The sequence below is a fragment of the Lactuca sativa genome, chromosome 9, assembly GCF_002870075.4.
Source record: "Lactuca sativa cultivar Salinas chromosome 9, Lsat_Salinas_v11, whole genome shotgun sequence".
Lineage (NCBI taxonomy): Eukaryota > Viridiplantae > Streptophyta > Magnoliopsida > Asterales > Asteraceae > Lactuca > Lactuca sativa.
In genome coordinates this window covers 138019789-138163967 of record NC_056631.2, presented here as the reverse complement: position 1 = coordinate 138163967, position 144179 = coordinate 138019789, and positions in this window count along the sequence as shown.

Here is a 144179-nt window from a genome sequence, read left to right as displayed (position 1 = left end):
TATTTCCTTTTCGCACCTGAGATGTGGTCTGGCGAGATATCGAGTACTCGTCTGAAGGTCGTTTAAATATTAGTTATATAACATATGTACATATATAGTCATAAAGGCCCTTCCAGTCCATCCCATGCCCTTGGGTAGCAAGGGTATACATCCATGTCCATAAGTACAAGTTAGATTACTAGTAAACTACCATATGGGTAGTTTAGGAAGATAGTAGAACTATTACTAGAATGCAATATCATAAAATGAGTCAGTTCATTCATGAGTCAATACTTTCTAGATCATTACTGTACATTACTATACTTGCTAGGTAGAGAGCACGTACATTACAGCTATAACATTACAGTACATTACTATACTTGCTAGATAGAGAGAGCATACATTACAGCTATAACATTACAGTACATTACTATACTTGCTAGATAAAGAGAGCATACATTACAGCTATAACATTACAGTACATTACTATACTTGCTAGATAGAGAGAGCATACATTACAACTATAACATTACTGTACATTACTATACTATTACATAGATATGTTTACATGATCACACTTACATGAGAACAACTACATGATCACTTACATGATCACACTTACGTATACATAGGACAGACGTCACTAGGTGCTATAGCATGGAACCAGTTCAGGATCTAACTATACCGATGAATCACAACGCAATTGTGATAGTTATATCGAGTATACATGATCATAGTAATGTAGATGCTCACGGCTTGGATACATGCAGGGGTTGTGGGTAGGTTCCAAAATCCCTTTGACAGGGAAGCGTATATCCTGGGATCTAGACATCACATTATACCTTATCCCTCAAATAAGGCAGTTGAGTACCGATGTAGTTATTTATTACAAATACTACAATACTTGGAAGTATTACCCTAGATTTAAGGTAATAGGTATGGTTGTAGTTCGACACTACACCATAGTACTATTTCTTTTCCCATTACATTCACTTCGTGAATTTTCACACAACGCACGGTAATGTAGAAACTATATTTTGATAAATGATAGTCAGATATGGGAAAATACACTCTCTTACGTGAGCCATACACACAGACACTAGATGCCTTGGTAGAAGGATACGATTAGTAGGAAACATAGGGCTTCCTAGGATCATACAAAATATTTTTATACTTACAGCTCATATACATTTTTATACTTACAGTTCATATACATTCTCAATACTTACAATTCATATACATCCAAATACTTACATACAAATTAAGACACTAAAATACTTATGATCTCACCAGCTTCAAAGCTCATACTCGCTTTCAAAATTACTTGTATCCTCAGGTCATCATAGACAGGTACCGATGCAAGGATTAGAGAAGATGGAGCTCGTTGAAGACTCATCGTTCATTTTGATTTATGCTTTAGTGTTTATCAAAATTTGACAGAACACACTTGTATAATAATTATATTATTAATGCAATGGATGATGTTGTTCCTTGCTTACTACTTTTCATTGTTGTGATACTGTACATGACGTCCCCCGCCCCATAACGTTTCCGCCGTTCTTGGTTTTGGGGTGTGACATCATTACATCAAGGAAATGTCCCAAGAACACCAAGAACAAGGTGTGTTGGATAAGGTGTCTAAGTCCATAACTTATTTGGTATATACTTGACCCGACCGGCATGGTCCATTTGGGTTGCATCTCATCCAAACTATTATGGATAATTTTATGAGAGTTATACACATATGTTTATTAATATATTATGAGTTATAATATATTAATATGAAGTTACGTTATTTAATTAGTTTTAGTCTTAAATTAATTATGGATTAATTTAGAGATTAAAAGGAATACTAATTAAATTATGGGCTATTTGTTTTATATAGTGTGGGCTAATACTCATTTGTTAATGGGCTAGGCTTATGTGGAAGTCCATGGATGATCCATGGAGCTTTTAACCCATGGATCCTTGGAATAGGAAAAGACATGGGTTATTAGGGTTTCACCCTAACCATGCATACTATATAAGCATGCTTATGGAGCATGAAAGTGAGCCTAAGATAGCCTAAGTGAAAGCTAGTGTTCTAGTGTGTGTGTGCATGTGTGTGGCCGAAAATACAAGAGTGTGTATACTCTCTCAAAGTTTTCCAAGAGTTTGTGGTTTTTGTGATTCCATTTGAGGCATTCACACTATTGGTGCTTGGCCCTCAAACTCCTAAGAACCCAACACAACAAAGGTATGTAATCTCTTCTAACTCTTTTATGTTGAAATGTTCCCCATGCCATGTTAGATAGGTTATAAACCTTGGAAAATTATTATTTTGCATGTATTTAGACAAACATAGATCCAAGGTTTATTAGGGTTGCATGCACACTTAGGAAGTGTTAGATTGCTCAAAACCCAACAGTGGTATCAGAGCCTAGGCTTGCTTGTTTGATACTTGATGCAAAATAGTGAAAAAAGTCGAAATCGTTGCTGTCTGCATGCTAGACTCGCCGAGTCCATTGGGGGGACTCGCCGAGTCCAAGGCAAACTTCAACCTACTCGACGAGTCCGTTCGTGCACTCGGCGAGTAGGATCGAAAGGATGCAGAATCTCGACTTCTGCTGCTGGAAATGGACTGGAAACATTACCCTAAATTGTTTTGGTGTTGTAAAACTTATTTTAGTTGGTGTAATGGTTGTTCTAATCCATTTACAATAGCATATATCAAAAATCCATGATTTTATGTGTTCATATAATTCTTGAATTTTTGATGATCATGTTCATGTTCTTATGAATTTAGAAAATGATAGGAATTATTTGCTGAATTGTTTAGAATTAATTCTTAATCATTTATGTGTTTTAATGGAGTCCATAATTTGTCCTCAAGTTATGGATTACCAAAGGTCACTTTCATTTAACACACACTTAAAACACATAAGTTACATGAAAATGAAGAGTCTTCATTTTATGAACCTTTAATTCATAAGTTATGAAATGAAGAGTTTTGCAAAGTTACAAAACTTGTCCTCAAGTTTTGGAATTTGTAAAGTTTCACACACTTTAATAAACTTTAATTCCAAACCTTAGAGTTTTAATAGTTAAAATTCAACCCTTATACTATTTATAACATTAATGGTTAATTATTATATATATGTATAAGAATAAGTCGTTTTACCGTTAGTAGGCCTCATTCACGAAGCCGGTCTATAAGGTGGGTATAAGGTTGTTGCCTATAAAATGGCGACTTAATGGGTGTATACTCTCACCCACCGCTTGCTTGATCGGTGGAGGGTCGTTAGCCGAACGGGTAGAACAACGACTTTAAATCCTCATTAAAAGTATAATGAATATTATAAAATAACTAAACTCTTTTAATTCCCAATCTTAGTTATTTTAGGAAAATGTGAACATGGTGCTAATCCATGGAATTCACACTTTGTACCTTACCAAGTCGTTAGTGGAGCGTGTGTGGTTAACCGGCACACTAATTAGACTAGTAAGGATCACGAAGGGTAACTTAATGTTGTCATAGATCAATGGAGCGTGTGTGGTTAACCGGCACATTGATTAGGTGATAATATTAGGAGTACCAAGTGAGTTAGCATGGTTATTCACACCTTGTTTTGTGATCCTCGGCATCCCAGTCACAAAACTTGAAGGGCACAATCGAGATTGAAACATGCCATTGAAAAGTTCAATGAATCTCAAAAGAATCTAGGAATTTCAAATCCAATTAAAACTAATTAATCATTTCGTTTTCATGGTGGAAATTGGTGAATCGTCATTCGCCTACCTTTCAAATATATTATTACTTAGATTACGGCATCCCTCTTCTAAGTGTAATATATTGTGATTGGATCCTAGCCTTAATATTACATTTGGGTGTCTTATTAAGGATCCTAAATATCTAATCTAAACTTGCTTTCTTCTTTCAGATGTCTTCCAACACTAATGCTTCAGGCTCTAACCCAACTGGTTCTTTCTCTCTCATGAATCTTTGTGGGAGGGTCATCTTTGATGGTTCCAACTTCATGGATTGGATTAGGAACAGCAGGATGGTTACTCGTTACGAGGACAAGGAATATGTCCTCGATAAGGAGTTAAAAGAACTTGATGAGTCTACTGCTACTCCTGAGGAGATCGCTGAATTCAGGACTCATGAGAGAGATGCTACTAAGGTGGCATGTATCATGATGGCCACGATGACAGCCGAGCTCCAAAAGTCATATGAAGATTTCTACCCTTTTGAGATGCACCAAGACTTGATGGAAAGGTACCATCAGAGTGCTCGTCAGGAGCGGTATGAAATAATCTCCTCCATAATAACTACCCGCATGAAGGACGGTGAATCCGTCACGGGCCACATGCAAAAGATGCAAAGGTATGTGGACCGTTTGCTGAAGCTGAATGTTAACATTCCCGAGGAGTTAGCAATTGACATCATTTTGCACTCCTTGCCTTCTTGTTATGATCATTTTCGAATGACATATCATATGAACAAGGAGGAAGTTACCCTCAGCAAGCTTCAAGGACTCTTGAAGACCGCTGAAACCGGTCTTAAGGGTAAAGCGGTTGTTACCTCTACTACTCCTACTCCAACTTCTACCCCTGTTTTAGCTATTGGGCAAGGCAAAGGGAAAAAGAGGAAGCACCCTTCGAAGGGTACCAAGGGAAAGTCTCTTGAAGGCTCCTCATCCAAGACTAAGAACGGTTCTGTCACTCCTTCTGCCATTCCAAAGGATGCTGAATGCTTTTATTGCCATGAAAAGGCACACTGGAAGCGAAACTGCCCTAAGTACTTGCAGGATCTAAAGGATGGGAAAGTGAAACCCACCTATGCAGGTATTTACACTATATTGTCTAATTACTCAACATATTCTAACTCTTGGGTGCTTGATACAGGATGTGGTATTCACATATGTTCTGATTTGCAGGGCCTAAGAAGAAGTGAGGATGTGGAGCACGGGAAGATAAACTTAATCATGGGGAATAGGAAGGCTTCACCTGTTTCCAAGATTGGAGTTTATACTTTGTTGCTTAATAATGGGTTAAAATTAGATTTGAATAAATGTGTATACTCGTCTGAAATGGCGAGGAATATTATTTCTTTTCATGCTTTGTACAAACAAGGTTTTACCTTTTCGTTTGATAATGAATGTGGTGGTATTAATGCTTTCTTTAATAATGTGTTTTATTTTAAAGCATTACCTTGTGATGGCGTGTATGAAACTGTGTCGATTGTAGACAACTTAGGAAATAATGTGTTGTATATTGATTCTTCTACTAGCCTAGATAAAGCATCATTGTGGCATTGTCGTCTTGGACATGTAAACAAGAAACGCATAGACCAACTCCAAAAGAGTGGAGTCTTGGAATCATTTGACCTCAAATCAGATGATAGTTGTGAATCTTGTCTACTTGGAAAAATGACAAAATCACCCTTCACTGGAACTTGTGAGAGGGGTGAAGGTTTGTTGGACCTAATACATACTGATGTATGTGGGCCATTCAAAACCGCCACAAGGGACGCTAATCGGTATTATGTGACTTTTATTGATGATTATAGTAGATATGGGTATGTCTACTTGATCAAACACAAGTCCGAAACCTTTGAAAGGTTTAAGGAATTCAAACAGGAAGTAGAAAATCAATTGGGCAGGAACATTAAGATGCTTCGATCCGATCGAGGTGGTGAGTATCTTAGTACCGAGTTCCTTGACTATCTTAAGGAGTGTGGGATTGTCTCACAATTGACTCCTCCCAGGACACCACAGCTGAATGGTGTAGCTGAGAGGCGTAATCGTACCTTGTTGGACATGGTTCGCTCTATGATGAGTCGAGTTTCGTTACCAATCTCTTTTTGGGGGTATGCCTTAGAGACTGCCGCCCATATCCTTAATCTAGTCCCTACAAGGAAGGTTACCAAAACACCTCATGAGATGTGGACTGGGAAGGTTCCCAATTTGGACCACATCAAAATTTGGGGTTGCGAAGCCTTCGTGAGGCGTGAAACTCATGATAAGCTTGAACCCCGAAGTGAAAGGTGTATTTTCATCGGCTACCCACAGAAATCCTTCGGTTACCTTTTCTACAGACCCAGTGAGAATGTGGTCTTTGTAGCACGAAGAGGGATCTTTCGCGAGAAAGAATTTATAAGCCAAGGAGACAGTGGGAGGCAGATTGATCTTGAAGAAATTCAAGAATCAATTGGTGAAGGAACCTCAGACACTAGCAATCAACCTGAGGAAGAAACTCCTGTTGATCCAGCTGACGAGTCTGTACCTCCGAGACGTTCCACACGGGTTAGGAACACACCTTCGTTTTATTATGGTTTTCATATTACTACGGAAGGTGATACGTTTATTAGTGATAGTACACTAGTAAATTTGGATGAACCTAGCAGTGTTAAGGAAGCCATGGCAGGCCCGGAGTCTGCTAAATGGAAGGAGGCTATGGACAGCGAGATACAGTCCATGTATGACAATCAAGTTTGGAACTTGGTTGACAATGTACCAGGCCGTAAAACAGTCGGGTGCAAATGGATCTTCAAAAAGAAGACCGACATGGAAGGAAAAGTGCATACTTATAAGGCTCGACTGGTTGCGAAGGGTTTTACTCAAACTCAAGGTATTGATTATGATGAAATCTTCTCGTCGGTGGCCAAGATTAAGTCTATTAGGGTTATGTTAGCCATTGCAGCATTTCATGATTATGAAATATGGCAAATGGATGTCAAAACCGCTTTCCTTAATGGAAAGTTGGCTGAGGATGTGTACATGAATCAGCCAGAGGGTTTTGTCAATGCAGAGCACCCTAATAGAGTATGCAAGCTTAATAAATCCATTTATGGATTAAAACAAGCATCTCGTAGCTGGAATCTTTGTTTTGATGAGAAGGTAAAAGAGTTTGGCTTCTTGAGAAGCGAAGATGAGTCTTGCGTGTATGTCAGAGCTAGTGGGAGTATAGTTAGCTTCTTGGTACTGTATGTGGATGACATACTACTCATAGGAAATGACATCCCAACCTTGCAGGAGGTTAAGTCCTGGCTTGGGAAGTGCTTTGCTATGATGGACCTAGGGGAGGCTACCTATATCCTAGGGATAAGGATATTAAGAGAAAGGAGTAGAAGACTAATTGGACTTAGTCAGAGTATCTACTTGGATAAGGTGTTGAAAAGGTTCAACATGGAGAATTCCAAGAAAGGAGATTTACCGATCCAAAGCAATACCAAACTGAGTAAGACTCAAAGTCCGAGTACAGAGGCTGAGATAGCTGAGATGAGCCAATTACCATATGCTTCCGCAGTTGGCTCGATCATGTATGCTATGACTTGTACCCGTCCTGATGTGGCATTTGCTTTGAGCATGGTCAGCAGGTATCAGGGGAACCCTGGCAAGGCTCATTGGACCGCGGTAAAGAACATTCTCAAGTACCTGCGGAGGACTAAGGATTGGGTCCTTACCCTTGGTGGCAGTGATGACTTGAGAATATTAGGGTATAGTGATGCTGGTTTTCAGACTGATAAGGATAATTTCCGCTCTCAGTCGGGCTGGATCTTTACCTTAAATGGAGGGGCAATTTCTTGGAAGAGTTCCAAGCAGGAGACGGTGGCTGATTCGACTTGTGAATCAGAGTATATAGCAGCGAGTGAAGCAGCGAAGGAGGCGATATGGCTAAAGAACTTCATCGGAGACCTTGGAGTTGTACCAGCTATTAAGGAGCCTATAGAAATTTTCTGTGACAACAATGCTGCGGTTATCTTAGCCAAGGAACCAAGAAATCATGGCAGATCCCGACACATTGACAGAAAATATCACTTCATAAGGCACAAGATTGAAGAAGGACTCCTTGTGACAAGGAGGATATCGTCAGATGAGAATCCTGCAGATCCCCTTACGAAGGGACTGACGAGGGTTAAGCATTTTCAGCATGCGAGACGCATCGGGCTGAGGGACGATATTAGTTTTACAGATTAGATAGTTTTCCTGAAACTTGTAAAATGTAATCGACGTTTGATGATGAATAAAATTTGTGATTTATTTATGAGTAAAGTGTTACTATCATTGTCAATTATTTACTATTGTTTCAGTTTTGCATGTTTTGACTTCCAGAATAATTAATTTGTTCAAACCTCCACAATCGATCATACGTCGGAAGTAGGTATGAATCAAGATTGTCATGAATTGGGTTTGTAGATGCCTTAAAGGTGTTTAGGCATGGCAATGGTTGCTGCAACATTCATGAGTACTCATAACTTATGAGTATTGGTATAAACCCACGCTCACTTGTATCACTTCATGGAATTTATCTCGAGTGATCGTGAGACGATAACATCATATAAATCTTTAAACCTAGAGATATGAGTTGTTACCTATGAGTTGGTTGTGCATTGATTGCACGTAAACGCATCAGTAACTTGATGTTATAAAACGTGCCTTTGTGTACAATTCAATAAGTAGTAGAACAAGCATATCAGTCGAAGTTTATCTGTTCCTTCTAGAAATAGAAGCGATATCCGGGCCCCTCGATGATTTTGTGTTGACCCATATACCAGGCCTGGTCAGAACTAAACCGATGTGTTCAGTGAAGTTCTTCGTCAAACAAATCGGATAATCGAGAAACAACTGCTAGACAATAAGCAAGACATAGTTCCATGTGTTTGTCCGGCTGATATCATGAGAACAGAGGATTATGTGATCACTTATCTAAAATGGCGCTTCATAGTTCGACAGAGTCTTCATTGTTCGAGGGAGTTTTCGAGAGCTACGATTGTTGGTTGGTTCCTGAAGTTATAGGCAAATATAGTTATTAGACTTATCCAAGTGGGAGTCTGTTGGATAAGGTGTCTAAGTCCATAACTTATTTGGTATATACTTGACCCGACCGGCATGGTCCATTTGGGTTGCATCTCATCCAAACTATTATGGATAATTTTATGAGAGTTATACACATATGTTTATTAATATATTATGAGTTATAATATATTAATATGAAGTTACGTTATTTAATTAGTTTTAGTCTTAAATTAATTATGGATTAATTTAGAGATTAAAAGGAATACTAATTAAATTATGGGCTATTTGTTTTATATAGTGTGGGCTAATACTCATTTGTTAATGGGCTAGGCTTATGTGGAAGTCCATGGATGATCCATGGAGCTTTTAACCCATGGATCCTTGGAATAGGAAAAGACATGGGTTATTAGGGTTTCACCCTAACCATGCATACTATATAAGCATGCTTATGGAGCATGAAAGTGAGCCTAAGATAGCCTAAGTGAAAGCTAGTGTTCTAGTGTGTGTGTGCATGTGTGTGGCCGAAAATACAAGAGTGTGTATACTCTCTCAAAGTTTTCCAAGAGTTTGTGGTGTTTGTGATTCCATTTGAGGCATTCACACTATTGGTGCTTGGCCCTCAAACTCCTAAGAACCCAACACAACAAAGGTATGTAATCTCTTCTAACTCTTTTATGTTGAAATGTTCCCCATGCCATGTTAGATAGGTTATAAACCTTGGAAAATTATTATTTTGCATGTATTTAGACAAACATAGATCCAAGGTTTATTAGGGTTGCATGCACACTTAGGAAGTGTTAGATTGCTCAAAACCCAACAAGGTGTTCACGGTTCAAGAAGTTCTTGAACCGTAAACACCAAGTTAAGGTGCCAAAGGGTGCCTTAGGGTTACTAGGTCCTTCACAAGCCTTTGAAACATGTCTAAATCCTTCCTTGATGTGTTTAAGCCCATGAAAACCACCTAAATTTCCCATTTATATGTGTTTACGATTTGGGGATCTCCCAAAACCGTAAACACCCCAAAGTGGGTATAAATGGCCCATATTCCTTCCTTATGCCTAGAATCTAACCTAGACTATTACCTTGAAGTGATTAGGACATGAAAACATCATAAAACCATGTTCCATAGGAGTTTACGGCAGCAACCTCATGGAGAAATGGTCCATGGGCCGTAAACTCCATTTAGGAGTGTATTGATGCCATAAAACATTTCCTAAGGCTTAAACATGAAGTAGGAATGCTTGGAATGGCTTAGAAGTCTTTAAACAACAAATGGTCAAAAAGAGTGTGAGCTTACGGCCCTAAACTTAAGGGTTTACGACCGTAAACTCTTTTGGTTGTGACCACAAAACCGTAAACTCCCTAATGGAGATTTCCTTGAGCCCCAAGCACACTAGCCCTTCCCTACAACACTTAGATGTAAACCTTGAGACTTATAACACTTGTATAAGCTGTTTAGCATGTCCTAGGGTGTCTTGACTTTGTTTATTATTTGTTTAAAGACTAATTGGATACATATATGTTATATTATATGTTAATTAGGATCATAGAGTGTGTTCAAGACTTCACTTGACACCTACCAATCCTACATCTTCAGTTCATCCGTACCACTCACTACAAGTGAGTTCATTCCCCTTAATCAATGGTTTAAATGTTTTTAAATGCTTTTATGGGGGGAATACAAGTTGAATACTTATAGTTATTATATCAATCACATGTGATTAATAACTACCAATCTAGTAGTTTGCTTACTGTTCAAACTGTTTATTAAACTGTTTTGCTTCGAATTGTTTTACAAACTCTTTTACTTGTCAAATACTTTTACTTAGACTCTTTTTATACTTATTATCAAATGCATGCCTATGTATGTATAGTTATATAAGTAATGTTTAAAGGGCTTAGGAAGACCAGCTCGCTTTATCTCCTTTTCCTCGTTGGGATGTGGCTGTAGGGCATCGACTATCCGTCCGAAGGTCGTCTATCTATTAGTTATATATTATGTATACATATAGAGACATAAAATTTCTTTCAATCAGTTCCATACCTTTCGGTAGCAAGGGTTTACAATCATGATCATACATTACTAGTAAGCTACCCTAGGGGGAGTACAGAAAGATACTAATACTATTACTAGAACAATGAAACATACAATGAGTCAGTTCATTCATGAGTCAATATGAGTAGTACACATAGTACATTACTATATATGCTAGATAGAGAGAGAACACACATTACAGCTAGCACACGCAGAACATTACAAGACATGTAGGCTAGACAGAGAAATAGTACACTTTACAGTTAGCACATTCATTACATGTACATTCATGCAGTTATGTGAACCATTAAATGGGTCATGGCACTTCCTGCAATGACCGTTTTTGTATCCCGAATCTCCTTAATTGGGGAGCGTATGAGTTTGCGTATAGATCTATACTGGATTGACTATCCTACACCTTGTTGCTCGCTACAGTGGGACTTGCAAGTCCACGGCTGTCAAATGTCATTTCTTACGGTGTCATACATCATCGTTTTACTTGAGTCGGTAGCAGGATACAGGTCGATCAGATGTTACTTTGAACACCTATTGTTTTAAGGTAGTTAGTACAACGGTAGTCACTTATTACAAATACTATGGTACTATGATATTTTCCCATTACATTCACTTCGTGAATATTCACACCATGCACGGTAATGTACAAACGATATTTTTGGTTAATGATAGTCAGAATTGGGAAGACACACACTCTTACAAGAGACACACGCACAGACACTGGATGCCTTGATAGAAGGCTACAGTTAGTAGGAAACATAGGGTTTTCTATGAGAGTACAAAACATCTTGCAAACATTTTACAAATCCTTTCATACAAACACATACATTAATATACTTATGATCTCACCAGCTTTAAAGCTGATACTCGCTTTCAAAATAACTTGTATTCTTAGGTCACCAGTAGATAGGTATAGGTGCCAGGTTTTTGAGAAGATGAAGTTCGTTCAAGACTCGTCTTTTAATTTGATTTGTATATTTTGGTGTCTATATCTATTTTGACAAAACACACATGTATGAAATTATATTATTAATTCTATGAATGATGTTGTTGCTTGTTTACTATTAATCATTGTTGTGATACTGTACATGACGTCCTCCGCCCCAGAATGTTTCCGCCATTCATGGTTTTGGGGTGTGACAAGACTGAAGAGTCCAGTTAATGGTTTGATCTAGGCTTTCAGTGTATATTGTTTTGGCAAGAGTCTGTAATACAGTTTATGATTTGTTTATGTCTTTTGGTCATTTTGTGTGTTCACGACCGTAAACCCTATTTACGGTTGCAAACACAGTTTGCGGTCTAAGTCAAGTATCAATAGTGGAGGAGTTGGTCTTTTGTAGTTGTTGATGCGATAGAGTTTATAGAGCAGTCCACTGAGTTGTACCTGACGATTTATTGAATATAATCGTGTGCAAGCTTGGTTTCTTTTCATCTCGTTCCTATTTTTGTGATTGATTATTGTTTGATTACTGGTAAAGATCCTTATTTGGACCTTACATTATTCAAAACGGATGAGACAGCTACACAAAGAATGTTTTTTTTTTTAATGTTTTTTCTATTTAATGAAGGGTCATTAAATAGCACACCATGTTTTTTTTAATTTTGTTTTCAATAGAATGTAACAGTTTGAAAATCAATTAAAGTGATTGCGGATTGAAACTTCATTGCGGATGGATCATATGTCATCGGATGGATGACTGTGGTAGAAGAACTAAGAGGAGCACTTGAACAAAGATTAGTAATAACAAACAGTAATGACCATTGAAGTATAACTATGATATATGGTTGTGGTACATAGGATATATCAAAGCCATCTATCATAAAGAACTTCAACTAGGATTGCAACGGAGACCGAGGATGGTCTGCGGTACCTATCAATTCAAAAAGAATTGTGGGTCCGGATTCATCATTCCTAACATTTTTAAGAAGCTGTTCAGTTTTTGTAGAGTCAAGTGCCTTTGTGAATACATCATCAATCTCTTCATGAGTATGGACAAAAATTAGTTCAATGTTACCTTTCAGGATGTGGTCTTTCATGAAGTGATACTGTAGTTCAATATGCTTGGTCTTGGAGTGCTGAATAGGATTGTGAGAAATCGCTATAGCACTTTCAGAGTCACAATAGATTGGTATCCGCAACATTCTGTATCTGTAGTCTAGTAGTTGTGTTTTCATCCATAAGACTTGAGAACAACAGCTGGCTGCGGCCACATATTCAGCTTATGTGCTAGACAATGATACGCAATTTTGTTTCCTTGGTGACCAGCTGACTAGTCTTCCACCCAAAAATTGACATCCACCTGAGGTGCTTTTGCAATCAAGTTTGCATTCGGCATGATCCGCATCTGTGAATGCTTGAAGACTGAAATCATTTCCTGCGTGTCACACCCCGAAAACCGAAGGCGGAAACATTTTCGGGGTTGACTCCACGTTGAGTATCAAATCCAATGCACATAGTAAGTAAAGTAGAACAACCATTACATTACATTAAGAAAAGTTTTACATTTGTTTCAAAAGTACAATTATACAGTTGTGATACATAGTATATGATAACAAAACGAGCGGATCTTCGGAGTACTCCATCCTGAACAAAACGATCTTCGGGTACCTGTTCTAACGTTGACCTGAGAACACAAGCGGTTTGAAAATCAGCATAACGCTGGTGAGTTCATAAGCGGTTTTTGTTTTGTGAAAATGTTCATGTTTCCTTTCTGTTTCTAAAAATGTAACACACGCCAAGAAAATCCCACATTTTGTTAAAAAGGTTGGTTGTTGTTTCACAATATGTAATGTAAAGTTGTACACTGAAAACACGTTTACCCTTGTGAAAAATGTACATTTAGGTTATCTGTTTTGTTATACTTATCTGGTTATGTACCAAAGGATTCCCAGGAAAGTCCCATACTTTCCTGATGGTAAGTTACCAATTGTAAAAGATGTAAGGTTATCCAGTTTGTTACACTTTTCTAGTTATGTAATTGTTTCCCAGGAAGATCCCATACCTTCCTAATTGTATGTTATTGTATGTAAAAGATGTAAAAGATGTATTCCTGTAACGCGCGTAGATCAGGGCTAGTCAATTTAGAGACGATAAGCGTCAAAAATGACTTTTTGATAGAATATTATTTAGAATGAATAATCTTAACTAAGTTGTAGTATATGTTACAAGGATTCCGTACATATAAAGAACGCCCGAATCTGACTTCGTATGAAGAAGTTATGATTTATCGAATTTTCGGCTTAGCAGTATGCAGCCTGAAATACTCGATTTGAGATCGAGCGGTTTTTAGCCAATAAAATCTAAATGAGAATCGAAGATCTCGTTGTTGGTATCGAAGCGATGAAAAGTTAGGCAAGAACGGACGTCAAACGAAGAAGTTATGATTTTATAACGAAGTTTTCCTGTCCGGGCCTACTAAAAATAAATAATAAAAATAAAGTCAAAATTAGCCGACGAAGTCTAAACGAAAGTTGTAGAGAGTAGTCTCACCTACGCGTGGATATAAAGAACATCGAAAACGGAGTTCGTATTAGAAGATATGAATTTCTGAAGTTTATTAAATAATTAATATTTAAATTTAATTATAAAACCCGGTATTATCCGAAGGGGGAGTCACCGGGCATATCCGAAGTACGCCCAGCATACTGCTGTACGCCCCGCGTACAGCGAAGCATGATGACCTTCGCACTCGAGTTCTTCGGATGACAAACGCAATGACGATTTCGAACCAGTACGCCCCGCGTACTCCGAGGTTCCAGCCTCTATAAATAGGATCCGAAGGCAGCCGACTCCTTTGCTATCTTTCAATCTTCTCTCTCCCGTTTTGCATCGTTTTGCGTGCCAGAAGTACCCCAAAGCCCCGGTAATATCCTCGAGCCCTGAAGCAAGTCCCGAGAAGTGCGATTCCTGAGCCGAAGCTCTGCCCGCGAGAAGCTCGATTTTTGTAGAGATCTTCCAGATCTGCTGAGGATTACTACTTCTGCAAGTCGTAGTGCTGTCCGATCATCTTCTGATCAAGTGAGTGTATACTACCTTTCATAAACACGATAATAATACAAGTATGGTTGGATTGTATTAAGTATATTGTTGTTTATATGTGTGAGAGTGTAGTTACTTTCTTCTAACACATAAATATGAAGTATTTGCTATGAAATTCGTGCTATGTGTTTATATATTATTTGTCTATTTGAGATGGGCGTGGAGTTGATGTTTTATACAAGTGTTAAATGATTTAAACTGTGTAAGTATTTATATCTACGAAAATGTTGAGTAGAACTTGGGTAGATGGGATAGTTAGTGACTATAGAGTTAGCGCCTATTGTATAAACCTTGGCAACGATGTGACTTCGTGCCTATTTGATGAACCTTGGCGACTATGGAGTTAGCACTTGTTAAGTAAACCTTGGTGACTATGGAGTTAGCGCTTGTTGAGTAAGCCTTGGCGACTATGGAGTTAGCGATTGTTGAGTAAAACTTGGCGACTATGGAGTTAGCGCTTGTTGAGTAAGCCTTGGCGACTATGGAGTTAGCGCTTGTTAAGTGAACCTTAGTGACTATGGAGTTAGCGCCTGATAACTATGGATTTAGTACTTGAAAAATAAACTTTGGTAGCAATGGAATTCGTGCCAATTCCATACGAATAAATGAATGAAGGATAGTTGGTTCTTAGGGTAAAACCTTAAGAAGATAATGGGGATGGGTAATTGGGTTGATTGTTTGCTGATTAAATATAATAATTATATTATTGTCGGTTGAAAACCCTATATGCTCACCAGGCTCCCAAGCCTGACCCACTCAGTTTTCTTTTCATTACAGGTAATGGCACAAGGGTATAAGTTGGCGGACTTGACGAGAGAAATTGGATTATAGATCAGTAATTATAAATAACTATTATAAGGTCTATTTTATATTGTTTATGCTTTTGGTCTGTATCGAACATGACATCCTAAGGTTTTATTAATTAATGAAAATACATTCTCTTTGAAAAATGCTTGGATAAATGGTTATCATATTTTTGTTTTTGGGAACAAATTCCGCAACAGTTTTCTTTAAACGATTACTCTGATTTTAAAAACAAAGCATAAACAAATCGGTCTTTTCTGGCCGTGACTGTGGGGATGTCACAATTCCTGTTAACGTGGTTATGTTCAATGTTTCCCCAGGAAAGTCCCATACTTTCCTGAATGTTGGTTATCAATGTAAAAGATGTATTCCGAAACCTGGTTATCTTGTGAAGTGTATAAAGTTGTTCATTATTACTATAAGTAAATCTCTGTTATCCTAATTGCGAGTTCCATAACCATACGATAGACTGAACCTGTGGCAATAAGTAGTCCACATCCTTATGACTTTCGTCACCCTTGAACCATTTTGGTTCGGCTGTAACTAGCAGCCAGGTGTGGGGTAGTCAGCCCCGTATAGATCTATACACTCAAGTCACGCTCTCTAAATCCCAGAGATTCTGGTTACAGGTGTAGTCCTCCACTCGCGTATCTCTGTGGAGTGTTTGCCGATGACGTGTCTCCAATCATACAAGAATAACAAATTTACTAGTAATAATATGATAGTCCTCCACTCGCGTATCTCTGTGGAGTGTTACCGAGGACAAACAGTGTACAAGTTTCATGTTCATATGTTCTAATGTCATGCTTTTAACTGATAAAATGTGGAAAACCATTTGTGAAATATATAAAACATAACAGTTTATAAAACCCATTTCACAAATAATATGTTATGTGATCTGCATGTTCATACGGTTATCAGTTGTGTATATCAGTGTTAAAAGCATATGAAATGTGAAACACACACACGAAAATAAGTTTTGAGTACAAGAAACCATTGTACTTTGCTTGTGTTCCCCCCTGAAAACAGTTAAAAACAGTGAAAAAGGGTAGGGGTATGAACTCACCAGACTCGGAAATGCGACGGATTTGGACACTAGACGTTGGTTTGGGGCTTGATTACTCGTGATGTCCCTATGTATAATGAAATAATGTCCATATATATATATATATATATATATATATATATATATATAATTAGATTTAAAATTATTAATTGTATGGAACATTACACTCCAACGAGGTTAAACACCTCAAAACGAGCGTTTGGAGTGACCCGGGTGACATCTACGGACGTGATATGGTACTAGGGACTTGGGATTTGAGTTTAATCCCCAAGACTAAACATTTTATGGAGTTTACGGACATATAACACACACATACATGAGTTCACGGCAGTGAACTCATGTGGGTGTGATTTTGAGGGTTTAATGGCTTGTTTGGACTTGGGGATTGTTGGAATGAATTACTAAAATGTCTTGGAATGATTTAAATGAATTTATACCATTTAAAAGGGAGTTCACGGCTGTAAAATTGGAGTTTACGGCTGTAAACTATCCTATGGTCAAGAGAAATTGATTTGAGGCACTTAGAGCAATCACATGTGATTCTAGTAATTTTTCCAAGCCTTGGGGTGATTTAAGGGCATCATCTAACATATAATTAGGAGTTTACGGCCTTGAAGTATGTTCTATGGCCGTAAACTCTTATATGTGGTGTTTTGTTATGTTTAAGGTCTCCAAACTATTTTTTGATGGTTCTATGATTTATTCCAAGGCTATTGGTTAAGTTTCAAGGCAAACTAACATGTAAAAATGTGTTTACTCCCCATGTTTGAGTAGTTTACGGCCCAAGAACATGCCTTGGCCATAAACTCTCTTTTGCCCCTCAAAATTCATGTTTAAGGTGTTCCAAGTCCATGATTGAAAGCCTCAAAGTCGTATCTAAGTCCCAACAATGATTTGGAAGGGTTAATTGGCTCAAAAACCCCATTTTTAAGTGTTTACGGACCAAGCTTGATCCTTGGCCATAAACACATGTTCCAGGTCCTAAATCCTTGTTTAAACATCAATTTGAAGGCTAAAGAGGTTAGATAACAAGTTTGGGATGTTACCTCTTTGATTTGGAGCCTTAAATCTTTGTTTTTGGACCTTTGATTATGGATGAGCAGAGAGGTTGGAGAGTCATTAAGGAAAGATGGCCAAAAGCTTCAAATGGAAGCTTTGAATCATTTATATAGTGTTCGGGAATTGGACACAGTGAAATTCTACCCGATACCGGCGTTAGGCGGGGCTTTTGGTCGCACCCGACCAAATTGCCATAACCCGATATGGTCGATTCTAGAATTATTCCGATAACTATTATGGGGTATTAGAATGATTTCAAATGGCATTAAGACACCCATTAAGTCATTTTAGATTAATACAAGATAATGACTTAATTAAATGGCGAAATCGGAAACGGATTTGGAAACGGCGTTTGGTTGATCGAATTGGATTACAATTTGAGTTACAAGAAGTGATATGGAATTTCGGGTTGTTACACTGCAGGATACCATAATCCAAGAGTTTTGTTACCCTTTAAGTACCGTAGAATTTGTTTGGCTGCGGTCATGTGAGACACTTTTGGGTCAGCCTGGTACCTTGCGCATACACCCGTTGCAAAGACTATATCCGGTCGGCTTGCGGTCAGGTACATCAAGGAGCCAATAATACCTCTATAAGTCTTGTGATCAACAGATTCGCCTGAGGGATCAACATATATCTTATATCCGAAGGCCATGGGGACCTTAGCCGAAGACAAGTTGTCCATTGACTATTTCTTTAACAGTTATGAGGTGTATTTTTCTTGATGAATGAATATCCCATGAGGGACTTGTTTCACTTGAAGTCCTAGAAAGAAGTTAATCTCTCTATTCATGCTCATTTTGAACTTGTTGGTCATGAGCTTAGCAAATTCATCCACCATCTTTTGATCAGTTGAGCCGAAAATGATATCATCCACATATATTTGTACAAGCATTAGATGACCAACATTTGATTTTCGAAATAAAGTGGGATCAATCACTCCTTGTTTATAACCGGAAGAGACTAGAAATTCAGATAGAGTCTCGTACCATGCTCTTGGGGCTTGTTTTAGACCATAGTCTGCTTTTTCAAGCATGTGTTGGATAAGATGTCTAAGTCCATAACTATTTCTGGTTAGTACTTGACCCGACCCGTCATGGTCCATTTGGGTTGCATGGCACCATGCAATTGGATAGACTAAATGAGAGAAATAACACTTGGATTATTAATATATTATAAGTTCTAATATATTAATAATATTATTTGATTAGTTTGATCAAAGAATTAATTTGGAATTACTTAAGTGATCAAAAGATAACTAATTAAATATATGGGTTGATTATGTAAATCATTCATATCTTATATAGTGGGCTAAGAGGCTCCATGGATTATCAAGTTGGGTTCTACCCATAGGATGCTCCATGGGAGTTACAAACCCATGGGTCATTGAAATGAAGAGTCATGACACATTAGGGTTTACATGGTGTAACCCTAGATGTGTCAACACTATATAAGGATCCCATTCTCCACCAAAATCAGCTACACATAGGCCGATGTCAAGAAGTCTGTGTTCTCTCAAAAGTATTTCCAATAGCATTTGGTGTTGTGTGAAGCATTTGAGGCATCACACTTGGGGTGCTAGGCTCACAAGGTTTCAAGGAACATAAGCAACATCAAGGTAAGTTATTCTATGTTTCATTCAAGTTAGAAATTGTTCCCCATGTATGCTAGATAGGAATATAACCTTGGAATTCAACTTTGCATGATAATTAGACAAACATAGATCCAAGGTTATTAGGGTTGCATGTACACTTAGGAAGTGTTAGAATGCTCAAAACCCATCAGTGGTATCAGAGCCTAGGCTTGTTTGTTTATTATTTGTGCTTAAAAGTTGAAAAAATTCGAAAAACTTGCTGTCTGCCTAATGAACTCGCCGAGTCCATGGGGAGACTCGTCGAGTTCACTTGTATCTTCAACCTACTCGCCGAGTAGGTTCATGCACTCGGCGAGTAGGAGCCACAGAGCGCAGATTTTCGACTTTATTTGCTCGAAATGGACTAGAAGCATTACCCTAAACTGTTTTGGTACTTGAAAACTTGTTTTAGATGGTGTAATGTCCTTGCTATTCCATTTACAACAACTAGTTATCAAAATTACAAAGTATTAAGTGTAATTTTGATTCATGAAAGTGTTTATGTTCATGTTCTTGATCTTATGATGTTTAGATGATCATAGGAATTATTTGTAACCTATGTGGTAGTTTAATTCTTGATCATAATGTGTTTTAATGGAGTCCATAACTTGTCCTCAAGTTATGGAAAACCAAAAAGTCACTTGAGTTAAAACCATTAAAAGAACACAAGAGTTAGAAAAATGAAGAGTCTTCATTTTTATTACTCTAATAAACTCATAAGTTACAAGAAATGAAAAGTTTTGAAAGTTTACAAAACTTGCCCTCAAGTTTTGGAACAAGTAAAGTCATGTTAAAAACTTTAGTTCCAACCCTTAGAATTTTAAAAGTTAAAATTTAACCCTTATACTTATATTATTATGATTTAATAATTATATATATATATATATATATATATATATATATATATATATATATATATATATATATATATATATATATGTATAAGAACAAATTCGTCTTACCGCTAGTACGCCTCATTCATGAAGCCGGTCTATAAGGTCGGTATAAGGTTGTTGCCTATAAAATGGCAACTTAATGGGTGTCCACTCTCACCCACCGCTTGCTTGACCGGTGGAGGGTCGTTAGCCGAACGGGTAAGACAAGGACTTATAAATTCTCATTAAAAGTATGATGAATATTATAAAGTAACTAAATGTTTTATTAAATTCCCAATCTTAGTTACTTTAGGAAAAATGTGAATAAGGTGCTAATCCATGAAATTACACTTTACACTTTGTTTAAGTCGTTGGTGGAGCGTGTGTGGTTAACCGGCACACTAACTTGGACTTAACAAGGTAGGTAAAGGGTAAGTATCGGTGGAGCGTGTGTGGTTTACCGGCACATCGATTCAGTGATAAACTTTAAGGGTACCAAGTGATTTGTCATTCACCTACCTTTCAAATATGTTATAGCTTGGATTACGACATACCTCTTCTAAGTTATAATATATTGTGATTGGATCCTAGCTTTAATATTACATTTGGGTGTTTTATTAAGGACTCTCTTAATATCTAAACTAATCTTGTCCTTTTCCTTCAGATGTCTTCAAACAATGCTGCTTCTGGCTCTAACCCTAATGGCTCCTTTACCCTTATGAACTTGTGTGGGAAAGTCACTTTTGATGGATCCAACTTTAATGAGTGGATCAGAATCATCAGGATGATTACCCGCTACGAGGAAAAAGAAAATGTCCTTGACAAGGAGCTTAAGGAGATTGATTAGACCACTGCAACTCCTCAGGAGATCGCTGACTTTCAGGCACATGAAAGGGATGCTACGAAAGTGGCATGCATCATGATGGCCATGATGACAGCGGAACTCCCAAAGTCTTATGAGGATTTCTACCCTTATGAAATGCACCAAGATCTGATGGAAAGATACCATCAAAGTGCACGACAAGAGAGGTATGAAATCATCTGCTCCATGATAACAACCATGATGAAGGACGGGGAATCCATCACGAGCCACATGCAGAAAATGCAAAGGTATGTGGATCGATTGCTGAAGCTTAATTTGAACTTCCCTGAGGAGCTTGCAATAGATATCATTTTGCACTCCTTACCATCGTGTTATGATCAATTCCGCATGACATATCCCATGAATAAGGAAGAGGTCATACTCAGCAAACTTTAGGGACTTCTCAAGACCGCAGAAACAGGTCTTAAGGGGAAGTCGGTTGTTAACACTCCTACTCCAAACTCTACTCCGGTTTTGGCAATCGGGAAAAGTCGAGGGAAGAAGAGAAAGAGCTCTTCTAAGGGTACCAAGGCTCGGACCCTTGATGGCTCTTCTTCAAGTGGAACCAAGAAAGGTTTCGTCACTGCTTCTTCTGACCCAAAAGAGGCTGAATGCTTCTATTGCCATGAAAAATCACATTGGAAGCGGAACTGCCCAAAATACCAGCAAGATGTGAAGGATGGGAAAGTTAAACCCAACCATGTAGGTATTTACACTATCGTTTGTAATAACTCACCCCATTCTAAATCTTGGGTCCTTGATACCGGTTGTGGTATTCATATCTGTTGTGACTTGTAGGGACTAAGAAGAAGTGAGAATGTGGAGCAAGGAAGAATAAACTTAATCATGGGGAATAGGAAAGCTTTACCTGTCACCAAGATTGGAGTTTATACTTTATCACTAAGTAGTGGGTTTAGTTTAGATTTGAATAAGTGTTGTTATTCGCCATAAATGACAAGAAATATTATTTCCTTTCATGCATTGTATAAACAAGGTTTCACCTTTTCATTTGATAATGAAGTTGGTTCGATTAATGCTTTCTTTAATAATGTTCTTTATTTTAAAGCATTACCTTGTGATGGCGTGTATGAAACAGTATCTGTGGTTGATAACTTAGGAAATAATGTATTGTGTATTGATTCTGTTAATAATAATAACTTGGATAAAGCATCATTATGGCATTGTCATCTTGGACATATAAGCAAGAAACGCATAGGCTAACTCCAAAAGGATGGAGTCTTGGAGTCATTTGACCTAAAGTCAGATGATAGTTGCGAATCATGCTTACTTGAAAAAATGACAAAGTCACCCTTCACAGGCTCGTGTGAAAGGGTGAAGGTTTGTTGGACCTTGTACACACGGATGTGTGTGGACCATTCAAACATGCCACAAGGGATGCTAATCATTATTATTTGACTTTTACTGATGATGACAGTAGATATGGATATGTCTACTTGATCAAGCATAAGTCAGAGACTTTCGAAAGGTTTAAGGAATTTAAATAGGAAGTCGAGAATCAATTGGGCAGGAACATTAAGATGCTTCGATCCGATCGTGGTGGTGAGTATCTTAGTTCAGAGTTCCTTGACTATCTAAGGGAATGTGGGATAGTCTCAGAATTGACACCTCCCAGAACACCACAGTTGAATGGTGTGGCTGAGAGGCGTAATCGAACCTTGTTAGATATGGTTCGTTCCATGATGATTCGAGCTTCGCCACCAATCTCATTTTGGGGGTATGCCTTAGAGACTGCCGCCCATATCCTTAATCTAGTCCCTACAAAGAAAGTTGCCAAAACTCCTCACGAGATGTGGACTGGTAAAGTACCCAAACTAGACCACATCAAGATTTGGGGTTGCGAGGCTTTCGTGAGACACGAGACTCATGATAAGATCGAACCCCAAAGCGAGAGGTGTATTTTCATCGGCTACCCACAACAATCCTTTGGTTACCTCTTCTACAGACCTAGTGAAAATGTGGTCTTTGTAGCTACGAGGGCTTTCTTTAGAGAGAGAGAGAGAGTTCATAAGCCAAGGAAACAGTGGGAGGCAAGTTGATCTTGAAGAAATTCAAGAGTCAAGCAGTGAAGGAACTTCAAAATCTAGCAGTCAACTTGAGGAGGAAACTCCTGTTGAGCCAATTGAAAAGTCTGTACCTCTGAGCCGATCCACAAGGGTTAGGAATGCTCCTGAGCATTACTATGGATTCCACATTACCGCAGAAGGTGATACACTTATCAGTGATGAGACACTGATAGGTCTGGATGAACCTAGCAGTTACGCGGAAGCCATGGCAGGCCCTGAGTCAGCCAACTGGAAAGAGGCAATGGACAGCGAAATACAGTCCATGTATGACAATCAAGTTTGGAACATGGTTGAGAATGTACCGGGTCGTAAGACAGTTGGGTGCAAATGGGTCTTCAAGAAGAAGACTGACATGGATGGTAAAGTACACACTTATAAGGCTAGACTGGTTGCAAAGGGCTTCTCTCAAATTCCTGAAGTGGACTATGATGAGACCTATTCTATAGTAGCCAAGATTAAGTCTATTCGGGTTCTGTTGGCCATAGCTGCATTTCATGACTATGAAATGTGGCAAATGGATGTCAAAACCGCTTTCCTTAATGGAAAGTTGGTTGAAGATGTTTACATGAATCAGCCAAAGGGTTTTGTCAGCAACGAGTAGCCTAATAGAGTGTGTAAGCTTGAGAAATCCATTTATGGATTGAAGCAAGCACCTCGCAGATGGAATCTTTGCTTTGATGAAAAGGTCAAGGAATTTGGCTTTTCTAGGAGTGAAGATGAGTCTTGCGTGTATGTCAAGGCTAGTTAGCTTTTTGGTATTGTATGTGGATGACATACTACTCATAGGAAATGACATCCCAACTCTGCAGGAAGTTAAGTCCTGGCTTGGGAAGTGTTTCTCTATGAAGGACCTAGGAGAAGCTGTCTATATTCTAAGGATAAGGATCTTGAGAGATCGGAGTAAAGACTAATTGGACTTAGTCAGAGTACCTACTGGGATAAGGTACTGAAGAGATTCAGCATACAAGACTCCAAGAAAGGAGAGTTACCCATCCAAAGTAACGCCAGATTGAGTAAGACACAAAGCCCTAGCACTAAGGCTGAGATAGCAGAAATGAGTCGAATACCTTATGCTTCGGCTGTAGGATCGATCATGTATGCTATGACGTGTACTCAACCTGATGTAGCCTTTGCCCTGAGCATGGTTAGCAGGTATCAGGCGAACCCTAGCAAGGCACACTGGACTGCGGTAAAGAATATCCTCAAGTACCTATGGAGGACTAAGGACTGGGTCCTTACCCTCGGTGGGAGTGATGACTTGAGAGTTGTAGGGTATAGTGATGCTAGCTTTCAGACTGATATGGATAATTTCCGCTCTCAGTCGGGCTGGGTCTTTACCCTAAATGGAGGAGCAATTTCTTGAAAGAGTTCCAAGCAAGAGACAGTGGATGATTCAACTTGTGAATCAGAGTATATTGCAGCTAGCGAGGTGGAAAAGGAGGCGATATGGCAGAAGAACTTCATGGGAGACCTTGGAGTTGTACTAGCTATTAAAGAGCCAATGGAAATTTTATGTGATAGTGAAAGTGTTGTTGCCATAGCCAAGGAACCAAGGGATCATGAGAGATCCAGACACATTGATAGAAAATACCATTTTATCAGACATCGGATAGAAGAAGGACTCCTTGTGGCAAAGAGGGTATCATCGGATGAGAACCCAGCAGATCCCCTCACGAAGGGACTGACTCGGGTTAAGCATCTCCAGCATGCTCGGAGCATAGGGCTGAAGGATGATATTAGATTTAGTAGTTAGATAACCTAGAAATTTGTAAAATGTAATTGACATTAGATGATGAATAAAAGGTGTTTTATTTATGAGAAAAGTGTTGCTATCTCTTGTCGATCGTTTACTATATTTCTTTTGCATGTTTTGACTTCCAGAATAATTTTGTTTGGTATAACATATTATTCAAACCTCCACAGTCAGTCATATGTTGAAAGTAGGTATGAATCAAGACTGTCATGATTGGTTGCAGAGGTCTAAGGTGTTGGACAAGGCTACAACAATCATGAGTGCTCATAAGTTATGAGCATTGGACTCAACCCACGCTCACTGGAATCACTTCATGGAATTCTATCTCAAGTGATCGTGAGACGGTAATATCATATAAGTCTTCAAACCTAGAGATATGATTTGTTACTTACAAGTTGGTTATGCATTGATTGTACGAAAACGCATTGGTAACTCGATGTTATAAAACGTGTTTTTGTGTATAATTCAATGAGTGGTAGAACAAACATATGAGTCGAAGTTTATCTGTTCCTTCTTGGATTAGAAGCTGATATCTGGGCCCCTCGAAGATTTTGTTTTGACCTATGTACCGGGCCCGGTCAGAACTAAGTTGATGTGTTCAATTAAGTTCTTTGTCAAACAAATCGGAAATCGGGAAACAAACTGTTGGACAATAAGTAAGACATTGTTCCATGTATTTGTCCGACTAATATCTTGAACAGAGGATTATATGATCACTTATCTTAAATGGCATATCAACATCTTCTCAGTTCTGAGAGACCTTGAAAGAGCTACGATTGCCGGTCGGTTCCTGAAGTACTGGAGTTATAGTTATTAGACTTATCCAAGTGGGAGACTATTGGATAAGGTGTCTAAGTCCATAACTATTTCTGGTTAGTACTTGACCCGACCCATCATGGTCCACTTGGGTTGCATGGCACCATGCAATTGGATAGACTAAATGAGAGAAATAACACTTGGAGATTATTAATATATTATAAGTTCTAATATATTAATAATATTATTTGATTAGTTTGATCAAAGAATTAATTTGGAATCAATTAAGTGATCAAAAGATAACTAATTAAATATATGGGTTGATTATGTAAATCATTCATATCTGTATAGTGGGCTAAGAGGCTCCATGGATTATCAAGTTGGGTTCTACCTATAGCATGCTCCATGGATGCTCCATGGGAGTTACAAACCCATGGGTCATGGAAATGAAGAGTCATGACACATTAGGGTTTACATGGTGTAACCCTAGATGTGTCAACACTATATAAGGATCCCATTCTCCACCAAAATCAGCTACACATAAGAAACAAGAGGACTAGGCCGATTTCAAGAAGTGTGTGTTCTCTCAAAAGTCTTTCCAAGAGCATTTGGTGTTGTGTGAAGCATTTGAGGTTCCAATGTAACTCTGAGACATTGGAAAAGGTTCCAATGTATGGCAGGGCGAATAAGAAGAATCAAATTAGGCAGAAGGATAAAAGTTTCTCATATCTAAAAAGATGGGAGAGTACTTTAGTATCAGTTTTGTGATCATCTTAATGATTAAGAAACCATATCAAAATTAGTTCTCTAAGGAAATCTTAGTGCATTCTTATGACTAAGAAGAGGAACTTGAATTGTTGAAATGGTTAAATCAAGAAGATGAGTCATACTTCGTTCCAATACAAGTCTTAGAGTCATACTCCAAGATTGTCATTTGAGTGACATGTCTTAAAGAAGGTTTAAAACACTTGTCAAATGTAAGAGTAAAAGTTTTCTACTCTTGTACATTTGAAATTGGTAAGTTGTGATGTTTTGGATAAAACAAAGACCAACTTAGGCCAATTGGGTAAAGTGTTTTTCTTGATTAGAATCCGCACTATCTCTTGGATGTTTGACAAGGGAGTCTTATATGTCAAGAGGACAGTGGGAGTCTTAAAGGTCTTGAAAGTCTCAAGAAATAATCAAGAATAAAACCTGAAGTTCTTCACTAGCACACGACTTGAGGTTTATAACCTATCGTGTTGACATATCTGTGCCCATTCCAGTTAAAGTTGGCTTTGCATATGAGTTCTTAGAGTTCTCAGTTTGTTGCATAACAACTTGGAAGCAATGGCAGGCCCTTGAGCTGCCAGGTGGCAAGAAGTTAAGATTGAGTTCAATCCATATGGTTTTGGATTTGTCATTATCTTTGTCTTGTGATTATGGTTTGACAAATTCATATGGGTAGGAACTCATACACCATATAAATCTAAGTGTCATAAGGTTTCTCTCCGATTGATGAAAATGATGGTGAGGAAACGCTTTCACTAAGTAGATTTTACGAAGATATCAATTGTGTTATTTGCATTTTCAAAAGTCGTTAGTGGAGCGCGTGTGGTTAACCGGCACACTAACATGGACTTGTGAGAAATGGCAAATGCCTAAGCAATTGAGACCATGATTACGGTATTCCTTTTCATGGTTCTTGAAATTGCTTAGACACACAGGTGAGCTATCTACGGAAAGGGTGTATGAATCTAAATTTCAGACTGTCCAGCTGATTTCTGAGTACATGTCAAAGCTAGTGGGAGCATAAGTGTTATGCTAATAATCATCATGTTAGTGGGAGCATGATAATTATGATAAGTATTGCAAGTTAGCAATGTTAATTATAGAAAACAAAAGTTTCAATTGGGAAAAAGTTGTTTTGCTATAATTAAGGGAGAGGAAATTATGCTTCATCTCAAATCTATAAGCTTAGATCGTGAGGTTTTAATCATTTAGTCAAGGATATATATGAATTTCATGTTGGAATGGCTCAACATAAGGAAATTCTGTATATGGGTCCATTATTTGCGTTCTAAAATTTGATTATGATTACGGCATCCCTTTTCATAATCTGAATTATGAGAACTTGGCAAATTGAAATGGAAATATTATAGCAAAAGACTGGTTTAGTCTTTATGTAAGACATCATGAATCGTGTCTCATATGCTTCGGATATAGGATCGATTACATGTGCTATATTCATCCGTTCTAAAATTTTCCAAATGCCTGGGGCATTAAGAAGGGAAAAGTTTTAGAACTGGATATGACTAAAAGGATTAAACAATTGTCGAGGACAATCTAAGGTTTACCAAAGATTGGTTACTCAAGGACAATTGGAAGTATAGTGATAATTCTGGAAGGACCATATTGACATAACCTGTAAGGAGGCAACTCTTGTTCAGAAGTGATAGTCAAAATGGAATCTGGAAATGTTTCAAAGTTAGAATTTTCAATCTGTGTAAGATTAAGGAAACTTAATGCAAGAAGGATATTTCCAAGGAGTTGATCTCCTTTGGAATACTCTGTAATGATTGTTGCCAAGTCTTTATGACTTTGTGCATAATCATTACGAGAGGATCAATGCATATAAGTTTAGAATCTAACAGATTTCAGTAAATGGCATGAATTTGGAATTCTTGCATTTACGGTAAGGATTTGGGAGTGTGAAAAGAGAATCATTGAAGTTATGTTCAATTGATCTAGTTCACAAAGTAAGGATCATAGACAAACATAGTATGCATACTTGGTGTGTGGCATGACTAGTGTTTAAGAAAACATAGTGTACATGCTTGGAGCATGGGACAACTATTGTTTTAAATTCAAGAATAAAGTTGATAGCTGAAACAGTATACAATGAATAATGTGTAATCATATGGTGATAAATAAAAGGTGTTTTATTTATGTTCAAAGATTTGATACCATATTGGATTCAATTATTATTGTGTTTCACTTTGCATGTTTTGACTTCCCGAATAAACTAGGTTATTCTTCCGGAATGACTAAGTTATTCAAACCATCCACAGTCGGTCATATGTTGGAAGTAGATATGAATTAAGACTGTCATGGGTTGGCTTGTAGAGGTCTAAGGTGTTGGACAAAGGGCTACAACACTCATGAGTGCTCATAAGTTCTGAGTATTGGATTCAACCCGCGCTCATTGGAATCACTTCATGGATTTTATCACGAGTGATCATGAGACGATAATATCTTATATTCTTCAAACCTAGAGATATGAGTTGTTACTATGAGTTGGTTGTACATTGATTGCACGAAAACGCATTTGGTAACTCGGTGCTATAAAACGTGCCTTTGTGTATGATTCAACAAGTAGTAGAACAAGCCATATGAGTCGAAGTTTATCCATTCCTTTTACCTTCAGGATAAAAGCGATATCTGTGGGCCCCTCGATGATTTGATGATGACAAATGGAAGTGCTCGGCCGGGCCAGGACTGATTTGATTCGTTCAATTAGTCAGTCGTCATAAATTGGAAATCGGGAAACAACAAATGGACAGAGAGAATGATTATAATCCATGTCTCAGTCCATATGATATCTAGAATGGAGGAATATATGATCCCTTATCTAATGGACAAGTTCGTTGACAAGATCAGAGTTCGACAGCAGCTTTAAGAGCTACGATTGCCAGTTAGGTTTGAAGTCATACGCAATAATAGTTTTAGACTTATCCAAGTGGGAGACTGTTGGATTAATGTCTAAGTCCATAACTATATTTGGTATGTACTTGACCCGACCCGGCATGGTCCATTTGGGTTGCACTTCACCGACACAATTTATATGGATAATCTTTTGAGAATAGTATGTTTATGATTAATATTAATATATTATAAGTTCTAATATATTAATATGGAATCATATTATTTAATTAGTATTGATCAAGAATTAATTTATAATTAATTAAGTGATCAAAAGGAACTAATTAAATATGGACTCTTATATATATGGAATGGGCCAAGTTCATTTAGGTTGGGCTAAGCTTTCATGGATAGTCCATGGAGTGTTTAACCCATGGATCCTAGGAAATGAAAGGTCATGGGTATTAGGGTTTAACCCTAATCCTCCATACTATATAAAGATGTCTTTGGTTGGTGAAATTGGCACTAGTGTGAATACACTAAAGAAGGGCTAGCCAATTTCACTAGAGAGAACCAAGTAATCATATTCTCTAAAGTATTCCAAGGTGTCTTGGTGATTTGTGATTCCACTTGAGGCTTCCACACTATTGGGGCTAAGCTCTTAAAGCTTGAAGACATCAAGCTACATCAAGAGGTATGTATTCTATCTTGTTACATTCATAGTTTTTGTATGCTAGATTAGGATAATACCTTGGATGTTCTTATTTGCATGTATAATAGAGAAAACATAGATCCAAGGTATTTAGGGTTGCATGTACACTTAGGAAGTGTTAGAATGCTCAAAACCCAACAGTGGTATCAGAGCCACGGGTTGTTTTCTGTTATATTGATGCAAATATTTTATTTTCAAAGTTGAAAAAAAAAAAAGGAAAAAAAAAAACATGAAGTTCGTCAAATTTTAAGATAATTACTTGTGACACTTAGATTTATATGGTGTATGAGTTCCTACCCATATGAATTTGTCAAACCATAATCACAAGACAAAGATAATGACAAATCCAAAACCATATGGATTGAACTCAATCTTAACTTCTTGCCACCTGGCAGCTCAAGGGCCTGCCATTGCTTCCAAGTTGTTATGCAACAAACTGAGAACTCTAAGAACTCATATGCAAAGCCAACTTTAACTGGAATGGGCACAGATATGTCAACACGATAGGTTATAAACCTCAAGTCGTGTGCTAGTGAAGAACTTCAGGTTTTATTCTTGATTATTTCTTGAGACTTTCAAGACCTTTACGACTCCCACTGTCCTCTTGACATATAAGACTCCCTTGTCAAACATCCAAGAGATAGTGCGGATTCTAATCAAGAAAAACACTTTACCCAATTGGCCTAAGTTGGTCTTTGTTTTATCCAAAACATCACAACTTACCAATTTCAAATGTACAAGAGTAGAAAACTTTTACTCTTACATTTGACAAGTGTTTTAAACCTTCTTTAAGACATGTCACTCAAGTTACAATCTTGGAGTATGACTCTAAGACTTGTATTGGAACGAAGTATGACTCATCTTCTTGATTTAACCATTTCAACAATTCAAGTTCCTCTTCTTAGTCATAAGAATGCACTAAGATTTCCTTAGAGAACTAATTTTGATATGGTTTCTTAATCATTAAGATGATCACAAAACTGATACTAAAGTACTCTCCCATCTTTTTAGATATGAGAAACTTTTATCCTTCTGCCTAATTTGATTCTTCTTATTCGCCCTGCCATACATTGGAACCTTTTCCAATGTCTCAGAGTTACACTTAACCTTTTCCAACAGTGGGCTCTGATACCACTGTTGGGTTTTGAGCATTCTAACACTTCCTAAGTGTACATGCAACCCTAAATACCTTGGATCTATGTTTTCTCTATTATACATGCAAATAAGAACATCCAAGGTATTATCCTAATCTAGCATACAAAAACTATGAATGTAACAAGATAGAATACATACCTCTTGATGTAGCTTGATGTCTTCAAGCTTTAAGAGCTTAGCCCCAATAGTGTGGAAGCCTCAAGTGGAATCACAAATCACCAAGACACCTTGGAATACTTTAGAGAATATGATTACTTGGTTCTCTCTAGTGAAATTGGCTAGCCCTTCTTTAGTGTATTCACACTAGTGCCAATTTCACCAACCAAAGACATCTTTATATAGTATGGAGGATTAGGGTTAAACCCTAATACCCATGACCTTTCATTTCCTAGGATCCATGGGTTAAACACTCCATGGACTATCCATGAAAGCTTAGCCCAACCTAAATGAACTTGGCCCATTCCATATATATAAGAGTCCATATTTAATTAGTTCCTTTTGATCACTTAATTAATTATAAATTAATTCTTGATCAATACTAATTAAATAATATGATTCCATATTAATATATTAGAACTTATAATATATTAATATTAATCATAAACATACTATTCTCAAAAGATTATCCATATAAATTGTGTCGGTGAAGTGCAACCCAAATGGACCATGCCGGGTCGGGTCAAGTACATACCAAATATAGTTATGGACTTAGACATTAATCCAACACTAGGCTCACAAGGTTTCAAGGAACATAAGCAACAACAAGGTAGGTTATTCTATCTTTCATTCAAGTTAGAAATTGTTCCCCATGTATGCTAGATAGGAATATAACCTTGGAATTCAACTTTGCATGATAATTAGACAAACATAGATCCAAGGTTATTAGGGTTGCATGTACACTTAGGAAGTGTTAGAATGCTCAAAACCCATCAACATGTAGCAGTGGTTTGGGAATTCAATACTTTCGAAGCCCGGAGGTTGCTGAAGAGAAACTTCTTCTTTTAATTCGGCGTTGAGAAAAGCACTTTTCACATCCATTTGATGAACCTTGATATTTTTGTGCACTGCGTATGCTCAGAAAATCCAGATGGCTTCCATTCGTGTTACTGGAGCATACATTTCATCATAGTCAATGCCTTCAAATTGACTATATCCCTTGGCAACTAGTCTTGCCTTATTTTTGACGACCGCACCAGATTCATCTAACATATTCTTGTACACTCATCTAATGCCAACAATGGTGTGGCCTTGCAGTTTTGGAACGAGTTGCCATTCCTTGTTCCTTTTGAATTCTTCTAGCTCTTCTTGCATTGCAGAAATCCAGTCTGGTTCAAGTAATGCTTCTTTGATCGATCGGGGTTCGATTGAGGACTAAAATGTGGCATAGTGACAGTGATCGGATAAGTCCTTGGATGATCAAGTCTGGATTCCTGCGGATGGGTTGCCTATAATTTGACCTGGTGGGTGGTCTCTCGTCTATACGTGTAGACGGGGTTGCATATGATCAACAACTGTGGTGGAGGGAATGTCTTCAATATCAGAAGACTCTACGATTGGATTAGGCAGTTCCCCCTGGACTTGAGAACATCCTGCTGAATTGTCTTGAACTAGGAAGGCGGGATCAGGTTCATCTAGGGCAGGTGGCGAAGGTTCCCCATGGAGTGTAAAAGGGAGTTCGCTTTGAACCTGTGAAGGTTCCCCTTGGATTGCAGATGGAAGAGTAATATGTTGGATTAATGTCTAAGTCCATAACTATAATTGGTAAGACTTGACCCGACCCGGCATGGTCCATTTGGGTTGCATACCATCATGCACTTGAATGAGAGAAATAAGACACTTATGGTTATTGATATATTATAAGTTCTAGTATATTAATAATAAGAATAATAAGATTATTTAATTAGTATTGATCAAGAATTAATCTAGGATTAATTAAGTGATCAAAAGAAGACTAATTAAATATATGGGTTGATTGTGTAAATCATCCATACTTGTATAGTGGGCTAATGCTCCATGGATAATCAAGTTGGGCTAAAACCCATAGGATGGTCCATGGATGCTCCATGGTGTATTTGTACCCATGGATCATGGAAATGAAAGGCCATGTCAATTAGGGTCTACATGGTGTAACCCTAACTATATAAGCATCTTATTATTGAGGAAAAATCGGCCACTAGAGACTAGTATTATTCTAGAGAGGGCTAGCCGATTTCATGAGTTGTAAGAATTCTCTCAAGCTATTCTAAGTGTTTTGATGATTGTGATTCCATTTGAGGTGTCACACTTGGGGCACTAGGCACTCAAGCTTCATGAAGACTTTCTACATCAAAGAGGTATGTATTCTATCTTTCTATAGTCATTGTTTTGTATGCTAGATTAGGATAATACCTTGGAAGTTCTTATTTGCATGTATAATAGAGAAAACATAGATCCAAGGTATTTAGGGTTGCATGTACACTTAGGAGTGTTAGAATGCTCAAAACCCAACAGTGGTATCAGAGCCTAGGCTTGCTTTCTCTTATACTTGATGCAAATTGCTGAAAAATGCTGAAAAACTCGATTTTCTGGCTTTCTGGGCACTGTACTCGCCGAGTCCTCTGATGAACTCGCCGAGTACATGAGTAAAATCATCCTACTCGCCGAGTAGGTTGATGCCACTCGCCGAGTAGGAGCCCCAGACAGCATATATTCGAGGTTTTTGGCTAGAAATGGACTAGGAACATTACCCTAAGTTGTTTTTGAACTTATAAACTTGTTTTTGATGTGGTAATGTTCATGCTAATCCATTTTCAAAGATAATTGTCAATAGATTCATGTTTTGTATTAGTTTAATAGTTTAGACTAATTACATGAAAAAGTTTGATTTGAATTATCTTGTTCTTATGAGTTGCTTAGATTAATAGAAATGTGGAGTGAAATAGTTGTTTTCAATCCATTTTAATCTAAGATTTGAGTATAAAATGTGTTTGTGTAACTTGTCCTCAAGTTACATGAAGAGTCACATTAAAGACTCATAAAACTCATAATAGTTGGCAATGGTTACAAAATGAAGAGTCTTGTGTCATTGAATAACTTTTTATGACTCCATAACTTGTCCTCAAGTTATGAAAGTTCAAGAGTCACTTCATTAAAAGAAAAAAATATGTAACCATAATTAAATCCATAAGTTATAAAATAAAGAAAAAGTTAGTTCTTTTATTAGTTTAAAGTCTTCCATAACTTGTCCTCAAGTTATGGAACTTGAAGAGTTTTTGGATTAAAACTACTTTAAACACATAAGTTATGGAATTAATTAGTTTTGAATAGTTTCAAAACTTGCCCTCAAGTTTTTGGAATTTGAAAAGTTTTCAAGTATGAATACTTTAATTCCAAGTTAGCCCTTAGAATTTTAAAAGTTAAAATTCAACCCTTATACTTTATAATATTATAAGTTAATAATATATATATGTATAAGAGTAAAGTCAGTCTTACCGCTAGTACGCCTCATTCACGAAGCCGGTCTATAAGGTGGGTATAAGGTTGTTGCCTATAAAATGGCAACTTAATGGGTGTCCACTCTCACCCACCGCTTGCTTGACTGGTGGAGGGTCGTTAGCCGAACGGGTTTGACAGGACTAGAATTCTCCCTTCATTAAAAGTATTAATGATAATACTAAGTAACTAAACTCTTAATAATACCCAATCTTAGTTACTTAGGAAAAATGTGAATAAGGTGCTAATCCATGAAATTACACTTTACACTTTGTCTAAGTCGTTAGTGGAGCGTGTGTGGTTAACCGGCACACTAACTTGGACTTAACAAGGTAGGTAAAGGGTGACTTAATATTTATCATAGTATCGATGGAGCGTGTGTGGTTAACCGGCACATCGATTGAGGGGTAATTTATTAAGGGTACCAAGTAATTTGCATGGTTACTTCACACTTTGTTTTGTGATCCTCGGCATCCCAGTCACAAAACCTGAAGGGCACACTCGAGATTGAAACATGCCATTGAACAGTTCAATGAATCTCAAAGATCTAGGAGTTTCAAAACCAATTAAAACCTAATTATACATTTCGTTTATCTTGGTGGAAATTGGTGAATCATCATTCACCTACCTTCAAATATTTTATAGCTTGGATTACGGCATACCTCTTCTAAGTTATAAAATAGTTTGTTGGGTCCTAGCCTTAATATTTCATATTGGGTGTCATATTAAGGACTTTAAATCAACTATCTTGAATATCTCCCAAAAGATGTCTGGTTTAGACACCTATGATCTTCCCAAATCTCTTGAAACAAGGTTTCCTAGTGAAGATGATGTCCCATGGATATCATACTTCTTTCACCTCCTCCAATTATTCTCCCCAACCCACAAGTTCTTGAAAAGTTTAAGGTCACTCAAGCCCTATTGGCAAGGCAAGGTCTAGGTGTGAGCACATCTTGGAGATGTAGTCACATATTGACAAGCCGGGAGAGTTGGGTGTCAAAGTCTTGAGAAAGTTGGTGGTTCAATCACTTTCTAAGTCACATAGTGAGTTCCTTTGGGACACCTATGTAACAGACTATGACAAAGACCCTTAATGATCTTATCTATTTGTTAAGATCAACTTCCTTAAAACATGATGGACATTGACAATAGTGACACAGGAAATCCAGAAAAGCTCTCTCATCCCAATGGAAAGGGATCGGCCATAGTCAACTCGGTTGACCAAATGGTAAAGAGAAAAGCTAAGTCTGTGATAGTCTCGTGTACCATTATCAAAGGGTCCATATGTTTATATTGCCAAGGGAAGGGGCATTGGTTGCGAAGCTGCCAAAATTTACCTAAGGATGTTAAAGTCAATAAGTTTGACTCTTTTCAGGTAAATTCCACTATCTAACTCTGTTAAGTTTCTATTCTGAGATTCTTGATACATGATGTGACTGGGTCACATGGTGATGTTTTAAGAATGAAAGAAAAGTGAAGAAACTTAAAGAAAGAATATGCTAAATCTGATGGCGTAGATGGATTTCTATCGCATAGTTTGAAGATCGGATTCTTGAGCTACTTCTTAGGAGTTATGAGATATTGCTTAGGAATAGATAACAACAAGTTTTCATATGGATTGTAAGGATATGTTTTTCCGCAAAGTTTTTAAAATAAAAGGAAAAATTTTTGATTTCATTTATTTTAAAATATCCTTACAATGGCATCTGTGGAAATTTTTGTTGCTTATAAGATTCCATTAACAGCAAGAGTGGAAATATGATATTGATTCTTTCATTTTGTGGTAATGTCTAAATTTACCAAATAAGGAAAGATTCTCATCACCCAAGTTTCAAGTGGACCGGAACTTGGAATCATGCAAGTTGTATAGCATGATGAACGAGAACTTTCAAGTATTTGAAAAATTAAGACTAATTACTTGTTCACATGGATGTGTGAGTCAAGTAATGGACTAAGGGATCGAGTACACATTCTTGTGCACTGATTAAGTTCACCACAAAAGATTGATAAGAATATTCGTCATAGTTTACTAAAGCTCAGTAAATATGATTATACTTACAAGCTTAAGTGTAACTCTGAGATATTGGAAAAGGTCCCAATGTAAGGCAGAGGGAATAAGAAGAATCAAATATGGCAGAAGGATAAAAGTTTCTCAAATCTGAAAAGATGGGAGAGTACTTTAGTATCAGTTTTGTGATCATCTTAATGATTAAGAAACCATAGCACAATTAGTTCTCTAAGGAAGTCTTAGTGCATTCCTATGACTAAGAAGAGGGATCTTGAATTGTTGAAGTGGTTAAATCAAGAAGATGAGTCATACTTCGTTCCAATACAAGTCTTAGAGTCATACTCCAAGATTGTAACTTGAGTGACATGTCTTAAAGAAGGTTTAAAACACTTGTCAAATGTAAGAGTAAAAGTTTTCTACTCTTTTACATTTGAAATTGGTAAGTTGTGATGTTTTGGATAAAACAAAGACCAACTAAGGCCAATTTTGTGAAGTGTTTGTCTTGATTAGAATCCACACTATCTCTTGGATATTTGACAAGGGAGTCTTATAGGTCAAGAGGACAGTGGGAGTCTTAAAGGTCTTGAAAGTCTCAAGAACTAATCAAGAATAAAACCTGAAGTTCTTCACTAGCACACGACTTGAGGTTTATAACCTATCGTGTTGACATATTCTGTGCCCATTCCAGTTAAAGTTGGTTTTGCATATGAGTTCTTAGAGTTCTCAATTTGTTGCACAACAACTTGGAAGCAATGGCAGGCCCTTGAGCTGCCAGGTGGCAAGAAATTAAGATTGAGTTCAATCCATATGGTTTTGGATTTGTCATTATCTGTATCTTGTGATTATGATTTTGACCATTCACATGGATAAGAACACATACACCGTTAAATCTAAGTGTCATAAGGTTTCTCTCCGATTCATGAAAATGATGGTGAGGGAACACTTTCACTAAGTAGATTTTAGCTAGATAGCAATTGTGATATTTGCATTCTCAAAGTCGTTAGTGGAGCGCGTGTGGTTAACCGGCACACTAACCTGGACTTGTGAGAAGTGGCAAAAAGGTCTAAACATTATGATTACGGCATCCCTCTTCATAATTGTTTAGATACACAAGTGTGCTATCTAAGGGAAGGTGTATGATTTTGATAAAGTCTTATCAAAACAATCTAGTATCAGAAATCTGAACTTTGGTAAGAAAGTCAATGAAGTATTGATTTCTAGAAGTCCAGGTGATTTCTGAGAACATGTCAAAGCTAGTGGGAGCATAAGTGTTATGCTAATAATCATCATGTTAGTGGGAGCATGATAATTATGATAAGTATTGCAAGCTAGCAATGTTAATTATAGAAAACAAAAGGTTTCGATTGGGAAAAAGTTGTTTTGCTATAATTAAGGGAGAGGAAATTATGCTTCATCTCAAATCTATAAGCTTAGATCGTGAGGTTTTAATCATTTAGTCAAGGATATATATGAATTTCATGTTGGAATGGCTCAACATAAGGAAATTCTGTATATGAGCCCATTATTTGCGTTCTAAAATTCGATTATGATTACGGCATCCCTTTTCATAATCTGAATTATGAGAACTTGGCAAATAGAAATGGAAATGTTATAGCAAAAGACTGGTTTAGTCTTTATGTAAGACATCATGAATCGTGTCCCATATGCTTCGGATATAGGATCGATTACATGTGCTATAATCATCCGTTCTAAAATTTTCAAAAATGCCTGGGGCATTAAGAAGGGAAAAGGTTTAGAACTGGATATGACTAAAAGGATTAAACAATTGTCGAGGACAATCCAAGGTTTACCAAAGATTGGTTGCTCAAGGACAGTTGGAAGTATAGTGATAATTCTGGAAGGACCATATTGACATAGTCTGTAAAGAGGCAACTCTTGTTCAGAAGTGACAGTCAAAATGGAATCTGGAAATGTTTCAAAGTTAGAAATTTTCAATCTGTGTAAGATTAAGGAAACTTAATGCAAGAAGGATGTTTCCAAGGAGCTGATCCCCTTTGGAATACTCTGTAATGTTTGTTGTCAAGTCTTTATGACTTTGTGCATAATCATTACAAGAGGATCAATGCATATAAGTTTAGAATCTAACAGATTTCAGTAAATGGCATGAATTTGGAATTCTTGCATTTGCAGTAAGGATTTGGGAGTGTGAAAAGAGAATCATTGAAGTTATGTTCAATGGATCTAGTTCACAAAGTAAAGATCATAGACAAACATAGTATGCATACTTGGTGTATGGCATGACTAGTGTTTAAGAAAACATAGTGTACATGCTTGGAGCATGGGACAACTATTGTTTTAAATTCAAGAATAAAAGTTGATAGCTGAAACAGTATACAATGAATAATGTGTAATCATATGGTGATAAATAAAAGGTGTTTTATTTATGTTCAAAGGGTTGATACCATATTGGATTCTATTATTATTGTGTTTCACTTTGCATGTTTTGACTTCCCGAATAAACTGGGTTATTCTTCCGGAATGACTAAGTTATTCAAACCATCCACAGTCGGTCATATGTTGGAAGTAGATATGAATTAAGACTGTCATGATGGGTTGTAGAGGTCTAAGGTGTTGGACAAGGCTACAACAATCATGAGTGCTCATAAGTTCTGAGTATTGGATTCAACCCGCGCTCATTGGAATCACTTCATGGATTTTATCACGAGTGATCATGAGACGATAATATCTTATATTCTTCAAACCTAGAGATATGAGTTGTTACTATGAGTTGATAGTACATTGATAGCACGAAAACGCATTTGGTAACTCGGTGCTATAAAACGTGCTTTTGTGTATGATTCAACAAGTAGTAGAACAAGCCATATGAGTCGAAGTTTATCCGTTCCTTTTACCTTCGGGATAAAAGCGATATCTGTGGGCCCCTCGATGATTTGATGATGACAAATGGAAGTGCTCGGCCGGGCCAGGACTGATTTGATTTGTTCAATTAGTCAGTCGTCATAAATCGGAAATCGGGAAACAACAAATGGACAGAGAGAATGATTATAATCCATGTCTCAGTCCATATGATATCTAGAATGGAGGAATATATGATCCCTTATCTAATGGACAAGTCACTGACAAAGGTCAGAGTTCATCTACAAGGTCAGAGTTCGACAGAAGCTTTTGAGAGCTACGATTGCCGGTTGGTTCCTGAAGTCATACGCAATAATAGTTTTAGACTTATCCAAGTGGGAGACTGTTGGATTAATGTCTAAGTCCATAACTATAATTGGTAAGACTTGACCCGACCCGGCATGGTCCATTTGGGTTGCATACCATCATGCACTTGAATGAGAGAAATAAGACACTTATGGTTATTGATATATTATAAGTTCTAGTATATTAATAATAAGAATAATAAGATTATTTAATTAGTATTGATCAAGAATTAATCTAGGATTAATTAAGTGATCAAAAGAAGACTAATTAAATATATGGGTTGATTGTGTAAATCATCCATACTTGTATAGTGGGCTAATGCTCCATGGATAATCAAGTTGGGCTAAAACCCATAGGATGGTCCATGGATGCTCCATGGTGTATTTGTACCCATGGATCATGGAAATGAAAGGCCATGTCAATTAGGGTCTACATGGTGTAACCCTAACTATATAAGCATCTTATTATTGAGGAAAAATCGGCCACTAGAGACTAGTATTATTCTAGAGAGTGCTAGCCGATTTCATGAGTTGTAAGAATTCTCTCAAGCTATTCTAAGTGTTTTGATGATTGTGATTCCATTTGAGGTGTCACACTTGGGGCACTAGGCACTCAAGCTTCATGAAGACTTTCTACATCAAAGAGGTATGTATTCTATCTTGCTATAGTCATTGTTTTGTATGCTAGATTAGGATAATACCTTGGAAGTTCTTATTTGCATGTATAATAGAGAAAACATAGATCCAAGGTATTTAGGGTTGCATGTACACTTAGGAGTGTTAGAATGCTCAAAACCCAACATAATAATCCTTGGCTCTGTTCTTGTGTCAATGTTTTCTATGTTTTCATAATCCGAATCCGAAGAAACGATCGATGGTTGAAATTCTCTGCGGATTGGAGCTTCATCTTCTGGTATTGAAACCTCGATGGTTGTTGTATGGTCCGGAGTTGAGTTTTCCCCCTCAACTGGCGAGGTGGAAGTATTTAGTGATACTTCGTCGGACACTATTCGACCAGATACATCTGCATGTTGTTGCTGAGCTTCTAGAGACACGAGAACTACGGATAACTTAGCTGTATTTACCGAATCAAAGAGATCGCCATAGTTTACTTCAACTAGATTTAATGGACCCGAAGAGGCAGGAATATCACTTTCTAGAATTGTTGTGGTTTCAGTTGATGGAGCGGTGTTGCGGATGTGATAGTCATCAAATTTCACATTTAAGCTTTCAATTATCAACCTTGTGCGTCTAATGAGAACTCGATAAGCAACCTTGTTAGTGAAGTAGCCAAGGAAGATGCCTTCATTAAACTTTGGTGCGAATTTGTTGAGGTGATCTCTATTGTTGATTATGAAGCATCTACACCCAAATATATGAAAGAATCAGACATTTGGCTTGTGGTTATTATACGGTGTTTTGTTGAGACGTTTGCACAAAATTAGAGTGCGGTTCCTTCGTTCTACTACCCCATTTTGGTTTGGTGTGTAAGGATATGAGAAGTTGTGTGTAATCCCTTTGGAAACCAAGAAACTATTTAGAAGGTGGTTAGTAAACTCGGTTCCATTATCACTTCGGATACGTGTAACTGGCAACTTGATCGGAAGTTCGATTTCCTTGATGAAGTTGATCATCACCTGCGGTGTTTCTGACTTGAGTCGAAGAAAGAAGACCCAAGTGAAACGTGTGAAGTCATCCACAATAACTAGTATGTATTTTTTGTGATGAAGACGGGCTACGGTAGATGGACCGTAAAGATCAACGTGTAAGAGTTCCAATGGTTTAGAAATTGAGGAATCAATCCCCGTGGGGTGACTTGCCTTGAATTGCTTTCCACACTCACATGTAGGACAGAGAGTATCATTTCTGAACTTGTGGATTGGAAGACCTCTGACTAGTTCTCCAGTGACCAAATTGTTGATGTATCTGAAGTTAAGATGAGCGAGCTTGCGGTGCTGTAACGCCCGTAGATCAGGGCTAGTCAATTTAGAGGCAATAGGGGTCGAAAACGACTTTTCGACAAAATATTATTAAGAATAAATAATCTCAACCAAGTTTTAGTATATGTTACAAGGTTTCCATACATATAAAGAGCGTCAAAATCCGAGTTATAACGAAGAAGTTATGACCCGTCGAAGTTTCGCGACGGAACCGACACGATACCGGGAGGCGTAAATAGTGAATTTACGATAGAGTGAGATTTAGCCTTAGCGATTTAAACGAAAGTCGTAGTATAAAAAGAACATCCAAATCTGACTTCGTATGAGGAAGTTATGATTTTTCTAAGATTTAGCATAGGAGTGCACAGCCCGAAATCTGAATTTTAGATCGGTCGATTTTTAGCCAAAATAATCTAAACGATAAATGAAGATATCATTAATAGGAGTTAAACGATAAAAAGACAGTTGAAAACGGAGCTCGTATGAGAAAGATATGGATGAAGCTTAGTCCTTACTCTTCGAGCGTTGCGAATTCGATACAGTTTTGTAAATCTGAGATAGAGTGAGAATTAGCCGACGGGATCTAAATGAAAGTTGTAGTACTCGTAAATACCAACACGTGGGTATAAAGAACGTTGATAATAGATCTCTATGCGAAAGTTATGGACGAAGCTTAGTCCCTACTTTTCGAGCGCGGCGAATTCGATACAGTTTTGTAAATCCGAGATAGAATGGGAATTAGCCAACGAGGTCTAAATGAGAGTTGAAGATCTTATTAATAGGAACTCGAAGGTAAAAATATAGACAAAAACGGAGCTTGTATGCGAAAGTTATGGACGAAGCTTAGTCTCTACTTTTTGAGCGCGGCAAATTCGATACAGTTTTGTAAATCCAAGATAGAATGAGAATTAGCCAACGAGGTCTAAATAAGAGTTGAAGATCTCATTAATAGGAACTCAACGGTAAAAAGACAGACAAAAACGGAGCTCGTATGCAAAAGTTACGGACGAAGCTTGGAGACTACTTTACTATACAATTCCTATAAATAAGAGATGAACTCTTCATAATTTCCTCACACCTTCAAACCTTTCTTTCTCTCTCTAACTTCTCTCTAACCTCCCTAAACCCCTCCCAAGTCTAGGGAACCTCCTATCAGGAGAAGAAAGCCCCGGAGCGCCTGACGGCTCTGAGAAGAAAAGCTTTCGGCTCGGGAACGCTGCTCCAGCGAAGCCCGGTTTTTAATAAAAACCTGCTGTAAGTGAGTTACGCCTATACTATATTTAATATAGCTTTTATTTAATTATAGTAACATTATTAGGAACTTAAAATAATTATTTGGCCTATTATTATGAGTTATATTGAGTGTTATCTAACGCTTATATAATAGTAATAATAGCTAAACTATTAATTGGTCGCGATTAACGTTAAAACTAAACTATAGGGGTATTAATACTAGGTTTTGGTCAAGGAAAAATTGTTTTGAGATAACGAAGTGCTGTTCAAGTACCGAGTCACAACCTAATCAAGTGAGTGCATAGTTACTTTCAGCTTACACATAGATATGAAGTATTTTATATAAATTACGTGCTATGTGTGCATATTGTATGAATACTTGCTATCTATGATGGATGAACATTTTATACATGTTTTCAATGATTTAAATTGTATATGTATTTTATATCTACAAAATGTGTTGGGTAAAACATGGGTAGATGTAATAGTTGTTGTGTGACAAAATAAAATAATGATAGGCCTCATTATAGATGTTATTGATGATCCAGTCATCTAGCGGAGTATAGATGACGACCACGGACTATTCTAGACAGTCCAGTTGAACACTAGCAGGCTCGCAACCTGTAGGTGTTTATTTGAACTGTGTGTTTATTTGAACTGTGTGCTCACCAAATGTACTCCATCCCCCACATGGTTGCCTTAAGGACATTTATTTGCTGAGGAATCCCCTTAGCAGTAGTGTCCATCCCGATGATAGTCCTTAGACTAGGTCCCTTGTGTTAGATGTTTTAGGGACGTAAAGTGAGGATAAAGGGAACGGGTAACCGGGTTTGTTTGGTTTGATAAAGTTAATAAACTTATTTATTGTGGGTTGAAAACCCTATGTGCTCACCAGGCTCCCAAGCCTGACCCACTCAGTTTCTTGTATTACAGGTAGTGGCGCATGAGTATAGATGTGATGTCTTGGGATGAGAGATTAATGGATTTTAGGCATGTAAATACGGAATAATGTAGTAAGGCCTATATTGTATTGTTTATGCTTTTGATATGTATCGAACATGACATTCCAAGTCTTTTTAATGAAATACATTTCTACAGAAATTATTTTGATAAATCTTTATCATATATTGTTTTGGGAAAAATTCCGCAACACTTTTATTTGAAATATTACTCTGATTTTTAAACAAAGCATAAAAAAAAATCGGTCTTTTCTGGCCGTGAAAATGGGGATGTCGCAGGTGCCATAGCCAGCTGACTTCAGATACGACTTTGATAGAAAGCATAACTACGGTTTGCCTATGATCAGAGATACATCCAGCGGGTACATAGTACCTTCGGATCTGGACTTGATTAGACAAGTGCTCATATTTCTTGTCATTACATATCAAAATTGGTCATAAAATTCAACACGACGGCCTGCTTTACGTAGTTGGCCACCACTGATGAGATTGTGTTTAAGGCCTTCTACATAAGCAACCTTTTGAATAGAGAAGTTTCCCGTAGTGAGAACATCATAACCTCGGATTATCCCATTCGCATTGTTCCTAAATGTGACATTTCCAAAGTTGTAAATTGGCCTGAAATCTCAAAGGTATTCTAACCTTCCTGTCATGTGCAAGGAGTATGCACTGTCGATTAACCATCCTTCTTCTTGTTCCTCCTTGCACAAGGCCTGAAAATTACACGGTTAGTTTAGGCATCCAAACTAGTTTGGAGCATGGGACAACATATGAGTTTCTGATTGATGCATGAAAAGAAGTTGCAGGGACTGGTTTCGTGTCAAATTTTAATCCTAGTCATGGGTGTTTGTGAGTTTTTGGAGCGTTGTGCCTTTTTGAAAAGTGATGAAGTTTCTGAAAAGGATTAGTTTTGACATGAGATAACTTTTTCTGACAAATACATTGATATTGACAAGCTGACATTTTGTATTTTGTTTTGGCACTTTGTTTGGTCAGCGGTCGGAAGGATGTGGTTGATTTGTGACTGGTCCAAGGTTGGTAAGATCTGACATGTGTGCTGTTGGATTTAGAAAAAGTTTGTCTCGATGAAGATTTTGCACGTGTAGATACCTTGGACCTTTTCTTGGGATTTGGTAAAATGCCCTTCCACTTGTTGACATTTTGATGTGATTTTAAAGTGTTGGAATGGGTAAGATACCCTTCCATTTTGGATCATCTAAGGAATAGATTTGAAAACCATTGTTTCGAATTTCTCTTGGGTTTCGTCACATGAGTTAGGAATGGATGTTGAAACTGCACATTCCTTTTTGCATGTTTTCTGATGGGAGATTTTTTTGAAAAATAGTGAGCAAAAACAAACTTTTCTGGACTCTTAGATTTTAGAAATCTGGTATGTCTTTTATTTTAGAAAAGGTTTGTCGATTTGTGCCTCGAGATCGAATATCCTCTTTGAAAGCCTTTTTTGCTAAAGTTTTTGGAGATTCGTAGTCATTAGTGTTCAACTGCAGTTTCCTGGAAGCCTTTGAAAAGTCTTGCCAACAAGGGATTGACTCATCAGAACTTGAAGATTCAGGGTTTTGAGAGCATTGACCTACTTCAAAGTTTTCTATGTGTAGTTCATGGTGAATTGGTTGAAGAGTCATAAAACTTTTGATTGTGGACTTTGGTAAGGAGGACTTGGCTACCGTAGCATAAGTTTGAGTTGTGACTAGAGTGGGATTTTTCTGAGAATCATGACTACAGTGAGAGGCACTACGGTCTGATGAGAAAGGTGGAAAGTCCTGTGAGACTTCGGGACTTCCTATGACAAATTCTTCATCAAAAATGGATGAGGTCTGAGAATTTGGGTTGATTGTGCCACAGATAGGAGGTTGGTCACATGTGTAATTCGAAACCTCAGGCACAATTTCCTCAATGACACAATTATTACTTAGATTATGAAGTCTACTGAAGTGTGTTTTGATATCTTTGGGAAAATTCTTGTCATTGACTGGAAAGTAAATTCTCGGTCCGGAGGGACATACAGTCGATCTTTGTTAAACCGGGATAAGGAATCCTCTGCAGTAGGATATCCATTTCACCAACCCCAATTGTATGTATTGTCCACAGTTCCATTATTAACCAAATTTTGAATAGCTTCACTTTCATTGAACAATTTTTCTATTAATATATTTAAGCGTACAATCTCACTCTGAGCTAAATCTCTTTGGTTCAAAGTTATCTCTAGTTGTGTGTATTCTTGCATCTTTTTCTAACTCTAAATCTCTTTCTAACATGGCCATTTTGAGTCTTTTGTTGTTCAGTCGTCCTCTCACATGATACATCTCTTGGGACGCTATGTTCTTCTCATCTAAGGCTTTGTTGTAGTCTGTAAGGACGGCAGCTCATGTGTCATTAAGATTGTTTATGAAAGGTGGATAGTCATGCATGTTATAGTTTAGAGTTTGGATCATGAGTTTTACCTGTTCAACAATGCTTAGAATTCCATATTTTGTCATGTAGTAGTAGTTCCTTTCCAACTTTGTAGACACATCATCATCAGCAATTGCTAGCATGCAAATCTTGCCTTTTCCTTTGATATTGCTGATGGTTTCTTCTTCATCTCCGGATGACCAAACTTGATAGGATCTTTTGACATCAGCCACATATGCCCTAGCCTTTTCCTTTTCCTCCAGTTCTCGAGCCATTCTAAGGTAGAATGCTTTGTCTTTCACCATGTTAGCTTTGCAATCCTTTGCAAAATGATTCTCTTTGTTGCACTTGTGACATATTACAACATCACTTTTGTCTTCTGAAGGAGTACCAGAGTCAAAGTTTTGAATGGATTGTGGTGCCTCCTTTGGTTGAGTGTTTTGAGATTGCGGTTATGGGTGTGAAATTTCAGGATAGTGAGAGTGATTGTTTTGTGGGTTGAAGTTACGGTTGAAAGGAGGTTTGTTGAATTGTTGATTCTTGCGAAAAGAGTGAGGTGGTAGCCGATTGAACTGTTTACTAACAAGAGCAATAGCCTTCTGAAATTCTTCTTCATCATCATACTCTGAGTCAACTTCGTAAGACTGCTGAGTAGTGTCATACGAGGGAGAGTAAGATTGGTTGTGAGGAGCTTATGCTACAAGAGCAAGTGGTCCTCCGAAGTCAGCACAGGTTTTGAGTATGGTGGATTCTTGTGCTTGCAATTCCCCATATAGCTTATAGAGAGACAGGGAATGAATCTTTCTATCTCCTGGAACTATCATCTTAGCAGTAGTCCAATGTCTTCCTAAACTGTTGAGAAATTGAAGGTTTGTTTAATGGTTACAGCAGAAGGTGCCAACACTTGATAATTTAGTAACTATCAGATTGAACCTTTTGAAAGAGTCTTCTAAACTTTCGCCAGTATGAGCTATGAAGTTGTTTAATTCATTGAGTGCAGTTGTGATATTCTTATCTTGAGCTTGTTTTGAGCCTTCATACAAGTTCTTGAGAACATCCCAGACCTCTTTTGCTGATTCACAGTTTATGATAATGTCGAAGTTGTCAGGAGCAACTCCATAAGAGATTTCATAAAAATCAACAACATCATTTTCCATTTTATCAAGATCATCTTTAGTGGGACGGTTCATGACTGGTTATCCTCCTCCTAGTCTGGCTGTGGCGCCATCTGTTTGAATAGGTGTAAGAACAGGGACATGTGGTCCTTCTTCAACAGATCGCCATACATCTCTACCATGTCTCCTTAAGTATCTTTCCATTCTTTGAGACCAGTGATGGTATTCATTTTCCACCAATATTGGAGCTTGATTTGAACCACCAACACTGTTGGAAACATTTAGAGAAAGTGCTTGTGCCATTTTTCCTTTTTTTTGTTTTAAGAAATGAGCTTCAGTGTTATAGAAGGCTCTTTGAAAATCAGAGTTCCGTTTTTCAAAAAGCAACCACTATGGCTGTGATACCAATTGTTGAGAGAAAAACTTGAGACACACTTGAACAAATGTTAGAACAAGTATAGTTGCGGAATTAGTTAATCTCACAGGATCTAAAAGCTCAACAATAATAAGTTAATGAGCTAGATAGTCAGATAGTCAGTTGCGGAAATGTAAAGACGCATAAAAGACAATAGGTGATATATCAAGTAAACACATAAGTTGATTTATAACATGGAATGAATTCAAACCAAGTTAGTGAGTGAGATCAATCTTAGTGATAAAGTCACGAATGACTTGCTACGAAGAGAAGTATTTATCAGTTATGTTCGAGAGGATTTAGAGAGTAAAAAAGATATGAGATGCGTAAGAGAAATACTTGAAGATAATTCAGATTTATAGATGTGTGAAGATATATATATTGATTGAGAAAAAATGAGCTCTATTTATAGAGACTCAAGAATTACATTTGATTCACTCTCTAAGAGTAGCCATGCAAGGCATACTGTAAAATAAATTGTATTACAGAAAGATAGATAAAAATAAACTAAGTAAAGTAAGAAGACTGCGGTTGACTAGATGACTTCGGATGAGGCTGCTGATGGGAGCTTGACTGCGGATGCTTGTAGGTTGCGGTAGGCTAAATTAAGAGGGTCACTTCATGTTTCAACATTATGAATTCTTTGATAGGAAGTCCACACACAATCTCATTTTAGCAAGACGATTGAGGTTCTTGGCATTTGGATGGCCGAGCCGACGATACTAGAGCATGGCATTGTGTTTCGAGACTTTTGAGAAAAGACAAGTGACTTGCTCGGGAAAGTTATGATTCATGTCAATGATATAAGCCTTTCCGTCCCTCTTTGATCTAACCAAAATCCATACTTTAGGTATAATGATTCCAGGCTTCAAAATGAGACACTCTTTGTTCTTAAAATGAGTTGAATAGCCTTTATCACAGATTTGAGATACGCTCAACAGATTGTGTTTATGATCAGTTGCATAATTAACATTCTCAAAGCAAACACACCATTCATCACTGTACCCTTCTGAGTGATCTTTCCACATTCTCCTCTTGTAAAGGAAACAAACCCCCCATCAAAATTCTGAATGTCTTGCAATTGGGAGATGTCTCATGTCATATGCCTGGAACAACCACTATCGACATACCAAGGTCTGATGATATTACTCTGTAGCTGTTCCTGCATGATGTGCGGGATTAATTAGATTTTGGAACCCAGGTCATAGAAACACTAGGTTTTACCTTGTTAGAAGCAGAATTCATCATTTCAGTGTTTAAGACAGATTGATTACCAGATGCACATAAAGGACGTTGAGGTGATTGGAAATTTGAGTTTTTGGATTAATTGGATTTTATAGTTAGGTTTAGAAAAATTAACATGTGATTTTGAAATGTTTTTTTTTGTTTTCATCGTTTGGGTGTCCGTGTAAGATTAGCCGAAGACCCCGACGATGTCTTTGACGATACTGATCTTGGCTTAACCACTTTCTGTCTTGTTAAAGTACCTGTTGAATTTTTGTGTTTAAAACCTTTTTTGTTCTTTTCAAGTTCAGCCCGATTTTTGTCTTTATTGATGTTCCAATCACCATCTACTAAATGAGATCTCGAGGATTTTCTCTTAAGAGATCTTCCTCATGATTCATTCATTCTTCCTTGTGCATAAAAAGGAGAAAAAGCACGGTTTGGACAATTTCGTGCGATATGACCAGAAATTCCACAATTGAAACATGTTTGTTTCTTCATATAGAAACTGGTACCGCTTTTTCCTGATTTAGTGTCCTTATTGAATTCTTTACTTTTCCCACAAGTGCACGTGCATGGATCAAATTGTGTGGCTAGCTTAGGTGGCAGTTATTTGCTAATGACGGGTTTATCATTCAAATTGGAAACAAAAACATCATTGTTTGAATCAGAAACATTAGTTTGCAAAAAAATTATTGTCAGAAACACTCTCTTCAGCTGCTTGCTAGCCTTGAACTAAAGGTGAATCTGCATATGAAGTAGAAACGTTAGTATTGTTCACCTTATGCTATTTTCTGTCATAACCACAGTAGGTTTACCATACGGAAGATGTGCTTCCCTGTCTATTTCTTCTTGTGTCACAGTGATGGAACTGTAATTTTGATTGAAAGGAGGAGGAACACTATCATACCCTAGACCCTTTTGCTAATTATCTTTAAATTTTAATTGTTTTTCAATTAGGCAACTACCTCACTTGACACATCAAATTTTTTGAAATTAAAATATGCATTTTAAAACTTATTTTTTAATGTGTCAAGTTCAGCAGTCAAACTGGTAAGTTGATTTTTAACAAAGTCATAATTCTCACACTTGTTACTATATTCTTCCTAAAGTTTTCTAAAGTCTTTTGTTTTGGCTTCTAATTGTGCTTTGAGTGGTTTTTTATCCTTTCCTAAGAGTATAGCCTTCATACTTAAGGTCCTCATTTTCTCTACGTAACAAATCAATTTGATCATGCAAAAATTTGACAGTATCCATGCATTTTATAGAGAAAGAAATTTCACTGACCTCTTTCTTCTCTGGAGTGGTAGATACCATGAAAGAAAATTAAAGTTGTATGGGTTTTGCTTTTGCATCCTCTTTAGCTTCATGATCTAGAAGTTCATTTTGATGGGTTTTACACAAAATAACTTTCCTACGTGCTCATATAAAACCCTAAAGCTTGGATCTAGGCTTTTCTATTGTACATGCAATTCATCCAAGACTTAGAAAACCCTAAACTAGCATACATTGAAATAAAAAAACCACAATAAACTAGTTTAGATGTTACCTTTCAATGGTTGCAACTTGCAAGAATCCTTTGATCTTCAAGAAGCTTAGTGTCACAAGTGAATGATGTAGAGGAGAGACGATGAGATGCAAAAATCGGCTCCAAACTTCCAAGGGATCAAGTGGCGGATTTTGCAAGCCCTAGGGGTCCTAACCCTTGAGCTTCTAGGGTTTCAGTCAAAACCCTATTTGGATGACTTAGGCCCTAAGTAACCATGAGACCCTTTTGGAATAAGGCCTCTATGGCCGAAATTAAGATAGACTCATCCTTAATTTCGTCCATCCCCTAATCCATAAGGATTCTCAGCCCAATATTCAACCATCACACAATTGACAGTTCTAGTCCCCTTCATTTAATTAATGTCTTTTAGCCACATAATTAATTCTCAATTAATTCTTGTCTAATATTAATTAAAATTTATGATTTCTCTTTTAAAATATTATTCATATAATATATTAATAAACCATAATAACCTCTCTCTTCACGAATCATCCTATCAAGTTCCTTTGGTGAAGGCAACCCAAAAGGATCATGTACAACCGAGTCAAGTACATACCAAATATAGTTATGGGCTTAGACACTAATCTGAGAGTGTCCTACTTGGATAAGTCTAGTAACTATAGTTCAAGTTCAATCCGATTAGCAATCATAGCTCTCAAAGACGCTGTTGAACTCTGATCTTATCAGTAACCTGTCCTTTAGATAAGGGATCGTATAGTCCTCCGTTCTAGATATCGTGCGGAAAACTACATGGAATATAGTCATACTTATTGTCCAGCAGTTTGTTTCTCGATCTCTGATTTGTCTGACATAGAACTTAAATGAACACATCAATTCAGTGGTGACCGGGCCCGATACATAAGTCAAACCAAATCATCGTGGGGCTCAGATATCGCTATTACCCTCTTAGGATAAAAGGAACAGATAAACATCGACTTATATGCATTTACCATTCACCCATCAAATAATGCACAAGAATGCGTTTTATAACATCAAGTTACCGGTGCGTTTACCCATTATCAATGCACAACAACCTCACAAGTAATAAACCATATATCTAGGTTTTAAGACCATATGATATTATCGTCTTGCGATCACTCGGGATAAATTCCATGAAGTGATGCCAGCAAGCACGGGTTTAATCCAATGCTCAAATCTTATTCATAAGCACTCACGAACGGTGCAACAAACTTTTGATATGTCTAATACACTTTATACAATCTACAAACCAATTCATGGCAATCTTCTTTCATACCTACTCCCAAAGTATGAGCGATTGTGGAACGTTCGAATAATCTTATTATTCAGGAAAGTCAAAACATGCAAAGTGAAACAATAGGTAAACAATCAACATAAGACAGTAACTTTACTTATAAATAATACTCATTTACTTAATCATCAAACGTCAATTACATTTACCTATTACACATTTTGAAGCTATGTAATCTGAACTAATATCGTCCTTCAGCCCAATGTTCCTAGCGTGCTGCAAGTGCTTAACCTTACTCAGTACCTTCGTGTAACACCCGTCAAAATTAAGTCAATAACAATCAGATGTGATTATGCCAATCATGTAATGTGATTTTGTTAAACTAGTAATGTGATAAACTTACTATGTAATTAATGTTAAAGTGTGAACTTTCATACATAATTTATGGTACAACTCAAAGTATACGTCTATACGATTCCAAAGTTATAGAGAACGTCTAAATCTAACTTCGCGTGAAGAAGTTATCATAAACCGAACACTATAAATATCTATAATAAGATTAATTTAAAATAGACTTAGAGTTAGCTATTGGAGTCTAAAATAGAGTTGTATTACTCGTAAATACCTACGCGTGGATATAAAGAACGTCAAAAACAGAGTTCGTATGCAAAAGTTATGGCTTTCCGAAGATGTCGCTATCAGAAAACCCTAATTTCACTGAACTCACTAGGTGAGCATAAAAACTCACGACGTGAGTAGTCAACCGCCATATTTCGGATCTAAAAGGTGTGACGAGGCTGCAGGGGGATAAGATTCAAACTCACGACGTGAACAAGGCATTTTTCACGTCGTGAGGGCTCATTTTGCCACCTTCGGAAGCTAGAAGACGGATGGCAAGTCTACGAGGAGATAAGATCCAAACTCACGACGTGAACAATGAGTTTTTCACGTCATCAAGGCCAAAATCTTACTATAAATAGCAAGATCGACCCCAGCCATTCTTACACCTAATCTCCTTTCTCCTCTCTCATTTGCTGAAGCCCTCTTGCATCCCGAGCCCCGACGACCTCGTACGCTGACCGTTTCTGCTTAGATTAGATAAAATCATGCTATTAAGGTGAGTTTTACGGCCCCACTTTCTAATATTTTCGGGGGAAAACACATGCTAAATATTATATATATGTTATTATTGATGGGTTTTAGCCATAAGAACTTTCCTATGTGTGCATGCAAAACCCTAATGCTTGGATCTAGGCTTTCTAATTAAACATGCTTTGAATCCAAGACTTCTAATGACTAATTAGGTATAAGAACAATACAAAACAGATCTAGAATCATACTTTTGAATCTCTTGTTTGATCTTGTTGTCTTGGAGCTCTAGAGTCACAATTGTAACTCCTCTAATGGCTTACAAACACCAAATAGCAAGGAGGATGATTTGAGAGAGGGGAGAGGGGAGGAAATTCGGCCAGGATTCTCTACTTTTAATGAGGTGCTGATTTCCCTTTGCCATAGGGGTCTATTTATACTTGTAGACTCCTTAAGGGTTACAACTTAAACCCTAGTTGGATAGTCTTCTCTTAAAGCAATCCATATCCTTTCCTTCGATAACCTTGGACGATTTTAAGCTATCCCTAGCTTCTAGAATTCGTCTATTCTCTATCCAATAAGGATTTACAGTCTAAAGTTTAACTATCAAACAATTGACAGTTTATACCCTCTTATTTAATTAATCTCTTTAAGTCACCAAATTAATACCAATTAATTTATGACTTATATTAATCAAATAACAATATTATTATTCATTATATTATTCTCATAATATATTAATAAGATTTATTCTATCTTAATAAATCATCCGATCAAGTTGCTATGGTGAAGGCAACCCAAAAGGACCATGCACAATCGGGTCAATTACTTGCCTAATATAGTTGCAGCCTTAGACACTTCTAAAGCAATCGTAGCTCTCAAAAGCAATCATAGCTCTCAAAGACGTTGTCAAACTCTGATCTAATCAATCTTGTCCTTTAGATAAGGGATCGTACAGTCCTCTGTTAGATATCATGCTGACAATTCTATGGAATGATTAGTCAAGCATTTAGGTTTCTCGATCTCTGATTTATTTGACATAGAACTTAATCGAACACATCAATTCAGTTCTGACCGGGCCCGGCACATAAGTCAAATGAAATCATCGAGCAGCCGAGATATCGCTTTTACCTCCTTAGGATAAAAGTTACAGATAAACTTCGACTTATATGCATTTACTTATTCATTAACCAACTATACACAACAATGCTTTTTATAACACCGAGTTACTGATGCGTTTTCGCATTATCAATGTACAATCAATTAACAAATAACAAACCATATATCTAGGTTTTAAGACTATATGATATTATCGTCTTGCGATCACCCTTCTATATCATATTCCATAAGGTGATTCCAGCAAGCACAGGTTTGTTCCAATGCTCAAAACCAGTTCATAAGCACTCATGAATGTCGCAACAATCCTTTGCTATGTCTAATACCATTTACACAATCTACGCACCAATTCACGACAACCTTCTCTCATATCTACTTCCAACATATGAACGATTGTGGACAATTTGAATAATTCGATTATTCTTAATAAACTCAATTATTCTGGAAGTCAAAACATGCAAAAATGAAACAATAGTTAAACAATTAACATAAGATAGTAACATTACTCATAAATAAAACTCCTTTATTTAATCATCAAATGTTAATTACATTTATCTATTACACGTTTCTACTACTATGTATCTAATCTATGCTAATATCATCCTTCAACCCAATACTCCTAGCATGCTGCAAGTGCTTAACCCCACTTAGTCCCTTCGTAAGCGGATCTGCTGGGTTATCTTCTGATGATATCCTCTTCACTACGAGTTGTCCTTCTTCTACACGATGTCTATATGATAGTATATATCAGTCACAATGTAGATAGTTATAATAACCGGGATATAGTTATTTCATATTTGAAAGTATACAACTATCGTAGAGTTGTTAGCATGTTATTGTCATACTAATGAAGATCTTGAGTTATACTTAGGATTTTATATATATTTTGTGTGCGATATAGTTCCTGAGTTATACTTGGAAGTTCTATATGTGAATTGATAAGTATGTTGTTATTATTGGTTTTATGTCAAGATAAAACCAGGTATGTTATATGTTGCTATTATTGGTTTTATGCCAAGATAAAACTGGATATGTCATATGTTGTTATTGTTAGTTTTATGTTAAGATAAAACTTAGTATTGCTATTGATAGTTTTATGTCAAGATAAAACTAGGAACGTTATATGTTGTTATTATTGGTTTTAGGTCAATATAAAAACCTGGTTTTACTTCAAGATATAGCTGTTATACTACCTAAATGTTATGAAGTTAGGAGTAATGTTTAAAAGCATAGTCTAGTGACTTAGGGTTTTGGACATGAAAATGCTTTTGTTGTTACAGCTATAGGAAGCCGTCAAAGTCTACATGAGCTACCTCATTAATCAAATAAGATTGGGGATCTTAGTGGAAGTCCTCTGACCTATAACTGTTAATCCCGTGTGAGTGAGAAAGTCGTGTACGAATAAGATACGGGTTGACGACCCTACTCGTGGTTGATTGCAACCCAAGACAAGCGAGTGAGGATTCGTTCTTTTTATTTTTATTCCGGCGTTGATGAAGCGCGCGGTGTTTGTTTCTCATGGTAAATCATGAGGTATTGTTTTGTCAGAGGTTTTGTTGTCAAGCAGCGGTTACGGACTCATGGTAGCAAATTGTTAGAAGCATTATACTTTGTTTTTATACAAGTATTAATGTTAAGTATAAGTTTCCCCCTACTTATACCCTAGGTACTACTTGTATATTAAGTAGGTAATCATACCTAGCACACATACTCGTATAGAATTGAAATAGATTTATACGTAGTGGTTTTACTCGTATAGATCTGAAATAATATTTATATGTAGCAACTTTTGTTTGTATGGAATTACAAACACTTATATTCATAGTATATGAGACTTATAGGTATATACTTATTTGGTAAGTAAACTTTTATACCTAGGATATATATAGTAAACGTTGGAGAGTCAAAATTATACTTTCAAAACTATACTTTTGGAACTCGGAATATGTATTATTTTTAAATGCATGTGTTTTCAGGAAGTTGATAACTATGATACGAGAAATGACGTTACACTGCTGGTGTTTCCGCCGACGGCCGGGGTGTGACAGATTGGTATCAGAGCTATTAACTATAGTGAATTAATACTTTCTTCGGAAAGCACGACTATAATTTATGGCTTGCTCTGTTAGGTTCAGCTATATCCCTTAACCTACAAATAAAAAGTACTATTAACTTATACTACTAAAGGACTACTTACGGGAGCGGTGACAGGATAGACACGTTGCCTGGGTTGCTGAATTTCATAACGACCATATGCTAAAATGATCCTGCCCTCCGACTATCCTAACTGGGCGGTGCCTTATCAGCTAGACCTGAAGTAACAAACAATAATGAATAATACCCGTTAATACAACAAACACAATGATATAGAGTTATGTATGAACTCAGTCCCACGATGAGAACACATGTATAACGCAAAATATAAAAAAACCCAAACCCTCGATATGAATTCAACGCAAGGTTTTAGGTTAAACTACTGAGTCGAGTTTTATTGTACATGGGCCGAACCACAACTAAACGTAGACTGATCACCTATGTTTAATTATGGTTAGATCGATGCACAACTAAAATTAGATACGGTGGTTGATAGACTAAAACAGCTGAATATTCTAGAAGATTAAAGATAGATCTCAGATCAGGATACCATCAACTCGGAGTACAAGAAGACGATGTTCCGAAAACAACATTTAGGACCCGGTATGGTAATTAAGAATTCTTATTTATGCCTTTGGATTCGCCAACGCTCTAACAATGTTCAAGGACCTCATGAATAGTGCTTGCAAACCGTACTTGGATAAATTCATGATAGTATTATCGATGATATATTGATATATTCACGAACCAAGGAAGAACACGGTCAACACTTGCAAATAATCTTGGAACTACTAAGAAAAGAAAAGTTGTATTCCAAATTCTCCAAATGTGAATTTTGGATCAGAGAAGTACAGTTTTTAGAACATGTAGTTAGTAACAAAGGGATTCAAGTCCAACCCTCCAAGATTGAAGCAACCAAGAATTGGAAGCATCAAATACGCCAACAGAAGTATGTCAATTCTTAGGAATTGCTGGCTATTACCGTAGATTCAAAGAGAATTTCTCCAAAATAGCCAAGCTGCTTACAACACTAACCGATAAGGATATGAAGTTCAACTGGGAAAAGAAACAAGAAGTTTCTTTTTAGAAACTGAAGCAAATGTTGTGTAGTGCACCTATCCTATCCCTTCCAGAGGGGACAGAAGATTTCATCGTATACTGCAACTCATCAAATCAAGGGTTGGGATGTCTGTTGATGCAAAGAGGAAAGGTTATCGCCTACGCATCACAACAACTTAAGGTGCATAAGAATAATTACACTACCCATGATGTTGAATTGGGAGCTGTAACTTTTGCACAAGAAATCTGGAGACATTATACAGTACTAAGTGTATTATTTTTACCGACCACAAGACTCTCTAGCACATCTTTGACCAAAAAGATCTTAATATGAGACAACGAGGATGGGTCGAATTGTTGAATGATTATGAATGTGAGATTCGTTATCACCCCGAAAAGGCAAAAGTGGTAGCATATGCCTTGAGCCAGAAAGAATATATTAAACCCCATCAGGTACGAGAATTAACCATAACTATCCATTCTAACTTTACCGCACATATTAGAGAAGCTCAACTTGAGGCTCTAAAAGAAGAAAACATCAAGAACGAAGCTTTGCGAGGAATGGAAAAACAACTTATACAAATAGATGATGGAACACGACACTTTATGAGCCATATTTGGACGCCTAAGCTCAGTGGAGTCAGGGACTTGGTCTTAGAAGATGCCCAGAAGTCTAGGTATTCCATGCATCCAGGCTCTGACAACATGTACTTAGATTTAAAAGTACATTATTGGTGGCCAAACATGAAGGAAGAAATTGCTACTTATGTGAGAAAATGCTTGACTTGTTCTAGAGTAAAGGAAGAACATCAAAAGCCTTCAGGTTTACTCCAACAACCGGAAATAGCCGAATGGAAATGGGAGTATCAATGAACTTCATCTCTAAGTTACCCAAAACTCCTAGTGGGTTCGACACTATTTAGGTAATAGTCGATATATTGACTAAGTCTGCCCATTTCTTACCAACTAAGGAGAACGACAAGATGGAGAAGCTGACTAGAGTTTATCTTAAGGAAATTGTGAGATTGCATGGAGTTCCAAATTCTATTATTTCTGACCGAGATAGTAGATTCACTTCACGATTTTGGCAATCTCTACAAAAATCCTGAGGAACATGTGTAGATATGAGTACAGCTTACCATCCACAGACTGATGGTCAGAGTGAGAGAACCTTTTAGACTTTAGAAGATATGCTCCAAGCCTGTGTTATTGACTTTGGAAATGCATGGGATACTCATTTACCATTAATTGAGTTTTCCTACAATAATAGTCATCACACCAGCATCAAGGCTGCACTGTTGGAGGCTCTTTATGGAAGAAAATGTCGTTCCCCAATATGTTGGGAAGATGTTGGAGATACGCAGATCGCCAGAGAGCATACAAGCAATACCTTACGCACTGGACCAGAAATAATCCACGAGACAACTCAAAAGCTCGTGCAAATTAAGGATTGATTAAAGGCAGCACGTGATCATCAGAAGAGCTATGCTGACGTAAGACATAAGCCTTTGGAATTCCAAGTTCGAGATAGAGTAATGTTGAAGGTCTCTCCTTGGAAAGGCATGATTCGATTTGGGAAACGAGACAAACTAAACCCGCGATATATATAACCTTTTGAAATTATAGCAAGAATTAGTTATGTCGCATATCAGCTTAAGTTACATCAAGAGCTAAGCAATATCCACAATGTTTTCCCCAACTAAGTAATAGTTCCTCATCCAGAAGATAAATTTCGGGACGAAATTTCTTTAACGCGGGGAGAATGTAACACCCGTCAAAATTAGGTCAATAACAATCACATGTGATTATGCCAATCATGTAATGTGATTTTGTTAAACTAGGAATGTGATAAACTTACTATGTAACTAATGTTATAGTATAAACTTTCATACATAATTTATGATACAACTCAAAGTATACATCTATACAGTTCCAAAGTTATAGTATATATCAGTATCAACGTAGATAGTTATAATAACCAGGATATAGTTATTTCGTATTTGAAAGTATACAACTATCGTGTTGTTAGCATGTTATTGTCATACGAATGTAGTTCTTGAGTTATACTTAGGATTCTATATATATTTTGTGTGCGATATATTTCCAGAGTTATACTCAGAAGTTCTATTTGTGAATTGATAAGTATGTTGTTATTATTGGTTTTATGTCAAGATAAAACCAGGTATGTTATATGTTGCTATTATTGGTTTTATGTCAAGATAAAACTGGATATGTTATATGTTGTTATTGTTAGTTTTATGTAAAGATAAAACTTAGTATTTCTATCGATAGTTTTATGTCAAGATAAAACTAGGAACGTTATATGTTGTTATTATTGGTTTTAGGTCAATATAAAAACCTGGTTTTACTTCAAGATATAGTTGTTTTACTGCCTAAATGTTATGACGTTAGGAGTAATGTTTAAAAGCATAGTCTAGTGACTTAGGGTTTTAAACATGAAAATGATTTTGTTGTTAGAGCTATAGGAAGCCGTCAAATTCTACATGAGCTACCTCATTCATCAACTAAGATTAGGGATCTTAGTGGAAGTCCTCTAACCTATAACCATTAATCCCGTGTGAGCGAGGAAGTCGTGTATGAATAAGATATGGGTTGAAGACCCCACTCGTGGTTGATTACAACCCAAGACAATCGAGTGACGATTCGTTCCTTTTATTTTTATTCCGGCGTTGATGAAGCGCGCGGTGTTTGTTTCTCATGGTAAATCATGAGTGTATTGTTTTGTCAGAGGTTTTGCTGTCAAGCAGCGGTTACGGACTCATGGTAGCAAATTGTTAGAAGCATTATACTTTGTTGTTATACAAGTATTAATCTTAAGTATAAGTTTCCCCCTACTTATACCCTAGGTACTACTTGTATATTAAGTAGGTAATTATACCTAGCACACATACTCGTATAGAATTGAAATAGATTTATACGTAGTGGTTTTACTCGTATAGATCTGAAATAATATTTATATGTAGGAACTTTCGTTGTATGGAATTACAAACACTTATATTCATAGTATATGAGACTTATAGGTATATACTTATTTGGTAAGTAAACTTTTATACCTAGGATATATATAGTAAACGTTGGAGAGTCAAAATTATACTTTAAAAACTATACTTTTGGAACTCGGAATATGTATTATTTTTATATGGAGTCAAAACCTGTGGACTCACCAACTTTATGTTGACGTATTTTAAATGCATCTGTTTTTAGGAAGTTGATAACTATGATACGAGAAATGACGTTACACCGCTGGTGTTTCCGCCGACGGCCGGGGTGTGACAGATTGGTATCAGAGCTATTAACTATAGTGAATTAGTACTTTCTTAGGAAAGCACGACTATAATTTATGGCTTACTCTGTTAGGTTTAGCTATATCCCTTAACCTACAAATAAAAAGTATTATTAACTTATACTACTAAAGGACTACTTACGGGAGCGGTGACAGGATAGACATGTTGCTTGGGTTGCTGAATTTCAGAACGGCTATATCCTAAAATGATCATGCCCTCCGACTGTCCTGACTGGCCGGTGCCTTATCAGCTAGACCTGAAGTAACAAACAATAATTAAAAATACCCGTTAATACAACAAACAGAAAGATATAGAGTTATGTATGAACTCAGTCCCACGATGAGAAAACATGTATAACCCAAAAATATAGAAAACCCAAACCCTCAATAAGAATTCAATGCAAGGTTTTAGGTTAAACTACTTAGTCGATTTTTATTGTACATGGGCCGAACCACAACTAAACGTAGACTGATCACCTATGTTTAATTATGGTTTGATCGATGCACAACTAAAATTGGATATGGTGGTTGATAGACTACAACACCTGAAGATTCTAGAAGATTAAAGATAGATCTCAGATCAGGATACCATCAACTCGGAGTACAAGAAGACGATGTTCTGAAAACAACATTTAGGACCCGGTATGGTCATTAAGAGTTCTTAGTTATGCCTTTGGATTGGCCAACGCTCTAACAATGTTCACGGACCTCATGAATAGTGCTTCCAAACTGTACTTGGATAAATTCGTGATAGTCTTATCGATGATATATTGATATATTCACGAACCAAGGAAGAACACGGTCAACACTTGCAAATAATCTTGGAACTACTAAGAAAAGAAAAGTTGTATGCCAAATTCTCCAAATGTGAATTTTGGATTAGAGAAGTACAATTTTTAGAACGTGTAGTTAGTAACAAAGGGATTCAAGTCCAACCCTCCAAGATTGACGCAACCAAGAATTGGAAGCATCAAAGTCGCCAACAGAAGTATGTCAATTCTTAGGAATTGCTGGCTATTACCGTAGATTCATAGAGAATTTCTCCAAAATAGACAAGCTGCTTACAACACTAACCGATAAGGATATGAAGTTCAACTGGGAAAAGAAACAAGAAGTTGCTTTTTAGAAACTGAAGCAAATGTTGTGTAGTGCCCCAATCCTATCCCTTCCAGAGGGGACAGAAGATTTCATCGTATACTGCAACTCATCAAATCAAGGATTGCGATGTGTGTTGATGCAAAGAGGAAAGGTTATCGCCTACACATCACAACAACTTAAGGTGCATAAGAATAATTACAATACCCATGATCTTGAATTGGGAGCTGTAATTTTTGCACAAGAAATCTGGAGACATTATACAATACTAAGTGTATTATTTTTACCGACCACAAGACTCTCTAGCACATCCTTGACCAAAAAGATCTTAATGTGAGACAACGAAGATGGGTCGAATTGTTGAATGATTACGAATGTGAGATTCGTTATCACCCCAGAAAGGCAAAAGTGGTAGCAGATGCCTTGAGCCGGAAAGAATATATTAAATCCCGTCAGGTACGAGCATTAACGATAACTATCCATTCTAACTTTACCGCACATATTAGAGAAGCTCAACTTGTGGCTCTAAAAGAAGAAAACATCAAGAACGAAACTTTGTGAGGAATGGAAAAACAACTTATACAAAAAGATGACGGAACGCGACACTTTATGAACCGAATTTGGACGCCTATGTCCAGTGGAGTCAGGGACTTGGTCTTAGAAGATGCCCACAAGTCTAGGTATTCCGTGCATCCAGGCTCTGACAAAATGTACTTAGATTTAAAAGTGTAACAACCCGTCATTTCTGGTCATTGAAAATCGTGTCTTGTAACCTCTTGGAAAAAGTAATTGGGATACCATCGAAAAATGAAGTATTCAAAAGCTCTGGTGGGAGTACGCTATGTAGTAGATATCGTCTTAAGATTCCCAAGCATATAAAGAACACTAAAATCCGAGTGATAACGAAGAAGTTATGACCATTCTAAGTTTTCCGACAAAAACCGTCAATACGAAGTTACGTAAAAACGCAAAGTTTCAATAAAATACTTTTTGACCTTATGTGTCTAAATGAAAGTCCTAGTTATCGTTAAACTACAAAAGTACATAAAAAGAACGCCCAAATCCGACTTCGTAAATTGAATTTATGATTTTTTTTAAGTTCGGCTTAGCAGCACGCAGCTAAAAACTTGAATCGGAGATCGAGCGACTTTTGGCAGGAATTAGCTAAACGAGAATCGAAGGTCTGGCAAAAACCGACGTCAGATAAAGAAGTTATGAATTTCTAAAGAAATTCCTTAAACACGGCCTTTTAAAAATAAATAATAAAAATAATTTCGGAATTTGCCGACGGAATCTAGACGAAAGTAGTAGATCTTAGTCTCAACTACGCGTGGATATAAAGAACGTCGAAAACGGAGTTCGTATGAAGGAGATATGAATTTTTGAAGTTTAATAAATAATTAATATATATATATTTTAATTTTTAACTCTTGGTAATATCCGAAGAGGAGTCAACAGATAGAACCGAGGTACGCCCCGCGTACTCAAATCAAGGGTCTCAGATCGACCACGTCGCCCCCTATGCGAGCTATGCCCCGTCCCATCCGAGCTCCGGGGCAGTCGTGGACTCGGTCATGCATGACACACAGGTACGCCCCACATACCGAGGCCTCTCAGCCCCTATAAAAGGGGTGCGAGGGTTCCGGGAAAACATGCTCATTTCCATTCGTTTCTCTTGCGTTTTGCCTCGTTTTCCGTGCCCATGCTAACCCAAAGCCCTGGTCATTTTGCCCAAGTCCCGAAGATCGATTTTACTCCCGAGATTCCCGAGAATCCCGAGAAAAATCCGTTTGCCGAGACGAAATTCTGCCCGGTTTCCATCTCGCTTTCTTCAAACCTTCAGGTGAGTTCATACCCCTACAAACACATTTTTTAAATACATTTTAGATGCTTTTTATACTCTTTTAAGGGGGGGGGGGAATACAAGTAAACATACGGTTATTATTGTGTATTTCATAAAGTTTCACTGTACTCGTTTTTATCGAATGAATCACTTGTGATTCACTACTACTATGTGAAAACTCTTGTCACATTTTGCATGCACTAGATTTATACAAAGTATTTAGCAATTCCAAAGCATCTTTCGTTGCTAAACCGTTTTAATACATTTTAAAAACTTATGAGTTATGCATTGTTGAACATTGTGAAAAAGGATAAACTTTGCATACGAAACTACTACTTTAATAGAGACTTAGTTGAGAATCTGTGAGACGTGTACATCTTCAAAAAATACCTTTTTGCTAAAAGGTACCCTTTCAAGTCTTGTCTATAACCAGAGTCTCCCGTTCGGAGAACGTGTCAAATGTGTATAGATCTATACGGGAAGTCATGATCCCGCGCCCTGACTGTTAGCTACAGTCCGTCCTTTGGGGTGACAGTTTGTCATAACGCTACGACGCATGAAGAACGTCGCTACATGCATATTATATTTAGTATGGTTATAAAACTCATCGGATATACAATTATTATCGTACTTCTGATTGATGAATGAGTAGTTATTAAAACTATTCATCATCTAACAAACTAAAATCTTCTAATAGGTTTTATTATATAAATCTATGCTCTAACTCCCTAAGGCATGTCTTTTGCTTTCGGTTTTTAGTCTGGGACATTAGGCTAACTATCACTTTAGGAAAATATGGGATTTTCCCGGTATACAAAACAAACAACTAATAGGAAAATAAGGGATTTTCTTTATTTAACTATCCATATTATTCAATACATATATTCTCATGCATTTCACACTTTTATAAGAAAATAAGGGATTTTCTTGGAAAACATACACTCAATTTGGAATGGCATACAACTTTCTAAACTACTTATGAACTCACCAACTTAATTGTTGACACTTTCTCTTTGAAATAACTTGTATTCTCAGGGAACCGCTAAGCAGGTTTGGAAATCAACTTTTGGGGATTAACGCGCTGGCGTTAATTACTTCTTTTGAAAGATGTTTATGCTTTTATCTTTTAGGCATGTAATGAATACACTGATGTAAACATTTTAAAAACCTTTATATATGTATGGTGGTGTGTACTTTCCTTTCTATGAACTGTATGATACTGAATATGACGTCCTCCGCCCCTGAACGTTTCCGCCGTTCTGGTTTGGGGTGTGACAGATTGGTATCAGAGCATCGTTTATAGTGAATTAAGTATATCAAAACCATTTTTGGTATACAACTATAAACTTAACTGGGCAAAAACACTCTGAGAAGAGTCATACTTTTGAAATTAAATTTATTTAGTTTTTGTAAAGTAAGCATGCATTCATTTCGTACTAATATCAGTTCCACATCGGACCATTTTAGAAGTATCATAAATAAGTTGTGCAGTACAGGTACGCCTTGGGACATGTAATCGGAACTAGGAAGGATATAGCCTGATCAACTATATTCGTCCGAGAGCCGACTAACGTGTGCCGAGGAGTGTCTGCAGTGGACAACAAATTTAAAACTTACCAAAAACATATCGTTAAATAATACTAAGGGAGTATTTGAGTATCAACAACCATTAAACTTAAGGGTAAATTTCATGTACTCTAGCTTATAGCAAATTCTTAACCCTATTCTCGTACATACTCAATGGCTGGATTCCACCACCCCAATGACCCCTACTACCCCAATCAAGGTAATGGAGGATGGATCGAAGAAGATCCCGAAGAAGACGAAGAACCGATAGAGTTTGATGAGGGAGATGACTCTGGTACAGATTCAGAGCCAGAGGTTATCAATCCACCGACCCCACAACCTCGTGTCCATGTGAGGAACTTCCAAGGACCCACTCTTATGTGGGGGAGTCACCTCCACCATTGGATCCAACAACAAAGCTTATGCCCTCCCTACGACATGTGCCGAGACTTTTATGATGTCAGGGGCGGGGGATCGGCGGACCGAACACTTCCGGTCATGGTTGGCAAACTAGCCAACCAGTGCTATCAATCCGGAGTTCAAGCCAACCGGATCCGTGAAATCAACGTAAAAGTGCAGGTTCTCACTTCTGACATCCGTAGGCTGGATGGGATTCAAGACCATGCGCAACTCCAAACTGAGGCATTTCAGGCACAAATGATTGCAGCCCTAGCCGAATTAAGGGAACAACAAGCCGCTTTTGATAGGCGTCTAATGGAGTCGAAGCAATCGAATGCGGAGTCAAGCTCCAAGCACAACCTACGTCGCAAGTAGTGCTTGCCAAAATTTCAAATTTTGTTATAAATTAGGACTTCGGATAAAAGTATTACTTTCTTTAAACTTTCTATAATCGGAGACCTTTAGAAAGGTCAAAAATTATTGTCTAAACTCGGATGTAACACAACTATATGTTTAAAATATATAGGGTAAACCTCTTTTCTATTTTGATTATGTGCAGTTCGTCCAATTCATAAGTACATCTATTCAAACTTCATTTATAAATCAGACTCAGAACCCTGTGTTGGCCAAACCAAATCCTTAAACTATTAAAGGAAGTTAACTCAATATCATTCAACTTGCAATCACCAAAACTTATAATCTCTCATTTTCTTTTGGCAGCGCGATGCCTCCTCGTCCAAACCTGAGGGCCAGACCGGGCATGGTGCCACCACCACCTCCACCACCAACGTATGATCGGGCCATGGTCCAGGCGGCTATCACAGCAGCAGTAACAGCAACTCTCTCACAAATAAACTCCAATGCAAATGGAGGTACAGGAAGCAGCACGAATCATTCAAATCATGGCACCGGCCGTGGTCAAGTGAGGGAGTGTACCTATAAGGAGTTCTCCAACTCAAAGCCAAAGACTTTTAATGGCATGGGAGGAGTCATTGCACTAATGCAATGGTTTGAGAAGACCGAAACAGTCTTCGAGATCTGCTCGTGCCAAGAAACAAGCAAGGTCAAGTTCGCTGCTTGCACCTTCATAGATCGAGCCCTCACTTGGTGGAAAAGCCATGTGAATTCGGTGACGCTCACTGTCGCCAACGCCATGAGTTGGGAAGATCTGAAGGTTCTACTACTGGAAGAATACTGCCCAAGGGGCAAAGTGCGAAAGCTTGAGCAGGAGTTCTGGAATCTGAAAATGACTGGGTCTGATCTAGTCACCTACACAGCTAGGTTCAACGACCTCGCTGCATTGTGCCCTACCATGGTCAACCCAGAATCAAAGAAGGTTGAAAGGTACATTTGGGGGTTGTCACCCCAGATTCAAGGGCATGTCCTAGCTTCCAACCCTATCACCTACAACAGCGCTAAACGCCTGGCTTAGTGACTCATCGACCACAGGGTAAAACAGGGTACCATTGCAACTACCGCCAATCCATCTAAGGAGGCACAGGGCCAGAATAGGCCTTGGAACAAGAGAAGGGGGAAAACCCTACAGGAGAACCCCAAGAAACAACAAGTAGTAGCTATCCACGCTATTACTATACCTACCAATACTGCCCCCACAAGCTCATACAATGCGAAACTTCCGAAATGCAACCAATGCAACTTCCACCACCACGGTCTCTTCCGTGACCTTCAATGCACCAGGTGTAATAAGAAGGGACATACAGCTCGCTATTGCAAAGAGCCAACCCAACAACCCGCCCCCACGACTAATACCGGAGTAAGCCGCGCCTGCTTTGAGTGCGGAGACACGGGGCACTACCGCAGGGACTGCCCGAAGGCAAACAACAGGAATACCAGCGGAAGGGGCCGAGTATTCGCAATGGGACAAGATGAAGCCGTTGCGGACCCCACTGTTGTTACGGGTACGTTTCTTCTCGATAACTCGTATGCATGCATTTTGTTTGATAGTGGAGCGGAGAGAAGTTTTGTGAGTCACAATTTTAAAGGCCTGCTAAAGCCATTACCACAATCATTAAGTGAACCGTTTATAGTAGAAATGGTCAACGGTAAAACCGAAGGCACCAAGGAGATATACTTAAACTGTACTCTAACTCTAAACGATAATCCCTTTACAATCAGCCTCATGCCAGTCTCGATTAAGAGTTTCGATGTCATCATTGGCATGGATTGGCTGAGTTCTCATCATGCAGACATTTTATGTTACGATAAGGTCGTTCGTCTTAATCTGCCAACCGGCGAAAATTTCATTGTCTTGGGCGAAAAACCCAGTACCACTCTTCGTATCATCTCATGTATCCAAGCTCAGAAGTGCCTACGCAAAGAGTGTCATGCATTTTTGGCACATGTTGTAGATGTGAAACGCGAAGTCCAGGACGTCAAGAATGTGCCCGACGTATGCGATTTTCCCGACGTTTTTCCCGAGGACCTTTCGGGAATACCACCCACGAGACAAGTCGAGTTCAGAATCGATCTGGTTCCCGGAACCACTAAGCAGGTTTGGAAATCAACTTTTGGGGATTAACGCGCTGGCGTTAATTACTTCTTTTGAAAGATGTTTATGCTTTTATCTTTTGGGCATGTAATGAATACAATGATGTAAACATTTTAAAAACCTTTATATATGTATGGTGGTGTGTACTTTCCTTTCTGTGAACTGTTATGATACTGAATATGACGTCCTCCGCCCCCGAACGTTTCCGCCGTTCTGGTTTGGGGGTGTGACAAAAAGTACATTATTGGTGGCCAAACATGAAGGCAAAAATTTCTACTTAGGTGAGAAAATGCTTGACTTGTTCTAGAGTAAAGGAAGAACATCAAAAGCCTTCAGGTTTACTCCAATAACCGGAAACACCCGAATGGAAATGGGAGCAGATATCAATGGACTTCATCTCTAAGTTACCCAAAACTCCTAGTGGGTTCGACACTATTTGGGTAATAGTCGATATATTGACTAAGTCTGCCCATTTCTTACCAACTAAGGAGAACGACAAGATGGAGAAGCTGACTAGAGTTTATCTTAAGGAAATTGTCAGATTGCATGGAGTTCCAAATTCTATTATTTCTGACCGAGATAGTAGATTCACTTCACGATTTTGGCAATCTCTACAAAAATCCTTAGGAGCATGTGTAGATATGAGTACAGCTTACCATCCACAGACTGATGGTCAGAGTGAGAGAACCTTTTAGACTTTAGAAGATATGCTCAAAGCCTGTGTTATTGACTTTGGAAATGCATGGGATACTCATTTACCATTAATTGAGTTTTCCTACAATAATAGTCATCACACCAGCATCAAGGCTGCACTGTTGGAGGCTCTTTATGGAAGAAAATGTCGTTCCCCAATATGTTGGGCCGATGTTGGAGATACGCAGATGGCCAGAGAACGTACAAGCGATACCTGACGCACTGGACCAGAAATAATCCACGAGACAACTCAAAAGCTCGTGCAAATTAAGGATTGATTAAAGGCAGCACGTGATCATCAGAAGAGCTATGCTGACGTAAGACATAAGCCTTTGTAATTCCAAGTTCGAGATAGAGTAATGTTGAAGGTCTCTCCTTGGAAAGGCATGATTCGATTTGGGAAACGAGACAAACTAAACCCGCGATATATAGAACCTTTTGAAATTCTAGCAAGAATTAGTTATGTCACATATCAACTTAAGTTACATCAAGAGCTAAGCAATATCCACAATGTTTTCCTGAACTAATTGATAGTTCCTCATCCAGAAGATAAATTTCGGGACGAAATTTCTTTAACGCGGGGAGAATGTAACACCCGTCAAAATTAGGTCAATAACAATCACATGTGATTATGCCAATCATGTAATGTGATTTTGTTAAACTAGTAATGTGATAAACTTACTATGTAACTAATGTTAAAGTATGAGCTTTCATACATAATTTATGATACAACTCAAAGTATACGTCTATACAATTCCAAAGTTATAGAGAACGCCTAAATCTAACTTTGTGTGAAGAAGTTCTGATATACCGAACACTATAAATATCTATAATAAGAGGAATTTAAAATAGACTTAGAATTAACTATTGGAGTCTAAAAGATAGTTGAGTACTCGTAAATACCTACGCGTGGATATAAAGAACGTCAAAAACGGAGTTCGTATGCAAAAGTTATGGCCTTCTGAAGATGTCGCTGTCAAAAAACTCTAATTTGACTGAACTCACGAGGTGAGCGTAAAAACTCATGACGTGAGTAGTCAAACCGCCATATTTCGGATCTAGAAGGTGTGAGGAGGCTACGGCGGGATAAGATCCAAACTCACGACGTCAACAAGGCATTTTTCACGTCGTGAGGGCTCATTTTGCCACCATCGGAAGCTAGAAGACGGATGGCAAGTCTACAGAGAGATAAGATCCAAACTCACGGCGTGAACAATGAGTTTTTCATGTCGTCAGGGCCATAATCTTACTATAAATAGCAAGATCGACCCTAGCCATTCTTACACCTAATCTCCTTTCTCCTCTCTCATTTGCTGAAGCCCTCTTGCATCCTGAGCCCCGACGACCTCGTATGCTGACCGTTTCTGCTTAGATTACATAAAATCATGCTATTAAGGTGAGTTTCACGGCCCCACTTTCTAATATTTTTGGGGGAAAAACACATGCTAAATATTATATATATGTTATTATTGATGGGTTTTAGCCATAAGAACTTTCCTATGTGCGCATGCAAAACCCTAATGCTTGGATCTAGGCTTTCTAATTAAACATGCTTTGAATCCAAGACTTCTAATGACTAATTAGGTATAAGAACAATACAAAACAGATCTAGAATCATACCTTTGAATCTCTTGTTTGATCTTGTTGTCTTGGAGCTCTAGAGTCACAATTGTAACTCCTCTAATGGCTGACAAACACCAAATAGAAAGGAGGATGATTTGAGAGAGAGGAGAGGGGAGGAAATTCGGCCAGGGATTCTCTACTTTTAATGAGGTGCCAATTTCCCTTTGCCATTGGGTCTATTTATACTTGTAGACTCCTTAAGGGTTACAACTTAAACCCTAGTTGGATAATCTTCTCTTAAAGCAATCCATATCCTTTCCTTAGATAACCTTGGACGATTTTAAGCTATACCTAGCTTCTAGAATTCGTCCATTCTTTATCCAATAAGGATTTACAGTCTAAAGTTTAACTATCAAACAATTGACAGTTTATACCCTCTTATTTAATTAATCTCTTTAAGTCACCAAATTAATACCAATTAATTTATGACTTATATTAATCAAATGACAATATTATTATTCTTTATATTATTCTCATAATATATTAATAATATCTATTCTCTCTTAATAAATCATCCTATCAAGTTGCTATGGTGAAGGCAACCCAAAAGGATCATGCACAATCGGGTCAATTACTTGCCTAATATAGTTGCAGCCTTAGACACTATTCCAACAGTCTCCCACTTGGATAAGTCTAGTAACTATATGCACAAGTACAACTCGATTTGCAATCGTAGCTCTCAAAGACGCTGTCAAACTCTGATCTAATCAATCTTGTCCTTTAGATAAGGGATCGTACAGTCCTCTGTTAGATATCATGCTGACAATTCTATGGAATGATTAGTCAAGCATTTAGGTTTCTCGATCTCTGATTTATTTGACATAGAACTTAATCGAACACATCAATTTAGTTCTGACCAGGCCCGACACAAAAGTCAAATCAAATCATCGAGCGGCCGAGATATCGCTTTTACCTCCTTAGGATAAAAGTTACAGATAAACTTCGACTTATATGCATTTACTTATTCATTAACCAACTATACACAACAATGCGTTTTATAACACCGAGTTACTGATGCATTTTCGCATTATCAATGTACAATCAGTTAACAAATAACAAACCATACATCTAGGTTTTAAGACTATATGATATTATCGTCTTGCGATCACCCTTTTATATCATATTCCATAAGGTGATTCCAGCAAGCGCGGGTTTGTTCCAATGCTCAAAACCAGTTCATAAGCACTCATGAACGTTGCAGCAATCCTTTGCTATGTCTAATACCATTTAGACAATCTACGCACCAATTCACGACAATCTTCTCTCATATCTGCTTCCAACATATGAACGATTGTGGACAATTTGAATAATCCGATTATTCTTAATAAACTCAATTATTCTGGAAGTCAAAACATGCAAAAAATGAAAAAATAGTTAAACAATTAACATAAGATAGTAACATTATTCATAAATAAAACTCCTTTATTTAATCATCAAATGTTAATTACATTTATCTATTACACGTTTCTACTACTATCTATCTAATCTATGCTAATATCATGCTTCAGCCCAATACTCCTAGCATGCTGCAAGTGCTTAACCCCACTCAGTCCCTTCATAAGCGGATCTACTGGGTTATCTTCTGATGATATCCTCTTCACTACGAGTTGTCCTTCTTCTACACGATGTCTAATAAAGTGATATTTTCTGTCGATATGTCTTGATCTACCATGAACCCTCGGTTCCTTGGTTAAGGCAACCGCTCCTTCATTATCACAGAAAATCTCCATGGGCTCCTTTATGGCAGGTACAACTCCAAGATCACCGATGAAGTTCTTTAGCCATATTGCCTCCTTCGACGCTTCGCTCGCTGCAATGTACTCTGATTCGCACGTTGAATCAGCTACGGTTTCCTGCTTGGAACTTTTTCAAGTCACTGCTCCTCCATTCAGGGTAAAAACCCAGCCTGACTGCGAACGATAGTTGTCCCTGTCGGTCTGAAAGCTGGCGTTACTATACCCTCGCACCTTCAAGTCATCACTCCCTCCGAGGACTAAAAACCATTCCTTCGTCCTCCGAAGGTACTTAAGGATGTTCTTCACCGCAATCCAATGGGCTCTGCCAGGGTTCCCTTGATATCTACTAACCATGCTCAAAGCAAAGGCTACATCAGGGCGAGTACAAGTCATAGCGTACATGATTGAGCCAACTGTGGAAGCGTATGGTACTCGGCTTATTTCTGCTATTTCAGCTTCGGTACTCGGACTTTGAGTCTTACTCAACTTGGCATTACTTTGTATTGGTAAATCTCCCTTCTTCGAGTTTTTCATACTAAAACGTTTTAGCACCTTCTCTAAGTAAGTGTTCTGACGAAGTCCAATTAGTCTCTTACTTCTTTCTCTTACTATCCTTATTCCCAAAATGTAAGAAGCCTCTCCGAGGTCCTTCATAACGAAGCACTTCCCGAGCCAGGACTTAACTTCCTGCAGTGTCGAGATGTCGTTTCTTATGAGTAATATGTCATCGACATATAGAACGAGGAAGCTTACTATACTCCCACTGGCTTGACATGTACACATGATTCATCTTCGCTTCATACAAATCCAAACTCTTTGACTTTCTCATCGAAGCAAAGATTCCATCTGCGAGACGCTTGCTTAAGTCCATAAATGGACTTCTCAAGCTTACACACTCTATTCGGATGCTTCGGATCCACAAACCCCTCTGGCTGAGCCATGTAAACATCCTCAGCCAACTTTCTGTTAAGAAAAGCGGTCTTGACATCCATTTGCCAAATCTCATAATCATGAAATGCGGCAATAGCTAGCATCACTCTAATAGATTTTATCTTCGCAACTGGTGAGAAGGTCTCATCATCGTCAACTCCGGGAATTTGAGTAAAGCCCTTCGCGACCAATCGCGCTTTATATGTGTGTACGTTTCCATCCACGGCGGTCTTCTTCTTGAAGATCCACTTGCACCCAACGGTCTTACGTCCAGGCACATTATCGACCAAATTCCAAACTTGGTTATCATACATGGATTGGATCTCGCTATCCATTGCCTCTTTCCACTTTTCATACTCCGGGCCTGCCATGGCTTCCTTATAGCTGTTAGGTTCATCAAGATTTATTAGTGTACCATCACTAATATACGTGTCCCGTTCGGTAGTAATATGAAAACCATAAAACTAGGGTTGAACTCTAACTCTATCGGAACGTCTAAGAGGTAAGGATTCTTCAATCGGTTCAACCGGAGTTTCCTCCTCGGGTTGAGTGCCAGCGGTAGAGGTTCCTTCATCTATCGACTCTTGAATCTCTTCAAGCTCGATCTGCCTCCCACTGTCTCCTTGGCTTATGAGTTCTCGCTCTCAGAGAACTCCTCTCCTCGCAACGAAGACAACATTTTCCTTCGGTCTATAGAAGAGATATCCAAAGGATTTCTGCGGGTAGCCCATGAAAATACATCGCTCACTACGAGGTTCGAGCTTGTCGTGAGTATCTCGTCTTACGAAAGCCTCGCAACCCCAAACCTTGATATGTGCTAACAAGGGAGCTTTCCTTTTCCACATCTCGTGAGGTGTTTTGGCAACCTTCTTAGTAGGGACTCGGTTAAGGATATGGGCGGCAGTCTCTAAGGCATACCCCCAAAAAGAGTTAGATAGTGAAGCACGACTCATCATAGAGTGAACCATATCCAATAAGGTTCGATTACGCCTTTCTGCCACACCATTCAATTGTGGTGTCCTAGGTGGTGTCAATTGTGAAACCATTCCACACTCCTTGAGATAATCGTGGAATTCAAGACTTAGGTACTCTCCTCCTCGATCGGATCGAAGCATCTTGATTTTCCTTCCCAATTGATTCTCCACTTCATTCTTGAACTCTTTGAACTTTTCAAAAGTTTCTGACTTTTGCTTGATTAAATAGATATACCCATATCTACTATAGTCATCGGTAAAAGTCACGTAGAAGCGGTTCCCATCCTTCGTGGTTGATCTAAACAGTCCACATACATCAGTATGTATTAGGTCCAATAGACCCTCACTCCTTTCGCAAGTACTTGTGAAGGGTTACATAGTCATCTTTCCAAGTATACAAGACTCGCACGTGTCATCTTCCCTAAGGTCAAATGAATCCAACACTCCATCCTTTCGGAGTTGGGCTATGCATTTCTTGTTGACATGTCCAAGACGATAGTGCCACAAGGATGCTCTATCCATACCATTGGAAGAATCTATGTTCAAAACATCATTTCCTAAGTTATCAACAATCATAACAGTTTCATATATTCCATTACATGGTATAGCTTCAAAATAAAAGACACCATTTAGATAAGCTAAAATAGAACCATTCTCATTATTAAAAGAAAATCTAAAACCTTGTCTAAACATACCATGAAATGAAATGATGTTTCTAGCCATTTCTGGCGAATAGAAACAATTGTTCAAATCTAAACATAAATTATTCCTAAGCACTAAAGAATACACTCCAATCTTGGTCACAGGCGACGATCTTCTGTTCCCCATGATTAGATTGATTCTTCCTTGCTCCACATCCCTACTTCTGCTTAGTCCCTGCACATTAGAACAAATGTGGTAACCACAACCGGTATCAAGAACCCAAGAAATAGCATGATTAGAATCGTTAGATTTAATTGTGTATATACCTGCGAAAGATGGCTTGATCTTTCCTTCCATGATGGCTTGCAGGTACTCTGGGCAGCTTCTCTTCCAATGTCCTATCTTGTGGCAGTGGTGACACTCTGCCTCCTTTGGGTTAGGGTAGGGCTTAGCAGGATCAACTTTGGTCCCACTAGAAGAGGCACCATCTCGGGCTTTCACCTTGCGATAGTTCTTAGATGAAGCCTTCCTCTTCTTTCCATTTCCTTGACCAATAGCTAAGACAGGAGCAACGGGTGGATTGGGAGTTGGTGCAACAAACTTGTCTTTGAAGTTACTCTCAGCGACCCTCAAGAGACCTTGGAGTTTTCTTAGGGTGACCTCCTCTTTGTTCATGTGGTAGGTCATCCTAAATTGATTGTAGCTTGGAGGCAAAGAGTGAAGCACCATGTCGATCGCCAAGTCTTCCCCGAAGTCAAAATTTAACTTGCGAAGGCGGTCGACATACCTTTGCATCTTTTGTAGGTGCACGGTAAGAGCCTCTCCACGACCCATCTTAGCGGAAATCATGTTAGTGAAAATCTCATAACACTCTTGTCTCGCGTTTTGGTGGTATCTCTCTAATAAGTCTTGATGCATCTCGTACGGGTACATGTCCTCATAGGACTTTTGGAATTCAGAGTTCATGGTGGCTATCATGATGCAATGTACCTTCGTTGCATCGCGCTCATGAGTTTCAAAAGCGGTCATTTCAGCCGGAGTAGCGATTTCAAGGTTGATTTTCTCAAGCTTCTCATCGAGGACATACTCCTTATCCTCATAGCGAGCAATGGTGCGAATGTATCTTATCCATTCGCTAAAGTTCGTCCCATCGAAAGTAACCTTTTGACAAAGGCTCATCAATGTGAAAGAAATAGCAGCAGCGTTGTTGGCATTCGACATCTACAAATAGAAAGGACAACGATAGATTAGAATATGAATCCCTAATTATCATCCAATAAGAAAATTAGGGCTAGGATCCAACAACAATATTTACATATTAGTAAAGGGATGCCGTAATCTAACATGCAAATAATATGAAGGTAAGTGATTGACGATTCACTAATTCTTCACCATAAAACCTAAGTAAAAGTCCTAAATGTATTGAGAATTCCTAGATTCGGATGAGATTCATTGAAACTATTCAATGGCATGTTTAAATCTCGATATGCCCCTCTTGTTTGTGACTGGGATACCGAGGAGCACAAAGCGGGTGTGAATTACCATGCAAATTCACATGGTGCCTTCATTGTAACGATCACCTATTCGATGTGCTGGTAAACCACACACGCTCCATCGAACTATGATAAACAATGAATCACCCTTTGCCACCTTTGCTTAGAACCAATTAGTGTGCCGGTAAACCACACACGCTCCACTAACTTCTTAGCAAGGGTACAAAGTGTAATTTCATGGGATTGCATCAATTCACTTTTCCTAAAGTAACTAAGATTGGGAAATTTAAAATATGTGTAGTTACTTTGTATTTCCTATTATACTTTTAATGAGAGGATGTGGTTGCCCTATCCTACCTGTTCGGCTAACGATCCTCCACCGATCAAGCAAGCGGTGGGTGTGAGTGTACACCCATTAAGTGTCATTTTATAGGCCGCAATCTTATACCCACCTTATAGATCGGCTTCGTGAATGAGGCCTACTAACGGTAAGACTAGCATTTTAGTTATACATATATATATATATATATATATATATATGTATATATATATATACATATATATATATATTAATCTTGTAATATTATATTAGTATAGGGTTGTATTTTAAAGTTTTAAAAACTTAGGGTTTGAAATTTAAATTGTCTAAATTAAAACTTTTAATCACAATACACAAATTTCGAAACTTGAGGACAAGTTTTAAACATTTAAAACATGGAGGATCAAATAACAAATAATTCTAATTAACACTTAATTTCCTAATTATCTATATTTGATTTATTCAAGATTTCTTGCAAGATAATTATCAAATTAATCAACATAATTAATTAATTATCATATAAGGAAATTAAATATTTAATTAGTTGATAAATATCTTTAATTAGATCAAGATTATAGTCATATATATCAAAAAATCGGATTAGGGTTGATCTAATATGAGTAAGGTAAGTTTCCATAAGATAATCATAAAGAAATCCCGAATCTGGCCATTCCTGACGCTTGGACTCGCCGAGTGCACCAATGGACTCGCCGAGTCAGGCCAACTCGCCGAGTCCACTATGGAACTCGCCGATTCCATGACTCAGAAACACAAAAATCGAATTTTGCAGTTAAGTTTCAAACAAACAAGCAACAATTTATTAGAAACCAAGCTAGGCTCTGATACCACTGATGGGTTTTAGCCATAAGAACTTTCCTATGTACGCATGCAAAACCCTAATGCTTGGATCTAGGCTTTCTAATTAAACATTCTTTGAATCCAAGACTTCTAATGACTAATTAGGTATAAGAACAATACAAAACAGATCTAGAATCATACCTTTGAATCTCTTGTTTGATCTTGTTGTCTTGGAGCTCTAGAGTCACAATTGTAACTCCTCTAATGGCTTACAAACACCAAATAGCAAGGAGGAGGATTTGAGAGAGAGGAGTGGGGAGGAAATTCGGCCAGGGATTCTCTACTTTTAATGAGGTGCCGATTTCCCTTTGCCATTGGGTCTATTTATACTTGTAGACTCCTTAAGGGTTACAACTTAAACCCTAGTTGGATAATCTTCTCTTAAAGCAATCCATATCCTTTCCTTAGATAACCTTGGACGATTTTAAGCTATACCTAGCTTCTAGAATTCGTCCATTCTTTATCCAATAAGGATTTACAGTCTAAAGTTTAACTATCAAACAATTGACAGTTTATACCCTCTTATTTAATTAATCTCTCTAAGTCACCAAATTAATACCAATTAATTTATGACTTATATTAATCAAATAACAATATTATTATTCTTTATATTATTCTCATAATATATTAATAATATTTATTCTCTCTTAATAAATCATCCTATCAAGTTGCTATGGTGAAGGCAACCCAAAAGGACCATGCACAATCGGGCCAATTACTTGCCTAATATAGTTGCAACCTTAGACACTATTCCATCAATTATTATGTCTATAAGATAGTATATATCATTATCAACATAGATAGTTATAATAACCAGGACATAGTTATTTCGTATTTGAAAGTATACAACTATCGTGTTGTTAGCATGTTATTGTCATACTAATGTAGTTCTTGAGTTATACTTAGGATTCTATATATATTTTGTGTGCGATATACTTCCAGAGTTATACTAGAAGTTCTATATGTGAATTGATAAGTATGTTGTTATTATTGGTTTTATGTCAAGATAAAACCAGGTATGTTATATGTTGGTATTATTGGTTTTATGTCAAGATAAAACTGGATATGTTATATGTTGTTATTGTTAGTTTTATGTTAAGATAAAACTTAGTATTTCTATCGATAGTTTTATGTCAAGATAAAACTAGGAACGTTATATGTTGTTATTATTGGTTTTAGGTCAATATAAAAACCTGGTGTTACTTCAAGATACAACTGTTATACTGCCTAAATGTTATGAAGTTAGGAGTAATGTTTAAAAGCATAGTCTAGTGACATAGGGTTTTAAACATGAAAATGATTTTGTTGTTAGAGCTATAGGAAGCCGTCAAATTCTACATGATCTACCTCATTCATCAACTAAGATTAGGGATCTTAGTGGAAGTCCTCTGACCTGTAACCGTTAATCCCGTGTGAGCGAGGAAGTCGTGTATGCATAAGATACGGGTTGACGACCCCACTCGTGGTTGATTACAACCCATGACAAGTGAGTGATGATTCGTTCCTTTTATTTTTATTCCGGCGTCGATGAAGCACGCGTGGTTTGTTTCTCATGGTGAATCATGAGTGTATTGTTTTGTCAGAGGTTTTGTTGTCAAGCAGCGGTTACGGACTCATGGTAGCAAATTGTTAGAAGCATTATACTTTGTTGTTCTACAAGTATTAATGTTAAGTATAAGTTTCCCCCTACTTATACCCTAGGTACTACTTGTATATTAAGTAGGTAATTATACCTAGCACACATACTCGTATAGAATCGAAATAGATTTATACGTAGTGGTTTTACTCGTATAGATCTGAATTAATATTTATATGTAGCAACTTTCGTTTGTATGGAATTACAAACACTTATATTCATAGTATATGAGACTTATAGGTATATACTTATTTGGTAAGTAAACTTTTATACCTAGGATATATATAGTAAACGTTGGAGAGTCAAAATTATACTTTCAAAACTATACTTTTGGAACTCGGAATATGTATTATTTTTATATGGAGTCAAAACTTGTGGACTCACCAACTTTATGTTGACGTATTTTAAATGCATGTGTTTTCAGGAAGTTGATAACTATGATACGAGAAATGACATTACACTGTTGGTGTTTCCGCCGATGGCCGGGGTGTGACAGATTGGTATCAGAGCTATTAACTATAGTGAATTAGTACTTTCTTAGGAAAGCACGACTATAATTTATCGCTTACTCTGTTAGATTTAGCTATATCCCTTACCCTACAAATAAAAAGTATTATTAACTTATACTACGAAAGCACTACTTACGGGAGCGGTGACAGGATAGACACGTTGCTTGGGTTGCTGAATTTCAGAACGGCTATATGCTAAAATGATCCTGCCCTCCGACTGTCCTGACTGGCCGGTGCCTTATCAGCTAGACCTGAAGTAACAAACAATAATTAATAATACCCGTTATTACAACAAACACAAAGATATAGAGTTATGTATGAACTCAGTCCCACGATGAGAACACATGTATAACCCAAAAATATAGAAAACCCAAACCCTCGATAAGAATTCAACGCAAGGTTTTAGGTTAAACTACTTAGTCGAGTTTTGTTGTACATGGGCCGAACCACAACTAAACGTAGACTGATCACCTATGTTTAATTATGGTTAGACCGATGCACAACTAAAATTGGATACAGTGGTTGACAGACTAAAACACCTGAAGATTCTAGAAGATTAAAGAGAGATCTCAGATCAGGATACCATCAACTCGGAGTACAAGAAGACGATGTTCCGAAAACAACGTTTAGGACCCGGTATGGTCATTAAGAGTTCTTAGTTATGCCTTTGGATTGGCCAACGCTCTAACAATGTTCAAGTACCTCATGAATAGTGCTTCCAAACCGTACTTGGATAAATTCGTGATAGTATTATCGATGATATATTGATATATTCACGAACCAAGGAAGAACACGGTCAACACATGTAAATAATCTTGGAACTACTAAGAAAAGAAAAGTTGTATGCCAAATTCTCCAAATGTGAATTTTGGATTAGAGAAGTACAATTTTTAGAACATGTAGTTAGTAACAAAGGGATTCAAGTCCAACCCTCCAAGATTGAAGCAACCAAGAATTGGAAGCATCAAAGTCGCCAACAGAAGTATGTCAATACTTAGGAATTGCTGGCTATTACCGTAGATTCATAGAGAATTTCTCCAAAATAGCCAAGCTGCTTACAACACTAACCGATAAGGATACGAAGTTCAACTGGGAAAAGAAACAAGTAGTTGCTTTTAAGAAACTGAAGCAAATGTTGTGTAGTGCACCAATCCTATCCCTTCCAGAGGGGACAGAAGATTTCATCGTATACTGCAACTCATCAAATCAAGGATTGCGATGTGTGTTGATGCAAAGAGCAAAGGTTATCGCCTACGCATCACAACAACTTAAGGTGCATAAGAATAATTACACTACCCATGATCTTGAATTGGGAGCTGTAATTTTTGCACAAGAAATATGGAGACATTATACAGTACTAAGTGTATTATTTTTACCGACCACAAGACTCTCTAGCACATCTTTGACCAAAAAGATCTTAATATGAGACAACGAAGATGGGTCGAATTGTTGAATGATTACGAATGTGAGATTCGTTATCACCCCGGAAAGGCAAAAGTGGTAGCAGATGCCTTGAGCCGGAAAGAATATATTAAACCCCGTCAGGTACGAGCATTAACCATAACTATCCACTCTAACTTTACCGCACACATTAGAAAAGCTCAACTTGAGGCTCTAAAAGAAGATAACATCAAGAACGAAGCTTTGCAAGGAATAGAAAAACAACTTATACAAAAAGATGACGGAACGCGACACTTTATGAACCGAATTTGGACGCCTAAGTTCAGTGGAGTCAGGGACTTGGTCTTAGAAGATGCCCACAAGTCTAGGTATTCCGTGCATCCAGGCTCTGACAAAATGTACTTAGATTTAAAAGTACATTATTGGTGGCCAAACATGAAGGCAGAAATTGCTACTTATGTAAGAAAATCCTTGACTTGTTCTAGAGTAAAGGAAGAATATCAAAAGCCTTCAGGTTTACTCCAACAACCGGAAATACCCGAATGGAAATGGGAGCAGATATCAATGGACTTCATCTCTAAGTTACCCAAAACTCCTAGTGGGTTCGACACTATTTGGGTAATAGTCGATATATTGACTAAGTCGGCCCATTTCTTACCAACTAAGAAGAATGACAAGATGGCGAAGCTGGCTAGAGTTTATATTAAGGAAATTGTCAGATTGCATGGAGTTCCAAATTCTATTATTTCTGACCGAGATAGTAGATTCACTTCACGATTTTGGCAATCTCTACAAAAATCCTTAGGAACATTGTAGATATGAGTATAGCTTACCATCCACAGACTAATGGTCAGAGTGAGAGAACCTTTTAGACTTTAGAAGATATGCTCCAAGCCTGTGTTATTGACTTTCTAAATGCGTGGGATACTCATTTACCATTAATTGAGTTTTCCTACAACAATACTCATCACACCAGCATCAAGGCTGCACCGTTGGAGGCTCTTTATGGAAGAAAATGTCGTTCCCCAATATGTTGGGCAGATGTTGGAGATACGCAGATGGCCAGAGAACGTCAAGCGATACCTTACGCACTGGACCAGAAATATTCCACGAGACAACTCAAAAGCTCGTGCAAATTAAGGATTGATTAAAGGCAGCATGTGATCATCAGAAGAGCTATGCTGACGTAAGACATAAGCCTTTGGAATTCCAAGTTCGAGATAGAGTAATGTTGAAGGTCTCTCCTTGGAAAGGCATGATTCGATTTGGGAAATGAGACAAACTAAACCCGCGATATATAGAACCTTTTGAAATTCTAGCAAGAATTAGTTATGACGCATATCAACTTAAGTTACATCAAGAGCTAAGCAATATCCACAATGTTTTCCCCAACTAATTAATATTTCCTCATCCAGAAGATAAATTTTGGGACGAAATTTCTTTAACACGGGGAGAATGTAACACCCGTCAAAATTAGGTCAATAACAATCACATGTGATTATGCCAATCATGTAATGTGATTTTGTTAAACTAGTAATGTGATAAACTTAATATGTAACTAATGTTAAAGTATGAACTTTCATACATAATTTATGATACAACTCAAAGCATACGTCTATACAGTTCCAAAGTTATAGAGAACGTCTAAATCTAACTTCGCGTGAAGAAGTTCTGATAAACCGAACACTATAAATATCTATAATAAGAAGAATTTAAAATAGAATTAGAATTAGCTATTGGAGTCTAAAACAGTTGTAGTACTCGTAACTACCTACGCTTGGATATAAAGAACGTCAAAAATGGAGTTCGTATGCAAAAGTTATGGCCTTCCGAAGATGTCGCTGTCAAAAAACCCTAATTTGACTAAACTCACGAGGTGAGCATAAAAACTCACGACGTGAGTAGTCAAACCGCTATATTTCGGATCGAGAAGGTGTGACGAGGCTACGGGGGGATAAGATCCAAACTCATGACGTGAACAAGGCATTTTTCACATCGTGAGGGCTCATTTTGCCACCATCGGAAGCTAGAAGACACATGGCAAGTCTATGAAGAGATAAGATCCAAACTCACGACGTCAACAATGAGTTTTTCACGTCGTCAGGGCCAATATCTTATTATAAATAGCAAGATCGACCCCAGGCATTCTTACACCTAATCTCCTTTCTCCTCTCTCATTTGCTGAAGCCCTCTTGCATCCCGAGCCCCGACGACCTCGTACGCTGACCATTTCTGCTTAGATTACATAAAATCATGCTATTAAGGTGAGTTTCACGGCCCCACTTTCTAATATTTTCAGGGGAAAACACATGCTAAATATTATATATATGTTATTATTATGTCTATAAGATAGTATATATCAGTATCAATGTAGATAGTTATAATAACCAGAATATAGTTATTTCGTAGTTGAAAGTATACAACAATCATAAAGTTGTTAGCATGTTATTGTCATACTAATGTAGTTCTTGATTTATACTTAGGATTCTATATATATTTTGTCTGCGATATAGTTCCAGAGTTGTACTCAAAAGTCCTATCTGTGTATTGATAAGTATGTTGTTATTATTGGTTTTATGTCAAGATAAAACCAGGTATGTTATATGTTGCTATTATTGGTTTTATGTCAAGATAAAATTGGATATGTTATATGTTGTTATTGTTAGTTTTATGTTATGATAAAACTTAGTATTTCTATTCATAGTTTTATGTCAAGATAAAACTAGGAACGTTATATGTTGTTAATATTCGTTTTAGGTCAATATAAAAACCTGGTTTTACTTCATGATATAGCTATTATACTGCCTAAATGTTATGAAGTTAGGAGTAATGTTTAAGAGCATAGTCTAGTGACTTAGGGTTTTAAACATGAAAACGCTTTTGTTGTTAGAGCTATAGGAAGCCGTCAAAGTCTACATGAGCTACCTCATTCATCAACTAAGATTGGGGATCTTAGTGGAAGTCCTCTGACCTATAACCATTAATCCCGTGTGAGCGAGGAAGTCGTGTATGAATAAGATATGGGTTGAAGACCCCACTCGTGGTTGATTACAACCCAAGACAATCGAGTGACGATTCGTTCCTTTTATTTTTATTCCGGCGTCGATGAAGCGTGCGGTGTTTGTTTCTCATGGTAAATCATGAGTGTATTGTTTTGTCAGAGGTTTTGTTGTCAAGCAGCGGTTACGGACTCATCGTAGCAAATTGTTAGAAGCATTATACTTTTTTGTTATACAAGTAATAATGTTAAGTATAAGTTTTCCCCTACTTATACCCTAGGTACTACTTGTATATTAAGTAGATAATTATACCTAGCACACATACTCGTATAGAATTGAAATAGATCTATACGTAGTGGTTTTTACTTGTATAGATCTGAAATAAGATTTATATGTAGCAACTTTTGTTTGTATGGAATTACAAACACTTATATTCATAGTATATGAGACTTATAGGTATATACTTATTTGGTAAGTAAACTTTTATACCTAGGATATATATAGTAAACGTTGGAGAGTCAAAATTATACTTTCAAAACTATACTTTTGGAACTCGGAATATGTATTATTTTTATATGGAGTCAAAACCTGTGAACTCACCAACTTTATGTTGACGTATTTTAAATGCATGTGTTTTCAGGAAGTTGATTACTATGATACGAGAAATGACGTTACACTACCCAGTGTTTCCGCCGACGGCCGGGGTGTGAGACTTTGTAAGGGGATCTGCTGGGTTATCATCTGGTGATACCTTCTTCATTATTTGGAGTCCCTCTTCTACCAGATGTCGAATAAAATGATATTTCCTTTCGATATGTCGAGATCTGCCATGATCCCTAGGTTCCTTTGTCAAGGAAATCGCTCCTTCATTAACACAGAAAATTTCCATGAGCTCCTTTATGGCTGGCACAACTCCAAGCTCTCCGATGAAGTTCTTCAACCATATTGCCTCCTTGGACGCTTCGCTCGCTGCTATGTACTCTGATTCGCACGTTGAATCAGTTACAGTCTCCTGCTTGGAACTCTTCCAAGTCACTGCTCCTCCCTTTAGGGTATAGACCCAGCCCGATTGCGAATGGTAGTTGTCCCTGTCGGTCTGAAAACTGGCGTCGCTATACCCTCGAACCCTTAAGTCATCACTCCCACCGAGGACTAGATACCATTCCATGGTCCTCTGAAGGTACTTAAGAATATTCTTGACTGCGGTCCAATATGCTTTGCTAGGGTTCCCTTGATATCTGCTGACCATGCTCAAAGCGAAGGCCACATCAAGGCGAGTACAAGTCATAGCATACACGATCGAGCCAACTGCGGAAGCGTAAGGTACTCAGCTCATCTCTTCTATCTCGACTTTGGTACTCGGACTTTGAGTTTTACTCAACTTGGCATCACTTTAGATTGGTAAAACCCCTTTCTTGGAATTCTCCATACTAAAACGTTTTAGTACCTTGTCCAAGTAAGTATTCTGACTAAGTCCTATTAGTCTTTCACTCTTGTTTCTGACTATCCTTATTCCCATAATATAAGCAGCCTCTCCGAGGTCCTTTATAGCGACACACTTCCCAAGCCAGGACTTGACTTCTTGCAGCGTCGGAATGTCGTTTCCTATGAGTAGTATGTCATCGGCATACAATACGAGGAAGCTAATTATACTCCCACTGGATTTGAAATATACACAAGATTCATCCTCGCTTCGTAGAAAACCAAAATCTTTGACTTTCTCATCGAAACTAAGATTCCATCAACGATATGCTTGTTTCAATCCATAAATGGACTTCTCAAGCTTACACACTCTATTGGGGTGCTTTGCATCGACAAAACCCTCTGGCTGAGTAATGTAAACATGCTCAAGAAACTTTCCATTAAGGAAAGAAGTTTTGACATCCATCTGTCATATCTCATAGTCATGAAACACAACAATGGTAGCATCACCCTAATAGACTTTATCTTCGCAAATGGTAAAAAGGTCTCATCATATTCAACTCTGGGAGTTTGTGTAAAGCCTTTCGCAACCAATCATGCCTTATATGTGTGTACCTTCCCATCCATGTCGGTCTTCTTCTTGAAGATCCATTTCCACCCGACCTTCTTACGAACTGACACATTGTCAACCAAATTCCAAACTTGGTTGTCATACTTGGAATGAATCTCGCTGTCCATAGCCTCTTTCCATTTCGCAGACTCCGGGCCTGCCATGGATTCCTTATACCTATTAGATTCATCCAAATTTAATAGTGTACTATCAATAATAAATGTATCACCCTCACTTTTTATATGAAAACAATACAACACAGATGTAACACTAGCTCTACTGGAACGTCTATGGTGTAAGGATTCGTCAATCGGTTCAACCGGAGTTTCCTCCTCGGGTTGAGTACCAGCGATAGAGGTTCCTTCATCGCTCGACTCTTGAAGCTCTTCACGATTGATTTTCCTCACACTGTCCCCTTGGCTTATTAGTTCTCGCTCTTGGAAAACCCCTTTCCTCATAATGAAGACAACATTGTCACTCGGTCTAACCGACTTAAACAAAGTGCAAAGTGTAATTTCATGGATTAGCACCTTATTCACATTTTCCTAAGTAACTAAGACTGGGTATTATTAGGAGTTTAGTTACTTAGTATTTATCATTAATACTTTTAATGAAGGGAGAATTATAGTCCTGTCAAACCCGTTCGGCTAACGACCCTCCACCAGTTAAGCAAGCGGTGGGTGAGAGTGGACACCCATTAAGTTGTCATTTTATAGGCAACAACCTTATACCCACCTTATAGACTGGCTTCGTGAATGAGGTGTACTAGCGGTAAGACTGACTTTACTCTTATACACACACACACACACACACACACACACACATATATATATATATATATATATATATATATACTATTAACTTATAATATTATAAAGTATAAGTGTTGAATTTTAACTTTTAAAATTCTAAGGGCTAACTTGGAATTAAAGTATTCATAAGAGAAAACTTTACAAATTCCAAAACTTGAGGGCAAGTTTTGAAACTATTCAAAACTAATTAATTCCATAACTTATGTGTTTAAAGTAGTTTTAATCCAAAAACTCTTGAAGTTCCATAACTTGAGGACAAGTTATGGAAAACTTTAAACAAATAAAAGAATTATCTTTTCATTATTTTATAACTTATGGAATTAATTAAGGTTACACTTTATTTATTTATTTATTTATTATTTAATGAAGAGACTCTTGGTCCTCCATAACTTGAGGACAAGTTATGGAGTCATAAAACCATTTAATTAGAACTAGACTCTTCATTTTGTAACCTTTGCCAACTTTTATGAGTTTTATGAAACTTAAATGTGACTTTTCATATAAGTTGAGGACAAGTTACAAAAACACATTTTAGAATCAACTCTTAGATTAATTTGGATTGAAAACAACTATTTCACTCAACTTTCTATTAATCTAAGCAACTGATAAGAACAAGATAATTCAAATCAAACTTTTTCATGTAATTAGTCTAAACCTTAAACTAATACAAAACATGAATCTATTGACAATTATCTTTGAAATTGGATTAGCATGAACATTACCACATAAAAAACAAGTTTATAAGTCCAAAAACATCTTAGGGTAATGTTCCAAGTCCAATTACAGCCAAAAAAGTCGAATTTATGCTGCCTGGGGGTCTAACTCGTCGAGTACATGAACCAACTCGGCGAGTTGGATCGATTTGATCACTTTTTAGGCATGGACTCGCCGAGTCTCCTGATGGACTCGCCGAGTCTGATGATCAGACAGCAACAACTTCGATTTTTTTAAGCAGTTTTGCAAGTATAACAACAAAAACAAGCCTACGCTCTGATACCACTGTTGGGTTTTGAGCATTCTAACACTTCTAAGTGTACATGCAACCCTAAATACCTTGGATCTATGTTTTCTCTATTATAAATGCAAATAAGAACTTCCAAGGTATTATCCTAATCTAGCATACAAAAACAATGAATATAGCAAGATAGAATACATACCTTTTTGATGTAGCTTGTCTTCATGAAGCTTGAGTGCCTAGTGCCCCAAGTGTGACACCTCAAATGGTTCACACAACACCAAATACACTTGAAATAACTTGAAAGAATTCCACACTTCATGAAAATCGGCTAGCCCTTCTTTTTCACTCTAGTGGCCGATTTTGTCAAGAATAAGATCTTTATATAGTGTTACAATTAGGGTAAACCCTAATTGTCATGACTTTCCATTTCCTTGGATCCATGGGTTCAAATACACCATGGAGCATCCATGGACCATCCTATGGGTTTTAGCCCAACTTGATTATCCATGGAGCATTAGACCACTATACAAGTATGGATGATTTACACAATCAACCCATATATTTAATTAGTCTTCTTTTGATCACTTAATTAATCCTAGATTAATTCTTGATCAATACTAATTAAATAATCTTATTATTCTTATTATTAATATACTAGAACTTATAATATATTAATAACCATAAGTGTCTTATTTCTCTCATTATAGTCTATCCAAGTGCATGATGCCATGCAACCCAAATGGACCATGCCGGGTTGGGTCAAGTTTTACCAATTATAGTTATGCACTTAGACATTAATCCAACAAAACCATGAAAAGAAATGATGTTTCTTGCCATATCTGGTGAGTAGAAACAATTATTTAAATCTAGTCATAATCCATTACTAAGAACTAAATAGTAAACTCCAATATTGGTGACAGGCGATGATCTTCTGTTCCCCATGATCAAGTTTATCTTCCCATGCTCCACATCCCTATTTCTTCTTAGGCCCAACAAATCAGAACAATTGTGAAAACCACATCCTGTATCAAGAACCCAAGAAATAGCATGCGATGAATCATTAGATTTAATAGTGTAAATACCTGCGAAGGACGTCTTGATCTTTCCATCCTTGATATCTGTCACACCCCCAAACCAAGGATGGCGGAAACGTCCAGGGGTGGAGCACTTCATGTATAGTATCACAACAAGGAGTATAATAGTGCTCAAAGTAAATACAACCATCATAAATATAATTGAAAAAGTTACACCAATGTATATGTTTACATGTTTCAAATCAATTACATTATGATGACAAATTGAACTGTTTGACGATTCGACGTCCCATCCTCAAAATGTTGTTGGTTTTCCTGTGTCATTGATTTCCTGAGAATACAAGTTGTTTGAAAAAGTGTCACCACAAAGGTTGGTGAGTTCATAAGAGATTTCGTTAGAGAAGTAAATCGTTTTCCTTGTAAAAGTGATACAGTATGTATCCAGAAAATCCAATATTTTCTTTATAAAAGTTATGTGGTCCTAAATCCCAGGACCGAGAAATAACAAGTATTTGCCATACTTAAAGATATAAAAGTGGTTTTAAATCGGCATAAAACCCTTTTTGATTTGAAGGAAAGTCCCGTGACGAATGATGTGTAGTCTTAAATACCAAGACCAAAAGTGTACAGTAATATTCGTACTTATTGATATAAAAAGTGATTTTAAATCGACATAAAACCCCTTTTGATTTATAAAAAGTCCCGTAAACTTTATGTGTTGCTAGCTCCCTATGTGAGTCGCTATAACCATACTATGACTAGAGGTAACCTGCACAATGTCTTTCAGACGTCCTGATCCTATGACTCTTGTCACCCGCAGACCAGCTGGTCCGACTATAGCTAGCAGCGAGGTGTGGGATGTCAACCCCAATATAGATCTATACACAATTATCACGCTCTCCCTACAAGAGATTTTGGTTATAACTTACAGGAATTTGAATCCCATACTCGGACGTACGGGGAGAGAATGTCTCACAACCTGAGTTAACAAGTTTACGTGTGGTGTGCATGAGTGTAGAACCTTTTTCTTTGGGAATAAGTGTAAGTCCCTAATTTTGCCGGTGTATCAATCTGGTCCGTTTGATGGTGCAGAATCCCAATCAAACGGATGATGTCAGATCAAATAGAACAGAAAAAGAAGAAGAATATGATGAATCTTGTATCATATGATTATGAATGAAGATCCGGATACAAGATTCATACACACTAACACACACTCTCTTTTCTCTCTCTCTAGAACACCTTCAAATGCATACACTTAAGCTCCTTGGTGTTCATCCCTTTTCCTCACACCCCTCACCCCTATATATATACACACGGGAAACATGGGCCGTAAACAGGGTTTACGGCCGTAAACACCCCCTTGGCCATAAACATGACCGTAAACACATAAGATATTACATAAAAATACAATTTTCTAGAAAAGCAAAGTATAAACCATATTTTTGACCCAACAATCTCCCCCTTGGTTTATAGCTTTCTTTTCTTTTCTTAAATGACCCAACAAGCTCCCCCTAAAAAGTAGCTGGCTCTTCTTGTTAATCTTCATTGGGAACTTAGCTTCAACATTAATCTTCAAATTCTTCACGACTTCAAGATGAACTTGATGAATCTTCAATGAATGACTTCATCTTGAGCAATTGGGCATTTCTTCAGAATTTGGAATTGAACGCACATTGGGTGAGGAGGTTTGACGTATTGACTCTTGAAAGATAGCGCTTTCAGCTTGAGAATCTTCAGAGAGAACATCAGAGATAACTAAACTTCTAGATCACTTCAGCAAGTACAAAGATAGCAGTAGACTGATTGAGGAGGCTTCAATGCAATCCGTTACATAATCTTCAATTGTAGCTTCACCTTGTGTCACAACTAGAAATTTTGTGTCTTGTAATCACTACACTCAAGTAAAATGTAGAATCAAAAACTCAAAGAGCATGTATGATGCTTACTCTATGACAACAGAATTTCAATCAAATACACCATACAAGTGCTACAAATAGTCAATAAGCAATTGGAAACCCTAGAAGTTCTTGTTTAGGTCCATTTTGGACTAGGACTTCCTTATTGGACTCAATGGGCCAATAAGCTTCCAATTTGACTATCATGGGATTAGAACCTTTAAATGGGCTCTAATTGGACCCACGTTTATTTATTTCAACATTTTGGGCCATATTGGGCCTAGAATGAAATAAATTAAATATTATGAATCATAATTAACTCAAACTAGCCCAACAAAGTGTAAAAATCATATTATATTTTTATTTGGGCCAAAAATCATCCAACCTAACTCTAATATTGGGCTTAGGGGCATTAAAGCCCAATACTCTCTTTCTCTTTCCAAAATTCGGCCCAAGACAAGCCCAAGAAGAAAGGAGTTGACTTCTTCATGCCACCTCATTTATGTCCACCATACTTCCATGCATGGACCAACATACATCTATGTATGTCAACTCAACCCTTTCTTCTTCTTCCCCTCTCTCATTCTCGGCCGAACACCCTCCTACACTCACCAAAAAATTCATTCCAAACCTCTCTAAGTCTTGAAGAGCATTCCTCCCTCCCTCTCCTAAAATTTTCGAGATTTAAAGGCATTCCCAGGAGATTTTTCACCAAAAATCACCCTCCAAGGTAAGGTTATACTAAATTCTATGATCTAGGTTCCTTGATCTATCAAAAATCTCTTCTTAACTCATGAGAAATCATGATCTTGTATCTTAGAAACACCTCAAGGCCGAGATCTTCATCAAGGGGTGCTAGGGTCGAAAATCACCAAACTTTCTTCCATTTCTCCTCCAAAACCGAAACCACACCCTAAGGTGAGCTTCATACCCCCTTAGTTTCGGTTTTTATAAGTTTTGTGGGGGGCGGGGAATACAAGCAAATGTGTAGATCTATCATTATGTGTATGCCTTGTATGATTTTTATGTTTATTTACATACTTTTGTGTGTTTATGGTGTTGAAACTAGTCAAAAGTACCTAAAAATCGAGATTTGTGTTATGATGCATGAAACAAGTGCTAAAACATATCATTATACATAAGTCATTACTAGAAAAATAACCAAGTTGGTTTAGATGAACATCTTGGGCTAAAAATCACATTTTTGGACTTAAAATGCTAAGAATATGAAGTTTAAGGGCCCAAAATGTCAAAATACAAATTCTGGAGGTTAAGAAGTGTCAAAACAGGTTCATAAAGGAATTTTTCCAGAAATATACACTTTAGAATGTTTAAAATGTAAATTTCTAAACTTAATGGGCTAAAAATGTACTTTTCGGCCCAATAGGGCCCAATATGCGAAATTTTCCAATTTGAGGGTCTGAAACTGTGTTTTTCCGTAAAACAGTGGACTACTAGTGTTCCATGTCCTTTTCAAAGGTTAAAAATGCTTTTCATAATTAAAAAGGACCAAAGTTGCAAAAAAATTTCAATTTGGGCCAAAAGTGTAAAAATTGCGAAAAAGAGAGGTTACAGCCGAGAAAACTGTATTTTGAGGGACTAAAACTGTTTTCAACTAAAAATGTGCTGAAAAATATCAATTTCAATAAGTTTTGGTGTTAGAATGCCAAGAAAAATGGTTTAAGGACTAAACCGGAAATTAATTTATTCAAAGGGTTGAAAAAGTAAATTGACAAAATAAAGAGGGGCTGTAAATAGAAAAATTTCAATGTTAATTCAATACATCCATTGTGATCAAATATTGACACTGCGACTACCGACGAATTACAATACACAACAACACCAAAAATCGTTATCAAACGAATTGATTCGGTCTCGAATCAATAACAAATCCGAAACTACTAACACGACGACAACTCGATTCATACACGGAAAATTTGGGAATTCAATACACACGTGAGAGTGCACAGACGCTTATACACCATCTTTGGGCCCAAAAGTGTAAAATCTTGTTTGTTGGGCCTAGCTAGCCCATGGACCTGATCTTTAGGCCCGAAGAAATCAACCTTACGAGTTGTTGGGTCTTACATGATCCAACACAGCGTAAAAGGACTTTCAATGGCAACGTGCTGCTGGTCCCCAAGGGTCCTTCGGTACTGCTAGCAAAGTCGAGAATTCACCAATGCGAGTTGGGCTAAGGGCCCTTCGCATTCACTATAGCCTTGAACGACGTAAGGAATTACCTGGGGCTTCGCACTCACTTTTTCCCCTCGGTCGTGGGGCTACATGAGTCCGGGTGGTTGGGTTAAGTGAATAGTGCGAGCGACGCCTAAGGGAATCGTTTGTACGGTTGTCAACTGGTCATTTTCATTAATGTACGTTTACAACAATTCACAATCCACAATTAATCCAACGTCCCCGGAGCTCAACGAATACACCTGTTGTAACGAAATAACGAAACATAAAATTATTTAATGCAAAGTAATGGGAAAACTTCGGGTTTTCCTAGGATTTTCAATTATTACACCTACGAATTACATACCGAGTTTTACAAATCGTACTCTTACATTTATAGAAACAAACAAGCATACTTTCGGATCTTCACACCTTTTATACTATACAATTTTCAAAGAATATCGGATTTTCTGGTGGTTTTCAAAACGATACAAAACATTGGATTTCAAACATTACTTATGAACTCACCAACATTTCATATGTTGACGTTTTTCAAAATACTTGTATTCTCAGGTAACAGATAAAGTGAAGGAAGAATTGTACTCTATGACGTTTTGCTGTTGTTTAATTAATATCGAACAATTTACTTTTGGCAATGTAATATTTTGAAACTATGTACTGAATGTAAACGCTACCAGTTGTAATATTCCAATGCTTGGTATTGTATGATGTTATGTTTCATGTATATTCATTGTGATGGTATTCAATTGAGTCACGACAGCCCCTGGACGTTTCCACCGTCTGGTTCGGGGGTGTGACACCTTGCTTGTGGGGTTGAAGGATTGAATGTTGAAAGAATAATCTTCATTTCTTGCTCCTTCGAATGCGAATTCTTCAATGCTCACGGACGAGGCTTTGGCTCAGAAATCTTCAACACAAACTCCATGAGTCTTATCTATACCTGAAATCACTTTTCAAGACAAAACAAAAAACTAAAAGAAAACTTAGCACACAAATTAAAACAGAAACAAAAATATTTTTGGATTTTTGATTTTTCAAAACAAGAAATAAAACAAAAATAACACTATTTTTGGATTTTTAATTTTTAATTTTTTTTATTTTTGAATTTTTTTGATTTTTTTTCATTGTTTTTAATTTTTAATTCTCCCCTAATATTTAAATTAGAAGAAACTGTGACAAATTTAACAAAAATAAAAATGATATCTAACTTTAAGAGTGATTTAGGATCAATGTTTTTAGACAGTCTTAATCCACTTGTCGGTACCTTCTATCTTCACGTCTTTGTCTGGTCGATCGCCGGTATTGTGGTCCACATAAACACGAAAAATTGTGAAAGATTTAGGACATACTATTTGTTACAAGACAAGGTGAACTTAAGTTCCTAGATATTATATCTGATCCTAATTTCTTAGATACTATATCTTAAGGACCATTCAGCTGACGACGACTAGGGATATTGTTGTCCACCTAAATTGAGCAGCGAGATCTACAAACAATCTGTATGTGTTCAATTTTAAGTGTACTAGAACGTGTTTCCCGCTTCCTAATATGCCCCAGCCATCAAGAACTTCCAGAGTACTCCTTACACCGGGTGAGCAGACAACCATTCAGAGAGAGGATAGATTCAGAATTCTATTACTTATTACTTCAGAGGGGTTGAGAAGTAGAAGGTTGCATATGCTGTGTACCAGGTCGGATTAGAAGTCACGCAAAAGAGACAGCATATGGCTAACAGATAAGAGGAATTTCATATATATATAACATGCAGAGAAATAGAGTTGCATATGTTGTGTACCAGGTCGGATTGGAAGTCACGCAAAAGAGACAGCATATGACTAACAGACGGAAAGAAAGAAAATGATATTCTACAGACCTAATTTATCGGAATTTACCAGTCGCCCCATCTAACCAGAATTAAGGACAGAATCCGCACATCGAGGGAAAGTGAATCCACAGTTCTAGATATGGGTTATTTAATGTGACCGGTAGATTCCCATGTATATCTCCCGGCTCAACCTATCCGAGTGTCGTATTGTCAGGCTGAACGGGTCTAACTAGGTCAAGATTTCTCAAGTCTATAAATTTCCTAAGTTCAACTCTACCTAGTCATGCCCATTTAAAAATTTTCGTGCCTACCGACGCATCAAACCAGAGCATAGACCCTTCAACTCCGGGTACGTTACGCAGACTCAGGTTGCATGTTATCACTTGATAATATCACTTCCCAAAACATCTCCCTCAAGCACATTTCATAACCAACATATTTTTTTTTTTTTATTTTCTAATATTTTTGAATTTTCTAAATTTTGTTTTGTTTTTATTTCTCCCCCTAAATTTGTGCATAGGAGAGAAACGAAAGTAAATGCGCAAATTTAAACTATCCTAAAACAAAAATTAGTCTTTAAAGCAAATCAGCTTAAGAAAAACTCAGGAGTATAGAGAAGAAAAATCAAACCGTAAGTCACCGATTGAATTTGCATCCAGAAGGTCTGAGAACAGCACGCATAATCTCAGAACAGATCCAAAAATTCTTCATGTCATTAAGCACTAACCCCGTGAGTGATCACCTCTTTTCTTCCCTTCCCGCAAAGGACACATTCTCCCAAACAATGTTCTGAGTGTTGTACAGTTGAGAGATGTCTCCTGTCAAGTGCCAAGAATAGCCACTACCAACAAACTGAAGTCTGATGATATTCCTCCATAGCTGCTCCGACACAGAGCGGGATCAGTTGGTCTTTAGAAGCCAGTCCATTTTGAAACTGGGTCGACCTTTGTCATCCTTGCACGGTACTTTCTCCCAAGACATATCTTGTTTATCACAAACAGAAGATGTGGAAATGTTAGAAGCATTAGAAGATTTGGGAGAGTGAGCCTTTGGAAACCATTTGTAGTTGGGTTTAACCCATTTCTTTTTCGATCTGATGGGTGGCTCGGTACTTGCTTTTGAACTTAATGTCGGCCGTTGAGATGACTTTGATTTTGGATTCACGGGAGCATCTCTTGGATTGGACTTCTTGGCCGACATTCCCTTCTTGACTTTGGGATTTTTATTCTTGTCCTTTGGAGTTTGATTCTTGGCCTTCTGCGCGTTCCAGTCATCACGGTCTGAACGTGACCTCGAGGGGTTTCTTTTGAAGTATCTCTCTCTTGGCGCGTTCTGCCAGCCTTGTGCATAGTAAGGAACGTATGCGCGATTTGGACAATTTCGGGCAATGTGACTAGGTGTTCCACAGTGAAAACAAGTCTTTTTCTTCAATAGGAAATTGTTTCTTCCTACCCCTGGTGGCATATTCTTGCATTGTCTCTGATTTTTCCCACATCCACAATTACAGGAGGCACTCTGTTTCGCTGGAAGTGGTGGCCTGTATTTCTCAACAGCAGGTTGATCAGAAGCAGATGAGTTCGAAGCAACAGATCAGAGCTCAAGGAGTCATTGGTTTGTTCAGTAGTGCTCTCCTTGTTCTCATCTTCTGCTACTTTACCTGCACATGAAGTAGAAACATTAGTATTTTCAACATTAATAACTCCTCGTGACATAAATCCAGCTCGTTTGCCATATCGAAGATGTGACTCCCTGTCAGTTTCGTCCTATGTCATAAGGATGGATGTGTAGTTATGATTATAAGGAGGAGGTACACTATCATACCCTAGACCCTTGTTTTTATTTTCTTTGAATTTTAATTGGGTTTCATATAAGGACTCGACTGTCTGACTTGACACAGAAAAATTTTGAAACTGACATCTGTTTTTCCACACTTAATTTTTAAAGTGTCAAGTTCTTCAGTTACAGCAGCAAGTTGTCTCTTAATATAGTCATAATTTACACACGTGTTGCTATACTCTTCCTGAAGTTTCCTAAAGTCTTTGGTTTTTGTTTCTAATTCAGCCTTCAGGGGTTTCTGTCCTTTCCTGAGTTGATATCCTTTATATCTCTGGTCCTCAACTTCCCTTTTTAATAAATCAATTTGTTCCTGAAGAAATTTAATCGTATCTTCACTAGATAGCGTACATGAAACTTCACATGATTGAGAACATGAAACTTCATTGACCGGGAGGTTTGTGGAACTCATTATTTTTCGACAATTCAAAGCGTTAAGTTCTTCAATTATATCAGCCAGACTAAGACGATTGAGATCTTTTGTCTTCTTGATGTCGGCGACGTCCATATCCCACGATTTCGGAAGTGCATTCAGCAGCTTTTTGTTTATCTCAGATTTGGTCAAGAAGATCCCAGCTATATTCATCTCAGTAATGAGTGTGGTAAATCGTTACAGCTGAGCTTCCAGGGTTTCTCCAGGGATATAATCGAACATGTTGAAATTTTGTCTTAACGCCTCTTGACGACTCTCTTTCATGTTTTTAATTCCCTCGTAAACTTCAAGAATCAATATGTGAAGCCTCCTCACCTGACGTGCGTTCAAAGCCAAATTCTGAAGAAATGCCCAACTGCTCAATATGAAGTCATTTATTGAAGATTAATGTTGAAGCCAAGTTCCTAATGAAGATTAACAAGAAAAACCAGCTACTTTTAAGGGGGAGCTTGTTGGGTCATTTAAGAAAAGAAAAGAAAGCTATAAACCAAGGGGGATATTGTTGGGTCAATATTTGGGTCATGTAATATCTTATGTGTTTACGGTCAAGTTTATGGGCAAGGGGGTGTTTACGGCCACAAACCCTGTTTACGGCCGTAAACAGGTTTACGAACGTAAACCCTGTTTACGGCCCATGTTATACGGCCCATATTATCCTTGTATAAATATACATGTTAGGATGAGGAGTAGAGATTGATGAACACTAGATGAGCTTAAGAGTGTGCATTTGAAGGTGTTCTAGAGAGAGAGAAAAGAGAGTGTGTGTTAGTGTGTGTGTCACACCCCCAAACCAGAACGGCGGAAACGTTCGGGGGCGGAGGACGTCATATTCAGTATCATAACAGTTCATAGAAAGGAAAGTACACACCACCATATATATTAAGGTTTCCAAAATGTTTACATAATTGTATTCGTTACATGTTCAAAAGATAAATACATAAACATCTATCAAAAGAAGTAATTAACGTCAGCACGTTCAATCCCCAAAAGTTGAATTCCAAACCTGCTTAGCGGTTCCCTGAGAATACAAGTTATTTCAAAGAGAAAGTGTCAACAATTAAGTTGGTGAGTTCATAAGTAGTGTTTTGAGAAATGTACGCCATTCGAAAGTTCGTGTATGTTTTCCAGAAAACGCGGCATTTTCAAATGAAAAGAGTTATGATTCGTTGTGTTGAAAATGAATGTATTAGATCCAGAAAATCCCATATTTTTCCCTAATAGTTGAGATATGATTTGTTGTGTTTTCCAAGAAAAACCCTTATTTTCTTATAAAAGTATGAAATGCATATGAATGTTCGTGTTATAAGTTGTAAACAATTGCACCAGGAAAATCCCTTATTTTCCTATTAGTTGTTTGTTCTAGATGCGGGAAAAACCCTTATTTTCCAAAAGTAACTGGCAATCTCTAAGACCAAAAATCGCAAGCAACCGACGTGCTTAAAAGGTGTGGCATAGTTTTATATAATAAAGCTATACGAAGATCGCACTTGTTAGATGAAGAATAGTTTTAGTAACTACTTGTTCATAAAAGCATAATACCATAATAATTGTATATCCGATGAGTTTTATAACCATACTGAACATAATATGCCTGTAGCAACGTTCTTCAGACGTCGTAGCGTTATGACAAACTGTCACCCCAAAGGACAGACTGTAGCTAACAGTCAGGGCGTGGGATCATGACTTCCCGTATAGATCTATACACATTTGACACGTTCTCCGAACGGGAGACTCTGGTTATAGACAGGACTTGAAGCGGTACCTTTTAGCAAAAAGGTATGATTTGAAGATGTACACGTCTCACGGATTCTCAACTAAGTCTGTATTAAAGTAGTAGTTTTGTATGCAAAGTTTATCCTTTTTCACAATGTTTGACAAAGCATAAATCATAAGTTCTTTGAATGCATAAAATGATTTAGTAAAGAATGTTACCCTTGATATGATGTATTTGTATGTAAACGTATAATTAAACATTATTTCTATTTATCAAAACATATTGTATCCCAAGAGGGTAAAGCTGTGTTGTGAGGTGTTTTGCATGATGATGACTTCATAAGATAGTTAAAACAACAGTATGAAAAGTATAGCAAAAGATCGATGTTTCACACAATTTTAGTCGTGTGTTTACTTGTATTCCCCCCCTTAAAAGTGTTTAAAAAGCATTTAAAGTGTGGTTGTAGGGGTATGAACTCACTTGATTGATTGAAGAAAGCATGACGAAAACCGAGCAGAACTTCTACTCGAGAAAGCAGATATCTCGAGATTCTCGGAAAATCTCGGGAGTCTCGGGTGTGTAAAACTTTCTTCCCACCTTGGATATGAAAACCGGGCCTTTGGGATGACTCTGAGGGTTGAAACGCAGAGCTTCGGCGCGAGAAAGGAAGGAAATTAGCAAATTTGGCCGGCACCCTCGCGGGGCGTACGAAGGATCGGACCGCTGACTCACTCTTCGGATAATACCGGGTTGTAATTTAATTTATATTTTTATTATTTAGCAAACTTCGAAAATTCATATCTTCATCATACGAACTCCGTTTTCGATATTCTTTATATCCACGCGAAGTTGAGACTACGATCTACAACTTTCGTTTAGATTCCGTCGGCAAATTCCGAAATTATTTTTTTTATTATTTATTTTTAAAAGGTCGGGGTAAGAAAATTCGTTAAAAATTCATAACTTTTTCAAAGAGGTTACAAGACTCGATTTTCAATGACCTGAAATGACGGGTTGTTACATCATCCCCCCGTTAGAGGGAATTTCGTCCCGAAATTAGAGTTCATGCTACGGATAGAAGTTTTATTTGCTCCACATGTTCTTAATTGAACTCGGTTCCTCGCTTGGCATTTCAGCGAACCTTTTACTATCGGGATACGACTTTGCTTCTTTCGTTTGACTTTACTAGCATGATAACTCTTCTTGGTCGAACGTATGTTGAATGTTTTTGTGGACTGTGAGAGTAGTACATCTTGTACCCTACAAGTAGTGTCTCCAGATCTTCAAAGTAATTACCGATGCTCCTGACTCAAGCTCATGTGTTGTATAGTTAACTTCCTTTCCTTTTGCATGAGAACACAACCAATTCATACTTATTATGATGTCAAAATATTGGAAGTGGATTAGATGTCATGAAGATCTAAAAGAAAGTATGATTACTCCCGAATTAAGGAAAAAGGATGGGTATTTTTTTGTTCTATCTGTCTCTCTTGTACCAATCGACAGAAAGGGCATGTGTTGCGCTTCTAAGTTTATTTGTATGGCAGTATGATCACTCGTAGTCTTAGGCAGTCTCCATCCTGAAGTTCATATTAGAAATTCATACATGGTTCAACGATCATAATCTCGTGTATACGAGTTGTATATAATTAAGATTGAAAAGGTAGTCGATTAACTGATTCTTCTTTAAGCTCACATCCCATCGAGGAAAAAGAAGTTAAAGTGGAATCGTCAATTCTAAACCTATAGAACCTTGATTATATATCACCCCTACATATACATTCATCAGTGACAGATCAACCGTATGGATCTTTGGATTTGAACTTGACGTACTATACGAGTGGTACTTCAGGGATTTCTTCGGAAAGGAAAAGAATTATGAGGTACTCCATTCATGAGTAATTGGTGTTCTGATATGACGGCTTCGCTGGATAGGCGATTTCGAAGAAAGAGATGTATGTATGAAACTGTTTTTGTGAGAATCAAATTGAATCAAGTCGTATGATAATGTCGGAATCATAAGGAAACTTAAAGACATTAGATTTAAACATAAGACGTTTACCGGCAAAACACAACTGTGCAACCATCAACAGAGTTACAGTACTTTAGACTACTACAAGACTATTGCTGCGAATAAGGTATACTACAAAGGCAAGTATACGCAACATGAGCATCCCTATACCGACGGGATCCCACAAAAGACAAGGCTCTGGTTGCACTAGTTTTGGATGGTTTATAACTCTGTTACAACGAAACGCCTAAATTACATTAATGTGGGTTCGGAGTAGTTTCTCCTGCAACTGTGGTCCTGAGAATCCTACCGTCTATGCCAGAATTCTTTGTGATAGGGCAATCCTTCTTGAGGTGCCCCTATCTCCTCGCATTGGTGGCATGACTGGCTAGTGCTAGCCTTAGTGGCGGGAGTGAGGTGTTTAGCTAGTGTTATGTGGGCACGAGTGCCTTCCTCATTACCCCACCTTGGAAATTGCTTCCTAAAGCGTTCTGCAGGAGTTGCCACTTGTTGTGGCATGGCAAGTCTTTGGGATCTCTTGCGCTCCTTTAGGGCTTGACGATATCGTCACTTCCTTTCGGTCTTATGGCTTCGCAAGTCTATGACTGTTGCCATTTGTTGGTTTCCTGGTTTGGTATTACCATCGGAACTCTCGACTCCTTTGTCGGTCTTGCTTGTGTTGCGTGAGTTGATGTGTGAAAGGAAAGTTGTCACAGCAGCTGCTACTGCAGCTTGTAATGTAGCGGCGTCGATATGGAGGATGGGGGTTTCGTTGCTTGGCTGATTGTTTCCGGAGTGAGTGCTTCTGGTCCATTTGTTCCTCTAGTTCCTTTATGAATCTAGATCCTAATGTGCGTGTTTCAGCGGACCTTCATTACTCCGCCTATCACTTCGACTGATCGGGATCGTGTGGTTTTGGGTTTAATTACTTATGTTCTTCTAAATGTTAGCATATTCACTTGATGCATTAGGGCAGCTACGTTTTGAAGTTCATGGTTGAATTCACTACTAGTTTCTGAGCTTGGATTTGACTTGTTGTATGTGTGGTATTTCTAAATGATCTGTTGGGGGATACTACGAGAAGGTTGTAAAGATTCCTCACATGAGTACTTCGGGGTTTTGAAACTAGAAACCAATTGGGGTTTGTGCCGGGTTTGTCATTATGAATCGATCGTGTTTCATTAGTCGATGGTTAAAGTGAAAGGGTCTTTTATAACACATTGAACTGGTATGGGTAGGGCCACACCAATCCACGTCGAATGTCGATGTCGGTACTTCTCATTGTAAGACGCTTGTTAGTGGGATAGTGAAATATACATATGTGTTTTTAGTGCTTTTTAGTCTATCTCTATTATTACTGCTATGAAAGTTTTGTTGAATGATTGGGGTGTTTGTTCGAGTAGATTTTTAAACTTGTGACTCACGAAACTCCTCTACGTCCCTTCTATCAAATGGAATGTATGCAAATAAGTTATCGAGGAAAAATGTACCCAGAATAACCGTGGAGTCTGCAATAGCCTCCCCTTGGCCCATTGCGAATACTCGACCTCCTTCACCAGCATTCATGACGTTTGACTCCGGGCAGTCCCTTCGGAAGTGTCCTGATACTCCGCACTCATAACAAGCACGGTCTATTCCTACATTTGTGGCTGGACAGTTGGTTGGGCTAGTTCTCTGCATTAGCGGATGGTGTGTCCCTTTCTATTGCACCTAACACAATGCATTTCACGGCAGGGTCCGTGATGATGAAAGTTGCATCGGTTGCACTTAGGCTGGTTGCCGTTGTACGACCTTTTGGGTGTAGGGGTATGGTTTGTTGATTGCTTTTTGGCGTTTCTTTGAGTTGATTTGCCTCCCTTCTTGCTCCAGGGTTTTTGTTTCATGTTCTTGTGTTCGCACCTTGCGGTATTCTTATAGGTATCTACTGGTAGGTGGTTTCAATTGTTTCTTTGATTAGGATTTTTGATATCGTTTCCTTCCCTGCTTGAGTTGACAGATTTATTGTATGCTATAATGGCTGCCACTGTGGCTATAACTGTAGCTTGCAAAGTGGCGGTGTCCAATTGTAAGAATGGGGTTGCATTGGTAAGTTGATTATTTTCGGCCCTTGCTGCGCCGCTAAAGTTTGCTTGAGACAGTGCAGCTATTACTGCCACAGTGATAGCAGATTGCACTATGTTGGGGTCATATTGAGGAGGTGGTGGTGGGGTTGCGTTTCTACGTGCTGATCTACGAGGAGACATTGTTCTATTAAGGAAATAACAAGAAAAACTATAAGTTTTAATGATTCGAAAGTCGCGCATTAGTGATTTGTTATATTAGAAGTTTCGTTTATCCTTGAATAGGGTTTTTAGTTCGACTCATCAGGAGAGTAGATAAACTCATGAATTTGAGGGGTATGCAAAGGGTTTAATAAAGGAAATACATCATACTTATTATAAAACATGGTGCGTTACATTTTGTAGTTAGTAAAATTTGACCTATCTAAAGGTCTCTGATTACAAGTTTAAGAAAAGTAAGGACTTTAACCGAGGTCTTATGCTATGACAACGCTTTGGAAGTCAGACAGGTATTATTTGTTACGCGAGCTGGCTACATGGGCCTTAGGTTCCGCCAACTGACGCTCCATCTCGAGCATACGTAGTTCATGTCTTGCCTGGCTTGCCCAAAGTTCTATCACTTCGGTTTGAGTTGCCGTTAGTTCTCTCTGCAACTCTTCATTTCGATTTACGATTCTGCCGTGAGCTAATTCTAACTATCGGATGCGAACTGTGTTGACTCTAGTGTTCGCATCGTTCTCCTCAGTTCGATGGATGGTCGTCCGTCCTTGTTCACCAATGCGAGAAATCCGACGAACCAATATAGGGAGGGCTCTGTCTGCTGAGCCTCCCTCGCTTAGATTGTAGAAGCTTCGATCTCCGTTGAATGGAAGGGGTTGATCTTGTTCGCGGCTCCACCTATTCAGGTTAGTTTCCCAAAGGGGCGTCGAGCCATGAAATTCCGGTCGAGGATTAGGATTTTGAATTGGAGCCGTTAAGGGTAGGTTATCGTCCTCGGGATCTGAGTCTGATTCTTCTTGCATTCCTTCTTCAGGATCATTCTCTATCCTTTCTCCATTACCTTGGTTGGGGTGGTAGGGGTCACCGGGGTGATGGAATCCAGCCATTGAGTCTATATGAAAATAGGGTTAAGAATTGACTATAAGCTAAAGCACATGGAATTTACCCTTAAGTTTAATGGTTGTAGGCACTTGAATACTCCCTTAGTATTCTTTAACGATATGCTTTTGGTAAGTTTTAAATTTGTTGTCCACTGCAGACACTCCTTGGCATACGTTAGTCGGCTCTTGGACAAATATAGTTGATCAGGCTATACTCTTCCCAGTTCCGACTACATGTACCAAGGCATACCTGCACTGCACAACTTATTTATAATACTTCTATATTGTTCTAATTATGATACTAACCCTGCTATAAATATGAAATGAATGCATGCCTACTTTACAAAAACTAAATAAATTTAATTTTTAAAAGTACGACTCTTACTCAGAGTGTTTTTGCCCAGTTTTGTTTATAGTTGTATACCAAAAATGGTTTTGATATACTTAATTCACTATAAACAATACTCTGATACCAATCTGTCACACCCCCAAACCAGAACGGCAGAAACGTTCGGGGGCGGAGGACGTCATATTCAGTATCATAACAGTTCATAGAAAGGAAAGTACACACCACCATATATATTAAGGTTTCCAAAATGTTTACATAATTGTATTCGTTACATGTTCAAAAGATAAATACATAAACATCTATCAAAAGAAGTAATTAACGTCAGCACGTTTAATCCCTAAAAGTTGAATTCCAAACCTGCTTAGCGGTTCCCTGAGAATACAAGTTATTTCAAAGAGAAAGTGTCAACAATTAAGTTGGTGAGTTCATAAGTAGTGTTTTGAGAAATGTACGCCATTCGAAAGTTCGTGTATGTTTTCCAGAAAACGCGGCATTTTCAAATGAAAAGAGTAATGATTCGTTGTGTTGAAAATGAATGTATTAGATCCAGAAAATCCCATATTTTTCCCTAATAGTTGAGATATGATGTGTTGTGTTTTCCAAGAAAAACCCTTATTTTCTTATAAAAGTATGAAATGCATATGAATGTTCGTGTTATAAGTTGTAAACAATTGCACCAGGAAAATCCCTTATTTTCCTATTAGTTGTTTGTTCTAGATGCGGGAAAAACCCTTATTTTCCTAAAGTAACTGGCAGTCTCTAAGACCGAAAATCGCAAGCAACCGACGTGCTTAAAAGGTGTGGCATAGTTTTATATAATAAAGCTATACGAAGATCGCACTTGTTAGATGAAGAATAGTTTTAGTAACTACTTGTTCATAAAAGCATAATACCATAATAATTGTATATCCGATGAGTTTTATAACCATACTGAACATAATATGCCTGTAGCGACGTTCTTCAGGCGTCGTAGCGTTATGACAAACTGTCACCCCAAAGGACGGACTGTAGCTAACAGTCAGGGCGTGGGATCATGACTTCCCGTATAGATCTATACATATTTGACACGTTCTCCGAACGGGAGACTCTGGTTATAGACAGGACTTGAAGCGGTACCTTTTAGCAAAAAGGTATGATTTGAAGATGTACACGTCTCACGGATTCTCAACTAAGTCTGTATTAAAGTAGTAGTTTTGTATGCAAAGTTTATCCTTTTTCACAATGTTTGACAAAGCATAAATCATAAGTTCTTTGAATGCATAAAATGATTTAGTAAAGAATGCTACCCTTGATATGATGTATTTGTATGTAAACGTATAATTAAACATTATTTCTATTTATCAAAACATATTGTATCCCAAGAGGGTAAAGCTGTGTTGTGAGGTGTTTTGCATGATGATGACTTCATAAGATAGTTAAAACAACAGTATGAAAAGTATAGCAAAAGATCGATGTTTCACACAATTTTAGTCGTGTGTCTACTTGTATTCCCCCCCTTAAAAGTGTTTAAAAAGCATTTAAAAAGCATTTAAAGTGTGGTTGTAGGGGTATGAACTCACTTGATTGATTGAAGAAAGCGTGATGAAAACCGAGCAGAACTTCTACTCGAGAAAGCGGATATCTCGAGATTCTCGGAAAATCTCGGGAGTCTCGGGAGTGTAAAACTTTCTTCCCACCTTGGATATGAAAACCGAGACTTTGGGATGACTCCGAGGGTTGAAACGCAGAGCTTCGGCGCGAGAAAGGAAGGAAATTAGCAAATTTGGCCGGCACCCTCGCACCCTTTATATAGGGGCTGGAGGACTTCGGTACGCGGGGCGTACGAAGGATCGGACCACTGACTCACTCTTCGGATAATACCAGGTTTTAATTTAATTAATATTTTTATTATTTAGCAAACTTCGAAAATTCATATCTTCGTCATACGAACTCCGTTTTCGATGTTCTTTATATCCACACGAAGGTGAGACTACGATCTACAACTTTCCTTTAGATTCCGTCGGCAAATTCCGAAATTATTTTTTTTATTATTTATTTTTAAAAGGTTGGGGTAAGAAAATTCGTTAAAAATTCATAACTTTTTCAAAGAGGTTAGAAGACTCGATTTTCAATGACCTGAAATGACGGGTTGTTACAGTGTGTGAATCTTGTATCCAGATCTTCATTCATAATCATATCATACAAGATTCATCATATTCTTCTTCTTTTTCTCTTCTATGTTTGATTCTAAACTTATATGCATTGGTCCTCTTGTAACGATTATGCACAAAGTCACAAGGACTTGTCAACAACCATTACCGAGTATTCCAATGGAGATCAACTCCATGGAACCAAAGTCTCATATTCAAAGTTTATTGCCTTTGAACATTCTTCTTGCATTAAGTATCTTACATAGATAACTTCCACTTATGGAGACAACTCCATAATCCCATTTTGACTACCCCTTCTAAACAAGAATTACCTCTTTTCAGATTAGGTCAATATGGTCCTTCCAAAGTTAACATTATACTTCCAATTGTCCTTGAGCAACCAATCCTTGGTAAAACCTTAGATTGTCCTCGACAATTGCTTAATCACTTTAGTCAAATCCAATTCTAGACCTTTTCCCCTCTTAATGCCCCAGGCATTTGGAAAATTTTAGAAATGATGAATATTATAGCACATGCAATCGATCCTGTACCCAAAGCAAATGGGACATGATTCATGATGTCTCACATAAAGACATGATTCTAGACCAGTCTTTTGCTACAATATTTTTTATTTGCCATGTTCTCAAGATTTGACTACGAAGAGAGATGTCGTAATCATAATCGAATTTTGAGAACGCAATATATAGAATTTCCTTATGAAGAGAGATGCCGTAATCATAATCGAATCTTGAGACTTTCAAGACCTTTAAGATTCCCACTGTCCTCTTGACATATAAGACTTTCTTGTCAGATATTTAAGAGATAGTGTGGATTCTAATCAAGACAAACACTTCACACAATTAGCCCAAGTTGGTCTTTTTTCTATCCAAAACATCAGAACTTTCCAATTTCAAATGTACAAGAGTATAAAATCTTTTACTCTTACATTTGACTAGTTTTAATAAACCTTCTTTAATATGTGTCACTTAAACTACAATCTTGGAGTATGACTCTAAGAATTGTTTTTGGAACAAAGCATGATCCATCTTCTTGATTTAATCATTTCAACAATTCAAGATTCCTCTTCTTAGTCATAAGAATACACTAAGAAGAATTTAGAGGACTAATTTTGACATGATTTTTTAAATCATTAAGATGATCACAAAACATGATGCTAAAGTACTCTCCAATCCTTTCAGATTTGAGAAACATTTATCTTTCTGCCTAAGTTGATTCTTCTTATTCGCTCTGCCATACATTGGAACCTTTTCTAATGTCTCAGAATTACACTTAAGCTTGTAAGTATAACCATATTTACTGAGCTTTAGTAAATTATGATGAATAGTCTTATCTATCTTTTGTGGTGGACTTGACCAGTGCACAAGAAAGTGTACTCGATCCCTTAGTCCTTTCACTTGACTCACACATCCACGTGAACAAGTAGTTAGTCTTAATTTTCCAATGCTCGAAAATTCTCATTCATCATACTATACAACTTGCATGATTCCAAGTTTCGTTCCAATTGAAACTTGGGTGATGAGAATCTTTCCTTATTTGGTAAATTTAGACACTACCACAAACGAAAGAATCAAATCCATTTTTCAATATTGCTATCAATGGAATCATATAAGCTACACTTTTTTACAAATGCCATTGTAAGGATCCTTAAAATAAATAAAATAAAATATTTTCCTTTTATTTTAAAACTTTACGGAAAAACTTATCCTTATAGTGCAAATGAAAACATTGTTGTTATCTATTCCTAAGCAATGTGTCGTAACCCCTATGTAACAGCTCAAAATTCTAATGCGATCGAAATCCATCTTGCGATCAGAATCAGCATATACTTCCTTTAAGCTTTCTCTCTTTCTTTGATTCTTATAACATCACCAGGTGACCCAGTCACATTACATAATAGAATCTCCAAATAGGAGCTTAACAAAGTTAGACAATGGACTTTACCTGAAGTAGAGTTAAACTTGTTGACTTTAACCTCTTTAGGTAAAGTTGGAAGCTTTGTAATCAATGCCCCTTCTATTGGCAATTTAACATATGGACGCTTTGGTAATGGTACATGGGACTATCATAGACTTAGCCTTTCTCTTTACCATTTGGTCAACCGAGTTGACTATGGCCGATCCCTTTCAATTGGGAAGAGAATGCTTTTTCTGGATTTCCAGTGTCACCATTGTCAATGTCCATAAAGTTTTGGGAATTCGATCTTCTAATCAAATTTGCTTTACTAGCCTTCATTGCTGATTCAACAGCACCAAGCAAATATATAAGATCATTAAGGTTCTTGTCATAATCTGTTTCATAGGAGTCCCAAAGGAACTCAGTATGTGACTTAGAAAGTGATTGAACCACAAACTTTCTCAAGACTTTGATACCCAACTCTCCCGGCTTGTCAATATGTGACTTCATCTCCAAGATGTGATCACACCTAGACCTTGCCTTTCCAATAGGGCTTGAGTGACCTTGAACTTGTGGGTTAGGAAGAATAATTGGAGGAGGTGGAAGAAGTGAAGTTCCAAGAGATATGGGAGGATCATAGATGTCTGAACTAGACATCTGTTGGGAGATATTCAAGATAGTTGATCTAAAGTCCTTAATATAACACCCAATATGAAATATTAAGGCTAGGACTCTACAAACTATTTTATAACTTGGAAGAGGGATGTTGTAATCTAAGCTATAAAATATTTGAAGGCAGGTGAATGACGATTCACCAATTTCCACCAAGATAAACAAAATGTATTATTAGGTTTTAATTGGTTTTGAAAATCCTAGATTCTTTTGAGATTCATTGAACTTTTCAATGGCATGTTTCAATCTCAAGTGTGCCCTTCAGGTTTTATGACTGGGATGCCGAGGATCACAAAACAAGGTGTGAAGTAACCATGCAAATATACTTGGTACCCTTAATATTTACCCCTTAACCAATGTGTCGGTTAACCACACACGCTCTATCGATACTATGATAATTATTAAGTTACCGTTTGGCTAACTTGTTAAGTCCAGGTTAGTGTTTCGGTTAACCACACACACTCCACTAACGACTTAAACAAAGTGCAAAGTGTAATTTCATGGATTAGCACCTTATTCACATTTTCCTAAGTAACTAAGATTGGGAATTTATAAACGTTTAGTTACTTAGTATTTATCATTAATACTTGTAATGAAGGGAGAATTCTAGTCCTTGTCCTATCTGTTCGGCTAACGACCCTCCACCAGTCAAGGAAGTGGTGGGTGAGAGTGGACACCCATTAAACTGGCATTTTATAGGCAGTAACCTTTTACTCCCCTTATAGACTGGTTTCGTGAATGAGGTATACTAACGGTAAGACTAACTTTACTCTTATACATATATATAAATATTATTAACTTATAATATTATAAAGTATAAGGGTTGAATTTTAACTTTTAAAAATCTAAGGGCTAACTTGGAATTAAAGTATTCATAAATGAAAAACTTTTCAAATTCCAAAACTTGAGGGCAAGTTTCGAAACTATTCAAAACTAATTAATTCCATAACTTATGAGTTTAAAGTAGTTCTAATTAAAAAACTCTTCAAGTTCCATAACTTGAGGACAAGTTATGGAAGACTTTAAACTATTAAAGAATGTCACTTTCTTCTTTTGTAACTTATGGAACTAATTAAGCCTACACATTCTTATTATTTAATGAAGTGACTCTTGAACCTCCATAACTTGAGGACAAGTTATGGAGTCATAAAACCATTTAATGAGAACAAGACTCTTCATCTTGTAACCTTTGCCAACTTTTATGAGTTTTAAGAAACTTAAATGTGACCTTTCATGTAACTTGAGGACAAGTTACACAAACACATTTTAGAATCATCTCTTAGATTAAAATGGATTGAACACACATAATCAATTAACTCATCTATTAATCTAAGCAACTCATATGAACAAAGATAATTCACATCAAACTTTTTCCATGTAATTCGCATAACTTTTAAACTAATACAAAACATGAATCTATTGACAATTATCTTTGAAATTGGATTAGCATGAACATTACCACATCAAAAACAAGTTTATAAGTCCAAAAACATCTTAGGGTAGTGTTCCTAGTCCAATTCCAACCAAAACTGTCGAATATATGCTTTCTGGGGGTCCAACTCGTAGAGTGCATGAACCAACTCGGCGAGTTGGATGATTTTAGCCTTGGACTTGGCGAGTCCATCAGTGGACTCGACGAGTCTGCTGTGCTGACAGCACCAAAATTCGATTTTTAAGCCAATTTTGCAAGTGTAACAAGAAAACAAGCCTAGGCTCTGATACCACCGTTTGGTTATGAGCATTCTAACAATCCTGAGTGTACATATAACCCTAAAGACCTTGGATCTATGTTTTCTCTATTATACATGCAAATATGAACTTTCCAAGGTATTCATCCTAACTAGCATAATGAGATTGATTCATATAAATATATCAAGTTAGAATTGTTGGATTAACGTCTAAGTCCATAACTATAATTGGTAAGACTTGACCCGACCTGGCATGGTCCATTTGGGTTGCATGGCATCGGGACAATTAGATTGACAAGATGAGGAAAATGGATACTAGTGAATTATATTATTATATTATAAGTTCTAATATATTAATATATAGTCATATTATTTAATTAGAATTGATCAAGAATTAATTTATAATTAATTAAGTGATCAAAAGGAACTAATTAAGTACAGACTCTTACATATATATGTCTGGTGGGCCAATTTCATTTAGGTTGGGCTAAGCTTCATGGATAGTCCATGGAGTGTTTAACCCATGGATCATAAGAAATGAAAGGTCATGGGTTTAACCCTAGTCTCCACACTATATAAAGATGTCCTTGGTTGGTGAAATTGGCACTAGTGTGGGTACACTTAGAGGGATAGCCGATTTCACTAGAGAGAACCAAGTATCTTTATTCTCAAGGTTATTCCAAGTGTTCATGGTGTTGTGTGAACCATTTGAGGTGTTACACTTGGGGCACTAGGCACTCAAGCTTCATTAAGACAAGGTACATCAACAAGGTATGTATTTTAATTTTTTTTATAACCTAAGTATCATAGATTGTATGCTAGATACGGTAATACCTTGGAGTATTCATATTTTCATGTATAATAAAGAAAACATAGATCCAATGTATTTAGGGTTGCATGTACACTTAGGTGTGTTAGAATGCTCAAAACCCAATAGTGGTATCAGAGCCATGGGTTGTTTTCTGTTATATTGATGCAAATGTTTAATTTTCAAAACTGGAAAAAAACATGATGTCTGTCAAATTTTAAGATAATCACTTGTTTTTATGAAAAACTAATTATTTGTAAAATTTGAATAATTTGCTATATGAGTTAAATTAGGTCAAATTTAGTAAAATCTAAAATTATATGATTATTTTATTAGTTTTAAAGAGTTTTTTGAAACCTCCATAAGTTATGGATATGAAATATTTAAAAAAATTTGATTTATTGGTGTTAATGTTTTAGAGAATTCCATAACTTGTTCGTAAGTTATGGAACATGAAAAGTTTCATCATTAAACAAACATTAAACTCCATAAGTTATGGAATCCAAAAGTTTTTTTTTGAATTATCTTGATCTTATGAGTTGATTTAGATTAATAGAAATTATGTGATAATATGTTTTCAATCCATTTTAATCTAAGAGTTGATTCTAAAATGTGTTTTTGTAACTTGTCATCAAGTTACATGAAAAGTCACATTTAAGTTTCTTAAAACTCATAAAAGTTGTCATTGGTTACAAAATGAAGATTCTTGTCCTCACTAAATGGTTTTATGACTCCATAACTTTTCCTCAAGTTATGGAGGTTCAAGAGTCTCTTCATTAGATAATAAAAAAAATGTGTAACCTTAATTAAATCCATATGTTATGAATAAGGAAGAGTCACATTCTTTAATGGTGTAAAGTCTTCCATAACTTGTCCTCAAGTTATGGAACTTGAAGAGTTTTTTAGTTAAAACTACTTTAAACACATAAGTTATGGAATTAAATAGTTTTGAATAGTTTCAAAACTTGCCCTCAAGTTTTGGAATTTGTAAAGTTTTCCCATGAATACTTTAATTCCATGTTAAGCCCTTAGAATTTTAAAAGTAAACATTCAAACCTTATAATTTATAATATTATAAGTTAATAATATTTATATATATGTATAAGAGCAAGTTGTCTTACCATTAGTAGGCCTCATTCACGAAGCCAGACTAAGGGGGGTATAAGGTTACTGCCTATAAAATGGCAGTTTAATGGGTGTCCACTCTCACCCACCGCTTCCTTGACTGGTGGAGGGTCATTAGCCGAACAGGTAGGACAAGGACTATAGTTCTCCCTTCATTAAAAGTATTAATGATAAATACTAAGTAACTAAACTCTTAGTAATACCCAATCTTAGTTACTTAGGAAAATGTGAATTTGGTGCTAATCCATGAAATTACACTTTGCACTTTGTTTAAGTCGGTTAATGGAGCTGTGTGGTTAACCGGCACACTTACTCGTATTTAACAAGGTAGGCAAAGGGTAACTTAATGTTTATCATAGTATCGATGGAGCGTGTGTGGTTAACTGGCACATCGATTGAGGGGTAAAAAATTAAGGGTACCAAGTATATTTGCATGGTTATTCACAGCTTGTTTTGTGATCCTCAGCATCCCAGTCACAAAACCTGAAGGGCACACTTGAGATTGAAACATGCCATTGAACAGTTCAATGAATCTCAAAAGATCTAGGAGTTTCAAATCCAATAAAAAAACCTAATAAATTTATTTTGTTTTTTCATGGTGCAAATTGGTGAATCATCATTCACCTATCTTCAAATATTCTATAGCTTGGATTACGACATCCCTCTTCCAAGTTATAAAATAGTTTGTTGGGTCCTAGCCTTAATATTTCATATTGGGTGTTATATTAAGGACTTTAAATCAACTATCTTGAATATCTCCCAAAAGATGTCTAGTTCAGACATCTATGATCTTCCCAAATCTCTTGGAACTTCACTTCCTCCACCTCCTCCAATTATTCTCCCTAACCCACAAGATCAAGGTCACTCAAGCCCTTATGGAAGGCAAGGTCTATGTGGACTCACATCTTGGAGATGAAGTCACATATTGACAAGTCGGGAGAGTTGGGTGTGAAAGTTTTAAGAAAGTTGGATGTTCATTCAATTTCTAAGTCGCATAGTGAGTTACCTTTGGGACTACTATGAAATAGACTATGACATGACCCTTAATGATCTTATCTATTTGCTTGGTACTGGTGAATCAACAATGATTTGGAGCTTTGGTAAAGCAAATTTGATTAGTAGATCAACTTCCCAAACCATCAATGGACATTGACAATGATTGCATTGGATACCCAGTAAAAGCTTTCTCTTCCCAATTGAAAGGGATTGGCTATAGTCAACTCGGTTGACCAAATGGTAAAGAGAAAGGCTAAGCGTGAGATCGTCTCATGTACCATTCCCAAAGGGTCTATATGGTTCTATTGCGAAAAGGAAAGGGCATTAGTTGCGAAGCTGCCATATTTACCTGAAAGATCATAAGGTTGATCAAGTCAATACGATTGAATCTACTTCAGGTAAATTCCACTATCTAACTCTGTTAAGTTTCTATTTTGAGATTCTTGTTACATGATGTGACTGGGTCACATGTTGATGTTGTACGAATCAATGAAAAGTGAAGAAACTTAAAGAAAGATTATGTTGAATCTGATCGCGTAGATGGATTTCTATCGCAAAGTTTGAGGATTGGATTCTTGAGCTGCTTCTTAGGAGTTATGATATATTGCTTAGGAATAGATAACAACAAATTTTTCATGTGCTTTTGGACTGTTAGGATAGTTTTTCCGCAAAGTTTTTAAAATAAAAGAAAAACATTTTGATTTTATTTATTTTAAAATATCCTTACAATGGCATTTGTGGGAAAAAAATTGTTGTTTATATGATTCCATTAATAGCAAGAGTGGAAATATGAATTTTATTCTTTCATTTGTGGTAGTGTCTAAATTTACCAAATAAGGAAAGTTTCTCTTCACCCAAGTTTCAATTGGACCGAAACATGGAATCATGCAAGTTGTATAGCATGATGAATGAAAACTTTCAAGCATTGGAAAATTAAGACTAATTACTTGTTCACATGCATGTGTGAGTCAAGTAAAGCACTAATGGATCGAGTACACATTCTTGTGCACTGGTCAAGTCCACCGCAAAAGATCGATAAGACTATTCGTCATAATTTACTAAAGCTCAGTAAATATGGTTATACTTACAATCCTAAGTGTAATTCTGAGACATTGGAAATGTTCCAAATGTATGGCAGAGCGAATAAGAAGAATCAAATTAGGCAGAAGGATAAAAGTTTCTCAAATCTGAAAAGATGGGAGAGTACTTTAGTATCATCGTATATAATCATTTTAATGATTAAGAGACCTTATCACAATTCATCCTCTAAGTGCATTCTGATAGCTATGAAGAGAAGCTATGAATTTTTGAAGTGGTCAAATCAAGAAGATGATTCATACCTCGTACAAAAACAATTCTTAGATTCATACACCAAGATTGTAACTTGAGTGACATATCTTAAAGGAAGGTTTCTTAACACTAGTCAAATGTAAGAGTAAAAGTATCCTACTCTTGTACATTTGTAATTGGTAAGTTGTGATGTTTTGCATAAAACAAAGACCAACTAAGACCAATTGTGTGAAGTGTTTGTCTTGATAAAGAATCCGTACTATCTATTGAATATTTGGCAAGCGAGTCTTATATGCGAAGAGGACAGTGGGAGTCTTAAAAATCCTGAAAGAGTTTCAAGAATCAAGAATGAAACTTATAGTTTATTGCTAGCACACGACGTGATGTTTATAACCTATTGTGTTGACATATTCCTATTTCTATGCCCATTCCAGTTAAAGTCGGCTTTGCATATGAGTTCTGAGAGTTCTCAATTGGTTGCATAACCACTTGGAAGCAATGGCAGGCCCTTGAGCTGCCAGGTGGCAAGAAATTAAGATTGAGTTCAGTCCATATGAGTTTAGATTTGTCATTATCCTTGTCTTGTAATTATGGTTTTGACAAATTCATGTGGATAAGGACACATACACCATAAAAATCTAAGGGTCATAAGGTTTCTCTCCGATTCATGAAAATGATGGTGAGGAAACACTTCCAGCAAGTAGATTTGAAGCAGATAGAAAAGATCTAAACAATTGAGACTATGATTACGACATCCCTTTTCATACTTCTAAAACTGTTTAGACACACCCGTGAGCTATCTGAGATAAGGTGTATGATTTTGATAAAGTCTTATCAAAGAAATCTCGTCTCAGAAATCTGAACTTTGTTAAGAAAGTCAGTAAAGTATTGACTTCTAGAAGTCTAGCTGATTTCTGAGTACATGTCAAAGCTAGTGGGAGCATATGTGTTATGCTAGTAATCATCATGTTAGTGGGAGCATGATAATTATGATAAAGGTTGCAAGTTAGCAATGTTAATTATAGAAAACAAAAGTTTTAATTGGGAAAAAGTTTTTTTGCTATAATTAAGGGAGAGGAAATTATACTTCATTTCAATTCTAAAAGCTTAGATTGTGATTTTAATCATCTTTAGTTAAGGATATATATGAATTTTGTGTTGGAATGGCTCAACATAAGGAAATTCTATATATGGGTCTACTATTTGCGTTCTAAAAAATCGATTATGATTACGGCATCCCTTTTCATAATCTGAATTATGAGAACTTGGGAAATAGAAATATTGTAGCAAAAGACTGGTCTAGAATCATGTCTTTATGTGAGACATCATGAATGGTTTCCCATATGCTTCGGATATAGGATCGATTGCATGTGCTATAATATTCATCTTTTCTAAAATTTTCCAAATGCGTGGGGCATTAAGAGGGAAAAGGTCTAGAATTGGATATGACTAAAATGATTAAGCAATTGTCAAGGACAATCTAAGGTTTACCAAAGATTGGTTGCTCAGGGATAGTTGGAAGTATATTGTTAATTTTTGGAAGGACCATATTGACATATTTTGCAAAGAGGCAACTCTTGTTCAGAAGTGATAGTCAAAATCGGAATATGGGAAGGTGGAAGTTATCTGTGTAAGATTAGGAAACTTATAGCAAGAAGAATGTTCAAAGGCAATGAACTTTTAATATGAGACTTCGGTTCCATGGAGTTGATATCCATTGGAATACTCTGTAATGATTGTTGACAAGTCTTTGTGACTTTGTGCATAATCGTTATAAGAGGACCAATGCATATAAGTTTAAAATCTAACAGATTTCGATGAATGATAAGGATTTGGAATTCTTACATTTACAATAAGGATCTGGGAGTATGCAATTAGAATCATGGTTCAATTAGTTTATTTGACAATGTAAAGATCATAGACAAACATAGTGTGCATACTTGGTATATGGCATGACTAGTGTTTAGAAAACATAGTGTAGATGCTTGGAGCATGGGATAACTATTGTTTTAATTCAAGAATGAAGTTGATAGTTGAAACAATATGCAATGAATAATGAGTAATCAGTATGGTGATAAATAAAAGGTGTTTTATTTATATTCATAGGTTTTGATACCATATTAGATTCAATTATTCTTGTGTTTCATTTTGCATGTTTTGACTTCTAGAATAAACTAGGTCATTCTTCCCGAATGACTAAGTTATTTAAACCATCCACAGTCGGTCATATGTTGGAAGTAGATATGAATCAAGATTGTCATGGGTTGAATTGTAGAGGTCTAAGATATTGGACAAAGTGGTGCTACAACACTCATGAGTGGTCATAAGTTCTGAGTATTGGATTCAACTCGCGCTCATTGGAATCACTTCATGGATTTTATCACGAGTGATCATGAGACGATAATATCTTATATTCTTCAAACCTAGAGATATGAGTTGTTACTATGAGTTGGTTATACATTGATTGCACGAAACTGCATTGGTAAATCGATGTCATAAAACGTGCCTTTATGTATGATTCACCAAGTAGTAGAACAAGCCATATGAGTCGAAGTTTATCCATTCCTTTTACCTTCAGGATAAAAGCGATATTTGTGGGCCTCTCGATGATTTAATTATGATACATGTGAGTGCTTGGCCAAGCCAGGACTGATTTGATCTACTCAATCAGTCAATCATCATAAATCGGAAATCAGGAAACAAAAAACGGACAGAGAGAATGATTTATAATCCATGTCTAAGTCCATATGATATCTAGAATGGAGGAATATATGATCCCTTATCTAATGGACAAGTCACTGACAAGATCAAAGTTCATTTAACACGTCAGAGTTCGACAGACGCTTTTGAGAGCTACGATTGCTAGTCGGGTTATGAAGTCATACTCGCAATAATAGTTTTAGACTTATCCAAGTGGGAGACTATTGGATTAATGTCTAAGTCCATAACTATAATTGGTAAGACTTGACCATACCCGGCATGGTCCATTTGGGTTGTATGGCAGTGGGACAATTGAATTGACAAGATGAGGAAAAAGGATACTAGTGATTTATATTAATATATTATAAGTTCTAATATATTAATATATAATCATATTATTTAATTAGTATTGATCAAGAATTAATTTATAATTAATTAAGTGATCAAAAAGAACTAATTAAGTATGGACTCTTAGATAGATAGATATATATATATATGTGTGTGTGTGTGTGTGTGTGTGTGTGTGGTGGGCCAATTTCAATTTGGTTGGGCTAAGCTTCATGGATAGTCCATGGAGTGTTTAACCCATGGATCATAAGAAATGAAAGGTCATGGGTTTAACCCTAGTCTCCTTACTATATAAAGATGTCCTTGGTTGGTGAAATTGGGACTAGTGTGGGTACACTAAGAGGGCTAGCCGATTTCACTAGAGATAACCAAGTATCTTTATTCTCAAGGTTATTCCAAGTGTTCATGGTGTTGTGTGAACCATTTGAGGTGTCACACTTGGGGCACTAGGCACTCAAGCTTCATTAAGACAAGCTATATCAACATGGTATGTATTCTAATTTGTTTTATTACCCAAGTATCATAGATTGTATGCTAGATAGGGTAATACCTTAGAATATTCATATTTGCATGTATAATAGATAAAACATAGATCCAAGGTGTTTAGGGTTGCATGTACACTTAGGAGTGTTAGAATGCTCAAAACCCAGCAAGAATTACATACCTCTTTGATGTAGCTTGTCTTCATGAAGCTTGAGTGCCTAGTGCCCCAATTGTGACACCTCAAATGGTTCACAAAACACCATGAACTATTGGAATAACGTTGAGAATAAGGATACTTTGATTCTCTCTAGAGAACTCGGCTATCCCTCTTAGTGTACCCACACTAGTGCCCATTTCACCAACCAAGGACCTCTTTATATAGTTTGGAGATTAGGGTTAAACCCTAATACCCATGACCTTTCATTTCTTATGATCCATGGATTAAACACTCCATGGACTATCCATGAAAGCTTAGCACAACTTAAATGTAACACCCAGGATTTTGAAAGCCAAGAAGGTAAAGGAAACCCTAAATTTAAGAGGGACTCGACGAGTCAAAGGAAAGACTCGGCGAGTCGGAGCGGGATCCGGGTCGATAGGAAAGTGACCAACTCGACGAGTCGGCTAAGTGGACTCGGCGAGTCTGGTCTGTGCGAGGAAAACCCTAAATCCGGGGCTTGGAGCCTATTTAAGCATCTTAATCTTCTTCCTAGGACTCCTTTACAGTCTCTCACACCCAGAACGCCGCACCCTAAGCCCCCATTGTGTTCATTCAAGCTTCTAGCCATTTTTGAGTGGGTTTAAGGAAGAAGAAGGAGTGGGAATCCTTGAAGCATCAGGGAGTGGCTTTGGATCTGAAGTTTGGGAAGCATTTCAGAGCATTGGAAGGTATCAATTCGTTTCTCTCCTCCATATTTTTCCTTGGTTATGAGTTTTGGGGCTTTTAAGCCATGTTTAAGACCAATCTTGAGCTTGAAGTCCAGATCTGAGGTTGCTACCTCAGATCCATGTTTATTTTGGTATGTAATCCCATAAAGTATCAACCATTGGGTGGAAATTGGAGCCTCTTGGTCCTAAGCCCTAGCTATGGGTGTATTTTGCCTAGATCTCACTCTCTACACGTAAAGTTTGCAACTTTACGTGGGAAATAGGCTTGGGGAGGGTAGATCTATAGTTTGGAGCTCATGCATGACTCGGAAGTCCTCTGCATGTAAGTGGATCGTAGTGGACTCGACGAGTCCTTCGAATGGACTCGGCGAGTAGCTTGAAGATGAGGAGGAACTCGACGAGTGGGATGAACAGCTCGTCGAGTCGGATGAAGATGAGCATGAACTCGGCGAGTTGGATGAACAACTCGGCGAGTTGGATGAAGTTTGTCGTGTGCTCGGCGAGTCTGTTCTTAGACTCGACGAGTTAGGTCGCGTGGTCCCAAACCCTTCGAGTTAAGTCTCGAGTCAGCGAGTCGAGCCAGGACTCAGTGAGTTGGGCTGGACAGGAATCGGGAGTCAGCAGACTCGGCGAGTCAGGGGCTGACTCGGCGAGTAGAGTCGCGAGTGGAAGGACTCTGGACTTATGAACTCGGCGAGTCAGTAGGGTGACTCGGCGAGTAGGGTTGACCTGGAAGGTTGACTTTGACCAGAGTTGACTTAGTTGACTGTCAGACTAAGTGTTATATGTATATTGATAGCTCGGAGAGCTAGAGGAGCAGCGGTTCAGGGTATTGTTGAGTAGCAGCCAGAGGTTTATCAGCAGAGCTCAGCAGTTCAGGTGAGTTACCTTCCAGTAGCGGTGGGTCTAAGGCCACAACGCCGACCCACCAGTAGGAGACGTATGATAGATGATTGTCTTTGTGATATCATCTAGGATAGCTACTACCTGATATGTTATATGCTAGCGTGATATGTTGTATGTGATAGTAGTCGAGTTCGGTCACTAGGACCGAAGGGTAGTCAGACACCCCAGATACGTCTGACAGAATATGATGATATGTTTGCATGCTGGCTTGTTATGTTATATGCGATAGAGGTAGTACGAGGGGACCAGTCCCTGTGGTCGGTTGTTAGGACCGACGGGTAGTCAGCACCCCAGAATGGCTTGACATGGGTAGTCAGCACCCCAGAATGGCTTGACATGGGTAGTCAGCACCCCAGAATGGCTTGACATGGGTAGTCAGCACCCCAGAATGGCTTGACACGGGTAGGACGGCACCCCAGAACGGCCGTACCGGGTAGTCAGGCACCCCAGAATAGCTTGGCAGTATGTATGCTACGTGTTATTGTGTGGTATGTGGTAAATTGGGGGAGCTCACTAAGCTTTGTGCTTACGGTTTTCAGTTTTGGTTTCAGGTACTTGGTTTTCCAAAGAGGAGCTCGGGAAGATTGCAGAGCACACACCATAGTCAGTTAGCCTGGGAATGTTTGACTCTGATAATGATATTATGTTTTGAATTTAATACTCGAAAGTTATGTTTAACTTATGATATGTTTTTATAAATCCAGTTTTAGTAATGTTTTAAAAGAAATTTTTAGTCGTGATTTTTGGGGCGTTACAAGTTGGTATCAGAGCCTTGGTTTGAGGGATTCGGGCGCACTCCTGAGTGTGTCTGAACTCAAACTAAGGAAGTGGTATATAGTTTCAAAAGAAAAATCGTAATTACAAAAGAATTTTGAGAAAAGAAAACAATTTTAGAAAAAGCAAAAAGAGTTTTGAAAAGAGAAAAGGGTGTGGTGCATGCAATCAGCCGAGCTCAAGTAAGTACTCCCAATTTACCCATACAAGTTATATTATGATTATCAGTATCAGTTTCAGTTTCAGTTTCAGTTCCAGCTTCAGTAGAACAGCATGCTAGAATAGGACTAAGGATCTAGGATGATGCCTTATGTGCCTGCTTTATGTGTTCAGCTTTATGAGAATTGCATGCTAGTATTGAGTAGACAGCAGTAGGATAGCCTGTGTAGGTTATGCCTGATAGTATGAGCTTAGCATTATATGTTAGTGCAGTTTCTTGTTATGAGAATTGTTTTGCCTGAGTATGTTTCCCTTATCTGAATGCTGCTTGCTTTGTGCTTTGTGGGACTCTGAGTGATGAGAGTTAGCCATTAGGTGAATACGTTTCATCACATGTGATCAGGGTTGAATAATCTCAGAGTGCTGGATTTGGCCCTACTGCGCAGCTCTCGTTTGAGTCCAACCGTTGTAGGGACGAGTCTTTTACTTAAAGGATTATCTGAGCCTCGTCACATGTGATGGTATTCAGGTGGTGACTAATTGGCATTACTAGGAGGCCTTCAGCAGCTGAGGACTGTGTGGGTAGAGTCAGAGGTTCCCTAGGGCAAGCCTAGGATGAGAGTAGCAGAGATCAGTAGAAGAGTAAAGGGGACTTGGTGGAGTTGAGGTAACTCTTGGGGAAAGTACGGATAGATGTGGAAGGTAGTAGGGGCCCATACTACTGAAAGCAGAGGATCCGTACTCGATTCAAGAGGGGCCAAGACGAAACCAGGGAATGGTGTAGTGAGTGAGAAATCCCTCAGCGGTAGTGTAAATTGATCAGGATTTTGTTATATTTTCAGCATGGTGACATTGCGCGAGCTACCAGTTAGCAGTTCAGGTGTCGAGGAGGGGTCTGGCTCGGGCTTCGGAGCCGGGCAGCTTGATGATCAAATGAGGGATTTCATTTTCGCAGAGATTACGCGCAACATCATTGATCAGACTCCAGTGATTTTCGGTTCGGTTAGAGAGGCCATCGTGGAGCTCAAGGACAGTCATCTTGAGGCCTTTAAGGCCGAGTTAGTTTCAGGACAGATTGGGGCTCGTCTAGGTCCCGAATCTTATGGAGTTCAGGGATCCATCAGGGAGGGAGATCCCATTTCGAGTTCCTGCCATCAGGGGGCAGGGGTGAGTGGGGAATTCTGTCTCCAAGAGAGACCATTGCATGATTGGATAGTTGAGGAAGTTTCACGAGCCATTTGCGAGGAGCTGCCCGACATGGTTGTGAGGATCACTGATAGATTGATAGCGAGGCTTCAGGATCAGACATCTGTCGTTCAGTTAGCAGGCGTTGCCGTTGGGGTAACGCAGGAGCGAGAGTCGGGCAGGGAGTCAGAAGGGAAAAGGAAAATTGATGAGACTCGGGTAGCCACAGGTTCGGGTAAGAGGCCCAAGGGTCCAGATTTGAGGACGAGAAACTACCAGAGCCGCAGTCGATGCGGGAAGTGCGGAAGGACGCACATGGGTGTGTGTAGGCGTAGGAGTGGTGGCGATGCTGGGTGTTTCAAGTGCGGCCAGATTGGTCATTTTAGCAGAGACTGTGTTGTTACCATCGCTCAGGGGCTTGATCCGTTATGTTTCCATTGCAGACAGAGGGGCCACAAGAAGGCCCACTGTCCGAGTTTGTATCCAGCAGGGCAGGTGCCCGCTCCTGCCCTTGGGACTTCGAGTACCGCCAGCAGTTGTCGAGGCCCGGCAAGGGTGCCTACGGCTCAGAGCCGAGTTTTCCGGTAGATTTCAGCAGGGATTTGAGCAGCACTGAGTAATGAAGGTACGTAACTTTTGTTTTTCTGTCAGCTTATGTCATGATTATATTGTTATGGTTCTGCATCAAATTGTGGTATAAGTGTTGTGTTATAGTGTGGCTTGCTTGTGATTATGTTATATGCCATTTGCATACCTCGGATAATTGGTTGGTAGTTAGGGGATGTGCTCTTATGGAGAAGGTTTCGGAGGATGCAGTAACTGTAGCATGGTTGAGAGAGAGATTCGGTTCGTTTCACTAGTTCGGAGTGGTTAGTGATTGGGATGGATTGGTTAAATTCCTACCTGGCAGGCTTGGGTTCCCTAGTAGATGTTCCAGAATGGTAGTGAAGATCAGGATCTCTTTTGAGTGTGAAGCAGCAAGGGGTAAGCAGGATTGAAGTGGGGGAGAACCCTCCGAGTATTCATGGATAAGAGTCTCGTAGACTCAGAATGAGTGTGCGGCCTCTGAGAAGAAATGGTAGTAGCACAGTGATGGATGGATTGAGAAGTTCAGAATTGGGAGTTCGAGAACTTTTCCCAGCAGTTAGTTCATGTAATCGAGATGGTTAGAAGCTGGTTGGGAATCCAGGAATGAAGGACCACCTGTCGGACGCATGAGAGTCGGAATGAAGATCTTGAGAACGGGTAGCAAGAGATGTTTTCGTATTGGTAGCCAGTGTCTGAGGTGGCATGCAGGTTGCGTAGATTCAGGAGTTGGGAGGGTGGAAACTTCCCAACAATAGCTTCTTGTATCCGGATTAGTAAACGGTTGGTTTGGGAACCAAGCCGAAGGATTCCTCGACGAAGCGCTAAGTATATCAAGGATATAAGATGTAGGGGATGATGCAGAATTCAAAGTCTAAGGACTGTCTTTTTAGAAATCGGGATGAGGAATCACTAGCGGGACTAGGGATAGTCAGGATGTTCTCGAGATAGTGGTAGTAAGTCTGCGGGGGTAGCCGTAGCATTCACTAGCAGTCAGATAGCAGTAGTAGTGTTGTAAGTCTGCGGGGGTAGCCGTAGCATTCACTAGCAGTCAGATAGCAGTAGTAGTGTTGTAAGTCTGCGGGGGTAGCCGTAGCATTCACTAGCAGTCAGATAGCAGTAGTAGTGTTGTAAGTCTGCGGGGGTAGCCGTAGCATTCACTAGCAGTCAGATAGCAGTAGTAGTGTTGTAAGTCTGCGGGGGTAGCCGTAGCATCCACTAGCAGCCAGATAGTAGTAGAGAGTTGTAAGTCTGTGAGTGTAGTCGCAGCCTTTATCTGATTGGTAGGTAGCATGAGCACGTGTTAGACGCGGGAAAGCAGTAATACCCATCAGTTCGGGTGCAGCAGTGAGGATATGGGAATCCACGGGTTAGATTTCGGATTTCCCAAATGGTTCAGATATGGCTAAGTCAGCAATTTTGGCTATAGATCGTCACATCAGTTATGAGATCAGAGTAGCAGTGGATCGTTGGGGTTCGGATATGTTAAGGGATACCGTCAGTCTGGGAGCCATCATGTTGTTAGTCGTGGAATTGATGATGTCAGGATGTGACATATGGACCCGATCGGTTGGATCGGAAGGTTGCTAGAGCCACAGTGACAGGATAACTAGTGGAAGCTAGTCCCAGAGGAAGATTTCGTTCAGAAGTCGTGGAAGCGACTAAGTGAGGAGTCCTTTGACTCCACAGTTGGGTTGGAGCTCGGTGTTTCAGGCAGTTCAGTGTTTGGAAAGTTTCATAATTTTGGGCAGTATTAGTATTTGTGTTGGAATGCAAGTGCTGACGGTATAGTTAGTCGAATTGGAAATGGCAAGTCTCTCTCAGCAGGATCAGTTGAGCCTTCTGCCAAGTGTAAGTGATCTATAAGGATAGCTAGGCAGGTAGCTTTTCTTTCAGGATGGAAGGCTCGAGTTAGTAGGAGTTGAGTAATCAGGTGGGATAAAAGCAAGCTGGTTCCAGCAGCATCGTTTCGGTAGGAGCGGCAGGATGGATAGAACAGTTATAGATAATCGAAGTATCTTTAGGAGTCGCTGGAAGAGACTAGGAGTTTGCGATGGAGTGTAGTGACCGGTGGGAGTCCGGTAACTCAGATATAGGGAGATTGGTTAGACCAGAGTAGTCTCAGTACATCCGGTAGGCGGATGGGAGGCAGCAGGATTTTCAGTCGGAGGAAGTAACGTTGAGGAGATTATGGGAAAGAGAAGGATTTAGTATGTTCTATCGGTAGTGATCGGCACTGTGAGTGGCCGGAGTGATGGGCAAAAGGGTGAGGGATTTTTCCAGACAAAGAGTTGGAGGCAGTTCGCAGGCAGTTGATCATAGCAAACTTCGAGGACGAAGTTTAGTTTAAGTGGGGGAGAGTTGTAACACCCAGGATTTTGAAAGCCAAGAAGGTAAAGGAAACCCTAAATTTAAGAGGGACTCGACGAGTCAAAGGAAGGACTCGGCGAGTCGGAGCGGGATCCGGGTCGATAGGAAAGTGACCAACTCGACGAGTCGGCTAAGTGGACTCGGTGAGTCTGGTCTGTGCGAGGAAAACCCTAAATCCGGGGCTTGGAGCCTATTTAAGCATCTTAATCTTCTTCCTAGGACTCCTTTACAGTCTCTCACACCCAGAACGCCGCACCCTAAGCCCCCATTGTGTTCATTCAAGCTTCTAGCCATTTTTGAGTGGGTTTAAGGAAGAAGAAGGAGTGGGAATCCTTGAAGCATCAGGGAGTGGCTTTGGATCTGAAGTTTGGGAAGCATTTCAGAGCATTGGAAGGTATCAATTCGTTTCTCTCCTCCATATTTTTCCTTGGTTATGAGTTTTGGGGCTTTTAAGCCATGTTTAAGACCAATCTTGAGCTTGAAGTCCAGATCTGAGGTTGCTACCTCAGATCCATGTTTATTTTGGTATGTAATCCCATAAAGTATCAACCATTGGGTGGAAATTGGAGCCTCTTGGTCCTAAGCCCTAGCTATGGGTGTATTTTGCCTAGATCTCACTCTCTACACGTAAAGTTTGCAACTTTACGTGGGAAATAGGCTTGGGGAGGGTAGATCTATAGTTTGGAGCTCATGCATGACTCGGAAGTCCTCTGCATGTAAGTGGATCGTAGTGGACTCGACGAGTCCTTCGAATGGACTCGGCGAGTAGCTTGAAGATGAGGAGGAACTCGACGAGTGGGATGAACAGCTCGTCGAGTCGGATGAAGATGAGCATGAACTCGGCGAGTTGGATGAACAACTCGGCGAGTTGGATGAAGTTTGTCGTGTGCTCGGCGAGTCTGTTCTTAGACTCGACGAGTTAGGTCGCGTGGTCCCAAACCCTTCGAGTTAAGTCTCGAGTCAGCGAGTCGAGCCAGGACTCAGTGAGTTGGGCTGGACAGGAATCGGGAGTCAGCAGACTCGGCGAGTCAGGGGCTGACTCGGCGAGTAGAGTCGCGAGTGGAAGGACTCTGGACTTATGAACTCGGCGAGTCAGTAGGGTGACTCGGCGAGTAGGGTTGACCTGGAAGGTTGACTTTGACCAGAGTTGACTTAGTTGACTGTCAGACTAAGTGTTATATGTATATTGATAGCTCGGAGAGCTAGAGGAGCAGCGGTTCAGGGTATTGTTGAGTAGCAGCCAGAGGTTTATCAGCAGAGCTCAGCAGTTCAGGTGAGTTACCTTCCAGTAGCGGTGGGTCTAAGGCCACAACGCCGACCCACCAGTAGGAGACGTATGATAGATGATTGTCTTTGTGATATCATCTAGGATAGCTACTACCTGATATGTTATATGCTAGCGTGATATGTTGTATGTGATAGTAGTCGAGTTCGGTCACTAGGACCGAAGGGTAGTCAGACACCCCAGATACGTCTGACAGAATATGATGATATGTTTGCATGCTGGCTTGTTATGTTATATGCGATAGAGGTAGTACGAGGGGACCAGTCCCTGTGGTCGGTTGTTAGGACCGACGGGTAGTCAGCACCTCAGAATGGCTTGACATGGGTAGTCAGCACCCCAGAATGGCTTGACATGGGTAGTCAGCACCCCAGAATGGCTTGACATGGGTAGTCAGCACCCCAGAATGGCTTGACACGGGTAGGACGGCACCCCAGAACGGCCGTACCGGGTAGTCAGGCACCCCATAATAGCTTGGCAGTATGTATGGTACGTGTTATTGTGTGGTATGTGGTAAATTGGGGGAGCTCACTAAGCTTTGTGCTTACGGTTTTCAGTTTTGGTTTCAGGTACTTGGTTTTCCAAAGAGGAGCTCGGGAAGATTGCAGAGCACACACCATAGTCAGTTAGCCTGGGAATGTTTGACTCTGATAATGATATTATGTTTTGAATTTAATACTCGAAAGTTATGTTTAACTTATGATATGTTTTTATAAATCCAGTTTTAGTAATGTTTTAAAAGGAATTTTTAGTCGTGATTTTTGGGGCGTTACATTAAATGAACTTGGCCCATCATACATATATATCTAAGAGTCCGTATTTAACTAGTTCCTTTTCATCACTTAATTAATTATAAATTAATTCTTGATCAATATTAATTAAATAATATGATTATATATTAATATATTAGAACTTATAATATATTATTATAAAATCACTAGTATCCTTTTTTCCTCATATTGTCTATCCAATTGTGTCGATGCCATGCAACCCAAATGGACCATGTCGAGTTGGGTCAAGTCTTACCAATTATAGCTATGGACTTAGACGTTAATCCAACAAATGTATAGGAGGACGAATAAGAAGAATCAATTCGGCGGAAAGATAAATGTTTCTCCAATGTGAAAGGAAAGCAGAGTACTCTAGCATCATGTTTTATGATTGTCTTAATGATTATGAAAACCATATCACAAATTTATCCTCTAAGGACATCTTAGTGCATTTGCATGGCTAAGAAAAGGAATCATGAATTGTTCAAATGGTTAAATCAAGAAGATAAATCGTACTTCGTTCCAAAATCAAGTCTTAGAGTTATACTCCAAGATTGTGTATTGAGTGACATATTCTAAGAAGGTTTGTAACACATCATAAAATGTGGAGTAGAAATTTTTTTCTTACTCATGCACATTTGAGATTGGTAGTTGTGATGTCATAGATAAGACAAAGACCAACTGAGACCAACTATATGAAGTGTCATTCTTGATAAGAATCCGCACTAACTATTGAATATTTTGTTTGTGAAGGAATGGTTCTTGACAACAGAATCTTATATGTCAAGAGGTCAGTGGGAGTCTTAAAGATGTTGAAAACTTTCAAGAACTAATCAAGAGTAAACCTGTTGTTTATCACTGGCACATGACTTGAGGTTTGTTACCTATCGTCTTGACATATTCTTGTTTCTATTCCAGTAAAGTTTGACCATGCATGCGAGTTCTATGAGTACTCAATTGTTTGTTGAATAACATGGATGCAATGGTAGGCTCTTGTGCTACTAGATGGCAAGAAACTACTATTAATAAAGTTCAGTCCACATGAGGTTGGTTTTGTCATTAACCTTGTCTTCTGATTATGGTTATGAAAATTCACATGGATAGGAACACATAAACCATTCATCTAAGTGACAAAGGTTTCTCTCCAATTCATGAAAATGATTGTGAGGAAACGCTTTCACTAAGCAAATTTTAAGGAGATAGCAGTTGTGTTAATTGCGTTCCTAAATTCGATTATGATCACGGCATCCCTCTTCATCGTTCAAATTGTGAGAAATGGAAAATAGTTTGAACATTCAGAACTTATTGTTGTAAGTTCTGAATAGTTTAGACACACATATGGGCTTTCTAATAAAAGGTGTAGGAGCTTAAATAAAGGCTTATCGAAGCATCTCGTATCGGAAATCTGAACTTTTGAAAGAGATTCAGTAAGTATGATTTCTGGAAGTCCAACTGATTTTTTGGTACATGTCAAAGCTAGTGGGACCATCAGTGTTATACTGGTAAGAATATAATTATCATGATAGTGGGACCATGATTATTATCTTAACTGTTGTAGGTTAGTAATACTAGTTATAGGAAACAAAGGTTAAGAATTTTTGCAAAGTTGCAGAATTTGAAAAAATTGTTTCACTATAGTAAGGGAGAGGATACTTATGCTTTATTTCGGATCTAAAATTTTAGATTGAAGTATTAATCAAACTTAGTCATGGATATATATGAATACCATGTTGAAATGCTTCAACATTGGACATTCTGTATATATGAAAATATTATAGCAAAAGACTGGTCGAGTATCGTGTGTTTATGTAAGTCATTATGAATCGTATCCCATATGCTTCGGGAATAGGATCAAATTCATATGCTATAATATTATCGTGTTCTAATTTTCCAAATGCCTAGGCCATTAAGAGGGAAAAAGAACTAGAACCTGATATGACTAAAGTGGTTAAACAGTTTATTAAGGACAATCTAAGGTTCGGCAAGGATTGGTCGCTTATGGGAAGTTGGAAGTATAATAATGAATGAACCATATTGAAATTATTGTGAATAGACAGGATTCTATTACTAATGAATTGTCATTTGGCGAATATGGAAATGTTTCCATAATGGGAGTTGGATATTAAGAGTCTATGTGAAAGTTAGAAACTTGTATGCAAGAATGATGTTCAAAGAAATGTACTTTGAAATTGAGATGCCACTTCCATGGAATTGTTGTTGTAACAATCTCCAAAGGAATACTTTGTAATATCGTTGGCAAAGACTTTGTGACTTCTCTACCTCAACATTACGAAAGGAATCATTGCATAATAGTTTAGAATCTGACACATTATAATAGTGGCAAGAATTTGACATTCTTACACTTGTGATAAAGATTTTGATTTGGGAAATAAGTTGTATTGAAAATGTATTCCATTGATCGAAACATTGTACAATGGATAATGTGTAATCAATATGGTGATTAAATAAAAGGCATTTATTTATATTGAAAAGTTTTGAGACCATATTGGATTTGATTATTTTTGTGTTTCACGTTGCATGTTTCGACTTCCTGAATAATAAAATTAATCAAACTATCCATAGTCGATTATACTTTGGAAGTATATATTGAAGCTAGACTATCATGAATGGGTCTGTAAATTGTCTAATGGTGTTTAGACATAGCACAAAGTGTTGCAGTATTCATGAGTACTCATGTAATAAGATTTGAGTATTGGACTAAACCCACGCTCATTTAAATCACTTCATGGATTTTATCATGAGTGATCATGAGACAATAATATCTTATATTCTTGAAACGGAGAGATATGAGTTGCAGTTTACAAGTCGGCTACACATTGATGATATGTAAATGCACCAATAACTCGGTGTTATAAAACGTATCATTGTGTTTTATTTGATGAGTAAATAGAGAAAGCACATGAGTCGAAGTTTTTCCATTCCTTTTACCCTAAGAGGGATAAAAGCGATATCTGTCGCACCCTTGATGATTTAGTGATGACAACCCTAAGCGATTGGCCAAGCCTGGACTGGTTTCATTTGTTCAGCTAATCAGTCATCATAAATCGGAAATCGGGAAACAACACATGGACAGAGAAAATGATTAAAAACCATGTCTCATGTGATGGGTTTTATACAAACAATCCTATGTGTGCATGCAACCCTAATTGGATCTATGTTCTCATAATTGAACATACAACTTTATGAACACAAAAAGAAACCTGGGATACTCCTATGATTTTCGAAATCCAAAAAGGAGAATAGAATACATACCTTTTGTTGTTATATAGCAATACCAACTAGTTCCTTGAATTTCCTTAGCTCTTGGAAGCAAGTACCACAAGTGTAGTACCTCTAATGGCTCACAAACACACTTCGAGTGAGAGGATGAATATAAGAGAGAGAGAGAGAAGGAAGGTACTAAGCTCCAAAATTCGGCCCTAGTAGGGTTTTTTCCAAGGAGTGGTCGAATTCTAGTGCCTTCGGGTGCTATTTATACTTGAGGCTAGCTAGGGTTTCAAGGTGGAAACCCTAATCCCTTAGCTTAGGGCCTAAGCAAGTCCATGGACTCCTTTCCTTAAGCCCTTGGACGAAAACTCCTAGATCCTTGTAGGATTTTCGTTCAAGCTTTAATAAAGGTGATCCAATAGGTAAAGTCTCAACTATCAAATAATTACAAAACAGCCCCTGTACTTTTAATTAATTCCTTTAATCCTAAAATTAATTCCCAATTAATTTCTGATTAAATACTAATTAATAATATGATTCCAAATTAATATATTATTCATATAATATATTAACAAATCATATTTATACCCCAATTTATTATTCTTAACAATAAACCAGCCTCTCTCCTCAACAGTCATCCTGTCTAGTCACGAGTATGAAGGCAACCCAAAAGGACCATGCTCACAATCGGGTCAAGTACATAACGAAATAGTTATCAAATTAGACACTAATCCAACAGTCTCCCACTTGGATAAGTCTAATAACTATTCTGTGTATGACTTCAGAACCTGATCAGCAATCATAGCTTTGAAAAGCCACTGTCAACTCTGATCTAATCAGAAGTGTGTCCTTTAGATAAGGGATCATATATTCCTCTATTCTAGATAGCATATGAACTGAGACATGGATTTTAATCATACTCTCTGTTCACGTGTTGTTTCCCGATTTCCGATTTATGACGACTGACAATAGAGTACAATTGAACACATCAACTTAGTCCCGGCTTGGCCAAGCGCTTAGGGTGTCATCAGTAAATCATCGAGGGGCCCACAAATATCGATTTTATCCCACTTTGGGTAAAAGTAATGGATAAACTTCGACTCAATGCACTCTTTCACTCACTTACCAAATCACACACAACAATACGTTTTATAACACCAAGTTACTGGTGCGTTTACTTATTATCAATGTGTAACTGACTCGCAAGATACAACTCACACATCTTGGTTTCAAGAATATAAGATATTATCGTCTCACTAATCACTCGTGATAAAATCCATGAAGTGATCCAAGTGAGCGTGGGTTTAATCCAATACTCTAATCTTATAGCAGCACTCATGAACCCTGCAGCAAACTTTTGCTATGTCTAAAACACTTTAGACAATCTACAGTCAGATTCATGACAGTCTTCTTTCATTCCTACTTCCGAAGAATGAGCGACTATGGAGGGTTTGAATAATTTTATTATTCGGGAAGTCAAAACATGCAAAGTGAGAGACAAGAATAATACTAATCATATATGGCCCCAAACCTTTGAGTATAAATAAATCACCTTTTATTTAATCACCATATTGATTATCATTATTTGTTGTTTCAGGTAATCAACTCCTTACGTGAATTATAACAACAGTTGTCCTATGCTCTTAGCATGCACACTATGTTTACCTATGGTCCTTACTTTGTGAAATAGTATAATTGAATAACGTTTTCAATCACCCTCATTTCACAATTCCTAATCCATTAGTGTAAGCATACAAAACTCTCGCCACTACTAGAATATGTTAGATTCTAACATTTTATGCAACGATCATTTCGTAATGTCATGGCACAAAAGTCACCAAGACTCGGCCAATGAAATTACAAAATGCTCTATTGGAGGTTGTTACAAGACAATTCCATGGTCATGAAGTCTCATATTCAAAGTACATTCATTTGAACATCCTTCTTGCATAAAAGTTTCTAATCTAGACATTGATTCTTGATATCCAACTCCCAATATGGAAACATTTCCATATTTTCCATATGACAACTCATTATAAATAGAATCTTATCTATAATGTCAATATGTTCCATCCATGACTATACTTCTAACTATCCACAAGCCACCAATCTTTGGCGAACCATAGATTGTCTTTGGTAGTTGTTTAATTCTTTTAGTCAAAACCGGTTCTATTTCCTTTTTCCCTCAAAATGCCCTAGGCATTTGGAAAATTTTAGAACGGTCGAATATTATAGGATATGCAATCGATCCTATACCCGAAGCGTATGAGATACAATTCATAATGAAAAACGTGATACTTTACCAGTTTCTTACTATAATATCGTCATAATATTTCTATTTGTCGTGTTCTTAAATTCGAACTATGAAGAGGGATGCCGTAATCATAATCGAACTTTGAGAAAGCAAATAATAAATATATCCTTGACTGAATTCAATTAAAATTTCTCAATCTACGCTTTTAGATTGGAAACAAAGTATAATATTCTCTCCCTTAATTATAGCGAAAACAACATTTCAACCCCTGCAACTTTGCAAAGTGAAACTTTTGTTTTCCTATAATTAATATTTCCAACTTTCAATACTTAAATAATAACCATGCTCCCACTAACATGATGATTATATCCATTCCTACATAACATTTATGCTCCCACTAGCTTTGACACGTATTCAGAAACCAACTAAACTTCTAGAAAACAATACTTGTTGACTTCCAAAGTTCATCTTTTCTAATACGATGTGCTTCGATAAGCCTTTATCTAAGCTTTTCAAACTTATACACCTTCCCTTAGATAGCTCACATGTTTGTCTAAAAAATTTTAGAACTTGTATTACAAAGTCCCAAATGTTCGGACTAATTGCGAAATCTCACAATTCGAACTATGAAGAGGGATTTCGTAATCATAATCAAATTTGAGAATGCAAACTACACAGTGCTATCTTCTTAAAATCTTTCTTAGTGAAAGCGTTTCCTCACAATCATTTTCATGAAGGAGAGAAACCTTATGACACTTAGATTTTATGGTGAATGTGTTCCTATCCATGTGAATTTTCCATAAGCATAATAGAAAGATAATGTTTGTGACAAATTCAAACTCTTATGGACAGAACTTGTTCATTCTTAATTTCTTGCCGTCAAGGGTCCCACCATTGCTTCCAAGTTATTCGGCAGGTCACCTACTCCAGTCAATGTACTTTCGTTGAATAAGGTGCTTTGCCTTATGCAATCAATTGAGAACTCATAGAACTCATATGTATAGTTGACCGAACTGGAATGGCAAAGAAACAAGAATATGTCAACACGATAGGCTACAATCCTCAAGTCGTGTGCTAATGTATAATAATAGGTTTACTCTTGATTAGTTCTTGAATCAAGATTTTCAAACTCCCACTGACCCCTTGACATATTAGATTCTCTTATCAAGAAACATTTCTTGAAAAAGAAAATATCCAAGAGTTAGTGTGTCTATATCAAGACAAAAACCTACACGCAATTTGGTACAAGTTGGTCTTTGTCTTATTCAAGACATCACAACTTAGCAATATGTGCAAGTGTAAGAACATTCCAACTTAAGATCTTGTCACTCAAGTCACAATCTTGGAGTATGACTCTAAGACTTGATTTTGGAACGAAGTATGACTCATCCTTTTGATTCAACCATTTCAACAATTTCCGATTAGCCATACTAGTGCACTAACATGTCCTTAGAGGATCAATTGTGATATGGTTCTTAATTATTAAGATGATCATAAAACCTGATACAAAAGTACTCTCCCTTCTTCTTAGATTGGAGAAACTTTTATCTTTCAGCCTAATTGATTCTTCTTATTCGTTCTGCCATTCATTGAAGCCTTTCGATGATTCAGAATTACACTTAATCTTGTAAGTATAACCACATTCACTAGACTTTTAATTATGAAGAATAGTCTTATTGTTATTTGTGGTGGACTTGACTAGTGCACAACATTGTGTTCTAGTCCTTTAGTCCTTCACTTTACTCACATACTTGTGTGATCAAGGAATTGGTCTTAATTTCCTAAGTACCAAGATTTCCATACATCACGCAATACAAGTTGTATGATTCCAAGTTTCTGTCCAATTGAAACTTGGGAGATGAGAATCTTTCATTATTTAGAGGAATTTGACACTTCCATAAACAACATAACTAAGAATCACATCCATTTATAGAAATACAAAAACATCAATTTTTCACAACGATTTCATTCCAAGAATATATATAAATAAGACAAATAAAAAATTTATTTTATTCATAATAGCAGCGGAAAACATGTCCTTACAATGCAAAATCAACTGAAAAACTATGTAATCAAATATTCCTAACAAATCTATCATAAGTTCCTAAGCTCAAAATCTGATCTTCGAATCCATGCAATCGTAATCCATTTCTTCGTGATCAGACTCATGTTGCTCTTCCATCAAGCTTCCTCTCTTTTACTTGATCCTGCGAAACATTCAAATGTAATCTTATCACATTATGTATTAAAAATCAATGAATAGGAACTTAATGGAGTTAGATAATGGATTTTTACCTGAAGTAGAGCCATACTTCTTGACTCTCCCATCTCTTAGATTCTTCAGGTCCTCTGGGCAGCTTCGTATCCAATGCCCCTTCTCTTGGTAGCAGAAACATGTGGGTTCTTCTGGAATGTCCACGGAAGCATGGTTGGTTGAATTACGAGAAATATATGCTCCATTACTTTGCCAAATCTTTTATGATTCAGCAGCAATAAGTGTGTAAGTTAGGTCAATGAGGCTCGCGTCAAGATCCATCATATAATACTCTCTTTTGAACTTATTATATGATTCAGGGAGTAACTTAAGAGCCCAGTCTACATCGAACTCCATTGGGAAAGTCGCACCCAACATTATCAACCTATCGATGTGTGATTTCATCCTTAGGACGTGAGCACACACAGATTTACCATCTTCATGTTTCATTGCCAACAGGGCTTGAGTGATTTTGAACCTATCAATTCTTCGGGCTTGTGGGTTTGGGAGAACAACAGGACGAGGTGGAGGAAGTGAAACCAAGCTAGTCCACAATGCAAGGATCGATCTTTCACCTTCATTGTGTGACAGGCTTTCACTTTGAGCAGGAAAAACTTTTGCTTGGGATTCGGGAAGACCATGGTTAAATTCAGACATCTACAAAACAGGAGAAAAATCAAGTTAGTTGATTGAGTCCTTAATAAATCACCCAAATGAGATACTAAGGCGAGGACCCAACACAATACTCCACAACTTGGGAGAGGGATAATGTAACCCAAATTGGAGAACATTTGAAGGTAAGTGAATGACGATTCACTAATTTTCCACCATGAAAAACGAAAAAGAGATTAGCTTTTAAATGTATTGGAAAACTCCTATATCCTTTGAGATTCATTGAACTCTTTAATGGCATGTTTAAATCTCGATATGCCTCTCGATTTGTGACTGGGATGCCGAGGATCACAAAACAGGGTGTGAATAACCATGAAAATATACATGGTGCCCCCAATGTTATAGCCACCCATTCGGTGTGCCGGTTAACCACACACACTCCACCGAACTATGATAAACATTGAGTCACCCTTTTCTACCTTTGCTTAAAACCAATTAGTGTGCTGGTTAACCACACACGCTCTGCTAACGTCTTCGCAAGGGTAGAAATTGTAATTTCATGGAATTTCATCAATTCACTTTTGCCTAAAGTAACTAAGATTGGGAATTTTGTAAAAACATTTAGTTACTTTATACTTCATTATACTTTTAATGGAAAGGGTTTGCCCTATCCTACTCGTTCGAATAATGACCCTCCACCAATCAAGGAAGCGGTGGGTGAGAGTGGACACCCATTAAACGGCCATTTTATAGGTCATAACCTTATACCTCCTTATAGATCGGCTTCGTGAATGAGGCCTACTAACGGTAAGACTAGCATTTTAAGTTATACATATATAATATTAGACTTTTAATGTTATATATAGTAAAAGGGTGTATTTTACGCTTTTAAAATACTGGGTGGTTTAATTTAATAAACTACACTTTTAATTTGATTAAATATAAACCATATGATTTTGGATTTATTACCTCCCTTTTAACTATACTTTTAATTAACTTAACAAAACCATAAGGGTGTAATTTGAACTTTTGAAAACTAAGGGTTTTAGAATTTAGACTTTTAAAATTAAACTTTTTAATCAAACAATTTAAATTCCAAAACTTGAGGGCAAGTTTTGAAACTTTTCAAAACAATTAGGTTTTACATTTATTCAAAACTTTCGAAAAATTAAACCCTTAAATTTTAAAATTTTAAATATTAAAACATTGATTTATTAATTATCCAAAATTAAACAATTAATTTGAATTATCAAATCTTGGAGGATTATCTATTAAATTAAACAATTAATTTAATCTAATCCTATATCCCCTAAGATTTGAAAATTGTCACACCCCAAAACCAAGAACGGCGGAAACGTTCTGGGGCGGAGGACGTCATGTAAAGTATCACAACAGTGTAAAGTAGTAAGCAAGCAACAACATCATCCATTGCATTAATAGTAAGATTTTAATACATGTGTGTTCTTTCCTAAAAAAAGACATGAAAATAAGTAATCAGAATAAAAGACGAGTCTTGACCGCTCCGTCTTCTCTAAACCTGGTCGTCGTACCTGTCTATTGGTGACCTGAGAATACAAGTTATTTTGAAAGCGTAGATCAGCATTTAAGTTGGTGAATTCATAAGTATTTTACTCTTATTGATTATTAAACCTGTAATGAAAAGACTTGTAAATGTTTGAAGAATAAGTTTGTATGATTATGAAAACCCTAAAAATCTCATATTTCCTACTAGTATAAAAAGTAGTCTTCTACCAAGACCAGACTGTTTTGAAGGTTTGAACCTCTGCAGAAATGAAGGGCTTTCCCTTGTACAACTATTATTATTAAAATCTAATCTACCTCATCGATTATGTGAATGTGGCACAAAATAAAGGTAATAAGGAAAATAATATAATTACTGAAATCGTATCCTTTTATACTAGGATAAACACGGCGTGGCAACTTGCCAAATCGAACAACCATAGACATCCGTCGATGTGCATTTTCCCACTGTAGCTAACAGCCGGGTGTAGAATGGTAAGTCCTGTATCGTATGTATAAGTATCTCTTCCTATAGTATGTATTAGTATCTCTTCATAATATGTATTAGTATCTCTTCATAGTATGTATTAGTATCTCTTCATAGTATGCATTAGTATCTCTTCATATAGTATGTATTAGTATCTCTTCATCTAGTATGTATTATATCTGTATAGATTCATGAATGAACTGACTCTTGTGTGATTCCTTATACTAGGAATAGTAAGTAGTAGCTCCTAACTATACCGATTATAGTTACTAGTAATGTACGTGTATAACCGAAAGTATGTGTTTGCTACTCAAAGGTACTGAATTGACTTACAGAACTTTTATGTATGTATATATATATATATATATATATATATATATATATATATATATATAACTAGTATTTAGACGACATTCGGACAAATAACCGACACCCTAAGGCCACATCCAAACAAGGAAAAGGAATTAAAGCGAGCTAGCAGTCCTAAGTCCCTTAAACATTACTTATATAACTATACATATAAAGGCATGCATTTGACAATATAAAAGTATAAAAGAAGTTTTTTAAAACATTTGAACAGTTTAATAATAAGAATTGATGACTTGATGTCAAGTCATAAAACGGTTTAAAAGCAGTTTGTTTGATAAGAACAGTTTAAAGTATAAGAAATCATTTGTTTAAAACACAATTGTAACAGAGTTTGAAAGGAAAGATACAGTATGTAAGATAGTTTGATAAAGGGTTTAAGATGTAAAAATGTTCTGAGAAGCCATTTTGAAGTAGTATACGGAGTAAAACAGCTAAATGTGTAGTAAATCCATTTGTATGCTAGTTATTAATCACATGCGATTGATATAATAACTAGTACGATTCACCTTGTATCCCCCCCCCCATAAAATCATTTAAAAACATTTAAAAGGTTAATTAAGGGGTATGAGCTCACCTGTACTGTCGGACAAGGTGCTAGGTGTCAAGTGAAGAGTTGAACACACACAATGATCCTATATAACATATATTTGATGGGTTTTGAGCATTCTAACACTCATATGGTGTACATGCAACCCTAGGAACCTTGGATCTATGTTTGACTAAGATGCATGCAAATAATTATTTTCCAAGGTTCTTATCCTATCTAGCATGGCATGGGGAACTTGAATCAAATAAAGCTAGTACAATTACTTACCTTGTAGTTGTAGTTGATTGCTTGGAGTTTTAGACCCTAGTACCAATAGTGTGGATGCCTCAAATGGAAATCACAAATCACCACAACCTTTGGAACATTGAGAGAATAGTAATCACCTTCTTCAAATCGGCCCTCTTAGTATCCTCACTACAACTAGTGTGATTTCAAGAACCAAATCCTCCTTTATATAGTGTGGTGGATTAGGGTTACATCCATGTAAACCCTAATACCCATGTCTTTTCATTTCCATGAGATCCATGGGTTAAATCTCCATGGAGTATCCATGGACTTTCCATGCAAGCCTTGCCCATTCGAAATAAGCATTAGCCCACACTATATAAATACAAGAGCCTATATTTAATTAGTCATACTTTTGATCTCTAAATTAATTCTAGATTAATTATAGATCAATGCTAATTAAATAATATGATTTTATATTAATAAATTAGAACTTATAATATATTAATAAATCATAACTTATACTATTCTCAAAAGATTATCCATAAATTGTTCGGGTGAAGTGCAACCCAAATGGACCATGTTGGGTCGGGTCAAGTACATACCAAATATAGTTATGGACTTAGACACTATATCCAATACTCTACCACTTGGATAAGTCTAATAACTATAGTTTCAAGTATGACTTCAGGAAGCGATTAAAAATTGTAGCTCTTTAAACTCTATTGAACTAGAAAGCGCCATTTTAGATAAGTGATCATATAATCCTCTGTTCTAGATATCAGCCGGACAAATACATGGAACATGGTCTTGCTTATTGTCCAACATTTGTTTCCCGATTTCCGATTTGTTTGACATAAAATGTGACAACCGTCAATTTTCAGTCAAGTCAAAGTCAACGAAAGTCAACAAGTCAAACCGGTCCGCTCATTTTGCCGTAAGTACTAGAGCTTATGATAAGAAACTCCTAAGCGACTCTTTATTCTAACGAGGGATCCTAAATCAAAAAGTGTGTACACCTAGATCTCCTTAACCTTAAATTGAGGTACGTGGCGAGCCAAACCGATAAAACAATGTCGCATACTCATCGGGAGTATGCAAGATCCTTAAACAAGGCGTAATGGGATTTACGGACCTTGCAGTGCGTAGCCGGACACTCAAAAAGGACACCAATGAGACCTCTCTCAATCGTTTTCACTCTATCTCTTCTTATGTCAAATCTCTCCCAAATCTCTCTAAGTATGTGAAATCTCTCCCACATATCTCTTTGTATGAGAAATCTCTCCAAGAATGTCAAATCTCTCCCAAATCACTCTAAGTATGTGAAATCTCTCCCACATATCTCTTTGTATGAGAAATCTCTCCAAGTATGTCAAATCTCTCCCAAATCTCTCTAAGTATGTGAAATCTCTCCCACATATCTCTTTGTATGAGAAATCTCTCCAAGTATGTCAAATCTCTCCCAAATCTCTCTAAGTATGTGAAATCTCTCCCACATATCTCTTTGTATGTGAAATCTCTCCAAGAATGTCAAATCTCTCTAAGTATGTGAAATCTCTCCCACATATCTCTTTGTATGTGAAATCTCTCCAAGAATGTCAAATCTCTCCCAAATCTCTCTAAGTATGTGAAATCTCTCCCACATATCTCTTTGTATGTGAAATCTCTCCAAGAATGTCAAATCTCTCCCAAATCTCTCTAAGTATGTCAAATCTCTCCCACATATCTCTTTGTATGTGAAATCTCTCCAAGAATGTCAAATCTCTCCCAAATCTCTCTGAGTATGTGGAATCTCTCCCACATATCTCTTTGTATGTGAAATCTCTCCAAGAATGTCAAATCTCTCCCAAATCTCTCTAAGTATGTGAAATCTCTCCCACATATCTCTTTGTATGTGAAATCTCTCCAAGAATGTCAAATCTCTCCCAAATCTCTCTAAGTATGTCAAATCTCTCCCACATATCTCTTCGTATGTGAAATCTCTCCAAGAATGTCAAATCTCTCCCAAATCTCTCTGAGTATGTGGAATCTCTTTCAAATCTCTCTCGAAATCTCTCCCCAACTTTCTATAATCACTCGGGGCATTCCGACCCCCGAATTTGGCGAAAATAGCCCAAGAACGGAAGTCTACGCGAAAAACGGACTTAAGGAAACGAACCCTCCGAACCGAAAGTACTATTCATGAACCGAACCGAAAGTACTATTCATGAGGGTCCGAACCGAGAGTACTGTTCATGAATCCGAACCTAGGTGTTGACTGATGAGCCGAACCGAGAATACTGTTCATCCGAACCGAACCACGCAAAGAAGGAAGGTCCGAACCGAACCTCGCATAGAAGGGAAAATCCGAACCGAAAGTACTGTTCATTACTGTTCACAACAGTCCCTTCGGTTCTAGCATCACTTCGGACCGAACCCCTGACTTTCGCATCTGACTCCTCATCGGACCGAGCCTTCGGACGAACCCCGCCTTCGCTCCTTCTCCTGGCTCGCGCCTTCGCTTCCGAGACCAGCACCTCCCCTGACCGAACCTCGGCCGAGATCCGAAGGGTCTCGCTGGATAGTTCATTTTTCACCCGTTTTTGCTTATTTTTGCGTTTTAAACCCATTTTTAATTATTTTAACATGGGATTTTCACCCAAAACTTTATTTTAAAATATAAGACCCCTAAATTAATAATTTAATCATATTTTAAGGGTAAAATCTTATCTAAATAAGAGTATGTAAAGTACAAAGGTAGAGTGTTGACTTTACCTTATTTTATGACGCAAGCAACCCCCATACCCACTCCATGACCACCCACACTCCTTTCCACCATACCTTGTACCTTTTACCTCCCTCACAAGCCATCCCCACGTTTTTGAGAGCTGGATAATCATCCTTTCTCCTCATTTTCTCTCATTTGCTCTCATTTCACAAGAAGATCAAACTCTTTTCTCTCTCACTTTCTCTCTCTAGAAATTCAAGATTCAAGGGCTGATCTTGAGTCTTTCCTCCACATTTGGTAAGCATAATCCATTCTCTTTATGTTTATCTCAATGATTTCCACTCAAATCATGGATATCTTACACAAACTCCAATATACTTGTGTTAGAGCTTCGAATCTTCAAGTGATTCTTCAAGTGCTCTTGGGTTGAACACTTCTCTTCTTCAACACTTACCTACTGAAAACACTTAAGGTGAGTTCATACCCCTACATTTTCATGTTTTCTCAAGTTTTTAGGGGGGGGGGGGGGGGGGGGGGGGGGGGGAATACAAGTTAAAATACTTAGAACATAACTACATTTTTCTAACAGCTTTCATCAGAAAAGTTTCACTCCATTCACGGACTGTTTTGGACATCTTAAATATTTTTGTTTTCCAAACTGTTTTAGGTGCATGTAGCTCCACTTCTTAGCTTTAAAATGACTACTTGCACATCTCCATACGATTTTTCTACAATTTATGGTGATTTTTACAAAACTGCCTATCATTTCAAACATCAATCCGGACCAGTCTGTGATTATGGACTTTTTACCCAAGTTAGAGGTCATTAAAAATTATAATAAAAATTATGAACAATCTAGACTCATTTCCCAAACTCTCAGAAGTTACAGAACATAATTTGGACATTTTATGATTTTTCTACAATTTTTCCAATAACAGTTACAGAAAATGTTATTAACAGAAAAACACAATAAATTTCATTTCACCTTGTAACATGTTGAGCAAGGTATACATCGTTATGTGATTATGTGTAGTTGCAATATATGACAAATTTTGTATTCTTACATAGACATACATCAGAAAACAAATGGATTTACACCTTCACAAGTATGACAAATATATATATATATATATATATATATATATATATATATATATATATATATATATATATATATATATATATATATATATATATATATATATATATATATATATATATATATATATATATATACGATATTACGAGGCTATATCCATTAAAATATAAACATTGATAAATTATGACAAGTAAGGCCTATGCTCATTTCCCACGAAATCAATCGATAAACTATAATATGTATAGTTTAGTGTTATTCATATAACAAACACAATATTAAAGGTCTTACACTTACAAAAGAGTTATTGCCGCTATGGACGATTAAGATAATCTATAATAAGTATAGTTAAGCCATTATACCCCCACAAACGAACGCGTTAGTTATAATCGGTATAGTTATGGTAAATACATATTACAAACAAAGTAATAAACTATAATAGGTATAGTTTATGTTTCATCTACCCTAGGAACTTAATTACAAGAAAGGAATTCACCATCACTTTTGATAAGCTATTCATATGCATAGTTCAGGTTCACTAATCCCTATCACTCCCCGGTGAACTATGATATGTATAGGTTACACTCACCATCACCATCACTTTTGATAAGCTATTCATATGCATAGTTCAGGTTCACTAATCCCTATCACTCCCCGGTGAACTATGATATGTATAGGCTACACTCACCATCACCACCACTTTTGATAAGCTATTCATATGCATAGTTCAGGTTCCCTAATCCCTATCACTCCCCGGTGAACTATGATATGTATAGGTTACACTCACCATCACCACCACTTTTGATAAGCTATTCATATGCATAGTTCAGGTTCCCTAATCCCTATTACTCCCCGGTGAACTATGATATGTATAGGTTATATTCACAATAGATTTTCGTATTGTTAGACTTCAACTATAATCGTTGAGCGTATATGCTTGAGTCATACAGGAATTTAGTCTGGATTGGCTTGGAATTGGTGGTGCCTGCCTCATCTCCTGTTCCTCGTTTGGTTGTGGACCTGGGGCGGACCCATTATATTCGACGTTTTATCTAACCTAGATCTTATATAACTTATATACGCTGGACAATTATAGGGGAAATCCACGGGTTAATCTAGGATACATCAACACATCATATAGGTTATATTCACCATCACTTTTGATAAGCTATCATATGCATAGTTCAGGTTCACTAATCTCTATTACTCCCCGGTGAACTATGGTATGTATAGGTTATATTCACATTAAAGGTTCGCATTGTTAGACTTCAACTATAATCATTGAGCGTATATGCTTGAGTCATACAAGAATTTAGTCTGGATTGGCTTAGAATTGGTGGTGCCCGCCTCATCTCCTGTTCCTCGTTTGGTTGTGGACCTAGGGCGGACCCATTACATTCGACGTTTTATCTAACTTAAATCTTCTATAACTTATATACGCTGGATGATTATAGAGGAAATCTACGGGTCAATCTAGGGTTCATCAACACATCATATAAGAATATTCTGTTTACACCTAACTAAGAAAATATTGGATTTTCTGGATACATATCCTATCGCTTTTAAAAAGGAAAATGGTTTCTACTCCAAACAAAACTCTTATGAACTCACCAACTTAATTGTTGACACTTTTCAAAACTACTTGTATTCTCAGGAAATCAGTGAAACAGGAAAACTTCAGCGCTTTGAGGATGGGTCGTTAAACTGTCAACAATTTAT